General features: G+C 44.3%; 2 protein-coding genes across 2 annotated transcripts; one reads left to right on the top strand and one right to left on the bottom strand.

Annotated features, from left to right (window-relative positions):
• The first annotated feature begins 10,811 nt into the window (after nt 1–10,811).
• On the top strand, nt 10,812–11,807 carry LOC148513906 (olfactory receptor 5AP2-like). The gene has a single exon (XM_088481326.1). The coding sequence runs from the start codon at nt 10,812–10,814 to the stop codon at nt 11,805–11,807; it is 996 nt and encodes a 331-aa protein (XP_088337452.1).
• A 68,728-nt stretch (nt 11,808–80,535) lies between these two features.
• On the bottom strand, nt 80,536–136,346 carry LOC148513905 (alpha-2,8-sialyltransferase 8E-like). The gene is made up of 7 exons (XM_088481325.1): nt 136,241–136,346; nt 97,893–97,914; nt 95,311–95,397; nt 92,787–92,931; nt 86,623–86,735; nt 84,558–84,641; nt 80,536–80,995 (listed from the first exon to the last, which is right to left on the bottom strand). The coding sequence occupies exons 1-7, from the start codon at nt 136,344–136,346 to the stop codon at nt 80,536–80,538; spliced, it is 1,017 nt and encodes a 338-aa protein (XP_088337451.1).
• Nucleotides 136,347–137,983: the final 1,637 nt, after the last annotated feature.

Here is a 137,983-nt window from a genome sequence, read left to right as displayed (position 1 = left end):
TGTAAGTTCCTCCATTTTATTTTATTTTCTGAAATTATTTGCATATATAATCTGTATAATTTTTATTAATATTTTTTGTAACGAACCCTTGGAAATATTTTCTGGATTAAACACATTTAATGTAGCATAATCTCCATGATTCTTACTGAGCTCACGAGCATGTGAGGCCCATGCTACATACCTGTGTGTAACTGAAGGTCATTTATTAATAATTGTTTGAAGAATGGAAAGACTCCAGAAAAAATCTTTCATGGTGGCAGTAGAAATGGCTTATTTTGGTAAGTGACCAAGGTGCACCGGTATCACAACCAGCTGGTCCAGTGGCGATAGTGAGCCACAGATTATGTGTGAGACTGGAAGGATCTGCCCACACAGAGAAGAAAAAGGAAGTGCGACCACACCTACAGTAAGTGTTGCCTTCTGTACAGAGCCCAGGTGGGGATGAGGAGTCAGACTAAGGGGGCTGCCAGAGAAGACACACTAATTGGGACTTTAGCAGCTATAGAGCCCAGTGTGTCTAGAAGCCAGTGTCCATACCTGCAAAGCAGGGAGGACCACAAATCTTAGAGACTGACTGGTGTTGGCTGATTACTCCTGATCGCAATGGACCAGGTCTGCATGGTAGCGTGGCAGAGGGCTTGAACTTGGAGACGCTGAGCTCTTACCTAGAACAGCTGGAGAACGAAATAGTGTTTGGCGCAATTCTGTTGGTCACAGGATTGAGATGCAATTGAATAGGCAAAGGTGTTTATTGCTCCAAGTCTTAAAAAAGACCCTCCCTTTGGATTAAAGGGGAATAATCAGCATACAAAAGATGTTACAGCAATTTTTCTCCATACAGGATTTACAAAGATGTACAATTTTTACCAGGCACAAAGCCTTATTTTATGCTACTCCAATACACATTACCACAGGGGGTAAGTTCACCCTGGGTTCCTCTTAGCCAATCAGGCTCTCTCACAAAACAGAAATAAATACTTCTTACATTTCACAGAAATTAAATACATATCCTTGATACCACCCAAAAACATTTGGTTTCCTAAGCACAAACTGAGTTAGCATATACGGTTTCTGAAAAGGTAAATATAATGCAAATTCCTATTGCATTCATCCTGTCACATGTCTATGACTAAACCAGTTTGGGCTTTCTGAGTCTTAACACCTTCTAAGTTCTTACACAAAATAGAAGCTTCCTAAACACAAACAACTTGTTTTTACCAAACTGGTTTGGTATTGTACATACACCAGAGACCTCTGCATTGCATTTCAATGAAAGTGCTAAACCAAGGTTTGGCCACTACTTCAGGATAATTACCCTTTTGACTTAAATGTTACAGCCTTCTAAAACAAAACAACTTATACATTCCTTATAAGTGCATAGGCTAAACATTTAAAAAGTACATTTCCACAACTGCACACAACACATTGAATGACATGTTCAAACATATTACTTATACATTCGCAGTACGTGGCGCACTGCGCCTAAAGATCCTTTTAAAAATGGTGCTGGGGCATGAGGGTTAATCTCTTCAGTGCCGTGGCAGCCATTTTAATCACGTGTGGTTGGCCTCTGGCCACAACTATGTTATCTGATCAGGGGTGAAAGAGTGCGTCGATGGGCTCCATACAAAGATTTGCTCCAGCATGTCAGCTTTTGGGCAGAGGGTTTTTTTTAACCAGTATTGCCATATGCTTGATCAAGTGCAGAACACTTATGAAATTACAGTCACGTCTAATATTGCATCTACTGCATATATCTTAATGTAAGTAATTGTTATGTCTTCCAAGGGGAGATCAGTGATAATATATAGGCCAGGCTGAGGCAATCTGTGGCTCTCCAGATGTTGAACTATAATTCCCAGAATGCTCTGCCAGACAGATGATGGCAGACACTGAGGTGATGTAATTCAACTATATCTTCACCTATCTGAAAAAACAGAACATTAGCTAATGATTAAATACAAGTTTGTTTGTACAGTAGATTATATTTATAAGAATAAACTTAGCACACTTACTTGTCTATTAGGATACTTGGGTTTGCAGAAACAGTATCTGTCTTTGTGCTGACATTTTTCTGTGAAATTCAACAGAGGTAAAAATCACCCTGAAAAAATAAATGGGGGGATACTAGGTGGTGAGTAATTTGTGCTGCTCTGGACTATGAATGTGGAGTAATCAGTGACCATTATTGCACTGTACAGCATAAAAGTGCACTCCTAATATTTACTAGACCTGTACTGTTGGTGCACTTTTGCTACACCTTCTGTAAAGACAGAGCTATGGACTACCAGGTTTATTATGGAGCTTTCTCTCCTTACCTGAACACTGAGTCAGCCAGGTCAATCTCAGCACCACAGAAGCTGTTTTTTCCAACCACAGAACAGCTTCTAATGGTTTCTGGAGTGGGCTATTCTGGAATGAAAGAAAGGGATAAAGAGGTAAAGATTCAGAAGGAAGAGTCAGAAGAAAGAGATGGATATAAGAAGGGTTCCAGGAAATAAAGAAAGAGAGACAATCAAATGTTTAGAAGCGGGAATCAGAGAGCAAGAGGAAGGGAAAGAGACATAAATGAGGGGAACAGAAACATGAATGGAAGAGAAAAAAGCTGCAGAGAAAAAAGCTGAGAATAGAGCTAAAGTGAGATGAGAAAGAGGGTATTCATATATGGGTTTGGGGTATTAATACTTTGGAAAAGGTCCCCTGGCTGTGGCATGCCACCCAGACTAGTGGAGCCTGGTGCTAACAGTAAATTTACAGGGGACCCCCACATGATTTTTCCCCATAACTTTACTACCAGCATTGGGACAAGTGCCAGCTCAAAGAGTCGGGTGCTGGTTATTCTCAGGGGGACCCCACACTGTTTGTTTTTTGTTTAACACTTTCTAAGCTTAACAATATACAAAACATGCATCCTGCATGTATCTCACTGATGTGTGCAGGCTGTGTGAGGAAGCAAGGGAAAAGGATTTCTAGGACTTGCCTGCATGTTGAAAATAGTTAACGCCATAATCCAGTTCTGTGTTCTTAAATTGAAGCCCTCAGTCTGCATAAGTCTCATACAGGAAGTTTGCCAGCAGCAGACAGCAAGGGAGTGTTTTTGTTACAAAGCCCTCCTCCTTCCTCTCTGGAAAGACTGACACCAGGGCCCACCATTGAAAGAGAGAGAGAGGGAAGTAGGGTGGTGCAGCAAGGGGAATTGTGGGATAGTGTGTGAGTACAGTGTGACTCTGGAGGTTGGGGTATTGTCCCCTCTCAGTGTCTTTAGATATAGAGGAGCTCTGTGTGCTCTGTTACAGCTGCCATTGCTGGCCAGGTAGGGAGGATATATATAGCAGCTCTGTGTGCCCTGCTACAGCTGCCATTACTGGCCAGGTAGGGAGGAGATATAGAGCAGCTGGAAAAGACTTTGCTGAACTCTGAGTGGACAGTAATGATATAACCCTGCTTTCTGTTTGCTGGATTCTGTGTCTTCATGAATAAAGTTCATCTTGCCTTCATTATAATCCGCTCCACTGTGTGATCCCTGAACCACGGGATACCCAGGTCCCCCAGTATCCTCACAGGCTGCATGTTCGGGATTGTTCGCCTGTGGGTAACACAGGGAACACGAGTAGGAAACATGATCAAATACACCTTTGAAAAACTCGATTCAGCAAAACAGAATTCTTGGAAAATTTGGAGTGTTTAAGCTGACAACAGGGCCGGCAACAGAAAATGTGGGGCCCAGTACACTGATGTCCCTGGGGGCCATCCATTAAAGCCCCCTACACCAACACCATCTTCCTTGGCCTAAAAATCCTTGAACCCCCACTCCGCAAGGTGTATTTATTAGTTAGACTCACATAAATTTTAAGTTGAAGGATCTTGCTTTATCTTGTTTACTTCTGTACCCTGTTGCTTTGATTTGGAACATCTTAACAAAGACATGATTATGCGGCAAAACATTAATAAACATTCCTTGTATGATTTTGGCGAACATATGAACTGTATTACACATATATACAAACATATAAATATATAAATACATATACATATATATATATATATACACATAAAAGGAAGAAAACCTACTAACGCGCATGAAGTCTTTTGATTGAAATGTCCAGAATTGATCTGTTCAGGTATATATGTAGAGCAACTGCATCAGCTCCAAGCCAAGGAGTGATAGATTCTAGAAGTAAGCAAGTTGAAAGGAGAGCGCACTTGTCATTATGTGAAAAATAACTATTTCACTTATAACATTTGCTCACGTACATCAAAGTTTAAAACATTAAACTCCACCATGGACGGTCCTCCGAATCTTGGTGTAATCGACAGGCCACGCTGCTGACAGCAATTCAGCAGACAACTGCCGGCTCTGGGAATACCAGATGACGTCACACGTCCATCACAGTAAGCCATGCCCAACATGTTTCATCACTTGAAGACTTTGTCAGGGGGTGTGGCTAACCTCAAAACTCTGAATCCTTATATACCCATCTCCTCCACATAATAATTGAAAGATTGGATAATTCCATTTCACAATATTAAAACATAAAAGATATATCTAAAATAATATATATGCATCAATTTAAATTACATCATATCCATAACAAATATAAAATCTATAAGAACAACATTTCATGTTTACCAAAATGTACAAAGCAGCCAAAAAAAACCATCAGAAAGACACAAAATAGGCAATTAGTCAATTAGGTGCTGTTACTCCTAGAAACAGCTCCCTATGTAACATTATACATCCTTATAACTGATTGACATATTCCTACAGCATACCAGATATCTAGAAGAGATACATAATCTATGTTCCCAAATAAAAATAAATAAGAAATATATAAAATCGTATGGAATTGAAGCCGATTTCTATAAAAAGAAAACATACAACATATTAGATAGAATTAGGAGGAACAAACCCAAACTATATAATATAATATTCATACGGATTCATGAATGGATATCACTGCAACATTGGAGATATGCACGCTCGCGGTGGTCAGCAGGCACTATAAGTATAGCGCAGAAGGGAAACTAATCCAACATCACCTGCGCTACATAGATACCAGCCTCGCAGCACTAATCATGCAAAAAGGATTCATTCATTCCACCAGGTGCCAGGGTATTTAAAGTGTATAGCCAGAAAGTTTCTCGCTTTGATAACTGTAACAGGATATCACCTTTCCTATCATCTAATTTCACCTGTTCTATAGCCTTAAACTTACATTTTTCTAATTTGGAGTTGCAGCAGCTTTGAAAGTGTTGAGGGACACTATGATTAGACACTATGATTAGACACTATGATTAGACACTATGATTAGACAATTTGTTTAAAATATTTCTGGTATGTTCCAGAATTCGTATTTTTAGCTGACGTTTTGTCTTACCGACATAACGTTTATCACATCCACATTCCTGCAGGTAGATGACATGTGTGCTAGTACAACTCATTTTTCCTTTTATCTTCCAAGTTTTATCATTCGCGGAATTTGAAACTACTTTATTATCTTTATTGGCATATTTATAAATCTTACATCTGTTACAGGGGAAAAACCTTCTGTTTTATTAAGCCAACTTTCATCTTCAGACATGACCAGATTGCGCGGAGCTAGCCTATTTTTCAAACTTTGTGCTTTTTTACCTATTGAATCTTGCTCGCTGGATTAATTTTATATAATGCCTCATTTGTACTGTATACTATGATGTTGACCATGTTTATGCATTAAGTAACAGCGTGGTTATTAAATTGTATCCTTAGCGCCTTGTATACAAGGTTGCTTAGCGACTGGATCACATGTTCGGCCGACCTGTGGCGCGCTGGTTGATGATGTCACGGACCTAGCATTGGAGTTCCCGTTCGCGGGTCCGGGAGGTCGGAGGCTGGCATCCCACAGGTGAGCCGATTATGGATTAATTTCATGGCTTTATATGTTTGTCATGTTTGTATGTCTTACTTGTACTGCTGTCCCTGATGAAGGGGGGAACCCCGAAACGTCGGCTTATTAGAGGACCTTTTTATTCATTTACACCAGTCTATGGAGTGCCGTCCGTTTGTTCTATGCTACATGGAGGGAGCGTGATGCACCTTTGGAAAGGCACCCTAGCAGGTATCATCATCCCCATGTTATGAGTGCCGGGTTTTCTGGATTTTCTATATATATATATATATATATATAAATAGGTATAGATATATATTGTAAATTTAAATATGTTTCATATTATGTATGTTTTTACATATATATATATATATATATATATCTGTCATGGGCGTGTGAACAGGTGGGGTGTGGGGCATGGTAGTGGCCCATCCTCCCCCCCAAACGTGAAAGGTCGCAGATGGTCAGGGGCTGTGCATTATAGTAATAGGACGCACAGCCCCTGCACTGCATGGAGGAGGAGGTGTAATGTGCAGTCTTTAAGTCAATTCACTGCCCATTACATCTCTTCCTCTGTGTGGTGTGCAGCCTATTACTATAAAGCACAGGCCGCTGCTCAGTCAGGAAAGAGAGAGGTAGGGTTGAGGGGAGAGGAATGGGGGGGGGTGCTGGAACGATTTTATGATGTCCCCCAGAACTTATACATCTGTGCAGGCTCTAAACCATGACAGGATAATGCTGGGATAGGGCTTTAGAAACTACCGGGGATTGACGGCAAATTTAATTTAGACGGTCAATATGGCCTTTAGTACATACTGCCTATAGTGAATAGTACCCCCCCTATCAATCCATGGCAGGTTAGTAAAATTACTTCTTTGTTTCTGAATGCTACCATAAATGCCATAGGGATAATGCATATTTATATAACAATTTCGGGGAGTGTAGAAATGTAGATACATTCTGAGAGGAAGAAGTGGCTTTCATTAATGCATGTTTTTACCTAAAACTATGTAAAGATCCTATCTCCATGTTTTACTGTATATTGGATGTATTGTTCTCCCTTTTGAACCCTTCAAACTATATTAAGCCCTTATTGATGATTATATTGACTGTAGCTAAGAAAGTAACTTTTAGGAGTGGGTCCCTATATGCTTGTAATTTTTTTACTTGAGGTCAAGACTGAACTGTTACAGAAACTATAATTCTACCAATGGTTGACCTAATCTGGAATTGAAAAAGAAGTGGAAAATTTAATTGTAAATGTGACCCCTATAGAGCAAGTTGGTTCACGTATATACCTGACCTAACCACAACCCACACAGATCAGAAACCTTTAGCCATTGTCATCCTGTCTGTATTTATAGACTATAAGGGGTATAATCGATTATGATCTATTTAAAATCAATAAAATTCAATTCAAATCGATTTTCTATTTCTGGGGCTAAATCAAACATTTACTAACAGTCAATTTTTATTTCTTTTTTTTAAGTATTAGCAAATGTGTGATTTAGCCCCAAAAACACAACATCGATGTTAATCAATTTTTATCGATTTTAATTAATTAAAAAATTGATTAAAATCGACCTCTTGTAAATATATCCCTAAGTGGTAGCAATGCTAAAATACAGCACAAAAGTACCCATTCCATAGAATGGTAGAACAAAAGTCGTACTTTATGGTTAGGTCTGTGAAATACAGAATTACCTAGTGCGCTGTCACTAGCAGTCAGTAAGAGGTTGTCAGCCTCCAAATATGTCACAAGTCTAAAAAATAATAAATATCATAACCAGTGCTCCATATATTATGCTACAATAATGTATATATATATATATATATATATATATATATATACACTGTATATATATATTCCTATTGGACAGAGGAGTAGATGATATAGATAAACATTTATTAAAACATTTGCATCGCATATAAATTTAAAAATCAATTGGTCCTAATTCTAAAAAGATAGCTGGTGATTCTCTAGTCACTAAGACATTCCCTAGGTATGATTTTTTTAGTGTTAGGACTTGCTTTAAAGTCTTTTATTACAGTCCAGTATTGGCAGCAAATATTTATCAAGCTTTGGATCAGTAGACTCAAACAGCCCATTAGAGATGATTGACATATGAAATTAGTCCTACAATTGATCCAGTCCAATGGAGTACAGTACATGAAGTCCTATAGTATACAAAATTGTCCTTAGGTCAATTCAGAAATCCTAATCAATAGCGTGGTAGATGAAATATACAATTTATCTGGTTGGTATCTGCCAAACTAATGATTGGGATTTCTGAATTAACCTAAGGACAATTTTGTATACTATCGGACTTCATGTACTTCCATTGGACTGGAATCAGTGCAGCTGCTGAGATACAGTACCACGTGGACCACTAACACAGCCCATTTCCTCTGAGAGTCAATGATAAAGGACTGTTAATAAAATGTATTCCTTATGTCATGGTTAAACTGGTAAACAAATAAAAATAACCAGGTCATTAGTTGATTTGTATCTAATTTATAAGAATGAATAACATGTGCTCTGTGGCAAAAGATAATTATACTCCTGGGTAATTTAGTGTAGTATAAAAAAGGAACAAGATTCACATTGAAGAAAAGCTTTGTAAAATCTAGAATCCCAATCAGACAGGTAAGAGACTCCGAACACAGGAATAATTTTGCTATTATTATTTATAATGATTATTTTATATTATAATTAAATACAAGACAAGAACCTGGAGACCTATATACAATGGTACTCACAAATACCAGGAGCTTCAACAAAATATCATTTAATATTAAACATTCAATTAATATTTTAATAAGGATTCCTACAGCTTATTTGATTATTTGATTTATTGAAAAATTTGTGTTAATCATCAGAAATGTCCTTTTCATTAGTGTCATTTATACTTTTACTAGCGACCCTCCACGGATTCGCATGGGAGCAATTTTGAATTTACCGAGATAGTCTTTATTAATGGAGGTCTTCTAAAATTGTCTTGTACATGACATTAGTAGTTTTTCCTCCTGATGTCAACATGAAAAAATTGAGTTTTGACATGACATGCTAAAGAGCCACATAAAGTTATCCAAAAGAAAAACAGTCTCCACTTAGGTAAACTCCAGACACATTAAGTGTCTGTCCCTTTATTTATTGTCATGCCAAAGCAGACTCTTACCGGGAATTAAACTCCTTTGAAATTAAAGAATAATTTTTTTACATAAATGAAATAGGAACGATAATAAAAGGGAAAGACTGAAAATTTGTATCAGTAAACAGGGCTTACATCAATTTTCCTGGAGAAACCAGATAATACATATTGATTTCTACATGGTATACAATAAAGTCCATGGATATATCTTTAATGGTTTATTCAGCATAAGCCAATAATGTGCTTGTATATCCATTTTTTCATTTACTTGCTTCATTAAAATCGTCATTGCTCAACTCCCTTTCGTCATACATTAATGTCTCATACACCTAAACTTTCCTCAACAAATGCTCTATAGAATAGTGAAAACTGCATCAAACTCTGTCCAGTGGTTCTCGAGATTAGCTCAAACAAACAGACAGACACCTACCTGGGACTTTATTTTATACTATGTATAGATGTACATGGTAGGAGCAGCTGTGATTGGAGTGAGCTTGGTTGCTAAAAAAATATATATTATTCCTAACTGCAAACTTGAATCAATGAGGCACATTTATTAAAATTGGGGATGAGGTAAATAATACAAACTTTAATTTATCTGAAAATGTTATATCTGATTGAGGACACATTTGTATAATTTGATGTTGTCATGTTATACTCAATTTAAATTTAGTAAATACTTTCGGTTTGTGACAGGTCCTTTTACAAAAGACAGCACTGGGATGTACTGTACTTTATGTGTCTCATGTACTAATAGTGGTGTTCCTGTGCAACAGAGGAGGCTACTAACACTAATGAGGAATTTTTCATGGGAGTTACATTTATACAACACAAATTACTTTCGTTGTTTGGATTCTGGTTTGTCACTTCAGATACCCATAATTTATTTTTAGATAAAATAAGGCTCCAACCTCATTGCTTTGAAATGTTTGAATAATTCATTACTTATTTTCTTAGTTTGTATACTGAATTTGCCAATGTCTATGTTGACCATTTAAAATAAAAAAATATTTAAAAAATGTAATCATTGAAGAAGAATCACACACAATGGATATTCCAAATTTAAGTCTAATTTTTTCAAGAGAAAGTTTAGCTGATTCAATGGTAGTAAAGTCAATTATTATTGCACACTAGTATTCCCCCTGTTCTGGTTTTGTTACATTACAGCTTTAAATGACTATGATGAGACTGGAGGGATTAATCTTTATTCCATAATAATTGACTTCACTCTTGTTGAATCTGCTAGACTTTCCCTTGATTGATTTCTACTATGAAACGTGGCTTTTTGTCCACTTCATACATGCATAGATACCCCTCTGGCACTGTTTAAGATACAATAGATAAGTAAATGAGCAATACACAGATCTCATGCACAGTAATATACAATGAATATTTACGAGATACTCTTATTGACACTCCTATGCTATTGTGCCAGGATAATAACCAAAATTGAGTAAAGAGTAAAACAAAATAATACACTGAAGTGTAAAAGGAACTTTTTGGATAATAAATGGCTCACCAAATCTTAGCTCACTACTTTATGCAATATAAATGAATATATTTAATTTTTTTTTACAACATTTGATATGGCAAAAGACAATTCAAATCTTTTTTTATTATTATGGCATTGTGTAGACTACTGTTCCATATGTATTAATTATTATTAATTAGTTTTTGCATGAATTGCAATAGTTTTGTTATCCAGTCTAACTTATTGTGTTTCAGATATGAGCTAAAACATGTAAAAAAAATACTAAAAACTATTTGTGACTAGAGAGAGAAAAACATTTATATGGACATCACAAACAAGACCCAGGTGAAGGTCTTTGTGTTTTCTGGACTAACTGACGATGGTAAACTTGCCACATTCCTCTTCATACTCTTTGTACTTGTTTATATGGTGACCATACTAGCAAATATTGGCATGATGGCTATAATCTATAGTAGCGCAACCCTCCATACTCCGATGTACTTCTTCCTGAGCTACCTCTCTCTGGTGGACATATTCTATTCCTCAGTGATAACTCCGAAAATGATGCAAGACCTTATTTCTGTAAGTAAGACCATCTCATTCAATGGCTGTACCCTTCAGTTTTATTTCTTTGCTGCCCTGGCATCTATTGAGGCTCTTCTTCTCTCCATAATGGCGTATGACCGATATGCTGCTGTCTGCCAGCCTCTCCGCTATGTGTCCATAATGACTAAGAAGAAATGTCTATCTCTTGTTTTCCTTGCCATCTCCATTGGCTTCTTGCAGTCATCAGTACAGACCAGCTGTGTGTTCAGTCTCCAGTTCTGCAGCTCAAACCTTATAGACCATTTCTATTGCCACACGCCCTCATTACTTCGGATGTCCTGCTCTGACACGTTCGACTGTGACATGGTAACAGTTTACTTTGTAGGTTCTTGTGGTCTAGGTTGTTTGATGATCATCCTGGTCTCCTACATGCTCATTATATCTTCCATTTTACGGATTCAATCTGCTGAGGGCCGGCAGAAAGCATTCAGCACCTGCTCCTCACATCTCATGTGCATCTGCATCTTCTTTGGAGCAGTTATGTCTACTTACCTGCGCTCTCCTTCCAGTGACTTTGAGAAACTAGATAAGGTGGCTTCTGTCCTTTATTCAGTGGTGACACCAATGCTGAATCCACTGATATACAGCCTGAGGAACCAAGAGGTGAAAAGGCTTGTTATGCGAGCAGCTCACAATCTTACTGCTGCATATATAACTTTGTCAAACATTAGGCATCATGCTGGGGCTCTCCTAATCATATTAAGTCAATAAAAAAACAAATATATAGCCTCACATAATTTGAGATAGGTGGTCAAGGTAGTTACATAGAGCATAGAGCATAGCTGAGATTCAATCATTTTCCATCTGCTCATAAGAAATATTCTCAGATATCTGCTACTGTTTCATAGCTGTTTGTTGTACAGTGTTCCTTAGATTTATGAGCGATGTTAGGTTGTCAATTTTATTCCACTGTGTGAAATTATTGCCAACAGAGAAATGGCAGTACAACAACTTTCTATGTGCAGATGTATGCCTTATAATTAGGGATGTGTGCCAACCCCCGTGTTTTGGTTTCAGTTTTGGATCTGTATCTGCATTGTGTTTTGGATCTGGATTTGGATTTGTTAAAACTGCCCTTGCGTGTTTTGGTTTTGGTTTGGAATCTGTATTTATTTTCAAAAATTTGATAAAAACTGCTCAAATAAAATACTTTAGTCTTTATTTTTGTTCCTGCAGTATTATTAACCTCAATTACATACATTTTCACTTGTTTCCAGTCAATTTCGACCACCTCACAGCTCACAATATTGTTTTCATCTGGTTTAGGCCCACAATTTGCACCAATCTAGCTGGCTGACTAAGCTAAGCAGCAGCAGTTGGTGGCACAAACTCGTGGCAGTTCAACTTCCAATATGGCACATAAGGAAACATACTGTATGTTTTCATTAATAAAGATATCTGAGGAAGATTTAGTATGTATGTAGTTGAAGGCAGGGACAGGAAGGGTTGATTGGTTGTATATTTATTTATTTATTTTATTCCAAAGCAAATTGTATGATGGAGGAGGGAAGAGCATTGGTGAACAATATGTCCCATATTTTGACAACAAAATCAACTTTGCGGTTTAGAATATTTTTTTAAATTAAAGGGATATGCATGAGATCCTGTCTGTGGCCATAAACATTTTCTGGACATTTTTGTCATTTAGCAACTGCATATCAAAGATTGCAGCAGCTGTGGCAGTTCAACATCCAACATGGCACATCAGGAAACAAATTTTTTATTATTGAAGAGGCCTGAGGGAGTTGGAGTATGTATGTAGTTGAAGGCAGGGAAAGGGAGATTTTATTAGTAGTACATTTAATTTCATTTTTTGATTCTGAAGCAAATTTATGAGGGAGGAGGGGATTGGAGGAGGGGAGGCATTTACAAAAAATATTTAAATCATTAATATCAGTCCTTGCCCTAAAATAAACCTTGAGCGCTATACCTGCTGCTGCTTGGAGTGGATTTTCATCCCAGAAGGGGTCCAGGAAGACTAATAGTAGTACTTTAAAAAGCAATTAACTGTTAAACAATCCTTTGCAAGGGGGAGCAAGTATGACAGCAGTCACCCAGTTGCACAGCGGATCACTGATGGCATAACATCTATGCTGGTATTAGATGTGCATCCAATATCCGCCAATAATGCAGTGGGTTTTAGACAGTTAATTGAGGTACTGTGTCCCCACTACCAAATCCCATCTAGATTCCACTTTACTAGAAAAGCAATTCCCAGCCTGCACAGGGTCATTAAAAAAAACTTAATTAGTGGCCTCCAAAATGCCATTGTACCCACTGTCCACTTAACCATAGATATGTGGACAAGCTAAACAGAGCAAATTAAAGATTAGCTGATTGTAATAGCCCACTGGGTGTGTGTATAGACATCAGCTGCACCAATAGCAGCAGCAGCACAGCATCTAAGAAACAGCAGCTCATTCAGATGCAGACTTCTCTGTATAACACTGGTTTCACTAAGAGGCATACCGCTGACAACCTTTTAAAAAAATATAGGGAAGTCACTGCAAAATGGCTTATCCCACTTGGACTCTCTTCAGGATTTATGACAACACCACCAATATTGTGAGAGCATTACAGCTAGGTGAAATCCAACACGTCCCAAGTTTTGCTCACGCAATCAACTTTGTGGTGCAAATTTTTTCAAAAAATGACAGGACCGTGCAGGAGATGCTTTCTGTGGCCCACAAAATTTCTGGACATTTTGATTGCAGCACCCGCAGGAAATGTTGAATTTGCCCTGCCACCAGCTGAAGCAAGAGGTAGTTACTAGCTACAGTAGCACACACACATACGAAAAAAATCAAAACAGATCTTTTTATTTTTGTGGAATGATAATTTTATTTAACTTTAATATTTTTTTAACATTGGGGTAGAGCACCCCTGGATTGAAAGAGCACCCTCGGATGACACAGCGCCCCTTTATGTACTGCAGCCCTAGCCCCTTGATGGACAGGACAACACAGCAGCACCCCTTTATGTACTGCAGCCCCCTTTATGTACTGCATCATCAGCCCAACAACACTGCACTCATGAACAGCAGCTGCACAGACCTCCGGCCCGACAACACTGCACCCATGAACAGCAGCAGCACAGACCTCCAGCCTAACAACACTGCACCCATGAACAACAGCAGCACAGACAAAGCACGTTGGTTCTGCACACTCTCTACAGCCGGAATGAAAATGGCAGCAATTACCAGGACCTTTATAGAATTCAAAACCCGCGAGAATCCGATAGCCGGAGGATGACGTTTGGTCTCATTTTCAGATCTGAGTCAGGCTCATCTCTACTTATAATGTCTGTTATTGAGAGACCCGAGAGTGCATTTAGTGTCAGTACAGTATATTTTGCTAATGTTACATGTTCAGCAGAGATGGTGCAGACTATTTTAACCATTGTCACCCATAGGTCGGTTCACTATTTGAAGGTTCTCTACCATTTACTATAATTTGACACAAATTGGGACTGACAGTCTTGTAATACTTGGTGCTCAAACTTATTGTTAATGTCTCATTAGCTTCAGTCAGTTTCCCTGACCTGTTTATCCTAAAACAATCTTTAAAATACAGCAATTTCATAGCCTGATCTTGGCTGGTGCCCTTGGTGCAATATAGTACAGACCAGTTTATTATGGATCCCTTTGTGATAGTAGGCTGAGCAAAATGTAAGATGTCTATATCATGACAAGACCCACCTGGGCCTGATTTGACTCGTGGGTGGTAAAGGGTAATCAACACAAAGATACATTGTACCTCATTCAGAGGCGATCGCAAGAAGCGATCGCTCTCTCTGAATGAGGGCGGCCGCTTCTGTTTTTTTGGTGCGGCCTCCTCGTCGCAAGCTAAGCTGTGGGTTACCACCCACAGCTTAGCTAGTGACCAGGGTGATGGTCGTGATGGTGATCACCATTGAGACCATCGGGGCTTGCGACCAGACACTAAGGTTGGGTCTGGGCACTCGCAAGCCCCAGGGAGCTTCCTGCGCTGATTGAGCAGGAAGCTCTTCACTGACATCACTGATGATGTCAGTGCGGCCGCCCACAATATGGTAGGCGTCCTAAAGGAACACCTCCGTTTTGGAACCCACCCCCCCGGCCCACCTACAAAAAGGGGTGAGCTGTCGATCAACATCGACAGCCACCCCTTTTGTAGCCAGCTCCGGAGAGAGAGAGTTTCTTGCTCAGGGGCTTGCGCTCGCGCAGTGCGGCCCATCAACCTGGTTGCGAGCACATCGGTGCTTGCGACCGGGTCTGAATGACCCCCTTTGTCTCTTAAAATGACTCTCACAATTTCACTTTTAACCACAAATTGTTGGCAAAACTTAGATCTGAGACGCATAAAGAATATTATCTTGTTGTTCCAGCAGTTACACATTTATACAGATGTCTCCACAAACATGTATTATGTGAAGAATTGTTTTAATCCTTTATGTATCCTATAAGAAAGAAATAATGAACTTGGATTGACCCAAGTGTAAATCTTCCTGGGCAAAAGGAATTGCAGGCAATATTTTAAGCTTTGTAGAAGTCTTAACTGAAAAATTAAGAGGGTTTCCTGATATTTAATGAGGGAAACCTTAGAAATATCTGTTTAATTTCACGAAATTAATTACCCTCTTGTTTTCTTACCTATAGAGATAGGCTGGGAGCCATTCATTGTAAATTACATTTAGATATTAGACAACAAAAACATCATATATTCCTAATTATCCTGATTAGACCATAATCACAGGAGTCTTCCTTAAGTGTGCATAAAAATGTATTTTGTGTCAAAGTTTTCTTACATCTGACCAAAAATTACACCCTTCCAAACCTGTTTTGACCCTTAGTTATTCCAGAGAAAATTAGCCAATAATTCTGGTGATAAAAGTGTTGTTTACATAGAAACACGTAGCAGATATTACTGTGCTCTCTTCTGTTGCTGTTCCGATGCTGCATGGGAGCTTTACAACAGCTGTGTCTGAAAACCCTGTTAAATTGATACAGTCTGGAGATCCTTTGTGGATTGAGAGGTAAAAAAATGCTATACAGGATCTAAGTACAATGAGGACATAAACACCTACAGGGAGGCTGAAACTGGCCAAAAAAACTGCCATATTATTGCCTTAATTCATTGTAATTTGAGATGTAAAACCATTGATAACTCCTAACCCCAGGATATTGTTCTACTACCTAAATTTATTCTGCTACATCTGAGACATTAAGGTTATTTCCAAGTTAAAGTGGTTTATCTAGATTTTTATAGCTCATTGAAATACTATACTGTATCATATTGTTAGTACCTTCTGGACTGCATATAATTCACTATGTATGCCCATATGAGACATTTGTTTGACTTAACAAAGATTTTATTAAAATCCAAAAATATACAGATGTGTCCACATACATCTTACTTCCTTGCATGTTAAACAGACCTTAGTCGCGCCATGCCATGGCATGACTCAGTAGCACTGAGTGTCTTTTGTGCTACTTTTTACCTTCAAATGCATCTTATTTGCACAGTGATGGGAATAGAACTCACAATCAGCTTCTACTGATTAAAATGATATGCAGCATGCCTATGTTCCGTGTGTGACTGCGGGTGTATCTGCATGCGAAACGCTACATTGCAGTGTTACAGCCGCTGACATTGTAACATAGCATTTCACATGCAGATTCATCCACAGTCACACACAGAATATAGGCATGCTGCATATCATTTTAATCAGCAAAAGCTGTTTGTGTGTCCTATTTGCATCGCTGGGCAAATAAGACACATTTGAAGTAAAAAGTCGCACAAAAAAATGCTCAGTGCTACCAAATCACACTGTGCTCATGCATTATGTTTAACGCAACTTGTAGCGCATGGAGGTAAGATGTACAGTCCTTGGACACATCTGTATATATAATACACAAAAGTAAACTGTGGATCTAGTGTTTCACAATAATCTTCATGGAGTGAAGTGCCCCAATCCTCCTGTGCAAAGGGGCTTCCCTGGTTTTGTCTCCACATTGTTGGTGAGGATATTAATTCTGTATGAAAACAAAAACAAATAGTCACCTCCTAGTGCAGAAAATCTTCCAAAAAACACCAATGTTAATCAAATCAAATATGTGATAACATGGGTGGCCCAATACCAAAAATATAAATGAATGTGCCTATCTGATCTATAATTATTGACACATGGAAATATTTCCAAATATCCAATGGATGATCTTAAGAAAATGAAAACCAGAAAATCGTAGCGTACCAAGTATAACAAATACAATTTATTACTAGATGAAAATGCAAACATACAATAGTGAAATCAAGTGTATAGTACTGTATATGAGAGATATACAGGAAACTCTAACTGCTTCTTAATCACCAAACACTGGTTCAAGATATTAACCCAACGCGTTTCATCTCTGACAATGAGATTGTGTCAGTAGAGTTTTATCAGTGGTAATGAGGGATCTTAGCAACCCAGCCTTAATGTATACCATATACATCAACCTCAATTAAAATAAGGCTTGTACTGTAAATAAAAATTAGAAATCAAAATGAATGAAACAGGATGTTATGATACCTGATGAACTCCTGCACTGTCAAAACCTAAACAAGGTGCCCTTTACCAATAACAACCCCCTTTCCTGGAACATACACTTGTTCATAGGTACTCGGCTGCCATCTGGACTTCACACATAAAGTAGTAACAGTGCAGGAAACACAGGTATCAAAATATAGATATAGGAATGTGACACTCTGAGAACTCAAATAGGGAACTACACCTAGATTCTCAGGAGCTTAGCTTCCCATACTACACAGAAGAAGTTGGTCTAAGGCTAAGTGATGATGTAATACAATTAGCACTCCTATTTAGGGATTACCAGAATACTCTCCTGCAGTTAACCTCACTGCAAGCTAGTAACAAACAAGAGTTCAATTAAGCTACTTATGATTAAGCAATTAACAATAAGGTATGCAGTTATATTTTCATTACATTAATAATATATACATTATTAAGCAATAATAATAATTCCAGAATGATAATTCAATAAAAATGAGATTAATTGCAAAACTCAGTAATTTATTTAGATATACAGCAAACTGCAGGATAAGACATTTAAAAACACATGGATTATCCAGAGTACCATATTAGCCAGGTGTATAACTGCTAGGAATAATATATAATTGAATGTATAGCAGATGAAGAAACCAGCAATCCTTACTAGGCACCTTGCAAAAAGCTAGAACAAGGGACCAGGCAAGACATGGAACCCTGTGGGAGACACAGCCAGAACAGAACCCACACAGACCCAAGAGCCAGCTCCTGATTAAAACCGCTGGCAAACCAATAACAGTCGACCAGGCCAATGCCCAGGCTGTCATTATCATAACAGGTGAACAAGTCAGCAACCATTCCAATGATTCAGTCCAGATTTGACCAGCAGAGTATAGATATAACACAGGATTACCGGGAACATGAAAGGTCTCTGTCTAATTACTTTAACATTAGCATATTTCAATTATATTCAGTGTAAACTAACATTCAAAATAAAATGTATTTATTATTTTTAGAGACTTCACAAAAGTTTTTTTATGCTTTTGCATACTGTGTAATTCTGGGTTGTGCATTGGTGACACATTCGTAGGTGTTTTTGTCAGTTGCATACAACACTATTTTTGCGTTTGCAATTTAATTACATACTGTACTATTGACCAAACAAAAATGGAATTGGGATTTTATAAAAACCTTCTTTTAACATCACTGTGATATAATTTAATAGAGGAACCACAAATCTACTTATAGTTTAAAATTGTCTTATCTTCTATACTGTATGATGCCACCAAGTTTCCGTAGCGTAATGCATGGGAAATTACAAAGAGACACACAAGCAATGAAATACAAAAAAAGGTTAAAACAGACAGTGCAAAAATTGAACAGGGAGATATAAAGACAACTAAGATGATAAAATGACAGTGCTACATGGTAGCGCTCATTGGCCCAGCACTCTGATAAGGGCGGAGAGAAATGATCAAATTTGCTGACTGTAATTTGAGCACACTCAAGACAAGGATAATGAGTAAAAAACAAGACTATGTATGGACTTGCTCATGAGAGCCTACAGTCTAGGGGAGAGGGGTTATCACCAGGAGGTGAGTGTTGGGAGGAAATATCACTGGGAGGAGAGTGGGGAGATGTGAGAAAGGAGCACATAGGATGAAGAATTAAGAGTGAGAGGCTTTAATGAACAGGCACATTTTCAGGGCATGTTTGAAATAGTGGCAAAGATGTGGGTTAGCAAATTTAGAGGACCTTTTTTCCGATATGGAGTGGTACCTAAAGCAAAGGCAGTCAAGAGACTCGAGGAAGCAGCAAGCCAAGCTTCTCACAAGACTGTGATGGAAGATAACAATTGTTATAAAGAAGAGGTTGTTACAAAATATTACTAAAAGACCCAAATATATACAGTAGCTGACTATATTCATTTATAATAAAGTTTGAGCAACATAACTTCCCGTCCACCTCTTACCCGAAAATGTGTTTATAAGTATCTAATACATGTTTTTATTAATTAGAAGATAATGTCTAAAAATGGTATTAATAACTGCTATCAAATGTATTTAAAGGAAAAATATATATATTATTTTCCTTACCTATTATAAAGTTATTCCAAAGCTATGCTACAAATAAAATATTATGCACAATGTGATGACTGGATATTCTAAATTACTTAGTAAATGTAATGTGTTAAAAATGAACATAAGTGTGTAATACAGCTATGAGCTATATCAAAGTGTATATATATATATATATATATATCTTACTACAATAGTATCTTGTAGCTTAATATAAAAAAATATTTGAGATTTATTTAAAAAAACAAGAGAGGTTAGTAATGGACATTATGGGTAAAATGCAAATGTGCATTGTAAAACTTAGTACATACCATACTTTTTTGTATATATGTCTTGAGCATAGTTATAGCTTTTTTAAGGGTTGTGAATTATACAGTGTGATTTGTGGTGCAGTCGCCACACACAATACAGTGTTTATTGTTTACAAATGGGACAGTCATAGGACATTCTCAATTTGCAAGACATAGAGACAATAAATACACACATAAAACACTTAACAAACACTGTTAATGAAAATTAATTATATTCATTGTAATATGATATAAAGGGTTATTTTTAGTCATGAGTTATCTTCATTTCTATAACAAAATGAATATGCCGCACTCTGGGGCTGGTTTTGAGTTGTACGCATTCACGGGCACTTTTTCGTCTGGCCGCAGATATCTGCTTCCTAAATTATGCAAATGTAAAAAATGTTGCTTGTATACTAAAAATCTGTGTGACTGCATGCGGAAGCCTATCCCACACACTGTGCATACAGTCTAAATGACAATATTGTCTAGTGGTGAAGATAATATATCTAGATTAGCCTTTCAAAATAAGGTCAGAAAACAAAGAAACAGTATCACTAGTATAGTTACTTGATTTGCTTTTTATTATAAATATGCACAACATTAGTCACAAATACTATTTCTAAATATACAAAAAACATTTGTTTGTTTCTTTGTTAGTTTGTTTGTTGGCGAATATCTTCCACAGCTCTCAAGTTTAAGCTGCCAAATCTTACACAAAGCCAATGCAAGGTGGTCCAGTTGGATCCTGGACAGGTTTTAGGGTGGTTAGAGTCCCAGTCGGACCTCCTGTTGTTGTTTTCTGGGCAGAACTTTGAACTGGGTAGCCTGTTCTCAGCATTCAACTAGATGGATTTGGATAAAACTTCACAGAATGGTAACATTGGATGCCAGAAGACATACTAGGGGTTTGAGGTCCTGGTCGGACCTCCCGTTGGTCTATGCTGGGCGGAAATTTGACCTGGGGAGCCTGTTCTCGGACTTCCACTAGATGGATATGGATGAAGACTTCACAGAGGGGTGATAATTGGTTTGGGATGCCTATTGGAGTGGTTGGGGTCCTGGTCGGACCTCACAGCAGTGTGCCTGGCAGAATTTTGACCCAGGGAGCTTATTCTGGGCCTTCCATTGGATGGATTTGGTTGACATTACATAATAAAACTTAATAGTTTGAAGATTTAAACCCTGGCAATGATGGGTACTTCAGCTAGTATTGAATAAATACAGTATGATTGTCATTTAGGCTGTTTGGACACCCATGCTTATTTTGTATATATGATACTATAAACATCAAATATACAAATTATCATTTATATAGTCTAAATGCCCTAATAGTTAAAAAAAAAGGTGAAATAAAATATTGGTTTTAATTTTACATTATATATAAAACCAAATGTCCTGACTGATTCACTGACTGACTCATCAATGCCCAGCCCAAAATCTTGGACTTAGAAACATAAAAGGCAGGTGAGTATATGCATTCCAATTATCGAAATTTGACTCCTAAGGAGATGAAAAGGCCTAAAATGTCTCCTCCCCCTGTGCAGTGTCCTGACTGACTGTCTCATCATGGCTGCAGCACAGTTAAAGATTCAAACACCAACTGTCATCCTGCCAAATATCACTAGCAGTTGGTGTGGTTCCCCTATTTGAATAGTAAGGGAATGGAATGTGTTACTACAGAGGTGAGAGAGGAAAATGTGTTACAACAACATTGAGAGGGGATGTGTTACTACAGAGATGAGGGAGGGGAATGTGTTACTATATAGGTGAGGGAAGAGATGTGTTACTACACAGGTATGGGAGGGTGAAGTCTAATGTGTTACTACAGGGTGAAGGAAGGGAATGTGTTAAAACACGGATGAGGGAGAGGAATATGTTACTACAGGTGTGAGCCCCCTTACTCCGGAGGTTAAGGAATGGAAATAAGTTTACTACAGGTGTGAGTGAGGGTAATGTGTTACTACAGGTGTGAGGGAGGGATTGTATTAATACTCAGGTGAGGGAGGGGAATGACGAATGTGTTACAACACAGGCAAGGGAGTGAGATGTGTTACTACAGAGGTAAGGGAGTAGAATGTGTTAGTGCATAGGTGAAAGAGGGTAATGTCTTACTATAGGAGTGAGGGAAGAGATGCATTGCTATAGGGGTGAAGGATTAATGTGTTACTGGAGTTGTGAGATGGAAATGGGAACAGTAAATATCTAAGGTCTACCCTGGTGAAACTGGGTATATCAGCTAGTTCTATAAATTTACATACTTAAGAGTGCTCCTTAAAAGGAATCACTTCTTTATTAGCCTAGGCTAATTTTCATTTTGATTGAGTTACAAAGCCCTTAGCAGGGGCTGGCTGGCAACTTTTAGCCTGGGGGGCAAATGCATGCAGGCGGCCCTGGCAGAGGAATATGCGTGCTATGGCGCCCCCCCACTCCAGTGTTCCAGGGAGGAGGCGGGTCCATATGGGATTAATGTAAGGTAAAAATAAAGATTAGGGCAGCCCCCTGTCGTAGTGCCAATATGCAGTGCCCCCATGTGCCACAGGAGAGAACACCCTTATGCAGGCCTCCAGTAGTGCCCCCAGTAGTAGTCCCCCACCTTTGTAGTGCCCCCAGTAGTAGTAGTAGTCCCCCCATTTTCAGTGCCCCCTTAGTAGTAGTCCCCCCCTTGTAGTGCCCCCAGTAGTAGTCCCCCCCTTTGTAGTGCCCCCAGTAGTAGTAGTAGTCCCCCCATTTGCAGTGCCCCCAGTAGTAGTAGTCCCCCCTTGTAGTGTCCCCAGTAGTAGTAGTCCCCAGTAGTAGTAGTCCCCCACCCCCTTGTAGTGCCCCCAGTAGTAGTAGTAGTAGTCCCCTTATAATGCCCCCAGTAGTAGTAGTCCCCAGTAGTAGTAGTCCCCCCCTTGTAGTGCCCCCAGTAGTTGTAGTCCCCCACCCCCCTTGTAATGCCCGCAGTAGTAGTAGTCCCCCCTTTGTAGTGCCCCCAGTAGTGCCAGACACCCCCCCCAGTAGACACACTATAAAAAAAAAAAAACACTTACCTGAATCCCCGCTCCCGCCACCGCCATCTGCTCCTTCGTCTGTCCTCCCAGGCCGGGCTGCTCTGCATTATGGGAAAGACATCATATGACATCATGATGTCTCTCCCATTACCCACTGCGGGAGCCGGAAGATGGAGCGGCTCCCACAGTGGGCACAGCAGCAGCAGCTAATGAGAGTCTGACAGACTCTCATTGGCTGCTGCTTACAACAAACACACAGCTGCCGGAGCCACTCCATCCGGTCAGCGCTACACACGTGGTGCAGTCTGTGTCACAGTGACACAGACTGCACCGGCCCGCGGCCCGCATGACGCTGCAGCCTGGGGGTCACATGGCACCCTGCCCCCCGGCCCAGCCCTCCACTGGCCCTTAGCCCTGGTATTGGGTGCTTTAAATGAAGACTGGCGCCAAATCAGTGGGACTGTCTTCTCCTCTATGTCCCCTGCCATTCCCAGGGCAACAATATCTAACAAAATCCTCTCTGGAACAATACCCACTCTACTATGCTGACAAAGAGGTTTGGCTTTCCAGGTGCAATAAAACTATCCTTGTTAAGTCATTGTAGGCATTTGTGATGTCACAGGGCATTCCAATGATCCTGGCTCCCTGTGTGGCGCTGAGGGAGGGGGATTATGGTGACTGTCAGGTTGGAACTTCCTATGGTGGGTACTAGCAACCCATACAAGTCACCTGGCTGCATGGACAGATGATAGTATACCCAGCTGCACATATTCACATTGGATATCCCAACTACTTTCACGCAAAAACATATCTCCATATACAGAACAACAATAAAACAAACCAACTGCACCTCAGGACTGCAGCTCCGTACACACCCATGAGCACCAAATCCCCAAATGTTACAAACAAAAAATAGGGCGGTCCGAGAGTAGTGCTGTCCTCGATAATGATATGTGTAACTCCCTTCCGTCAGATGTAATATCCTCGACAGGGAAAGAGAAATGAACATACAATCTACATTCTATCTACTCACATCTGTTGGCTGAACCAAGTCTATCAGAGCAGGAAGCTCCCAGGGGTTTGTGAGTGCCGAGACCCAACCTTAGGGTCTCGTCGCAAGCCCTGATGGTCGTGATGGTCCTGACCAGAGTCTGGGTGAGGTTGACATTTTTGGTATATCCAAATATCCAGGACGATTGGTGGGTTTCCCAGCACAATACTGTTTTATCGAATTTTTTATTGTATTTTTAACCTGTTTGGAATAAATATTCTTCGGAAAACCATCCTCTCTGGTGTTTTGGCTACCCCAAGATATTGGTGTTGGATATTTTCCTATAGCCTGCACACCACTTTACGTAAAAGAAACCTTTTGGGGATTGTCTACATCTGTTTACAGGTGAGTTCAGACCCAGTAGGGGGCGATGAGGGGTATATGACTGCAAAAAGAAGCTTTATGAAAGATACCTTTTTGTGAATGCATCTCACTACTTTGGGGTGAGTTAGTTACACTTCGTGATCATCCATTTTGAGAACATTTCCCGTAATTCTGGTGCACATAATACTCTCCATTGTATGTTCATTTCTCTTTCCCTGTCGAGGATATTACATCTGACGGAAGGGAGTTACACGTATCATTATCGAGGACAGCGCTACTCTCGGACCGCCCTATTTTTTGTTTATGTCTCCATATACATCCTGTAACATTTAGGTTTGGAGATATGATTCACTGACAGGGTCAAAGCAGCTATATAAAAGAGGGACTATTACGCACAACATGATTTACTTAAAACACAAAGTAAAACAACAGGTTCACATTCATTTTATTTATTTATTTATTAACAGTTTCTTATATAGCGCAGCATATTCCGTTGCGCTTTACAATTGGAAACATTGATAGAACAAAACAGGGTAATAACAGACAGACATAGAGGTAAGAGGGCCCTGCTTGCAAGCTTACAATCTATAGGGAAACAGGCATTGATACACAAGGATAGGTGCTATATATATTGCAATTTGGTCTGGCCAGAATGCAGAGTTTCTTGGTGGGCTGCATGATCCAGTCACATAGGAATGTCGGCAAAATGTCAGGAGTATGTGAAAGAAAGACAATATGTGAGGTTATGTGTGGACTGTGAGAGGGGATGTGATAAGACATGGAAGCTATGAAGGTTATGTGGTCGGTTCTGGAATCTGATAAGCTTGTCTGAAGAGGTGAGTTTTCAGGGAACGCTTGAAGGATTGAAGAGTAGAGGTAAGTCTTATTGTGTGTGGTAAGGCATTCCATAGAGTGGGTGCAGCCCGAAGAAAGTCCTGTAACCGTAAATGGGAGCAAGTAATGCGTGGGGATGAGAGATGCAGTTCTTGTGCTGAGCGGAGAGGTCGGGTTGGGAGATATTTTGAGATGAGTGAAGAGATGTATGTTGGTGTAATTCGGTTAATGGCCTTATGTGTAAGTAACAGTATTTTGTATTGAATACGGTAGAAAACTGGCAACCAATGGAGGGACTGACAGAGCGGGGCAGCAGACGATGAACGTTTGGCAAGGAAGATAAGCCTCGCAGCTGCATTCATAATGGATTGTAATGGCGATAGCCTGTTTTTGGGAAGACCAGTAAGGAGACTATTGCAATAGTCAATGCGGGAAATAATGAGTGCATGGATTAGAGTTTTTGCAGTGTCTTGTGTGAGATATGGTCGAATTTTGTATATGTTTTTTAGATGTATGTAACATGATTTTGAGACAGATTGAATGTGGGGAACAAAGGACAATTCAGAATCAAGGATGACACCAAGGCAGCGAGCTTGTGGGGTGGGGTGGATTGTTGAGTTATCAACAGTGATAAAGAGATCAGATTGGTAACTGTTATTGGCCGGTGGAAATATAATTAATTCTGTTTTAGAAATATTAAGTTTCAGGTAGCGAGATGACATCCAAGATGAAATGGCAGAAATACATTCAGTGACACGGACCAATACAGATGGTGATAAATCTGGAGAGGATAGGTAGATTTGAGTATCATCCGCATACAGATGGTACTGAAATCCAAAAGAGCGGATTAGTTTGCCAAGAGAGGTGGTATAGATTGAGAATAGCAAAGGACCTAAGACAGATCCTTGCTGTACTCCAACTGATAGAGGTAGCGAAGAGGAGGCAGAATCAGAAAAACGAACAGAAAAAGAGCGATCAGATAGGTAGGAAGAGAACCAAGAAAGGGCTGTGTCCTTAAGACCTAGGGATTGTAATGTTTGTACGAGAAGAGAGTGGTCAACAGTGTCAAAAGCAGCAGAGAGATCTAGAAGAATTAGAAGTGAGTAATGGCCTTTAGCCTTGGCAGTGACCAAATCATTTACTACCTTAGTCAGTGCTGTCTCTGTGGAGTGCTGGGAACGGAAGCCAGACTGAAGTGGGTCCAATAAGTTGTGGGTGTTAAGAAAGTGTGTGAGGCGGGTGTAGACAAGTCTCTCCAGTAGCTTGGAGGGGCATGGGAGCTGGGAGATAGGACGGTAATTAGAGAGAGTGTTAGGGTCAGAATTTTGTTTTTTCAGAATGGGAGTAATCACTGCATGCTTGAACAGTGATGGAAAGATGCCAGTAGAAAGAGAGAGATTACAGATTTTAGTTAGGGTTGGGATGAGTACAGGAGACAGAGCTTTACTAATTTGTGAGGGTATAGGATCTAGAGGAGAGGTAATAGAGTAGGAGGATGAGAAGAGTGTAGATACTTCATCTTCATTTGTGGGGTCAAATGAAGAGAATGTGCCAGAGGGTTCAGGTAGGGAATTGAGTAGGTCACTAGCTGAGGAAGAGAATAACATTTCATTTCGGATATTATCAATCTTGTCCTTGAAATAGGAAGCAAGATCTTGTGCACAGATAGTAGCAGGTGGCTTGGGTGAGGGAGGGGTAAGAAGCAGTTTAAATGTATTAAAAAGTCGCTTGGGGTTAGAGGCTTGAGCAGAGATTAGAGATTGGAAATATATTTGCTTGGCAGTGTCCAGAGCAGTACGATAAGAGTTGTAGATAGACTTATATGTGAGGAAGTCACTTGGAGTGCGAGACTTTCGCCACTGACGTTCTACTTTACGTGAGAGTTTTTGTAGATGCCTTGTTAAGTTAGAATGCCACGGTTGACGTCTGAGTCTACGCGGAGTGTGATGGGTAGCTGGAGCTACTTCATCGAGGGCTTTTACTAAAATCTGGTTTAGCTGTGATGCAGCAGTCTCAGGAGAAGTGAGTGCAGAAATTGGTGAGAGTTGTTGTTGTAGAGAGGTAGATAGTTGTTGAAAGTTAATCACATTAATATTTCTGCGGGTTTTAGGAGGTTTGGTTGATTTCACTGACATTGAGGTTGATGTAATGGAGGAAAGTGTGCAGGTGATAAGATTGTGATCTGAGAGAGGGAAAGGAGCATTAGTGAAATCAGAAACTGAGCATAGTCTGGTAAATACAAGATCAAGGCAGTGGCCCTCCTTATGAGTAGAGGAGTCAGTCCATTGGGAGAGGCCAAGAGAGGAGGTTAGAGAGAATAGTTTGGTGGCATGAGGAGATTGTGGACTGTCAATGGGGATATTGAAATCACCCATAATGATGGTGGAGATGTCTGAGGATAGGAAGTGAGGGAGCCAGGCTGAAAAATGTTCCAGAAATTGGTGCGGTGGCCCAGGCGGGCGATATATAACAGCAACTCGCAGAGAGAAAGGGGTGAAAGTCCTGATAGAATGTACTTCAAATGATGTAAATGTGAGTGAAGGTACCTGTGGGAGAACTGTGAATGTGAAAGATTGGGAGAGTAATATTCCTACCCCACCTCCTTTACAATTGCCAGGCCTGGAGGTGTGTGAGAAGTGTAGGTTACCATGTGAAAGTGCAGCAGGGGAGACAGTGTCTGATTGTGTTAGCCATGTTTCTGTTATTGCCAGAAGGTTGAGGTTGGTTGAAATAAAGAGGTCATGGATGGATGTTAGTTTGTTGCAGACAGAGCGTGCATTCCATAATGCACATTTTAGTGACTTGGATGGTGAAGGGAGGCATGCAATATTTATGAGGTTAGCTGGATTTATAGTTCGTTGTGGGTGTGGCATGTGGGTTGGGCCTGGATTTGGAGATATGTCACCAGCTAATAGAAGCAACAGGAGCGAGATATAAATATATTTGTGGGATTTGACAGAATGTTTGTTATGGCGAGAGGTTGTGGATGTTATTGTCAATGTGTTTAGATAAGTTAAAAGCTCATATGTGTTTGTAAGAGAAGAGGAAAGTACTGAGGCAGCAATATGTACAAAAGGATGAGCTGCAGGGAGAGTAAAGGATGTAGTAGTCTTAGAGATGATTCCATGGAGTGAGATCATTAATAGAAGTTTTTGATACATTTTTGCAATACATTCAATAATGCACAACACACAAACTACTGGTAAGGAATGATATTGTAATTACCTTGTTGTAGATGTTGTTCATTGTTTGTTCAACTGTTTTTTTTAACTGTTATATAATTACACTTTGTGTTATAACACACTTAGTGCTTACAATACACGGCTGCCATCGACATCCATGGCTGCCTCTATACTGATTCTAAACTTAAAGAAAGTCTGATTGAGACCTGCTACAGCTGACCACAAATGCTAACTAACTACATTCATGAATATAATGTCCTATCTATTAATATCCAAGGAACAGTCCTGTGGTAAAAATCCCTCACTGAATATAGGGAATGTCTGCCGGTGCATAGTCCATACTGAATATGAAATATTGGGCCTCATTCAGACCCAGTCTCAAGCGCTGAGTGCTCGCAACCGGGTCGATGTTTGCCCACTGGGCATGCGCACGTCGGAGCTGGCTCCGACATGCACATGCGCAAGACCTGGCTAGCGACGGCCGCTCTGTCACTCCGGGTCTCGCACCAAAGGGGGCAAGCTATCAATGTTGATTGACAGCTCGCCCCGTTTGGAAGATGGACCGGGGGGGTGGCCGGCCAAATGGAGGAGTTTCCAAAGGAACGGTTGCCATTTGGGGGCGGCCCCACTGACATCAGCAATGATGTCAGTGGGGAGCTTCCTGCTCGATCAGAGCAGGAAGCTCCCAGGGGCTTGCGAGTGCCGAGACCCAACCTTAGGGTCTCGTCGCAAGCCCTGATGGTCGCGATGGTCCTGACCATCGCGACCATCACCCTGGTCAGTCGCTAAGCTGTGGGTGGTAACCCACAGCTTAGCTAGCGACCAGGAGGCCTCACTTCAAGATGCAAGCGGCCACCCTCAATCAGAGCAACCGCTTGCTTCTAACGACCTGGTTTGAATGAGACCCATAGTTTCTCAGTACGTAATGGTCATGCCCATAGCAGCTGTGATGCACAAACACTTAATTTGATTTATTTGGCTATTTTATGTACAGTAGTATACATTCCAATAAGCTTCATCCTAATTGTACACAATGGGCCTGATTCAGACCCACTCACGAGCTGCTGTCCGCTCGCAAGTGGGTCGATGTTATGGACTGAGCATGCGCACGACAGAGGGAGCTCCGTCATGCGCATGCGCCAGACGCGACGAGTGAAGGAAAGTCCTTCGCTCGTTGTGTCTGATCAAAGGGGGCGTGCTGTCGATGTTGATTGACAGCACACCCCCTTTGGTAGGCGTGCCGGGGGCGTGCCTCCCTGACGGGGGCGTTCCCACGGGAACGCCTCCCGTCAGAAGCCGGCCCACTGACATCACTAGTGATGTCAGTGGGAGTGATTTTGGCTCTGATAGAGCCAAAATCACTCCGGACCTTGCGGTTGAAAACCTCAACCGCAGGCTCCGGCTCGCAATTTCGATGGTCACGATGGTCGAGACCATCGCGGCCATCAAAATGCACGCTCATATAGCCTGTGGGTGGTGACCCACAGCTATATGAGCGTCCAGAAGGACGCTCCATTTTCATGGAGGCCGGCCCTCATTCAGAGCGTGCGCTCTGCTCAGAGCGTACGGCTCTGAATGAGGGCCAATATTCCAAGGTGGCACCCTATAGGTAAATGCTTCTTGTACAATTCCTACAGGTGCCAGAAAAGTCTTATTTGCTGCTAAGACTAATGTTTGTTTCTCACTCAGGAGCAACTGATGAACCAGTGTCCATAAACAGCAATCTTTGTAACATCAGAATTTTTATTTTTTTAACCCTCTCAATTACTGAGGTTTACATAGGATCTCCTGTAAGATTTGTACTTTCAGTGTTGACCTCCTTTGTTGTTGAGATGTCATTTACAATACTACTTGACTTTTGGATGGCTTAAAATATATGTGATTGCTTGCCTGACGTCTTGGTTCCTTAGACTATATATAAAAGGGTTAAAGAGTGGAGTTACAATACTGTATAACATGCTCAGAAGTTTGTTGTGGTTTTGTGTTCCTTTACCCATGTACATGGTCATCACTGTACAATAATATATGGAAACTACTGCAAGGTGGGATGAGCAGGTGGAAAAAGTTCTCTTTCGACTGGCTGTAGAGGACATTTTTAATATAGTTACAATGATGAGCATGTAGGAGATCAAAGTCCAGGAGAAGGTACCAAAGGACATAATACTAGTCAAGATGAACATGGATAATTCTATCAACCACGTATCAGAGCAAGACAGCTTCAATACTGGAAGAAGATCACAGAAAAAGTGGTCAATCGTGTGTGAAGAACAAAAAGGGAGAATGGAGATAGATATTACTGGGATCAAGGATGCTATGAACCCAATGAACCAAGAACCAAAGGTCAAGGTCTGGCATATTCTCGGGTACATGAGTTTAGGGTAGTGAAGTGGCCTGCAAATTGCCAAGTAGCGGTCATATGCCATAATTGCCAGAAGAATACTTTCAGTTCCTCCAAAGACACAAAAAAAGTACATTTGTGTGAAGCAGCCAGCTGCGGAAATGGTCTGGCTGTTCACCAGGAAGTTTTGCAGCATCTTGGGGATGACCGTTGTTGTAAAGAGAACTTCCAGAATGGAAAGGTTTGTGAGAAAGAAGTACATGGGCTTGTGAAGATGGACATCCAGCCATGAGGCACAGATGATCAGAAGATTGCCTATCAGTGTCATCATGTAGACAAAAAGGAACAGCAAGAAGAGGGGGATCCTGCTGTACTGGAGATCGGAGAAGCCAACCAGATAAAATGCAGATGTGGGAGTGAGGTTGAGGGACAGTTCCATCACTTAGGAATGGAAGTAAAGACAGTTAGCTGAAATAAAAAAAAATACATATATATATAATATAATATATACATTTTACTTTACTTGTTTAATTTTAATGTTTAGTCTAAATTCTAAACTGTGATAACTAAAATATTTGATCTTCCCAATGTTCAATCTCATTTACAGTAGGACATTTAGACTGATTACACTTGAAACTCACTGAGAAAGCTGTGGGCAGCACAGATGGTGTAATGGTTAGCATTACTGCCACACAGCACTGCGGTCGTTGGTTTGGTTCCCACTATGGCCCTAACCTGTGTGCAGTTTGTATATTCTCCCTGTGTTTGCGTGGGTTTCCTCTGGGTGCTCCATTTTCCTCCCACACTCCAAAAATATATACTGGTAGGTTAATTGGCTTCCAACAAAATGAACCCTAGTGTGTAAGTGTGTGTGTGAATAGAGAAAAAGAGAGATCCTGCACCAAACTTAAACATATGATAAGAGCAATAATTTTTTCACACAAGAACCAACAATACTGTGGCAACATTAAGTGGGACAATGGCAAGTTGTATATATTTAATGTTGTTGGTGCTCCGGAGGGCTTGTATTACTGGACTATACAGGTAGGTTTTGACAAGAGAGCAATTCAAAAGGAAAAAAGCTCTTTTTGGGGGCACTCTTATTCGTAAATCTATTTAAAATAATATTTTTATTAGGTATACATTAAAAAGAACAAAGTATATATAGACACACAGAAAATCCTTATCAGTATCCTCCTTGGATGAACAATAAGGCAAATAAATATTTTATTATAATAGGGTTAATATCCCAATAATGCTCTATCTTTGGGCAAGAATATTTATTAACAACAATGCCAGGGCCGTAGCTAGGGTAGTGCGGCCGGTGCCATCGCACAGGGCACCACAGGTCAGGGGGCACTTTTTGGGCCTGTCAAATTTCTGTTTATTATCATTCTTGCTTGTAGCTTCCTCTTATTTCATCCCCAGCATCTCCTGGCCTCTGCTATCTCTTCCCTGGCCCTTCCCCATGAAGCCGTGGCCCTTTTTTGGGTGCATTATGTCCCTTTGAAAAATGAGGGGGCACCAATGCTCTTTCTGGCACAGGGGACCAAAAAGTCTATTTACGGCTCTGAACAATGCTATAATGCAGGTGTTCATATATGGTAATACAAAGTCATGTATAGTTAATGTCTTTGTTAATATACAATATTATTTTCACAGGCAGTCAAAATTATCCTTCAGCCATGACAAGCATTAGAGACCTACTGTTATTGAAATACGAATAAGCTTTAATCCCGCTTCAGCACAACACATCTGAACAGGTACTTAAGGTCTCATTCAGACCCGCTCGCAAGTGCTGAGCGCTCGCAAGCGGGTCGATGTTGAGGCCCTGCGCACGTGCAGCAGCCGCACTGCACGTGCGCAAGCCCTGGAGCGAGAGAAAAATTATCTCGCTCCGGGGCTCACTACAAAGGGCCGTCTGTCAATGGTGATCGACAGCTTGCCCCATTTTGTAGGCGGGGTGGGGGGGTGGCTGGCCAAATGGAGGCCTTCCCAAAGGAACACCTGCCATTTGGGAGCGGCCCCACTGACATCACTCGTGATGTCAGTGGTGAGCTTCCGGCTCTATTACAGCTCTAACGACCGCTCGGGTGATGGTCATGATGGTCAGAGACCATCGCGACCATCGGGGCTTACGACGAGACCCTAGGGTAGGGTCTCACTTGTCGTAAGCCCCGGATAGCTTCTGGCTCTGTCAGAGCCGGAAGCTCTCCACTGACATCACTAGTGATGTCAGTGGGGCCTCCCCCAAATGGTAGGCGTTCCCATGGGACATCGACAGCTCGCCCCCTTTGGAAAGAGACCCGCTACGACCAGCGCTGTCGGTCGTAGCGGGTCTCACGCATGCGCACGAGGGAGCCGGCTCCCTCGTGCGCATGCGCACTGGCCAAACATCGAGGCGGCCGTGCGGTCGTAGACCGTACGGCCGCCTCTGAATAACGTCCATAGATCTTTATTGGGAAATTAACCCTATTATAATACAAGATTTATTTGCCTTATTGTTCATCCAAGGAGGATACTGATAAGACTTTTCTGTGTGTCTATATATACTTTTTTCTCTTTAATGTATACCTAATAAAAATATTATTTTAAATAGAATTACGAATAAGAGTGTCCCCCAAAAAAAGTTTTTTCTTTTTTGTTTTGCTCTTTTGTAAAAACCTACCTGTATATGTGTAAGTGTGTGTGCATCATGTGATAGGGAATATAGGGCTTGATTCAGCAGTGTACGCAAGTGCACTGCTGAACGCAGATTCCTGATTATCGGGGAATCTGTGTGCGCAGTACCCATTCTGTGAGTGTACAGATGGGTCTTGCTCAATCGCACACAAGCCCTTGAATGCCTCTGCCTGAATGACATGCAGAGGCATTTAAGGGGTGGTGCAGGTGTCCGCCCCATTTTCTGGGAGTGGCCAGACTGCACGGACTTACTTCTTCTGGGCTCACAAGCCGGCCAGCCTGAGTAAGCTGAGGCTTACTCAGCTGTCCGGGTGCCCAGCACCATCCTCCATCGCCACAATCGACCACCGATCACGATGGTGATCCCAGCAATGCTACCACCGTTGCAGTGCTGGGATCGGAAATTCAGCAGGGGGTGTCATACAGCTGGTGTCATACACCTCTTGCTGCATTTGCATTATTGCAAGGATTGCAATTATAAAGCTGCCTGCATTGCGATCCTTGCTGAATCAGGCCCACCGGGGCCTGACTGGGGACTGAAGTAAATGGCCAAATATTCTCTGTAAAGCACTGTGGAATATGTGTGCGCTATATAAATAACTGGTAATAAATAAATACATAAAATAAAGCTACCACACAAAGTGAAACACATTTGAATAAAATGACACACTAGTATTGCAGTAGTTTACATCTCTTTTAGGGTTAAATTTACTAAGCATTGAGTATGTGCTTTCCTGCAGTTTTCCTTCAGATTTGCAAAGTGTAGATTTACTAAAGGCAAATCTAATGGAACTGTGGAAAAATAACTTTAGATAGTAATAATACATTGGTCCAACTAGCTATCAATATTTTTTTGTTAGAAGAATAAAAAAAACTCCAGATTTACTAAGCTGATGGCAAACCCACCCAAATAATAGACCTGCTTCTGGTGAGTTGTTCGAAGCTCTGTCCAGATCATTATGATCTGTGCAGGCTTTGTTTTATTAATAAAGTTTAAAAGTGTTAACATTTTTGTTTAAAAGGTGTGGATCCCACCCTCCAAAATCAGTACCAGACTCAGGTCTCTAAGCCTAGGCTGGTATTGGGAAAGCTGGTATTGGAAAATTGCAATGGGGGACACACACACCATAAGGGTGCCCCTGCCATAAAGACCTGCAGCAACACAACTAGTCAGCCCAGGGCTGGAATCCCCAGGGAAGTGGGAACCCCAAAAAACGGGATCTCCCCTCCCCAAGGATAACCATCCCACACTGTTTATTGTACTATTTTAATAAATATAAAGACTCATACATAGCCCTCGTTGACCCATCTATTACAAACAAATTGTAGGGGTTCACATCCTCTTCGGTCCATGTAGCATCCTCAAATCTTGGCAAAAAACCCCAAATTTTGCTACAGCTACTCCCAGATTCCAGTTGCGATCGAGAAGTCACTTAGTTGGACTGGTTGTCCTTATAGAGCAAGGAGCACGGTTTTTATGGGGTCTCCACTTTCCTTGGGATTTCAACCCAGTTTGAAGCTGCTTGCTGTTACAGCAGGGAGGCCCCACACTGTGTGTCCCACCTGCTATAACATCAGCTGCTCTGGCTGTTTCAGCCTAGTGCTGGTTATAGGAAAATAGTATGCACCCCACAGTGTTTTTTCCTCTATTTTCCAATACCAGCCCAGGATCAGAGGTCCAGGGCTGGTTATGGATTTGGGGGGGGGGGGCTTTTACAACTTTTAAAGCTTATTAATTAAAAAAACCTGCACTGATCATAGTGATCTGTGCAGTCCTTTCATTCCACCACAGATTTACCACAAATTGTCATTGGATTTGCTACAGAATAGTGGTTTGTAATTTACATTGATGGTGAATGACAAATGACTGTCATAACCGATGCATAAAAAATGCTGTTTCTTTTATATTGAAATCCGCCGCTGATGCTCATCAGTTTCAATCTGACAGTTTATTTACCTCTTAGACTTATTTATTTTGTATTCATATTCTGCTGTTATTGTTATTATTATTATTATTATTATTATTATTATTATTATATTTATTATGCAGATTTACAGTAAAAATTTTTAATTCCCTTGTTTATTCTACTTGTGCATCATTTTCCGTGCTTTCCATTTTTCTCATAAAAATACAGCACATCGATGAGGCAATTTATTATGTGTCGCTAGTGAAAATGTTACTGTTGTTTCTGATATGTGCCCATTAATGCAACTGGCCACAAAAGTTGAAGCTGGATGTGGCAAGAGCCATTCCTCTGGAGTGTAGACCAGCACCTAATGTCAGTCCCATCGGGAACATGGGTAAAATTAATGTAATGCTTTTGGGATAAAAAGTTTCCACAGCCTGAAACCCCTAAATGAGCCAATCACACCCCTTTGACCTCCTTTTACTATCTCATCCCACAATACGGAGTCTTGTTTTTGTAATTATGGTGCAATATAAGTCGCTTTCCTGTACTTAGCTGTTATTTAGTAAATAAATGTTTTGTGTCTCCAGCATCCTAATGGCAGAAGAAGATACATTTTGCTCTCCACATTTCCATTATTTTGATACTCTAATGCAGGGATGGGGAACCTCAGGCATCATTCGGTGTGGCCCTCTGAGCTTTTTTCTGCTAGCCTCATATGGCTAGCATGGTGCTTAGATTGGCACCCTGCAGCCAGAATCTATGCAGCAGTGCCGCCAGGAGCATCCATAGGACGCTTCATATGGTCACAGAGCTGCCCTTACAGCTATTCAGGATGCTCCGGGCAATGCTGTAATCACCGGCGATTGTGGTCCCGCCCCGTGTGACATCACATGGAGGAGGCGTGGCCTGCACTGAGCCCGCAAATAATGTTATAAATATTAAAATGGCCATCGGACGAAAAAAGGTTCCCCACCCCTGCTCTAATGCCTGTGCTTTCCTGTGCAATGAGACATAATGGCTTAAAATAGGCAACTTAAGTCACAAAACAGCATTTCCAAAGCAATAGGGTGATACCTTCATGGCTCTGTGAATGCAAGTGGCCAGGGATGTGATAATGCCCACTTGCATTTACTTGATCCAGCAAATTTACTGGTGAGAATTGAGCCTCAACCCTTCTCTTCTCACCGTGTATTTCCCAGAACCTGTTTCTAAAGAGTAGATAAATACGTTTGTAACATTATTTTTGTGTGAACTATGGCCCTGCTTCAGAGCCGGACGCTCTGACCAGAGCGCTCGCTCTGAATCAGGGCCCTCCTCCATTAAAATGGAGCATCCTCCAGGACGCTCGTATAGCTGTGGGTCACCACCCACACACCCACAGCATATACGAGCGTGCAAAAAGATGGTCACGATGGTCTTGACCATCGCGACCATCGGACTTGCGAGGGAAACCCTGCGGTCGGGTTTTCCAGCCACAAGCCCTGGAGTGATTTTGGCTCTATCAAAGCCAAAATCACTCCCACTGACATCACTAGTGATGTCAGTGGGGCCGGCTTCAGACGGTAGGAGTTCCCATGGGAACGCCTCCGTCTGGCAGGCACGCCCACCAAAGGGGGTGTGCTGTCAATCAACATCGACAGCACGCCCCCTTTGGTGCGAGACCCTGAGCGATGGAAAGCCCGTCGCTTGCCGGGTCTCGCGCATGCGCACGACGGAGCTCCCTCTGTCGTGCGCATGCACAGTGGGGAACATTGACCCACTTGCGAGCGTACTGCTGCTCGCGAGTGGGTCTGAATGACCCCCTATATTTGGCAGCTCTTTAACAAAGGAAATATTAAAATTTTCCATGCAGATGTGTCCTCTTGCATCTTTGCTAGTACACGGCAAATCGCGGAAATCCATGATGCGAGGCGTGCACCTGCGAGTGGATATGCGCACTGCGTTCGCACTCGTGACTCCAAAGGATTGCATGGTGCGATTGCAGGGTGCGCCATAGCGTACCGTAGTGTATTCTTCTGCAGGTAATCACATGGCGGGATGCGTGCACACGTTTGTAGCGCGATCGGCAAGGATATAACATGACACATCTGTACATTTTCTGTACAATCATTTGCTGGGTTCTTTTCTGTTCTTGACCACTAGGTGGTGCTAAGCTTCTCTCAAATGACCAAAGGAAGCACAATGATTTAGTATGCACCCCATTACACAATACTGATTTCTGCCTGATCTATCTACAGTTAGCCAGACTTATTTCAGGACACCCCTACGTTATGTACTGGTCTAAGTGCTTATATGTCCCTCTGTGCTATGAGTGCATATGGGGAAATCAAACTATCAGAACATTGATGGCCTAAACATGCCAATTGCAGAGCTGTCACTGTAGGAACAAATCCTTATATAGCAAAATCTGTTTGAAAGGGAAACTGTCTGAGGTAAGGAAGCAGCACTGTGTCCACCCCTTCACATACAATATATGATTTATAAGGAAGTATGGAGACAAGTACTTCCATGTGAGATATTAGACGTGATTAATGTGCAAGACATGGGCAGGCCTCTCTCACCAGCTCAGTCTGGGGAGATACCCAATATTATCTCACTATGGTAAAAAACAGAGGGACGTATTAAATTGGGTGTGAAAAGTTGCATTTGGTGAAAAGCATTCGTATGGCGAAGTTATGGCCGCCCTTGCCAGATTTGATGCAATCTCTTTGTGTACTTTCTCAATGCGCACACCCGCTTTTCGCCCTATCCAATTGCAAAATACGCAAAAACGCATACGTGCGAAAACTGGACATGGTGAAACAGGCGAAAAGTGCAGCACATTTTGGGGAAATCCGTCTGTACCCCATAAAAAGCCTAATTGACACTGGAAATCAATATAGAAGTGTATTATTAGCCATAATAAAAGTATTTTGTATTCTTAAATTTAGTCAATTGGGTGTTATAAGTATATTTCCATAAGTGTGGAAAAATTATATAAAGTTAATTTGTTTTGGAAAAAATAATTGCTGTAGTTAAATTGGGGGTATATTAAAAGGGGCGATAGTATATTTTTGTGTCTATAAATTGCAGTTTTAAAATTTTTTAAATATACACCTGGTGCAGCCACCTGCAATCCTAAAATCACTTGTCCATCCATACAACCCCCAAATACCTGTCCCATTCATACAGCCCCCCAAATACCTGGCCCATCCATACAGCCCCCAAATACCTGGCCCATCCATACAGCCCCCCAAATACCTGGCCTATCCATACAGCCCCCCAAATACCTGGCCCAGTACTTTACACCCATTTTCCAACACTTTATAAATTTTCACCCCAACAATTGTCATTATTAGGGGGAATTAAACTCATTTTAATTTTATGTTTGCCTAATTAGTTATTAGGGGGGTTGTCCAAAGGGTTCTGATCCAAGTCCCCACATTTTTATCCAAAAATAGAGATTTTGCACATTTTATCACCTGCTATGAGATGGTGAAAACTTTTTGCCGGTTTCTGCCTATGGCGTTTTCGCACATTTGAACACTCCGGCAATTGGATAGCGCGATACACGTACAGTATGCGCAAAAAGTTTGCATCGGCAAACACTTTTCTCCAAACACAATTTTTGCAGATAATTGAATACGACCCTTTGTATTAGAAAAACCAGACAATTATAAATGTGTGCAGAAGTACTTGTTCTTTGTGTCCTTTCTGTTTAAAATAATATATAAAATGACACTTGATTCCATGAACAGGTTCATTACAGAGCTAAGACCTCCCAAAATACACCCAGCAATCTGGGGAAAATGATTACAATATAGCAGATAAGTTCTTGTACTGTACTTACCTCATGTCCTCTCCCATCCAGTACAAAAGATATGCTAGGTACAGTAACATAATTACTGTGATACTTGCAGTACACAAATGTTTTGCTTTACAGGACATCAGGAAGGAGCAGATGACACACAGAATGATGCAGGAATGATTCTCTATTTTGTCAAAGAGCAGTATGTTACATACAAGATGGTCTGCACCCCCAACAGCTCGCTCCTCCATCTATCTCAGAGATGGAATTCTTAACTTCACATTGACTCTCAAAGCTAATCTGTGTCTACAGTATTGCTGTTTACTCATTACATATAATTAGGGATCGGGTAGAAAGGTTCATGACTTTTCTAGTTATAGTGAAATGAATGACTGCTTAGAATAGTGTCTGAGAGCCTGATTCATTATCGATCGCAACTGCAATTATGCATGCAATAGGCCGATTGTTGCGTTCTGCGCATGCGTATGCATTGCATTGTGCGTGCGCAAAGACTCCACTGTGCTCGGGACTGCGATCGCAGTAACGACTACTCAGACCCATCGCAGAGTGATTAACAGGAAGTGACAATTTGGGGGTAGAGATGAGGGGTGGTTGGCGAAATGCAGGTGCACCAGTGCATTTTAACGCCATAACAGGGGCATGCATAGATTAGCCACTGCGTTGCCATACGCAGCTTGAGCTTTCACTCCATGTGATGAGGTTAGCAATTCCTGAGTGAGGTCAGACCTTGTGCAAGTGTGTGTGAGGCTCCGATGGTACTCCATGTTACTGATGGTTACTCAGAATTGCTAAGTATGTGTGTACTGTAAAGTGGCCGTCCTTATGTTAGGCATTGCGATCGCAATCATTAGCATATTTTAGCAGTGAGACCGTGCGTGATAGCGATCCTTACTGAATCAGGCCCTAAATTACATAATAAGAGCTTGGTCTCAAATAACATTGTGTTCCTCCCCAATATTAGAATCAGTTACCTGCTGTAAGGTGGCATCAGCACAGTTGTACATTGTTACACAGTACATCTGGGCTCTACACAGTTTATATGTCTTTCAGGTTCATCGCAGCAGTAAATGAGGACTTGTAATTATATCACTGGGACTGAAAAACTTCTTTGGGGATTAATTAATCTTATTGATGTGAAGAACCCCTTAGAGATTAAATGCCCTGACGGCTGAAGACAGACTGTGACCTTAATGCAATATTAATAATCATAAAAACTGAACTAACCTTAGTATATAAAGACATGCGACATGAGTTGGCATAAAATATAATATATTAAAACTGGTATGGTGGCAAATGAAAGAATTCCCAGCTATCAGTGATGCCACTTGTCCAATTAAGATTAAGCAGCTAATGAAACTGAATTGGGGCTAATTGCCTTAATAACATCAGCAATGAGCCACAGGTCACCAACACTCATACCAGCTATACCAGGCGCATACCAGATAGGGTGATGACACTAACCGCAGTAGGGTTAAATGAGCCAAACATTAGTAGTACCCCAGTACACCTTGATGGAGAGTGCACCTTGGCCAACAAAAACTGCAGCAAGGTGGTCACTGGACTGGTATTCTTTCCCACCAAAGTTATGGGCAGTTATTAGTGATGCCTCTTCAGTAGTGCAAATCAAGCATCCAATGAAACTCCAATGGGACAATTGTCTAGTAAGAGCGATAAGGAAAAGGTCTCCAACTCCCATACTAATGACACATACCAGGTACATTGGGTGAAATCACCCCCCAAACATGTGTCTTCAAGAGGATCATATCTGGACTAACCAAACTGCAGCAAGATGCCCACTGTACCACAATTCTTTCCCACCCAGAAACAAATGCTACAAACCAACTATACAAAGAGGGTGGAGGGCAGAAAATTCAGAGATAAGGAGGCCTCAGCCAAGGTGGTAGCAGCCTATAAACCATTAGCCCCACTCTAACTCCACTCTATTAGGATAACCCAACTTTTCGTTACACATAGGTGCGGTTATATATATATATATATATATATATATATATGGGCACAGTTGTGCCATTATATTAAGGCTGCATCTAAAAATATGGATTTCTCCATAGAGAATATTGGAGGGGGGGCAGGGTGTTCAAGGGGCTACATCACAAAAGCTATTAGAGGTACTCATCTGAATTGAGGACATGGGAGTAATCTAAATCTCCAACTGTCACATTTTTCTGACATTCTCAATTAGGACAACTTTTCTGCTATAGTCTATGGGGGTTTTTTGGGAAGGCAAAACTCAGGGTAGGGGTGGAATTTAGACTTGGGGTTTGTTTTATTAGGTAGCTATTGTGCCAGGGTAGGTGCTTTTGGGATTCAGGTAAATTAGAAAGTTACAGTTTTTAAACTATTACCTCAAGAATGCGCCATTGTAGAGATAGGACTTTTCAACTTGTTGCACAGCCGCAGTAGGAACCTCCAGCAGGTGTAATCACTGTGGCTTCACTTGGGTGCAGCAAGATGGCTGTCGCTTGCGAGCGGTAGTGGGGGCCAGCGTTTGCTGCGGCCGGGATGCGAGGGAGAGGGGGTAGGGGTTAGCAGGCATTAGCTGCAGCCAGGAACCAGGGACAGTAGCGGGCATTAGCGGCGGCGATAGTGCAGGCATTAGGACCCGGGGGAGGTAGCAGCACACAGATGCAGGCTCGGATCTGGAAGATCCGTGATACCTGCATCTGTGTTTTAAAAAAACAAACACAGAAGCACAGACGGGTCAGTGAGAACCGTCTGTGCTTCAGTGTTTAAAAATAAAAACAGTGTAAAAAAAAGAAAAAATGGAGTGGCCCCCTCCCCAAAAAAACAACCAGCCCCGGGCTATGGAGCCCCTGTACTGGTTGTACTAAATACAGGGGACAAATGATGCAGGGGTCCCCCGTATTAAGCACAACCAGAAGCAGGCTTTTCAGGACCTGTCCTGGTTGCCAAAATACGGGGGACAAATGATGTAGAGGTCCCCCATATTTAGCGCAACCAGCACAGGGCTCTGAGCCGGTCCTGGTTCTGGAAATATAGGGGGAAAAAATGCATAGGCCCTCCTAAAAGTTCCTCATGTCTTTCCAGCCTAGGCTTATAGCCCGGGGCTATCCCCAGCACCCCTGGGTGGTGGGTGCTGGGTTGATTATGTAAAGTGTGGTGCTTATGAAAATATTAACATTGTCTTTTGCTGTGGAACTACAGTTCCTGGCAAGCCTCTCCGACATGCTGGTACTTGGAGAACCACAAGTATCAGAAAGCGGGGCATTACGGGTTTGCTGGTACTTTTAGTTCAACAGCAAAAGCAATATTAAAATAACACACAACAAACAAGCCTTCTGCCTCTCAGTCAATGAGCGGTTCTCACCATTGAATTCAATGGTGAGAACCGAGCGAGCCCTTTTCCAAAATTCAAAGATATCCACCGTGAGTCAATCACGGCTCGCGACGTCATCGCCCCACCCCCATGGCTGGCTTAAATACAGCCAGCGCGAGTTGTCGTCCACTCAGTCGGCACCGTGCACTCAGTCAGCGGCGGGGAGGCAGCAGAGAGGAGCTGATGAAAAATGAAGATGCCGTGGAAGCCCTGGATGGACGGCGACCACACAAAAGAGCCGCCGTGCTCCAGGTGAAGATGCCATAGAAGTCCTGGGGTAGCAGCAGCCCTGTAAAACAGTTTAAGACTGCCGCCCCCCAGGTGAAGGTACCGCTAAATAAAATATTTTAAAAAACGGTGTCTGTTTTATTTTAATATTTCTTTTGCAGGGGTACTAAAGGTACAAGCAGGCTTTTAGGGCCTGCCTGCTGGAACTTGTGGTTCTCCAAGTGCCAGTATGCGGGGGATGCCTGCTGGGATCTGTAGTACTACTGCAAAACACAATATTTATATATTCATATGCACCACACAACTCAAATCAACCCAGCACCCACCGCCCAGGTGAGCTGGGGATAGCCCTGGGCTATCAGCCTGGGCCTGGTGTCCCTGGATAGGGGGGACCCGTTTAATGGGGGGGTCCCCAACTCCCCAGGGATCTCTGGCCTGGGTTGACTAGCGGTCAGGGGTGATGCTTCGGCTGGGGGCCCGGTGAAAGGGCTTTCCTGACTGTGGCATCACCCCCTAGCTAGAAAGGGTCCGGTGCTGGTTCCGGGAAATACGGGGGACCTTACGCATTTTTTTAGCACTTTATTCCCAGAAGCAGGACTGGCTAAGAGTCCTGTGCTGGTTGCACCAAATACGGGGGACCCCCTACATAATTTGTCCCACCGTATTTTGGCAACCAGGACTGGATCTGAAAAGCCTGGTGCTGGTTGTGCTTAATACAGGGGACCCCTACATCGTTTGTCCCCTGTATTTAGCACAACCAGTACTGGGGCTCCAAAGCCCGGTGCTGGTTGTTTTCTGTGGGGGCACATTCAATTTTTAACATAGATGCATAGATCTCACTGCTGCATTCATGCATCTGTGACTTATTGATTTGATATTCTCAGGTGCATACGCACTACCAATGAGCCCTCTGTCGCCCACTGATGCCCCCTTTGCACTGCACCGCTGCCACTGCTCTGCACCACCGCTGCTGCCACTACCCCACACACCTACAGTCATCTCGCACTCTGCACCTCCCAAACTAACCTCCTGTGTGCTGTCCCCTCTTACACCTGCGTTAGTGTACCATTTTGTTGCCCTTCTCCCCTGCAGGTGGTCCGGTTTGCTCATCCAAACCCTGATAGTTGATAAATTTTAAAAAAGCTATGAAATTCCATAGACAAAAAACCTTATGGTTTCACATGCCCCATTAAGGCCAGCCTCTGGCTGCCTGTCACTCCTACCACCTGCCACTCCAAAATCCTGCTCCTTCACTAACCTCATGTCTTTCCAGCCTTATGCTGCCTATCTCTCCATCCTCCAGCCCACTGCCAAACAACCCTCCTGTCTTTCCAGCCTCCTTCCTTGTCACTCCAGCCTCCTTCCCCATCATTCCATCCGCCTTCCGCATCACTCCATCCTCCTGCCCACTGCCAAACAACCCTCCTGTCTTTCCAGCCTCCTTCCCCATCATTCCATCCGCCTTCCGCATCACTCCATCCTCCTGCCGCCTGTCACTCCATCCTCCTGCCCACTGCCAAACAACCCTCCTGTCTTTCCAGCCTCCTTCCTTGTCACTCCAGCCTCCATCCCCATCACTCCATCCTCCTGCCGCCTGTCACTCCATCCTCCTGCCGCCTGTCACTCCATCCTCCTGCCCACTGCCAAACAACCCTCCTGTCTTTCCAGCCTCCTTCCTTGTCACTCCAGCCTCCTTCCCCATCACTCCATCCTCCTGCCGCCTGCCACTCCATCCTCCTGCCCACTGCCAAACAACCCTCCTGTCTTTCCAGCCTCCTTCCTTGTCACTCCAGCCTCCTTCCCCATCACTCCATCCTCCTGCCGCCTGTCACTCCATCCTCCTGCCCACTGCCAAACCCTCCTGTCTTTCCAGCCTCCTTCCTTGTCACTCCAGCCTCCTTCCCCATCACTCCATCCTCCTGCCGCCTGTCACTCCATCCTCCTGCCCCATCTTTTCAGAGGACTTACCTATGTGGAGAGCCACTGGGTGCTTGTGTTCAGGACTGTTTGCTGGCACTAGTCTAGGTAAGAGACAGCAGCGGTGCTGGTGGGTGACCTTGAGCCACCTCATGATAGCACAACAATAACAAATGTCCCAAGACCACCAAACTGACATTAATTCCAAAATCTGTTTCTGTCTTGGGGTTTAAGGGTTGTCAGGCTTAGGATCAGCCATCCAATCATTTATATCCAGGCATTATTTAAGCTTAATTATAAGGTATTTTTTCTTTATTTTTTTCATTTTGAGGCAACAGTTTTAACCTTTGTAATTATCAAATTCATTGTGTGAACTGTAGGTCCCAGTAATATTGACTTTGAGTATTTCCCTTACATGAAGATGAGCCAGTCTCTGACCTCCACTAAGTAGAAATCTGAATATTATTGTGGATAGTGGGTCTGATTTAGAGCCGGACACTATTTGCGGTCGTTCGTTCAGAAAAAAGGGGTGGCTATTCAAATGAACCGTTCGCTCTTTGCGGTCTGTTCACGCCCCTATGTCTGAACGAGCGAACAAAACTTGTGGCTGTAATTTTGAAAAATACGCCCCCTGGCCGCTCGCACCATACGTCATGTCCGCTATTTAATAGATTAATCGAGTACAAATTAGTTAATCGAACAGCGTATGAACTGCTCGCTATTCTTGTGGTTGGTTTTTCCTACCGCTATCTTGCGAGCAGTTCTGACTATAAAACAACCAAGTGACGTGGTCAATGACGCTGCTGTATTAATTATGCACACCCTTAAAACGTCCGTTTTGACCTTTAAGAACGCCTGCGTTCGGAATTCCACTCCCCGTTTTCAAGCACCTTCCCCTGTTACTACCCACATACGCAGGCATTCACTATTTAGTGAACAAATGATTTTCGGCCGCACTGACTGGTTCCGCATGCGTATTACAATCCGTACACATGCGCAGATGAGCGAACATCGCTCATAACGAACGAGCGGCCACTTACGAGTGGCTCTGAATGTGGGCCAGTATCAGTCTGAAAATAACAGTGAAACTCCAGCAATGCAAATATTCATGTTTAAGTATATCATCCAGCCCCAGGAGTTTGCCACTTTACAATTAATGCACTTCCCGTTAGTCACAAGGTAGCAGCAAAAATTATATTGATGTACAGAGGTGGGGAATCTGCATCTCTTTTCTATACAGTAGGAATCATGTCCTTGTAAGTTTTGCTAAAAAGAGGAGGAGAGGCATCCAGAATCCTTTCTTGGTGAAGGAGGAACAAATAATTTCCTCTTGGGTGCAGGGTTTACCAAAGAGTAAAATATAGTCCAGTGTGGCAAAAATTAAATGTTTTACTCTTACTTGTTATTAATAAATTCTACCCTCCAGCTCTGCCCAATACCACCCTACCTCTGTTCTGTTCCGTTTTGACCCCCTTGGCTGTTTTAATCCTCCCCTGCCTTGCATGGGTTTCAGTGGAGGCTCCAGAGATGGGGCTGAAGTGCAGTCCAAAATTCAAATAGGTGAGCTGCACCAACTGCCACTCCAAACACTGCCAACTGTCACTGTTCAGGACTCACTGGCAATTGGTATGGATTCTCCTATTTGAATTTTGGACTGCGCTGCAGCCCCACCACTGGAGCCGCCACTGATGGGTTCTCTTCCACTCAGCTCCTCTTCTGTTCGGAGAGTCAATTACAGGATACTAGTCCTTTTTGAAAAGACCTCCTGTCTGTCTCCAAACTGGACCTTCAGCTTCCCTGCCTCTTACATGTATAGCCTCTCCAGCTTTTGGCATGACTCTCTCTTGGCTGTATCCTATAACACCATCTACAAATGGTATTAGCTACTGGTAAATTGCACATTATTGCAGTCTGTTGTGTATATACAGCTATGGGGACTGCTTTTGTGACCGGTGTCTTATATTTGCTGCTATAACCTCATTATAAATGATCCTGATGCTTCGACAAAGTGATAAGCATCCAAAAGTGTCCTTTTTAAGGTTTGTCTGCAAAGAGTGTTTAATAAATAGACTCCACAGTCACATTACCCTAATAGTGCACAATATAATAATGACATAAATAATGTCTGGACAGTGCTGCTGATAAATGGATATAGGGCTATCCTATCAGCTGCGGTTTTTGCATATGTGAAAACTGGTATAGGAGGTATTGCAAATTTATTTTCACCACCTCTAAGAAGGTGATAAGTTGTGCAAAACCCTTATTTATGGCTAAAAATGTTGGGACTTGGCGAAGAACCTCTTGGACAACCCCCTTAATGACTAATTAGGCAAAAATAATTCTTAATTGGTTTATTTTGGCTAAAATGACATGTCATGTTTGGGGATGAAAAATTAAAAAGTGTTGGAAAATGGGTTTAAACTTTAAAGTAGTGGAACAGGTATAAGGAGGGCTGTATTGATGGGACAGATGTTTTAAACATTGCAGGTACAAGTGGCAGGTATATTTTTAACATCATTTAAAAATGCCCTATATTGACACAAAATTATTCTTACAGCCATTTTAATGTACACCTAAATTAACTACAGCATTTATTTTGGCCAAAAAATATTGCTTTCTATAATTTATTCACTGAAAGACAAAAATGCATATAACGGCCATTTGACACAATTTAAGAACCTCAAACCCTGTAATAATGGCCACTAACACACTTCTGTACCATTACCCTACCTTTGTTTACCTTTTTTGGGGTACAGGCTGATTTCCCCAATTTCACCTTTACTTATCACCTGTCATCCATACAAGAATTATCATGCAAATTAGTTATCTCCGGTTTTGCAATTGGATAGTATGATAAACGGGAGTGCGCAAATAAGTGGTAAATTTGGGCTTATGGTCCAAAAAGTTTTCTCCAGAGAAAACTTATCGTTATTGTGGCTAATTGGATGCCCCCTAAGTATCCAAAGAGGGTCATACTTGCAGTAGTCCAAATTACAATTAAATAGTTCAAATATAAGGCTGAGACTTCATATAATGTAGTCACAGCTTCACTGGCTTAAAAATTATTAGCTGGAGGAAATAGTAAAAGATCAGCCAGCCAGAAGTAAAATCAGTCAGCCAGAAGAAAAATCTTCCAGCCAGATGTGTGATCAGCCAGCAAGAGGTGTAATCAGCCAGAAGTGTAATTAGCCAGCCAGACATGTAATCAGCCAACCAGAAATGTAATCAGCAAGCCAGATGTAAAATCAGCCAGCCAGAAGTATAGTTAGCCAGCCAGAAGTGTAATCAGCCAGCCAGAAGTAAAATCAGCCAGCCAGAAGTAAAATCAGTCAGCCAGAAGAAATATCTTCCAGCCAGATGTGTGATCAGCCAGCAAGAGGTGTAATCAGCCAGAAGTGTAATTAGCCAGCCAGACATGTAATCAGCCAACCAGAAATGTAATCAGCAAGCCAGATGTAAAATCAGCCAGCCAGAAGTATAGTTAGCCAGCCAGAAGTGTAATCAGCCAGCCAGAAGTAAAATCAGTCAGCCAGAAGAAAAATCTTCCAGCCAGATGTGTGATCAGCCAGCAAGAGGTGTAATCAGCCAGATGTGTAATCAGCCAGCAAGAGGTGTAATCAGCCAGCCAGAAGTGTAATTAGCCAGCCAGACATGTAATCAGCCAACCAGAAATGTAATCAGCAAGCCAGATGTAAAATCAGCCAGCCAGAAGTATAGTTAGCCAGCCAGAAGTGTAATCAGCCAGCCAGAAGTAAAATCAGCCAACCAGAAGTAAAATCAGCCTGCCAGAAGTGTAATCAGGAAGCCAGACATGTAATCAGCCAGCCAGATGTAAAATCAGCCAGCCAGAAGTGTAGTCAGCCAGCCAGAAGTGTAATCAGCCAACCAGAAGTAAAATTTGCCAACCAGAAGTAAAATCAGCCTGCCAGAAGTGTAATCAGCCAGCCAGAAGTGTAATCAGCCTGCCAAAAGTAAAATCGGCCAGCCAGAAGTGTAATCAGCCTGCCAATAGTAAAATCAGCCAGTCAGAAGTTTAATCAGCCTGCCAAAAGTAAAATCAGCCAGTCAGAAGAAGTGTTCGTCCCCCCTGGACACGCTAGTCTGACAGGCCAAAAGAAGTGTGAAAACTGGGCCTGATTCAGACCTGCTCGCGAACACACAGTGGGTCGGCTCTGGTGTGTGCATGCGCGAGACCCAGCCAGCAACGGGCGCTCCGTCGCTACAGGTCTCGCACCAAAACAGGGTGGCTGTCGATTGTGATTGACAGCTTACCCCATTTTGGAGGCGGGCAGGGGGGGGTGGCTGGCCAAACGGAGGCATTCTGGCCAAAAGGAACGCCTGCCATTTGCGGGCAGCCTCAGTAGTGAGCTTCCAGCTCTACTAGAGCTGGAAGCTCACTGGGGCTTGCGATAGAGGAGACCCTACCACAAGGGTATCATCGCAAGCCTGATGGTCACGATGGTCGCGACCATCACGATCATCACATGGCCACTCGCAAAAGCTGTGGGTGGTCACCCACGGCCTAGTGAGCAACCAGGAGGCCGGTTCAAAAAAATAAATGCCACCCTGATTCAGAGCGAGTGCTCTGAAAGAGCGGGGCTTCTGTGCAGAGACTGTTGGAGGTGGAACTAGTTCCACCTATCATTAGAAGTGACAGAACTCAGGGCTTGATTCAGACCCACTCGCTAGATGCATTCGCTCGCAGCTGTCAGCTGCTAATACTGTATATACAGAAGCTGCGATCACAGGGTAAGACATTAGTACACCCCCTATGTCTTAGCGTGCGATCGTGCACTGTATGTATGACGCCCCTAGACAGTCATAAGCCACCCACCTTCCCTTAGCATCACATTTCATCTCCAGGAATTGTATGCAATTATCAGTAACATCGAGTACCATCGGACCCATATGCAGCAATAGTGGTTGACCATACCCTAGCGCAAGCACTGCGATCACTGCAGTGTGAAACACAGCCAGGTGACGTGTACTATGACGCTGTGTATAAATAATGCGCGCCCATGAAACGCCGTTATAACACACAGGTATGCCTGCGTTCGCACAACCACACCCCCATTTTCATCTACCTCCCCCTATCACCACCCACAAACATCTCGTCATGTCACTCAATCTAACGAGCAATCTAAGCTCAACGTGCGATTGCTTCCCGATAGCAGTGACTGGTTCGCGCACTGTGTACAGATATCGAAAATCGGCCAGCTGTGTGCTAACGCAGCCTAGCGAGCGGGTCTGAATCAGGCCCTCAGTTCCACCCCATTGCTGCCCACTTTAACCCCTGGGTCTAAGTATATGTATGAATTATATACAGTAGGGACAATGACAAGTAGCACATACAGTACAGATTCCATACGTAAAAGCTTATATAAAATATGAATATGCTGAATGGGATTTCAAAATATGTATTTTATACATTAGATACTGTTTAGTTGGGAATCAATATGATTTACGGGCGGCGGTTCAGATCCCGACAGTGGCGGCCTGGAAAGGGTGAAAATCCCGATCGTAAATTAAGGTAAATATCACTAACCTTTCTAACCCCTCTAACCCTAACCCTCCATTAGGGGTGCCTAACCCTAACCGCCCCCCAAAGTGCCTTACCCTAACCACCCTCTAAGTGCCTAAACCTAACCCCCTGTCCCTACAGCCTAACCCTAAGTCTCCGGGTGGGTGCCTAACCCTACTCTCCCCCCCGTGGTGCCTAACCCTAAACCCCCTCCCCTATCCTAACCCTAACCCGCCCGGGGGGTTCCTAACCCTAAGTCCCCTCGGAAGCTCCTAACCTACCCCCCCACCGCGCGGCTGTCCATGCCCGGCACCCGGCTTACCTTTGATCGGGATGCCAGGCGCCAGGCTCCTGGCACAGGTAAAATGACAGGCATTGGGATTTCAATGCCTGTCATTAGACCCTTGCCAGGATTAGACAGTCGGGATGCCGATGGTCGGCATTCAGACCATCGGCATCCTGACTGCATACCTATAGTTGCACATATTCAGAAGTAATTTAAAATTTGTAGAATATTCTTTGTTCCAGATCTGTAGTACTCCCAGTAATTACAGACACTTTCTAGGTCAGAATCCTGTGATATTAGGGCACTAGCACCCACCTTCTTGCTGCCAATCTACAGTAAGAAAGCCACGTTGGTGTAGACTCACCACCTCCAAAATTCCCCATTAAGGACCTGAGATAAATGCAAATCCCGGTGCTGCTGTAATCCGGAACACAGCATCTGTATGCTAACAAGCAAAAGTCTCAGCCGCTGGAAATTTTGTCAGTATGCCTATTGGCGGCATTGCAGACCCTTCGCTTGTGTACAAGGACCCGCAACTATCGGACGCAAATTGGTTGATCATGGGACTTCTGAGTAACCCTATAGTTGTGCAGACCTGCATATGGGATTGCAGTTGCAGGATGTGACATGCCCCCAAATATGGTCTCGCGTTGCCTGCCTTTGAGTCGCTACCCCCCCAATACTGGCCGCAAATGGTCCCTGACTATCAATCACTTTGCAAATAAATTCTCTCAACGACCGCCATCACATGACCATCATGACACAGTGTCAGTCCAAGTCATGCGCACTATAAACAACATTGCAGGCACAACATGCGGACTAGTGTGCGTAATTTGTGTTGCCTGTCTTTTAAGATTTTTTAAACCACGTGCAGCATAAGGGATTATGGGAGTTTTTGATGTATTTCTGATAACATTATTTTTTTAATGGTATATGACGACTTATTTGCGATAATTAAAGTTTCCGGCATCTAGTAGTAGAATTTTAAATATCAGAAAATGGCACATCCTTCCACGCCTCTCAGTTTGCTTTTTCTAGTCTAGATTAACTCCTTCCTTACACGTGCCTGTGATGGACCAATACATTGGCTTCCACAACTACCATTCTGTGTTGTACTGTTCGGTGAGGCATGGATGGGACCAGTGGCTGGAGGGTATGCTGATCCTTGTGGTATATTGGAGAATCCTGGGGTGCCTCTGGGTGAGTTGGCTCTCAATTGAGAAATACATAAATGTATGATGCTATTATCATGTGGCGTAGGACCACCAGTAGCAGAGACACCTTGCCGTGGCTGGTGGCTTACCATATGTTTACAAATGTATGTAACTGAGATCTCTGATTTACTATAATACCCCTTTTCCACCAAAATTCCGGGTATGACCCGGAGTTGGAACAGGGTTCCTATCCGGATCAGACCTGGAATTTAGCCGGCGTCGACTCGGGATATTCCCGAGTCGGCGCCGCTCACACCACAGTCAGGTCTGCATAGACCCGGCTTTTCCGGCATGAAAGTGGACGCTTGGAGATGACGTCATCTCCAAGCACCACTGAAGCCGGACCAATCGGCCGGCTTGAAGCGCACTGCATGTCAACAAGACCCGGAGTGCGCTGTTCTCACAGCAGGGTTTCACGTGTTACTCCCGTGTTAAACCCTGCTATTTACCTGGGTTGGATTGCCGGGTCACTCGACCCGGCGATCTAACCCTCACCCCTTGTACACCAAGGAGCTGCCCGGGTTAGCCTGCAATAACCCGGTTTTAGCTCCGATGTAAAAGGGGTATTATTGTGTAGTATGTTATACATCTTTTCCATTAGACTGCCGGGTTACACCAGGGCCTATGTCCACAAGCTCATTCCGGGTGCGACCCTGCTGGGACCCCGGAATCACGTGATGAGCCAGTAATTGGAGAATCTTCCTATGCAGAGAACAGGACCCAGGGCGCATTACCCATTCGCACTGCATCCTGAGCATGGTTGAACAGGCGTAAATCCTTCTTGTGACCAGGATTATTTCCACCCTGACCTTTCACACTGCACAGTAACCCAGGTTATTAAAGGGGTATAAGTCACTTTTGCTGGCTCACTGCATCGTGCTGGGGGAATTAGTTGGTTGTTTTTTGTTAGTCTAGATCACAGGTTCTCAAACTTGGTCCTCAGGACCCCAAACAGTGCATGTTTTCCAGGTCTCCTCACAGAATCGCAAGTGAAATAATTAGCTCCACCTGTGGATCTCTTAAAAAGTGTCAGTGAGTAATGAATACACCTGTGCACCTGCTGGGTGACCTGGAAAATGTGAACTGTGTGGGGTCCTGAGGACCAAGTTTGAGAACCACTGGTCTAGATTCACCTCTCCTTTATATACACCTGTGATGGACCAATACATTGGCAATTACCATTCAGTGAATCATACAAAAGATCCATAATATCTTTAAATTGGCATCATTAACATATGAATATAACACTACAAAGATCTTATTTCTGTTCTGTTTTCAGTTTAATATCAGTTCAGTAGAAGTTCTTATTCTTTTTAATAATAATTATTTTACTAATTGTTTATACATTTAGTTTTATGTTTTTTGATAATATGGTATTGTGCTGATTTGTAAACTTATAAAATATAATTGCATTTTAAGAAACATTATTACACAGCGTACACAGCATACATGTTCTCCTATATTACCTATGAGCATAACTTTTATGGTAGCAAGTTGTATTATTCAGGGACAAAATGGGATGGGTGAGAAATCTATGCCAGGAATGTGGATTACTCAGCTGAAACCATTACACTTGGCCAGTTTCTAGAAATAATTGACTTGTCTACATCTCAGACCTTAGAGGGTCCATGTGCTGTAAAGTACATGTGAAGAGCACAGTCTGTCGTTTGCGCCTGATTCCCGCAGATCCCCAAATGTCCTGGCTAAACATTTATGTGCCGGGAACTCCATACTGAATGGATGTATAGTGTGAGCTGCTGGTAACAAAGTATATATATATCTGTGTGTATTATACTGTAGTTGTTATTTAGTAGACTTACAGGGCCTGATGCAGACTTATACCACTTTTACACCTAAATTCCGGGTCTGACCTGGAGTTGGAACAGGGTTCCAATCCTGATCAGACCTGGAATTTAGTTGGCGCCGACCCAGGATGTTCCCGAGTCGGCGCCGTTCACACCAGAGTTGGGTCTGCATATACCCGGCTTTTCCGGCATTGAAGTGGATGCTTGGAGATGACGTCATCTGGAAAGCACCACTGAAATAGGACCAATTGGCCGGCATGCGGCGCACTCCAGGTCATCGTGACCCGGAGCGCTCTGTTCACACTGCAGAGTTTCATAGGTTACTCCTGTGTTAAACCCTGCTAGTTACCTGGGTTGGATTGTTGGGTCACTCGACCTGACGATCCAACCCTCTCCCCTTATAAACCTGGGAGCTACCCGGTTTAACCCTGCAATAACCCGGGTTTTAGCTCCGGTGTAAAAGGGGTATTACAGGCAAGTCAGCAATGATATCTGCCTCATTGCTTGGACAGAACTAAATGTGTATATTCAGCGATTTGCGCAGTTGTACATGTTTGCAGCAGGATTGCCTCTATCCGTACACTTAGGGGGTGATTCAGAAATTGCAAAGCTGCACGCAGGCATTCTGTCCTAGCTATAATGCAAATACAGCAGGAGGTGCATTTGCAATCCCAGCACTGCAACAGAGGTCGCAAGGTGGGATCATAATCATGACCATCAGGGAGCACCCCCCTCTCCCCACTGTATGTAATCACACTGCTCAAACAGCCCCCCACCCAACTTTGTGTAATCACACTGCTCCCACCTGTTCCACCCTCCCCACTGTGTGTGATCACCCTGCTCCCACAGCCCCCATCCCCACTGTGTGTAATCACACTGCTCCCACACGTCCCACCCTCCCCACTGTGTGTAATCACACTGCTCCCACCCGTTCCACCCTCCCCACTGTGTGTGATCACCCTGCTCCCACAGCCCCCCTCCCCACTGTGTGTAATCACACTGATCCCATGAGTCCCACCCTCCGCACTGTATGTAATCACACTGCTCCCACACGCCCCCACTGTGTGTAATCACACTGATCCCACATGTCTCACCCTCCCCATTGTATGTAATCACACTGCTCCCAGATAGAAATAAAAGCGGTCATTATTAAAGAATATAACACACACAGCCAATTGATTAAGGGAACAGAGTGAAAGATCAAATCTATCTATCAACATGCTGTTAAAAGTGGTAGATGGTGGTTCCATTATACTAGGACCATAATATATGCAATACACCACCAGGTCACTACTTACACTGGTAGTTGTACAGGTATAGTAAGATAACCCAGATGGTCAGACAACCTCTGCACACTCCTAGTTAGATCTTTCCCTGAACCAAAATGGCCATCGTTTCATATTTTCCCTTCACAAAGATGGCCTCTATACACATCCAATAGAGTATGGCCACAACCCACAATGAGGGAGTTGCCACACACAACATGGCGGTGAGTGGAACTCCCCTATATATAGAGACACCACACACAAGATGACGCACATTATACTCCCTGAGGAAGGCCCGGAAGGCCAACAACGCGTCGGAGATTATGCCTTAGAGACTTATACTCTTTTATATCAGAGATGAACCATATTATTATTATTATCATTTATTTATATGGCGCCACAAGTGTTCCGCAGCGCCTTACAAAGTACATAGACAAAAAAGTAACCATTGACTTACAATACAATACAATACAGGATATGGATAAACATTGCTATATTAGTGACATTAACGCCCGCATAAGCAGCCAAGTGTTAGTTGCCCTAGAGGCTAGTAAGAGATAAATTAAATTACAGTAGGGAGAAGCACAAGAGGGTAGAGGGCCCTGCTCGAAAGAGCTTACATTCTTTAAGGGAGGGGAAGACAAACAGGAGTGACACAGAATGGGGTGGGCCGGGAGAAAGGAAGATGTAGCAGCAAGTTAGGACGAGAGCTGGAAGGCTTTAATGAAGTAGTGGGTCTTAAGAGCTCGTTTGAAAGATGGTAGAGAGGTGCAGAGTCTGATAGGGAGAGGGAGGGAGTTCCAAAGGTGAGGAGCAGCACGGGCAAAGTCTTGGAGGTGGGAGTGGGAGGAAGTAATCAATTGGCATGAAAGGCGGCGTGTATTAAGTGAACGAAGAGGGCGGACAGAAGAGTGAAGGGAGATGAGATCAGAGATGTAAATGGGAGAGGAATGGTTGAGGGCTTTGTAAGTGAGTGTAAGAGCCTTGAATTGGGTTCTGAAAGGGAATGGGAGCCAGTGGAGGGCTTGCAAAAGAGGGGAAACAGATGTAGAGCATTTGTAGAGGAAGATGAGCCGAGCGGCAGCATTGAGCACAGACTGGAGAGGAGAGAGATGGGATTTGGAGAGGCCAGCTAGTAGAAGGTTACTGTAGTCCAATCTGGACATGACCAGTGAATGTACAAGGGTTTTGGTAGCATCCTGGGTGAGAAAGGGTCTGATCTTGGAAATATTCTTGAAATGGAAATGACAGGACTGCGAGAGGTTCTGAATGTGTGGATTGAAGGAGAGGGTAGAGTCCAGGATGACTCCAAGACAACGCACTTTGGGACTAGATGAGATAGTAATGCCATCTATTAATAAAGAAATAGTGGGACATGATGTTATGTGGGAGGGTGGGAAGACTATCAGCTCAGTCTTAGACATATTAAGTTTGAGAAATTGCTGGGACATCCTGGAAGAGATAGCAGAGAGACAGTTAGAGATACGAGTCAGTAGAGAGGGGGAAATATCAGGTGAGGAAAGGTAGATCTGAGTATCATCAGCATAGAGATGATAATGGAGGTCAAAAAAGCTGATGAGTTTACCTAGAGAAGACATATAGAGAGAGAATAGGAGAGGTCCAAGAACAGAACCTTGGGAAACACCTACTGTAAGAGGCTGTGGGGGGGAGGAGTCGCCATGAGAGGAAACAGAGAAGGAGGTAGGAGGACAGCCAGGAGAGAGCAGTGTCACGTAGACCAAGGGAGTGAAGGATATGCAGCAGTAGAGGGTGGTCCACAGTGACAAAAGCAGCAGAGAGATCAAGGAGAATGAGCAGTGTTGTAGTGGCCCTTGGATTTGGCAGCAAGGAGGTCGTTGCTGACTTTTGTGAGGGCAGTTTCAGTGGAGTGGAGAGAACGGAAGCCAGAATGTTAGGATCAAGGTTAGGTTTTTTAAGAATGGGGGAGACATGGGCATGCTTGAATGCAGAAGGAACATTGCCAGAAGAGAGGGAGAAATTAAGGAGGTGGGCAAGATGGGAGCAGGCAGAAGGAGAGAGGTAGCAGAGGAGGTGGGAGGGGATAGGGTCGAGGGGAGAGGTGGAAGGGGGGGAGGACTGGATAAGGGCCTTAACTTCCTCTCCAGTCACAGGGGAGAAGGATGTCAGAGTCTGTAAAATGAATGGGGAGGGGTGATCCGGGAAAGGAGGAGGTGGAGAGCTGGGGACTGGTTGGATATGATGTCCTGACATATGGAATCAATTTTAGATGTGAAATAGGTAGCAAAGTCAGTGGCAGAGAGCAAGGAGGGGAGACGAGGTGGGGGTGGGCAGAGGAGGGAGTTGAAGGTAGAAAAGAGACGCTGGGGATTTGAGGACAGGGAGGAGATGAGATTCTTGAAATATGACTGGTTAGAGAGGGAAAGGGCAGCACTGTAGGATGACAGCATGAATTTGAAATGGAGAAAATCTGCCTGAGAGCGAGATCTTCACCACTGTCGCTCGGCGGTTCATGAACATTTTTCTAATCAGGAATCAGGAACCCGGAGTCTCCTCGCATCCTTTGCGAGTTGAGCCGCTGTGCGTACTGTTGAGCCCGGGTGCCACGAGATCGAGCGGGATCGTGACACCCGGAAGTCTCGCAGTGCACAGTGTGGACTGCACCTTGGAAGAAGCTGGACAGCGGAGACCAGGAGGATGATAAAGAAGATAAAGGGTACACCCGGAGGTGAACCAAGCAGACGCCGAGGGTAAGTAGGTGCACCTGGGGGTCCCGGGACGCCGCACCGCCAGACACCACTTACGCACCTCGCGTACACAAACACCCACAGTTAACTTTGCCACCCATAAGTGACTATAGCAGACCACTGCTTGATGCATTTATCCTGTACACAATCATCATTCTGGTAACATCCCACCCCAGACTTAACACTATTCATTATTGGAGTACGAGATAATTATCAGCACGTCTGGTAAGCTATGAGACTGCCTATCTCCATACAGCACTACACCTAACAGCCATCAATTTGCCTGTCATTTGATATAAGAGCATTGTATTCCAATAAATACAAATATTCTCCATACACTGTGTGAGTTCCAGAAGTTGTTACAAGTGCATTCATTAACCATAATTTGCCTACAGATTAACATCCTTTGCACCATCATATAGATACTATTCTTCTCCAAGCACAGTACCCCCCTCTAGCATAAACACTGCTCCCACACGTCCCACCCTCCCCACTGTGTGTAATCACACTGCTCCCACACATCCCACCCTCCCCACTGTGTAATCACACTGCTCCCACACATCCCACCCTCCCCACTGTGTGTAATCACTAGGGGTGTGCACCGGCCACTTTTCGTGTTTTGTGTTTTGGTTTTGGATCTGGATCTTTCTTCGTGTTTTGGATCTGGATTGGTTTTGCCAAAACCACCCTTCCGTGTTTTGGGTTCTGGGTTTTGTGTTTTGGATCTGTATTTTTTTTTAAAAAAGCATAAAAACAGCTAAAATCACAGAATTTGTAGGTTTTTCTGCTCCTATGCTATTATTAACCTCAATACCATTAATTTCCACGCATTTCCAGTCTATTCTGAACACCTCACACCTCTCAATAGTGTTTTTATGTCCAAAAGGTTGCACCGAGGTAGCTGGATGACTATGCTAAGCGACACGAGTGGGCGGCACAAACACATGACCCATCTAGGAGTGACACTGCAGTGGCAGACAGGATGGCAGTTAGAAAAACTAGGCCCCAATCTGTACATAATGCAAAGAAAAAAAAGAGGTGCAAGATGGAATTGTCCTTGGGCCCTCCCACCCACCCTTATGTTGTATAAACAGGACATGCACACTTTAACAAATCAATCATTTCAGCGCCAGGGTCTGCCACACAACTGTGGCTGAAATGATTGGTTCGTTTGGGCCCCCACAAAACAAGCTGGCAATTAATGTGTCCCTGCACAAACTGGCTCTACGGAGGCAAGATGTCATCCTCATCCTCCTCATCCACCGATTCCTCACCCTCTTCAGTGTGTACATCCTCATCCTCACAAAGTATTAACTTGTCCCCACTTGAATCCACCACCACAGGTCCCTCTGTACCTTCTGGAGGCTGGTCTCCCTGGAAGAGCTGATAATAAATTTTGATGAACATCATCTTCTCCACATTCTGTGGAAGCAACCTCCTACGCCTTTCACTGACAAGGTTCCCAGCTGCACTAAACACTCTTTCGGAGTACACACTGGAGGGGGGGCAACTCAGGTAAAATAGAGCCAGTTTGTACAGGGGCCTCCAAATTGCCTCTTTTTCCTGCCAGTACAGGTATGGACTGTCTGACATGCCTACTTGGATGCTGTCACCGATGTAATCCTCCACCATTCTGTCAATGGTGACAGTATCATATGCAGTGACAGTAGACATGTCAGAAATTGTTGCCAGGTCCTTCAGTCCGGACCAGATGTCCAAACTTGGTCCTGCCTGCCCTGCATCACTGCCAGCGGGTTGCTTAGGATACCTAAGTTTTTCCTGGCAGCCCCAGTTGCAGGAGAAAATGAAGAAGGAGCCATTGACGTGTCACGTTCAGCTGACAGTGTGTTCACCAGCAGGTCTTTGCACCTCTGCAGGCTTGTGTCGGCCGGAAAGAGAGACACCACATAGGCTTTAAACCTAGGATTGAGCACGGTGGCCAAAATGTAGTGGTCTGATTTCAACAGATTGACCACCCTGGAATCCTGGCAAAGCGAATGAAGGGCTTCATCCACAAGTCCCACATGCCGAGCGGAATCGCTCCGTCTTAGTTCCTCCTTCACTTTCTCCAGCTGCATCTGCAAAAGCCTGATGAGGGGAATGACCTGACTCAAGCTGGCAGTGTCTGAACTGACTTCACGTGTGGCAAGTTCGAAGGGCTGGAGAACCTTGCACAACACGGAAATCATTCTCCACTGCGCTTGAGTCAGGTGCATACCCCCTCCTTTGCCTATGTCATAGGTGGATGTATAGGCTTGTATGGCCTTTTGCTGCTCCTCCATCCTCTGAAGCATATAGAGGGTTGAGTTCCACCGCGTCACAACCTCTTGCTTCAGGTGATGGCGGGGCAGGTTCAAGAGTGTTTGCTGGCGCTCCAGTCTTCGGCACGCAGTCGCTGAATGGCGAAAGTGGCCCGAAATTTTTCGGGCCACCCAAAGCGTCTCCTGCACGCCCCTGTCGCTTTTCAGAAAATTCTGCACCACCAAGTTTATTGTGTGAGCAAAACATGGGATGTGCTGGAATTTGCCCAGATGTAATGCCCGCACAATATTGGTGGCGTTGTCAGATATCACAAATCCCCAGGAGAGTCTAAGTGGGGTAAGCCACTGGGCGATGATTTCCCTCAGTTTCTCTAAGAGGTTGTCGGCGGTGTGCCTCTTACTGAAACCGGTGATACACAGCATAGCCTGCCTTGTAACGAGCTGGTGTTTCCGAGATGCTGCTACTGGTGACGCTGCTGCTGTTGCTGCGTAAGGTGATACATCTACCCATTGGGCTGTCACAGTCATATAGTCCTTAGTCTGCCCTGTTCCACTTGTCCACATGTCCGTGGTTAAGTGGACATTGTGTACAACGGCATTTTTCAGGACACTGAGGACACTTTTTCTGACGTTTCTGTACAGTCTCGGTATCGCCTGCCTAGTGAAGTGGAATCTAGATGGGATTTGGAACCGGAGACACACTACCTCCATCAATTGTCTAAATCCCACTGCACTAATGGCGGATACCGGACGCACGTCTAACACCAACATAGCAGTCAAGGCCTCAGTTATACGTTTTGCTTCAGGATGACTGCTGTCGTACTTCATCCTCCTCGCTAAGGACTGTTGGAGGGTCAATTGTTTAGTAAAAGTAGTGGTGTTCCTACTTCCTCTCTGGGATGATGAACGACTCCCAGCAGCAGCAACAGCAGCAGCGGCAGCAGTAGGCGTAGCAATGCAGGATCCTCCGGAGGAATCCCGGATAGGAGAGTCAGTCATGCCAGTGACATGGCCTGCAGGACTACTTCCGATCCTGACTAAGGAGGAAATTGATGAGGAGGGAGTTGACCGTGTGGTTTGCAGGCGCTTGGATACAACAGGACAACGGGATTTAGGTGTCCCTGGACTGCTTACGGTCTTAGCCAAAGTTTCTGAACTTGACAGTAACTTTTTATGAATGCGCTGCAGGTGCCGTATAAGGGAGGATGTTCCTAGGTGGTTGACGTCCCTACCCCTACTTATTTCACCTTTACATATGGTACATATGGCAAGACAGTTGTTGTCCGGATTTGGATAGAAATATTGCCAGACCAAAGAGGTGGAATGTTTGGTCTTCTGCCCAGGCATGACTGTGATGGGCTTTTTCATCCCACGGACAACAACTGTCTCCCCCAGAGCCTGATTTAAACAAACCACATCACCATCAGAATCCTCCTCGCCAACTTCCTCCTCAGCGCTAGATACACCAGTATCCTCATCCTGTTGTACTTCAACAGTGACATCTTCAATTTGCATATCAGCAAGTGGACTGTGGGTGCTCCTTTCAGCACTTGCAGGGGGCGTGCAAATGGTGGAAAGAGCCACCTCTTCCCGTCCAGTGCTGGGAAGGTCAGGCATCGCAACCACCACCACACTTGGACTCTCCTTGGGGATTTGTGATATCTTCTTAGAAAGCACAGTTCTTCGCTGTGCTTTTGCCAGCTTAACTCTTTTGATTTTTTTAGTGGGAGGAGGGCTTCCATCGTCATGTGAAGCTGAACCACTAGTCATGAACATACTAGGGATCGACCTTAGCCGTTCCTTGCCACTCCGTGTCGTAAATGGCATATTGGCAAGTTTACGTTTCTCTTCAGCTGATTTAAATGTCTTTTTCAAGGTCATTTTCCTGAACTTTGCCATTTGGGATTGTATGTGAACTCTACTATGACATTGGGCATCGGCCTTGGCAGACGACGTTGATGGCATGTTATCGTCTATGTCATGACTAGTGGCAGCAGCTTCAGCACTAGGAGGAAGTGGTTCTTGATCTTTCTCTATTTTATTTTTATCAGAGAAAGTTTGGTCCTCCATTTATGTTATATCGATTTGATATATACGTGCGGCTAAACACAGAAAATAATTTTTTTTTTGGTTTGGACTGGAGTGTAGTTTCGGGGGTTGCAGCACCCTTAACGGTCAAGCCAGCCGGCCCTTTACTTATGACACAGGCGCACGCTTGGCACTACTTTGTTGATGCACGTGCGGCTACTGCGCACACAATTCGCAAACACAGAAAATAATTTTTTTTTGGTTTGGACTGGAGTGTACTTTCGGGGGTTACAGCACCCTTTAACGGTCAAGCCAGCCGGCCCTTTACTTATGACACAGGCGCACGCTTGGCACTACTTTGTTGATGCACGTGCGGCTACTGCGCACACAATTCACAAACACAGAAAATAATTTTTTTTGGGTTTGGACTGGAGTGTACTTTCAGGGGTTACAGCACCCTTTAACGGTCAAGCCAGCCGGCCCTTTACTTATGACGCAGGCGCACGCTTGGCACTACTTTGTTGATGCACGTGCGGCTACTGCGCACACAATTCACAAACACAGAAAATAATTTTTTTTTGGTTTGGACTGGAGTGTACTTTCGGGGGTTACAGCACCCTTTAACGGTCAAGCCAGCCGGCCCTTCACTTATGACACAGGCGCACGCTTGGCACTACTTTTTTGATGCACGTGCGGCTACTGCGCACACAATTCACAAACACAGAAAATAATTTTTTTTTTGGTTTGGACGGAGTGTACTTTCGGGGGTTACAGCACCCTCAACGGTCAAGCCAGCCGGCCCTTTACTTATGACACAGGCGCAAGCTTGGCACTACTTTGTTGATGCACGTGCGGCTACTGCGCACACAATTCACAAACACAGAAAATAATTTTTTTTTGGTTTGGACTGGAGTGTACTTTCGGGGGTTACAGCACCCTTTAACGGTCTAGCCAGCCGGCCCTTTACTTATGACACAGGCGCACGCTTGGCACTACTTTGTTGATGCACGTGCGGCTACTGCGCACACAATTCACAAACACAGAAAATAATTTTTTTTTGGTTTGGACTGGAGTGTACTTTCGGGGGTTACAGCACCCATTAACGGTCAAGCCAGCCGGCCCTTTACTTATGACACAGGCGCACGCTTGGCACTACTTTGTTGTTGCACGTGCGGCTACTGCGCACACAATTCACAAACACAAAAAATAATTTTTTTGGGGGTTTGGACTGGAGTGTACTTTCGGGGGTTACAGCACCCTTAACGGTCAAGCCAGCCGGCCCTTTACTTATGACACAGGCGCACGCTTGGCACTACTTTGTTGATGCACGTGCGGCTACTGCGCACACAATTCACAAACACCGAAAATAATTTTTTTTTTGGTTTGGACTGGAGTGTACTTTCGGGGGTTACAGCACCCTTTAACGGTCAAGCCAGCCGGCCCTTTACTTATGACACAGGCTCACGCTTGGCACTACTTTGTTGATGCACGTGCGGCTACTACGCACACAATTCACAAACACAGAAAATAATTTTTTTTTTGGTTTGGACTGGAGTGTACATTCGGGGGTTACAGCACCCTTAACGGTCAAGCCAGCCGGCCCTTTACTTATGACACAGGCGCACCCTTGGCACTACTTTGTTGATGCACGTGCGGCTACTGCGCACACAATTCACAAACACAGAAAATATATTATTTTTTTAGCACTTGGGGGGAGCACCCCTGATGGACAGAGCACCCCCTGGACAACACTACAGCACCCCTTTAGGACTGGGACACTGCACAGGACTTTGGAGTGGACACAGCCCCTATGGAGAACTGACTGCACAACACAGTCCAGCCAGCCCCTATGGACTTTGAAGTAGTGGACTCAGCCCCTATTAACAACAGCAGCACAGCACAACAGAGCCAGCCCCTATGGACTTTGAAGTAGTGGACAACAGCAGCACTACACTACACTACACTACACAGCCCTAACTTCCACCCTCCCTCTTCACTGTCCACAGCCGAGTGAGAAAATGGCGCCAACACGGGTACCTTATATAGGATCCAAAACCCGCGAGACTCGGAAGGCGGGATGATGACGTTTTGCCTCGATTTCAGATCCGAGTCCGGCGGGAAAAGTCGAGCCTGACTCGGATCTGCCTCGGATCGGGGGGGCTCGGGGGGGTTCGGATTTCAGAAATCCGAACCCGCTCACCCTTAGTAATCACACTGCTCCCACATGTCCCACCATCCCCACTGTGTGTAATCACACTGCTCCCACACGTCCCACCTTCCCCACTGTGTGTAATCCCACTGCTCCCACATGTCCCACCATCCCCACTGTGTGTAATCACACTGCTCCCACATGTCCCACCATCCCCACTGTGTGTAATCACACTGCTCCCACATGTCTCACCCTCCCCACTGTATGTAATCACACTGCTCCCACACGTCCCACCCTCCCCACTGTATGTAATCACACTGCTCCCACACGTCTCACCCTCCCCACTGTATGTAATCACACTGCTCCCACATGTCCCACCCTCCCCACTGTGTGTAATCACACTGCTCCCACACGTCCCACCATCCCCACTGTGTGTAATCACACTGTTCCCACACGTCCCACCCTCCCCACTGTGTGTAATCACACTGCTCCCACACGTCCCACCCTCCCCACTGTATGTAATCACACTGCTCCCACATGTCCCACCCTCCCCACTGTATGTAATCACACTGCTCCCACACGTCCCACCCTCCCCACTGTATGTAATCACACTGCTCCCACACGTCCCACCCTCCCCACTGTGTGTAATCACACTGCTCCCACACGTCCCACCCTCCCAACTGTGTGTAATCACACTGCTCCCACACGTCCCACCCTCCCCACTGTGTGTAATCACACTGCTCCCACACATCCCACCCTCCCCACTGTGTGTAATCACACTGCTCCCACACGTCCCACCCTCCCCACTGTATGTAATCACACTGCTCCCACACGTCCCACCCTCCCCACTGTATGTAATCACACTGCTCCCACATGTCTCACCCTCCCCACTGTATGTAATAACACTGCTCCCACACGTCCCACCCTCCCCACTGTGTGTAATCACACTGCTCCGACATGTCCCACCCTCCCCACTGTGTGTAATCACACTGCTCCCACACGTCTCACCCTCCCCACTGTATGTAATCACACTGCTCCCACATGTCTCACCCTCCCCACTGTATGTAATCACACTGCTCCCACACGTCCCACCCTCCCCACTGTATGTAATCACACTGCTCCCACACGTCCCACCCTCCCCACTGTGTGTAATCACACTGCTCCCACATGTCTCACCCTCCCCGACCCTCACTGTATGTAACCACACTGCTCCCACATGTCCCACCATCCCCACTGTGTGTAATCACACTGCTCCCACATGTCTCACCCTCCCCACTGTGTGTAATCACACTGCTCCCACATGTCTCACCCTCCCCACTGTATGTAATCACACTGCTCCCACACGTCCCACCCTCCCCACTGTGTTTAATCACACTGCTCCCACATGTCTCACCCTCCCTACTGTATGTAATCACACTGCTCCCACACGTCCCACCCTCCCCACTGTGTGTAATCACACTGCTCCCACACGTCCCACCCTCCCAACTGTATGTAATCACACTGCTCCCACATGTCCCACCATCCCAACTGTGTGTAATCACACTGCTCCCACACGTCCCACCCTCCCCACTGTGTGTAATCACACTGCTCCGACACGTCCCACCATCCCCACTGTATGTAATCACACTGCTCCCACATGTCCCACCCTCCCCTCACTGTATGTAATCACACTGCTCCCACATGTCTCACCCTCCCCTCACTGTATGTAATCACACTGCTCCCACACGTCCCACCCTCCCCTCACTGTATGTAATCACACTGCTCCCACCTGTCTCACCCTCCCCTCACTGTATGTAATCACACTGCTCCCACATGTCTCACCCTTCTCTCACTGTATGTAATCACTCTGCTCCCACATGTCTCACCCTCCCTGACCCTCACTGTATGTAAATAAAGTTCTACAGTAAAACAGGTCATTGTGCAGGTTGCAGCAATCCCCTCACACAGCAGGAGGCTAAGGTGACCCAGCATATTCTGGGTCCTTTTGTATATATGTATGTACTGTATGTACTGTATGTACTAAGGTTCTTTGCAAAATAACATGGATGTGGGGTGTACTTTATTTGCAGTACAGATAATGTAAGGGGTAAGAAATCAGCCTAAGATCACTGAAAAATCACTTCAGAAACATTTTTCTATACCCTAGATAGCTGAAAAGGTTTAAATTAGCTAAGAAGGGAGACGTAGTGCATTTAATATGTGCGGAGTTAAATTAAACAACCGAACCTGGGGGGTGACCTTTTTCCTTTTTGCTAGGAAAGGGTTAATTGTGTGAGCTGAGATTAAGAGGTGTAGCTTTAGTATATGGGGGTGGAGTTGAGGAGCCATTTTAGGATGTGCTGGTGGAAGACATTTTAGACAGCCTTCCTGAAATTGTTGGAGCAGGGAAGTCCTGTTTTGATCTACTTCTCTGTAATCTTTTTACTTGTTTCTCCTTCCCTTTCCATTTGTCTTCGCTTCATAAATTATCTCCTTTGTTTTCCTTCTCTTGCTTTAGAGTTGCTTTCCTCCCCTTTTTATTCCCGCGTTTTCCTCTTCTCTGATCTTTTCCTTTCATTCGGCCACCTCCCTATCCTGCTCTCCCTTACCTTTTGCAGCTATGCCTCGTAGGCCCTGAAGAGTCCTTCTCTGGCCGCCGGCCCTGCCCGCTGTCAGAGCACTTCCCGTGCAGTTGTTAGGTGTCAGCTGGCAAATGGCCGTCTGCTGTTAGCGGCACCAGCAGGGGGTCAGAGTCACATTTCCCAGCACTCAGGATCTAGTGGGGCTGTGAGGTGGGACATCTGTGGCCACAGAGGATCTGGCTTGGACTACACTGTTGAGCCCTTAGGGCAGGTTGGGGGATCCCCGGTGCGGACTTGGCTGGGGGTCAGCCTCGGGGCCTATTAATAATGGAGATGTCACCTATGCTCAAGTGGTGGCGGGGGTGATGCCTGTGGCTCCCCTGACTATTGTTGCCCCTTACATCACTCCCCCAGTGGTTTCTGCGCTCACTGTGTAGTTAGTTCCTGCATCCTCACATTTCGACCTTTCAGTCATCTCCTTCTTTTTGGTGGCCATTGTTTCTGCTGTGGCCCCGTTGCTTACTGGGGGGCAGCCTGGGGCTTTGGCCGTAGTGCCACCATTTAGTGCGCCTATGTCTGGAGAGTCAGGGATTGATTTTCAGCAACTGGAGATGTGGCTTTCCCCCCTGCCAGCTCAGTTTATGCAGACATTATTGCCAGGGTTGGGTCTTCAGGGCCATGCTGCTGGGGCCCCGGTGGTAGGGTCACCAGGTCTGGCTTCAGTGGCTACATCGGCGCAGCATGCGGGGTCTGCTGCTATTGATGCCCTTGATCCTGCTTCTGTCTTTTTCAGGTGCAGAGGCTGTGGTTCCGCAGACTTGCATTCCTGCCATGGACGGAGATGCACCTGCTGATACTGATGCGATTGAGCATGAGGACAGCTCCTGTGAGTCAGGTGCTACTTCCGATGTAGATTGGGGGATGGATATGGCATCCTCCAAAGGTAACTCTTGTTCTAGCAGTAGTTCTTGGGGTTCTGGGTTGGTTACTTCCCTGTGTCGGTAAGAAAAGATGCATAAGCGAAGGTGAAGGGGCCAGGACTAGCCACCGGGATGGTACTGTACTTCCAAGTCACCATCAACCGAGTTATCCAGTGATGAAAATAAGGGTTTCAAGTGGTGATAGAGGCGGTGGTCTTCTAGCCTTAGCTCCTCTGGTCTAGAAGACCCTGCGGAAGCAGGTAATTGTTCTAACATGGCTGTTCTATGGGGTATCATCAGTCCATGGGTTAGGGAGCGAAGTCATGTGGGGTGGTATCTTGGACATATTCACAATGACATCAAAGGCTCGTAGAGCTTTGGTGGTGGCGCGGAAGGATAAGTCAGTGGATTTGTATAAATCTTATATGAATTGGCTGAGCGGTTTCTGTGTGTTCATGGCGTGCTATTTGCACACATGTCCTGATGAACACATGAATTTGGTGTATTATCTACTTCTGATACACAGCTTGAATTGGTCAGCAAAAGTTAATCTTTGGTGTACCTATGATGAGGAGTTCCGTCGAAAGCAACATGGGCTAGAGGTCATGCAATTTGGGGCCCAGAACATTGAGGTTTGGTTAGATATGACTAACCCTCAGCATCCTATCACTGTTCCTTCCTTCAGTAGATGCGAGCAGCCTGTGTCTCAAGGGGTGATGCCTCAGTCAACAGGAGTGTCAAAGGGCAAGTGCTTTGCATTTAATAAAATGTCGATTTTGACACCAATGCCTTCATTGTGGGGTGCACACTTCAGGAAAGAATGTACGTGAGGGGTGGGGGGGTGACCCCTCATCTGGGGACAGGCTGGTGGTCCTGGTGCAAAGTTTGGCATCCACACCTGTGGACGTTCATGCTATATCCCCTTGGCTTGATGCTTATCTCTGTAGTGCAGATGCAGAAATGTTGCAGGATGGTTTCCTTCATGGCTTTCGTCCTCCCATTGTTGACCCACTCCATATGGTGTTGCCGAGGAACTTACATTCTGCGACTGAATTGAGGAGGAAGGTCATGAAAGATGTCAATTTGGGTAGGATGATTGGTCCCTTTTCAGAGCCCCCTCTGCCCAACTTGGTTTTGTCTCCAGTCAGGGTTGTTCTGAAAAGGGTACAAGGTAAATTTAGGTTAATACTACATCTGTCTTGGCCTGAGGGTTCCTCAGTTGTGATCCTGGAGGACCTGTGTAGGGTTTCTTATCAGTCATTCGAGGAAGCTTTGAATATGGTTAGGTCTTTCGGGACTGGGGCTCTCATGGCCAAGATAGATGTGGAATCTGCTTTTTGGTTGTTGCCCCTGCATCCAGAATTTTTCTGATTCATGGGATTTCGGCTGGAGAATGGGTTCTATTTGGACAGATACCTTTCCATGGAGTTCTCAACTTCTTGTGCATTCTTTGTAAATGTAGCACTTTTTTGCACTAGTTTATTTGCAGTCGGGTGAGTGGGGTGTGACTCACTATTTGGGTGATTTCCTTTTAGTGGGTCCCCCAAGCTCCTCGCGTTGTGCTAGCATGCTCGATGGGGCTCTTTCGTTGTTCTCGGAATTCAGTGTTCCTGTCACCCATGATAAGACGAAAGGGTTTTCGATGGTTTTGTCCTTTTTGATGATAGAAATTGATACCAAGGTAGAGGTTTGCCATCTCCCCTGGGACAAGGTGCTCCCCCGTTTACATGATGTGCTGGCTCTAGCTTTGACTGTGGGAAAAGTTACCCTTCACCAGGCTCAATCATTGCTGGGACTTCTAAATTTTGCATGCCGTGTTATCCCCATGGGCCATGTTTTTAGTCGCAAGCTGGAATGTGCTACATCTGGGGTGCATTGGCCAGGTCATTTTATCAGGTTTGTCAACTGAGCTCCGGAGGGACCTCAGGGTTTGGGTGGAGTTTGTTTCTGCATTCAACGGAACATGCATTTAGGTTTCACATGTGGAGCCCAGTTGCGTTCTTCAGTTATTTACGCATGTAGCAGGCTCTTTGGGTTGGTCATTGTTGTGCTGCCTCTTGGCCCACTAAATGGGTGACTAGAGTCTTGATGAGGGATCTTCTCCTTCTTGAGCTCTTTCCTATTATGGTCTCGCTTGAACTCTGGGGTCCTTCTTTGGGTAACTGCAGTGTCCTGTTTTGGTGCGACAACCTTGGAGTGGTGTACACAATCAATCATCAACGCGTGGCTTCATTGCCCACGCTCCGATTGCTAGCGCAATTTGTTTTGCGTTGTCTGCAATACATTATCATGTTTCAGGTGCAGCATTTGCCTGGAGTGGATAATGATATTGCGGACTCCTTGTCACATTTTGATTGGCCACGGTTCTGCGCTTTGGTGCCATCAGCTTGTCAGATTCGTGAGTTGTGCCCATCTTATGCCTGGCAGGTTATCGAGCTGGCATGGAGGGCATAGTTCATGAATCCCTGGCACTGAGAACCCTGAGAAGCTATCAGGTAGCTTGGGCTGAATGGCACAGGTTCGCGTCCTGCAGCAAGAATCGAGGTAAGGCATCATTGAGTTTATTTGGAGTCTCTTTGAGTCAGGGAGTCCAGGGGTGTGGTGGTCAAATTGTTGGTGGGTATGTCCCACTTTTTTAGGTTAAGGGTTTGAAGGACCTTTCAAAGAGTATTTTTGGTCCAGAAGGCTTTGAATGGTTTGGCCAGATTGGCCCCAGTTCCTCCGGACTCATGGCAATCCATTTGAAACTGCTGGTGCATTTGCTGCTAGCGTTATTGTCGGTTTGCATTTCATATTAGATAAGGTTATTTGGAGTGGCTTTCATGATAGCTTTTCATGGAGCTCTCCAGGTGTCAGAATTAGGAGCGTACTGTAAGCGGGGCTGTGGCTGGAGGCCGACCACACGTGATTAAAATGGCTGCCAAAGCATTGAGGGGATTAACCCTCATGCAATTGCACCATTTTTAAAAGGACAGTGTAAAAGCACACTGCACATGGTTTATAATAAACTGTATTAAAGTATATATGTATTGCTGTAATGCACTGTAGCTGATCTGCAATGCATTAGTGCATGAAGCAACATATGTTTAATAGGCTATGCACTATATGGTTTAAATGTATATTTTGTAGAGAAAATGCACTTCTTGAATATATGCCTGTATAAGACATGACCAGCCTCTGTGTCTGCAGAAACTAGCAGGAGGTCTGATGAATAGGAAGACCTGTTGTGGTCAGTGACCTCTGGCTGGAAGGTTACTGTGTGAAGGTGTGAATGGTGTCATATAGCCAAACATTTCACATACAGAACTTCCTTTTGAAAAGACAATTAATTTGTTTTAAGAAGATCCTTTTGGCTGCCACTTCTAAAGCTGAATGTGTTAAGGTTGGAAATGCCAAACTAATAAGGATGAATGTCATTTACCATTTCCTGTGACATGTTATATCAACATTTTAGGAGACAGTATAATTTATGATAAATCAGTTGTGTTTAAAGTTTGGATGGTGGATTAGGAAGGAGGATATTGAGTAACTCCTGTGAAATGTAATATGTTGTTAATTTATGTTTTCTGAGCTAGAATGATTGACTAGAAGGAACACAGGGTGGATTTGCCCCTGTGATGATGTGTGTAAGAATGACATAAAAAGAGGCACTGTGAGCCCTGTATGTGTACAACTCTGTAACTTCTATGAGGAGGAGACCTGCTGATAAGATTCCTGTATGTGGTACATCTTTGAAAATCCTTTGTGGAGAATTGCTGTTTGATTTCTGTGTGATATTCCCCTTCAGACGGAATGGAGGGTCTTCTTTAAGACATTGAGCAAATAAACACCGTTTGCCTTTACCAATTGATTCAATCCTGCGACCAACAGAATTGCGCCAAAACGCTATTCCGTTCTCCTGCTGTTCTGGGTAAGAACTCCGTGTCTCCAAGTTCAAGATCTCTGCCAGCTACCGTGCAGACCTGGTCCATTGCGAGGGATCAGGTGGGAACAGCTGACACCAAACAAGAGGTGTGTCCACAGTTAGTCAAACACATATGCAGCAGAAGCGGTTCCAGGTTCAGAGGCAGGAGCCTGAGTGTACCTAATAAGCGGTTCCAAATGCTGATGGTAGAGTTTAGTGGTGGCAGCATCGTTAAACGCCCACGGCACAGTGAGCGGAGTCAGTGACAGGTGGTCACTGACGGTGAGTGGGAGTCCAAAAGCGCTAACCCCTGACCAGGGACGGCCTAGGCGAAAGGCATCTGGTCACAGGGGCCCTCCATCTTTGTTCAGTTCCCATGTTTCAATTGATGATGCGGCGGTGTTTTGCTGGATATGGCAGTGTAAAATGGACCAATTGGTATGGGGTCGTTGCATATCCTTGCAAGCATGCGACAATCCTGAGGTGTACCCAGTGATGCAGGCAAAGCTGTATCAAGATCTTTGCCCTCTCGAGGAGGGGGCATGGCTGATACATGCGAATGGATCCCCAATGACTCGGTTGGGTGTTAAAGCATTGTTTGGAGGCGGTCGGGTTGACCCTTCATGACTTCAGAACTCATTCATTCCGGATTGGCGCCACTACAGCTGCTGCCACATCCAGTTCCTTTGTGGAGCAAATTAAGGCTTTGGGCCACTGGAAGTCTAGTGTTTATAAAAATACATTAGACTTCGGTCAGTTGGGTTTTTGAAAAATCCTAACTTGGGAAGTAGCTACTCGCCATATTTGGGGGTCCTGAGGAATTTTGTTTTACCACTAATTTTAGACCAGGCTAAAGCCGACTGGTGGAGGTTTTGTGTTTTGCCTCAGGACAGGTTAGGATTTTTTGCCCCCTACCCCATTCTTTCATGATAGCCCCTCTGCTGTAGGTTTTCTTCTCTTCTTTCCTTCTTTCTTATATGTTACCTATTTCATGGTTTCTTTACATTCCTTTACAGGTGTTCGAATGGACTCATGCAGCATTTGGATCGTGGGTCATTTGTTTGTTTTTTGGGCTAGTAGGTCCCATTTTAGTCGGGATGTAGTTGGTTTCCCAGTTTTAGCTCAAGTTAGATGGTTGGGAGTTCGTGGCATGCGTTGGAGTTCCCTCATGACCTTTTTGACTAGTTTGGTCTGCTCTTTTGGGTTCCACTTGGTGTTGATCATTCACTTGGAAGGCAATGATTTGATGTCTCGAACGTCATTAGATTTGCAGTTCTCCATTTCGGCTGATTTGCATGTGATTGCAGGCATGTGGCCTTTTTGCATTATCTTATGGTCAAACATCATTCCAAGGCATGTATGGAGAGATTGCGTATCCCCTGGGGCTCTAGACGTAGCTAGGAGACAAATTAAAACAGTGGTAGGGCGACAGGTTTTCAGTCTGGGAGGGGGTGTTATTCCTCATCCTCTTATAAGATTCAGGGATGCTCATCACTTTACACCAGATGGAGTCCAATTAAATGAGGAGGGTTGTTTTTTGTTTATTCAAGATTTAGTTGATGGGATTTTTAAGGTGCTGGATTAGTGTATGGTGGCAGCGCGGTTGTCAAAAGGTGTCCACTGTTGGCGGGAAAGAATGATGGCAGTTGCCATCGGCCTTTGCAGCTTGAGGTGCTCTCCCATTCAATACATGATTTAAGCTGATTATACCCTATTGGGGTCAGCGGCACCACCGATCTTGGTGGGCCTCACGTTGTGTTATTAGGCGGGAGGTGGATACATTAGGCAGGATAATGGGCTGGCGGATCGCCCCCATTTGGAAGAATGTCGTACTATGCAGTTGGTGATATTGCATTTTGGGGCCATTCTGTCTGTACCACCATACTGTGTCTGTCTCTTTTCTTTCTCTTATTAGCTAGTTCATTTACAGTTCAATTTATAATTATGTTGCTTATCAGCTTAAATTTAAATAAATGTAAAAATAAAATTTAAATAAATAAAGCTGACCTTCCTTTCCCCTTACACAAGTTTCAGTGTTGTTATTTCATGTATTACATTGTGGTTTACCCTGTACTGTCAAGCGGAGGGCACTCATCAGGTGATGTGGAGTTTAAAACCTTTCTGACTATAACTGATGTAATTAAGATGGGCAGGAAGGGGAGTGGCTAGGGGTGTGGCACCCACAGGGGGAGGGGGCTGGGGTGGATAGGGGGATGAGTTCCATCACCTCTCTAGGGTCACTTTAAGCACTGCTCAGATGGCTGATGCTGCAAACATCTCGACCGTCTACCAACGCAGAAATCTTTCCTTCAGATGCCTCCTGCAGACATCAGCTCCTTCAGGCGCCTCCTACAAACATTGGATCCTTCAGGCACCTCCTGCAAACATTGGATCCTTCAGATGCCTCCTGCCTACATTACCATGTTTTTGCACAGCAGCTGCTTCCAAATATGCGTCAATTTCTGAATCATGCCCATAGTCGGTCATTGCGGAGGAGTCTTTTTGAAAATACGGAAGACTCCTGCAATTTGTGAAAGCATTGTCCCTGTAGATTTATTTTGATACATAGCAAGGATAATAATGTTAAAAATGATTATATTCACTGCGACACGGATTGTTAATAAAAGACTGACATCCGCAATTAATAATACATATACCCCTAAGCTGTATTTAAATAATATCTGTAATATATATAATTAAATTTACTCAATAAATTTTTTGTGTGTGCCATTGTATTATTTTAGTGAACCCATAAAAAACATTTTGTAGACCACAGTAGCAGTTTTCTATTTTTTAGAACAGGTTTTATCTGCTGCAGATTCCTAGCTGATCATATTCTTTGACTCAAGAAGATGGAATCGAAGCAAATTTGCAATATTTACAATGGATCCGCAATCTTGAGCTGGGATGTAGTCGGCATCCCGGCATGTGGGATGCCGACGTTCTGTATACCGGCACAGAAATCCTGACAGATAGGTATCCAAGCACCATTATCCCGACCATTGGCATCCTGAAGGTACTGATGTGCCCAGCTATAATGTGGCATCACAGCGCTATCTCTCACGCCACGCATGGCGCGCCACACTCCACGCCATGAGTCACGCCACAAAGAAAGTTTATTAGTGAAAAAAGTCATTATGTGTAATACAACATTTTGCCCACCAGATGTCACTTTTCCTAAACTACATAGCGCATGCGTCTGATTTCATTAAGTGTAATACAACATTTTGCCCACCAGGTGTCACTTTTCCTAAACTACATAGCGCATGCGTCTGATTTCATTACGTGTAATACAACATTTTGCCCACCAGGTGTCACTTTCCAATGTACCATACGGTATGTTCTGTATCACCGGCCGATGATTGTTTGACAGAAGCTTAGACATTAGACTTTACAAACTACAGAACTCTAGTAATGGGTGAAGCGTGTGGCCTAGCGGTCTAATTCCTAGTCTCACTGCTTCTCCTCTCTTCTTGTTCCGTGGGTTCGAGACCTTGAAAATACAGTATGTTTTTTTAATTTATTTTTAAAATCTTCACTTAAAATATTCAGTATTCAATACAGTACATGTGGAGCGCATGTCTGCCCAGTGCTTCTGGAGTCAAACAGTGAAACTAGGATTTTTATTATTGTACTTACAGTACTGTACCTTAGAACGCAAACTTGCGTCAATGCCGGCGCTGACATGAACGCGGACATTATAGTGATTTATTATGACCATCAAGTGGCAATGGGCCCTGTTAAAGAGACTGGTTTCTGTATATCAAACTGACTGCGCGTTTAAACCGCAAAATTGCGTCAATGTTTGCGCGTGCCCAGTGGTCGGATTTTAATCACAATGGAATGTGTGCCCCATGTCCAGTGGAGCCAAGCCATACATTAAGTAGCGCTATTTTATGGTGCATGCCCAGTTGTCTGTATTGCTGACAGTACTGTTGAATTTTCACACTAGTGCCATTCTGCACTGTCCGAGACTTACAGTACCGCACAGTACACACAATAGTAAATTCATTACTACATAAGGTGCTACAGTAATGGACTAACAGCAGTTTGTAGGGCAGATGCAGAGCGCAAACTTGCGTCAATGAAAATGCTGTCTTAGACTTGGTAACATTAGTAATTTAATATGTTTAGTAACTGATAGTTGACTGTGTATAAGAGAGGGGTCTCTATAGTACAAACTGACTTGGCGTTTAAACCGCAAAATTGCATCAATGTCAGCACAGTTTGCATTGTGGTAACTTATAGCCAGTTCTGATGGGTTACGGTACAAATAGGATCTCTGGCTTGTGCCCAGTGGTGGGGTTGCAATGCATTGCCAGTGGTGCTGCGCCATAGCCATACCCTTGTACTGTATGCCATGGCGTACAGTATGGAATATCATACTGTACAGTACCAGGTCATGATTCACACACAGTGAAAGTATGTTATTATTACACTGACTGTGTAATAATAATATTAAAAATAAAAAGTGTAACCTTGACTGTCTAATAATAATGAAAAGCTTCATTATTAAGCTTCCTGGTTTCGAACCCGGGTTGTACAGATGTCTGCAATGTAGATGTTCGATTTCTTACCTCTACGCTACAGACGCCTGAGTACTGTACTTCATCGTATGGTACTGTAGATGTCACATAAAGTATTGTAGAAGACTAGGAGAGACTTGTGAGCAAGGGCTTAGGCGATCCGTCTTGCTTACACTTCTCTCCTTATGTTCGAGACCTTTATAATTTAATTTATTTTTTTAATGTTCACTACAGTACTGTAGTTCAGTCTTGTTATCCAACCCTTACAAAAATCAATCTATTGTACTGTAGATGTGCCCAGCTACAGTACTGTAGTTTGTTGCTCCATACGGTACGCCATACAGTATACCGCATTGTTGCGCGCTACACAGTGGCGTATTGAGTCTCATAGCGCTGCGCATGCCCAGTTGTCTGTATTATAGTAAGTACAATACGGTAGACATTGTAGTGATTCCATGACTCTAGGAACTACAGTACAGTAGATGCAGTAGTCTAGGGGGCTAATGCCAAGCCCTACTGCATCTACCATTTTCTTGTCCCGCTGGTTCGAGACATTTAAAATATATACTGTATACGGTAATTTTATTTTGTTTTAAATCTTCACTAATACAGTACATTATCCAGAAATTCTGGTATTTCTATGCCACAGTACTTTGACCAAAAAGTGTAAAGTTGTTAATAAAAAATAAAAAGTGTAACCTTTTAAGCTTCGAACCCGCAAAAGGGTTGTACAGGCAGCGTAATGTATTGGTTTGATTATTTACCATTACACTACAGCCGCCTGCAATACCAAGTTTGCACCTGGCTTGAGTGTTTCCTACAATACTGTACGTCATCGTATCTCAGGCGCATGCCCAGATCTACTGTATACCCATTTAGCGCTTTTTTTTTTTTTTTACTAAACTCAGTACATTTTATATATTAGGGGGTAAATGTACTAAGATGGTAGTGCTATTAAGTGATGTTGCCCATAGCACCCAATCTGATTCCAGGTATTACTGTACAGTATCTTCTAGAAGGTGCTACTGTAGATAAATGCTAAGTACAGTAGAATCTGATTGGATGCTTTGGGCAACATACAGTACAGTAACTTCTTAAATAGAACTCCCATCTTAGTAAATTTACCCCTACAAGTTTCACTTTTTCCCCCCAATTTTTTTTCTTCCGCCCCCCAAAATGAAAGTGAATTTTTAGTGTGTTCTGACTTTTTTTTAAAAAAGTTACGCAGTTTACAGTACCTTTAGGGGACGTTGAAGGCTTCCCGCAACATTGCACCCCAATTCACCAAATTTTTCTGCCTGCTATTCATACAGTAGGCGAAACTTTTTAACATACTGTCTTACTGTACATTGCATTGACTTCCTGCCTACAGTAGGCAGAAAAGCTTTCAAATTGAATACAGCGATAATTTTACGCCTGGCAAAATGACGTAATCTCCCAAACTGTTTTTAGCCAATCCCGTGTTTTTGCTCCAATGGGTGAAAAAGTGCCAACCAATGTTCTCCCAACTGTCATCTCACAGGCTGTGTTTGAAAAATGACAGTTGGGAGCTGATTGACTGACACCTTATAACTTTTTTATCACTTCTCACTGTCTAACACTGCTTAGTACAGTAAATAGACCCCCTTGGAGTGAAAAGACAAGACCAGCTAAAAACAGTAAATAGACCACCCCAAAATTGAAAACGTCCCTCAGTGTATACAGTACTGTATGTCTACTGTACTGTATTCTACTGTAAGTGCCGGGCAGCTGTGAAATCACTGTGATGGGCAACAGGGATACTGTACAGTATATGACTGTGGGCGTCAACCCCCATTGGCCGGCGCACCCCTGGTGAGTGAAATCCTGGCAAATAGGATGATACACCCCTGCATCTGTGTGTTATTGACTTTTTGTACAGTACCTTTTTAATGACAGATGCACGTGTTGGGTCTCAGGCGCACTTAAAGACTGAATTACATACAGTACAAACACCTATTGTATAAATTAATGACAATTTTTATTTAACCTACAGTAACATGTGTTAACAACTGTCAGTCATCGTCAGATACTGTACTATCCAACACCCTACAGTGCAGTGTACAGTAATGTAGAGTATGTCAGAGTCGTGCATTGTACTGTATTCGTTATTGTACAGTATACTGTAATTCATGAGATTATACAGCAATACTGTACTTACTTCGCCTTATACGCCTCCGGATGCGCTGTAGGCGAGGCCTATCCCTCCTCAGCAGGTCCGACCACCTGCGCTGCAGTGAGCGAACGTTGCGGCGCAGGCCATATAGCCTGTGTATTTCACAGCTTGCACTTCTGTAGGCGAGCTCTTTGTCTTGGTTAGTGGCGAACGCTTGGTCCCGCCACTTAACCAACACAAAGAGCTCGCCGGACGAGTAGCGTCTTGCCCTCAAAGAAGCCATTTTGACTAGCCAGTGACGCACGTCGTACTTCGCACGACGCACGACACACGCCGTCCTCCTACTGGGCATGCGCCCGCCAGAGATGGAAATGCAACAGCATTACAGTAGAGTACAAATACGGTTTTTGGGCTCACAGTATGTGATGCAGAGCCCTGTGTCACATTCTAGACAGTAGATTCACTAACAGTTTCTGCAGTTATGAAATCACTATTCTGTGGTGCTAAATTGTACGGCACCGTCAGTTTTGAATATTCAGGACAGGCACATTCATAGCGGCACACTAGTTGACCTAGCAGACGGGGGATGGTGTCCTAGGGCAGAGCTGACTGCTTACAGTAAATGGATTAACAAAGCTTCCTTTATTATGGTAATGTGAGGCTCTTGGCTTGCTTTGGGGGAAGGGACCTGATGCACTGTGTATGACTCTCGGCCCACTGGGCATGCACCAGAAATCCCATCGCAGCCCTCCTACTGGGCATGCGCCTGCCAGAGATGGAAATGCAACAGCATTACAGTAGAGTACAAATACTGTACCGACTGCAGTAATACAGCCAACTGCGCATGCTCAGTGATAGCATAGCGCTACATGGCGTATGGCTTGGCGCCACAGATCCCATTGTACCCCCCTCCATTTCTAATCCATCGCAGATGGCTGACAGCCACCATAGCGCCAACTGTGTAATACAGAGAGCTCTCTCTCATACAGATCCCACTACTACCGTACTTAGTGTGCAAGGTTGGAGCAGCATCACCAATGTCATCAGTTTGCGATGCAACGCTATTTTGCGCAGCAAACGCACAGTCAGCTTTGAACACAGAGCGCACTCTCACAGACAGAAACCACTCTCAGACACAGTCCAAGGGACGTAGCCATAGTGCACAAGGCTGAGACCGCATATGCGTTGTCGCATGTTTGCGTTTTGCGGTTTTTGGGCGCACAGTATGTGATGCAGAGCCCTGTCTCACATTCTAGACAGTAGATTCACTAACAGTTTCTGCAGTTAGTTATGAAATCACTATTCTGTGGTGCTAAATTGTATGGCACCGTCAGTTTGCAGATGCAGAGCCCAGTCAGCGACCATAGCCAAAGTATGAAATCACTATTCAGTGAAATACAGTACAGTACAGAGCCCTCTCTGGGCACTACAGATTACATTGTAAACCCTCCACTGGGCATGCGCATGAAATCCGATTGACGAAAATGCAGACATTGACGAAAGTTTTGCACTATTGAAACACACAATCTGTTTGTAATGTCTTTCTTTTAAGCAGCCTTTTAATCAACAACACTATAGCCTTTTAAACAAGTTTCACTATAGTGTCCAGAGCAGACAGTGACAAAAATAAAGTGATCATCTAACCACTAGCCCACACGACAGCTACAGTGAACCACAGAGAGTGGCCTCATCCTTGTGCACTCCTCCCGCTGCTGTTTTTTAATTTAAAAAAAAAAAAATTGTCATACTGTAATGCATCCCATATCAGTGAAAGCTGTGCGTGCATCTCATTATTCTACAGTATCGGTTATACCGTGACAACAACTCCGGCAACTTCTCTACTATTCAGTTACTGCACCGTACCGTACAGTATGTACAATACAGTATGTGCAGTGATTTGCATCCTGTTATAAGATGTTACGTACAGTACGGTACAGTACTATATACTGTATATGTATATTATGCGACATTAAAAATACAGTATGGGTTGTGCGTTCATGCAAATGCTGTGAATATGATAGACATTCAGTACAGTGGAGCTCTCGCCATCCAGCGGTTAAGCACTATATTACATGCAATTACAAAAGTGGAGCACTCGCCACCCAGCGGTAAAGCACTGTATTACATGCCGTAGCATATCCTTCGTTGAAGAATACCATGGTATTCCACAAGTCCATGGCGTGACTCAGAGGCCTGCATGCCATGCCACAAGTCCATGGCGCGACTCACGCCACGCCATGAGCAACAAAATAGTTGGGCTGATCTCTAAGTATTGGGGTGTTAGGTGGAGGTTAGGGTTAGGTAGCAGGGTTAGGGTTAGGTATTAGGGGAGGGGGAGGGAGTGCTAGGATTAGGGTGTGGGGAGGGGGAGGTAAGATTTGGGCACTAGGGAGGGAGGTTAGGTTTAGGCACTTGGGAGGGGGTCTTATGTTTAATGCACGGGAAGGGGGAGGTTAGGCTTAGGCACTAGAGTGGAGGTTAGGGTAGGAGATAGGGTAGGGATTAGAATAATACTTATGTGCATTCCTATGGGTGTCAAAGTTCTGCTTGTCAGGATGCCGCTGTTGGTATTCTGACCAGCGGCAGCCCAACAGCTGGGATTTCATACCCAACCCCTCGAGCTAGCACTTTCCAACTTTAAGATACAGAGCCCCCCTCATATGCATCTTTGCATAGAAAAAGAACTCATCGGGCATGGAGTGGAAGCCAGGTTTTGGGTAGATGTTATCGTAGTAGTGATGGGGTACACTGTTTCCTTCTGGATCTTGGGGAAATGGCCAGAACCCATACAGTGTCACCCTATTGCAGAGCTCAACAGCTGCACTGACCAGCATGAGTCCCGTGGACATACGTTTGGCTGACAGCCCCATCTTTTCCCAGTACGTAGACAGTTGCTTGAGATACCCTGGGTGGAAGAATACAACTCTGTTCTGCAAATCAAAGTCTTCCACAGAGTGTTGTACTCGCAGAGAGAGGTCCGTGTTCTGGACATAGGAGAAAGCCGGTAAGAGGATCATTGCAGAGCCATAGCTTTTCAATAGGTCAATGAAAGGTTTTCGTCTTTCGTAAAGCCTCTCAAACCTGCAAGAGGATGCAGCAAAGTGGTCACTTACTTATGTGGAATAAAGGAGAAAGACATGGACGGTGTTGGCAGCAGAGATAGAAAGAAATGTAAGAAAAAAAAATTACACAATGGTGTAATTTTGTTGGTTGTGGTTGTTGATCTAGTTATTGGGGAATCCCCTGTGCTCCATAGAAGATGCACCATCAACTAGCCCCATTAACCGTGATCTGTTCCAGATCATGGGAGCTAACAGAATACCAGAAGGTCCAATATTCCCAGACAAGAGATGGGCAACATACTGTACTGTAGCAGTAACATTTTATGAAAAATTAGGTTTCTTTTGGCAAAACCTTATACTGTTGCTCTGATTATACGACACTTAGGATTTGATTTTGCTTTTACTGTCTACATGAATGCTAACCCACACATTTCTGTATTTTTTTACATTGTGGTAATTAATGTATATAAATAGATATTTTGGGAAAAAATGGTTTGACCATATATTCTGCTGTGTGGTGCAATTGGCGTTAGAACTAGGTAAATGAAGGGGAGGCAATCGGGAAGCCGACTACCTAAATACCGGCAGCCGGCTTCCCGACTGTCATTTCCCAGCAAGGGTGAAATGCCGGGCGTCTAGATGTAGACGCCCGCATTTCCCCAACGCCGGGAGACCGGCGCCCAGCATCCTGATTGTAGGGATGCCGGGCGCCGCGAGCGGACAGCCGGGGGGGAGGGTTAGGTTTATGGCTCCCGGGGGGGACTTAGGGATAGGCACCCCCCCAGGAGGGTTAGGGTTAGGCTAGGGGGAGGGAGGGTTAGGGTTAGGCACCCCCGGTGGGGAATTAGGGTTAGGCACCCCCCCGGGGGACTTAGGTTTAGGCAGCGGGGAAGGGGGTGGTTAGGGTTAGGCACTTAGAGGGTGGATTAGGGTTATGCACTTGGGGGGGAAGTTAGGGGTAAGCACTCCAAAGGATGGGTTAGGGTTAGGGGGGTTAAGTTAGATTAGTAAATACTTACCTATCCACGATCGGGATTTCCAGCGCTGTCGGGCTTTCGCTGCGTCACACTCTGCTCCTGTCGGGCTGCCGCTGACGGGAATCATACCAATTCCAAATGAAAGGAACTCCAGAGGGAACATTTACTAAAGTGTGGTTTTTGGAAATCATCATTGGTTGATCCTCTGGGCTCCACTTCTAAAAACCCGCAAAAGTGTAATACTTGATGGCTAAGTGCATTACGAGATATCAATAGTCTCTTTATTAATATATGTCATTGTCTATGCTGAAATAAACTACTAATTTTTACTCATTTAGATTATTGTTTATGTCCAAACAAAAATACTAGAGCGCAGTTTTTATGTTTTTTTTTAAGTGCATTTGGAGGCAAATATGGAGCGGAACAAATTCCAGAAGCAAATTCACATTCACAATCTGTCCAGTGTAAATCATATATTGTTTGCTGTATGAGGAAGACAAGGTGTGTTACTTATAGTTATTATTATTATTATTATTATTATTATTATTATTATTTATTTATATGGCGTTACAACTGTTCTGCAGCACCTTACATAGTACATGAACATATAAGTAACCAGTGACTTACAATACAATACAATACAAAGCAGGACATGGACATGTATAATAAATATTGCTATATTAACGACCTTTACGCCCACATAAGCAGCCGAGTGTTGGTTGCCCTAGTGGGGAGTAATAGATAAATTAAATTACAGTTCCAGCTGTGGGTAATGGGAAACTGTATGGAGCATTTTGTTTACAGTTTAAAATGAAACTGATACATGGAACCAAGGGTCTCATTCAGACCCCCTCGCGAGCGCTGAGCGCTCGCAAGCTGGTCGATGTTGCCCAAATGCGCATGCGCACGACGGAGGCGCCTCTATCATGCGCATGTGCGAGACCCGAATAACGATGGGGTAGCCGTCGTTATGGGTCTCGCACCAAAGGGGGCGTGCTGTCGATGGTGATTGACAGCACGCCCCCATTGGTGGGCGTGCCGGGGGTGTGGCTGCCCAGACGGAGGCGTTCCCATGGGAACGCCTACCGTCTGGGTCCGGCCCCACTGACTTCACTAGTGATGTCAGTGGGAGTGATTTTGGCTCTGATAGAGCCAAAATCACTCCAGGGTTTGCGGCAATGAGACCCTACCACAAGGGTCTCATCGCTAGCCCGATGGTCGCGATGGTCACCCACAGCTATGTGAGTGTCCAAAAGGCAACTTCACAAATAAATAAAACACGCCCTGATTCAGAGCGGGTGCTCGTTCAGAGCGTCCGGCTCTGAATCAGGCCCCAAGTATTTACAATGGTGTATAGAGTTTGAACCATCGGTATTAGCAATAATACCTGAGTATGCAACTCCTTCTTCTCTCTAGGCCTGATTCAGATTGGATTGCAGTAGCTAATACGCACACTGATTGGTGCATTCTGCGCATGCGTACGCCACTGTGATTGGCACTGTGATCACAGCGGCAACGCAAACCCATCGCAGAATGATTGACAGGAAAAGCCCATTTGTGGGTGGTGATGGAGGGGGTTGGTCGGGCGAATGCAGGCGGGCCATTTCAGGGGTGTGCATAAATTAGCCACTGCAAAGCCATACGCAATGTGAGGTCTCATAGCGTCCATGGTTATTAGCAATTTCTGAGTAAGGTCAGGATTTGCGCAAGTGTGCACATGGGTTCAATGGTACTCGATTGTACCAATGGTTTCGCTATTCTGCTAAGTACAGTATTACAGATGTGCGATCTCAATAGTTTGGATTGCTATCGCAGTTGAATTGTGTCCGTACACAGTATTGCGATCTGTAGTGAATCAGGCCCTCTCTCCCTTACTACTGTAGTTTAGAAGCAGTTTCTTTATGTATTTTTTTGTTAGTACAGGTTGAGTCTCCCATATCCAAAATGCTTGGGACCAAGGGTATTTCGGATATCGGAATATTCCGTATTTTGGTATATTTGTAATACCATATTGAACTGTTTTAGGAATAGGGCCCAAATCTAAACACAGAATGCAGGAAATTTTATACAATATTTTCAATAATTTTGTGGCTCCAACAAAGTTTGTGTACATACATGAAATTAATTTATGTTTCATATACACCTTATACACATAGCCTATAGGTCATTTTATACTAAATTTTTTATCATTTTGTGCCTTAAACAAAGTTAGTATACATTGAACCATCAAAAGTCAAAGATTTCACTATCTCAGTCATGCTAAAAATATTCCGTATTTCTGAATATTCCATATTTCTGAATATTCCGTATTTCTGAATATTCCGTATTTCGGAATATTCCGTATTTCGGAATATTCCGTATTTCGGAATATTTGGATATGGGAGACTCAAGCTGTAATAATTGAGAGCTGGAAGATACATTTTTTATTGTTCCACTGAAGTCTACCAATTTAAGAAACTCTAGTTATAAAATGATTGAGCAACTTGCCTTGTTTTACAGTATGAATGAAAAGATAAACAGCAGTTATTGGAAAACCAATTTTTTTGGGGATATTTTTACCATTATTTAAAAAACTAAACAGGTAAGAAAAGTTTTGGATCTTACTTTTTTACCAGGATACTGGGGTTTGTGCTGACAATATCTGACTTTTCACCAGTGTCCTTGTTTAGGAGAGGAGGCAAATTAAACCTGTAACAAGTAAGAACCAAAGAATGTAAAATTCATGCAAAGGTTCAATGACATATAGGGGTGGGTAAAATCACGGGCAAACTAAGTTTCATTGTGGTACTGAGGTGCAAAATACAAGTGATATATTTTCTGTTTCATGCTACTGAGGAAGCTGTGGGTTCTGCCACAGCGAAACGCGTCTAGTACCCCACCACTATTTGACACAGCACCTGAGACCTTGTGTGAATTTGCTTCTGGAACAGCACCACCTACTGCTTCCCAGCCTGTGCCTCAATGTCAGCACACCAGTGCAGGAACTTCTGCATACATCTCAGGCTGCGGACAATCCAACCAAGTCTGGTAATAACTAGCTGGCTATTATTCTGGATCCTACACAAAGGACAGTGACTATTGTAATAAGGGCCTGATTCAGAGCCGGATGCTCTGCACAGAGCGCTCGCTCTGAATCAGGGCCCTCCTATCTCAACTTGGAGCGGCCTCATGGACGCTCGCATAGCTGTGGGTTACCACCCACAGCTATAGCGAGCGTCCATGATGATGGTCGCGATGGTCAAGACCATCGCAATCATCGGGCTTGCGATGAGACCCTGCAGTAAGGTCTCGCTGCCGCAAGCCCTGGAGTGATTTTGGCTCTATCAGAGCAAAAATCACTCCCACTGACATCACAACTGATATCAGTGGGGCAGGACTCAGATGGTAGGCATTCCCATGGGAATGCCTCCATCTGGCAGCCACGCCCATGGCACACCCACCAAAGGGGACGTGCTGTCAGTCACCATCGACAGCACGCCCCCTTTGGTGCGAGACCCGGAGCGACAGGAAGTCCACTCGGGCTTACGAGAGTTGGGGCCCTACCACAGGGTCTCCTCACAAGCCCGATGGTCATGATAATTGCGACCATCTCCAGGCCACTCGCAAAAGCGGCCTGAAGAAAAAACGCCCCTCACCTGCTTTGTATGTGTTACACCAGCCGATAAATTACAGTCATCCATCCCTCACCTGCTATGTATGTGTTACACCAGCTGTTACACTACAGTCTTCCATCCCTCACCTGCTATGTATGTGTTACACCAGCAATTACACTACAGTCATCCATCCCTCACCTGCTATGTATGTGTTACACCAGCAATTACACTACAGTCATCCATCCCTCACCTGCTATGTATGTGTTACACCAGCTGTTACAATACAGTCATCCATCCCTCACCTGCTATGTATGTGTTACACCAGCTGTTACACTACAGTCATCCATCCCTCACCTGCTATGTATGTGTTACACCAGTTGTTACACTACAGTCATCCATCCCTCACCTGCTATGTATGTGTTACACCAGCTGTTACACTACAGTCATCCATCCCTCACCTCCTATGTATGTGTTACACCAGCTGTTACACTACAGTCATCCATCCCTCACCTGCTATGTATGTGTTACACCAGCTGTTATGCTACAGTCATCCATTCGTTACCTGCTATGTATGTGTTACACCAGCTGTTACACTACAGTCATCCATCCCTCACCTGCTATGTATGTGTTACACCAGCTATTACACTACAGTCATCCATCCCTCACCTGCTACGTATGTGTTACACCAGCAATTACACTACAGTCATCCATCCCTCACCTGCTATGTATGTGTTACACCAGCTGTTACACTACAATCATCCATCTCTTACCTGCTATGTATTTATTTATTTATTATTTATTACCAGTTATTTGTATAGCACACAGATATCCCGCTGCGCTTTACAGAGAATATTTGTCCATTCACATCAGTCCCTGCCTCAGTGGAGCTTACAATCTATATTTCCTATCACATGCTCACAAACATACACACTAGGGTTAATTTTTGTTGGGAGCCAATTAACCTACTAGTATATATTTGGAGTATTGGAGGAAACCGAAGTACCCGGAGGAAACCCACGCAAACACAGGGAGAATATATGTGTCACCAGCTGTAATACTAGTCACTCATTTCTCACCTGAAGACATAGTCCATGCTGTCAATTTCATCACCACAAGAACTATTGAGTAAAATTCCCCCGTTGCCGACCACTGCGCAGGTCTTATATTGTTTGCCGATGAATGGGGAGATCTGTGGAGGGAGAAGGACATACTGTACTGTAATCACTGCAGGAAGAGGTTGCTGAAATTATTATAAAGAGTTTTGTGATAACAGCTTTGAAAAGGAGCTTTATAATATTGCATAATGTGACCATAGAATGCTGTATACCAGTCCCTCTGTATAATGTGACCATAGAATGCTGTATACCAATCCCTATGTATAATGTGACCATAGAATGCTGTATATCAGTCCCTCTGTATAATGTGACCATAGAATGCTGTATACTAGATCCTCTGTATAATGTGACCATAGAATGCTGTATACCAGACCCTCTGTATAATGTGACCATAGAATGCTGTATACCAGTCCCTCTGTATAATGTGACCATAGAATGCTGTATACCAGTCCCTCTGTATAATGTGACCATAGAATGCAGTATACCAGACCGTCTGTATAATGTGACCATAGAATGCTGTATACCAGTCCCTCTGTATAATGTGACCATAGAATGCTGTATACCAGTCCCTCTTTATAATGTGACCATAGAATGCTGTATACCAGACCCTCTGTATAATGTGACCATAGAATGCTGTATACCAGTCCCACTTTATAATGTGACCATAGAATGCTGTATACCAGTCCCTCTGTATAATGTGACCATAGAATTCTGCATACCAGTCCCTCTGTATAATGTGACCAGAGAATGCTGTATACCAGTCCCTCTGTATAATGTGACCATAGAATGCTGTATACCAGTCCCTCTGTATAATGTGACCATAGAATGCTGTATACCAGTCCCTCTGTATAATGTGACCATAGAATGCTGTATACCAATCCCTCTGTATAATGTGACCATAGAATGCTGTATAGCAGTCCCTCTGTATAATGTGACCATAGAATGCTGTATACCAGACTCTCTGTATAATGTGACCATAGAATGCTGTATACCAGTCCCTCTGTATAATGTGACCATAGAATGCTGTATACCAGACCCTCTGTATAATGTGACCATAGAATGCTGTATACCAGATCCTCTATATAATGTGACCATAGAATGCTGTATACCAGACCCTCTGTATAATGTGACCATAGAATGCTGTATACCAGTCCCTCTGTATAATGTGACCATAGAATGCTGTATACCAGTCCCTCTGTATAATGTGACCATAGAATGCTGTATACCAGTCCCTCTGTATAATGTGACCATAGAATGCTGTTTACCTGTCCCTCTGTATAATGTGACCATATAATGCTGTATACCAGTCCCTCTGTATAATGTGACCATGGAACGCTGTATACCAGACCCTCAACATGCACAGGGAATAAATAGATTTCAGGATGGAAAATGCTAAAGAAACACTACTATGTTGTACAATATATTTCTTGGTAATGCCATATTAGTTTTTTCAGACTAAAACATTAGTATATTATTAACCTACTTCTTTGCTTTAAATTTATTGGTGGATTATTTATTTCTCCCCTTAAAAAACAGCTGCTATCTGGTCACATCGGTTTGAGCGGGATGAAGTCATAATACCTGCCAAGGGGATTCCAGCGGTCAGAATGCCAGCGCCGGAATCCTAACACCCATCAGAATCCTGTTGCAGGCATCCTGACCGCCGGCAAGTCAGAGGTAAGTAGCGTGGTTTGGGGGAGGGTTAGCATTAGGCACTAATGGGGGAGACTTAGGTTTAGGAGGCAGGGAGGGGGAGTTTAGGTATAGGCACTAGGGAGGGAGGTTAGGGTTATGTCCCGGGGAGGGAGGGTTATGGGTAGGGAGAGTGGGAGGGTTAGGATACCAACCAACAAGTGTCAGTATCCTAGCCCTGTTAGGATGCCGGCATCGGGCTGATGACCACTGGGATCACTAATGCCGGCATCCCTAATGCCGGCATTCTCTACCCAACCCACTTGAGCACACACAATGCGAGTCTCTGCAGAACTGCTTTGTATGATTAGGTTTTCTGTAATGAGGTGTGGACAGATCATATTTGCTGACTTTCCTATGGGTGATGAAGGGGGTGTCGCTTTGTTAAGTGGAAAGCGAGGATTGGGCATGATGCTTCGCTAGCCTCATCATTGCCCCATCCCCTCTTTATAGTGCTGCAATTTCCAGCATTGTAAAGCAGGGGGTGGGGATACAATGATGCAGGAAGTGGGTGGCATGCAGATGGAATCCCGGATACTTGTCCACTCTTCTGGATGTCTGGGAGAGGCACCCATGATTTTGGAGTGTACTTGCCTACCCTCCTGATTCGGTCAGGAGCCTCCTAAAAATGAGGTGCCACTCACGGGTCCTGGCGAACCATCCGCCCCCCCAGTGGTTACAATATAAACCCTGGCAGCGGGGGGGCCGTGATGCGTTTCGCGCTGAATCACGTCATCATGGCTCCGCCCCCTGCTTCACAATGCCGTTAACCTCAGCATTGTGAAGAGGGGACGCCCCATGCTCCTCCCCCAATGATGTGTCATTGCCACATCACACCCCCTTTTGCCATAACATGCTCTGACCAGTTGGAGGACTACCTCCTTCTATTTTTTTATACTCTTGGTACCTCCATTTCAGAAGTCCTGTCCCTAATTGATAGAGCTCACTGTGCTCTTGAGCCTTGGTTGCAACACCCTGCCTTGCCTAGAGATGTTACTTCAAGTTAAGGATGAAATCCAAGGACAGGAAGTCCACAGCTATCGCCTCTGAAGGGACCAAGCTACTTACATGCTAAAATTTATCTCCCTTTGCTCTGTTGAGAAGAAGGGGAATAAAGTACACAACTAAAACTCTGAGAGAACATAACATCAAAAATAGGTGGAAACCTTTAAATTGCAGGTCCAACTGGATGGGGGCCCTCTCTGTCAGAACCCTTGGTGAAGCCCTTCATCTTCTTCAATAATTGAATCTCCCAGGCCCTTCTTCTACTCCATAGGATTCCTCTCCTACCAATGCTGCCTCACCTATTCCACAACACACTCCAAGGCAGGACTGACATACAGTAACGTCCAAGTCCAACTCCTCTTCTGGTACCTGAACAGCTCCTGGTTTCTAGGGTCTTGGTAAAACAAATTCTTCTGGAATAATCTTAATGTTTGAGATTGGCCTCTGGATATTATTCTTATACCAGGGTTTTTAAAATCAGTTTGTGATTTATTGTTGCAAATGGTACAGGGAAATCCTTCTTTGGTTGTTCCTTACAGTTTCTATTAGCGATTTAACTATCTTCTTGCCTTTGTCTTTGCTAATAAGATTATGTTATATTAATTAACCTTATCTTATTGTTATGCCACGTATGTGCTATTGTTATAGTTATAAGACTGACTGAAGATAGACCATTTTCCTGTTAGTAACTGGTTGACCCCTTTTTGCCAGCTTTGCCCTCACCTACAATATTGCTCCATCATCATTAGTAATAACATTGCTATAGCTTATTCTCATTGTGCAGGAGATGGACAGGTTATTGGCCCTCCTATGTGCTTAATTAGATTTGTTTGATTATTTAGCTATTATTGTATTACAATTTCCATAGACAATTTATATAACATTATAATCTTTAGGCTCTATTTACAAAGCAGCGCCTTTTGTTATATAATGATTATTTAGCTATTATTGTATTACAATAGACAATTTATATAACATTATAATCTTTAGGCTCTATTTACAAAGCAGCGCCTTTTGTTATATAATGATTATTTAGCTATTATTGTATTACAATAGACAATTTATATAAAATTATAATCTTTAGGCTCTATTTACAAAGCAGCGCCTCTTGTTATATAATGATTATTTAGCTATTATTGTATTACAATAGACAATTTATATAAAATTATAATCTTTAGGCTCTATTTACAAAGCAGCGCCTTTTGTTATATAATGATTATTTAGCTATTATTGTATTACAACAGACAATTTATAATACATTATAATATTTAGGCTCTATTTACAAAGCAGCGCCTTTTGTAAGCCATTGCTTTCCGGTGGGTTGCTGGTGTAAATTTAAAGCGGCACCTGCAGTCAGTGTAAAGCTCTGAATACTTTATACTGACTGCGGGGGCTGTTTTAAATTTTTCCCTGCAACCCTCCAGAAAGCAGCTGCTTTGTAAATAAAACCCTTAACCTATAAATTTTTATATTTATAGTCTATAATATTGTATGTCGCCATGGCCTTGACTCCAATCCCTTTTAATTGTATCGAAGCTGATATTATTAAACCCCCACTGGAGGAAGAATCGTGGGTGGATGTCAGACAGTGGTATACATTGTCTTGTAATGTCTGAAACCCAAAGAATACAAGTCAGCGTGAATAAGATCAATACCCGACTTTCCACGGGGCATGGAGTTTCAGCAAGGCATGTTATTGTGCGGGGAACATGGGGTTTTGGCTGAATGTTGATGAGAGCCCTGCGAGAAGTCTACATTTGCTATGTCAGTGATTTTCAACCTTATTTAACTCACGGCACACCAAACAAGATTTTAAAATTGCCAAGGAACACCTCAGTCCCCCACGGAGAAAAACAAGCACAATGGTCCCCATGGGAAAGAGAAAACACATACATTGGCCCCCTGCAGAAGAAAACAATCACATTGGCCCCCACAAAAAACAAAATAAAACACATCAACTCACACATAAATAAAAACAATCACACTGTCCCCTACAGAATACACAATAATACACACTGGACCTGATTCAGCAAGGATGGCAATTGCAAAGCTGCACGCAGGCTATAGATATATGGTGTATGCACACAGGCTATATATATATATGATGTATGCACGCAGGCTATAGATATATGATGTATACACGCAGGCTATAGATATATGATGTATACACGCCTTCTATAGATATATTATGTATGCACACAGGCTATAGATATATGATGTATACACGGGCTATAGATCTATGATGTATGCACACAGGTTATAGATATATGATGTATACACGCAGGCTATAGATATATGATGTATGCACACAGGCTATAGATAGATGATGTATGCACGTAGGCTATATATATGATGTATACACGCCTTCTATAGATATATTATGTATGCACACAGGCTATAGATATATGATGTATACACACAGGCTATAGGTATATGATGTATACACACAGGCTATAGATCTATGATGTATGCACACAGGTTATAGATATATGATGTATACACGCAGGCTATAGATATATGATGTATGCACACAGGCTATAGATAGATGATGTATGCACGTAGGCTATAGATATATGATGTATTCACACAGGTTATAGATATATGATGTATGCACACAGGCTATAGATATATGATGTATGCACACAGGCTATAGATATATGATGTATGCACACAGGTTATAGATCTATGATGTATGCACACAGGCTATAGATATATGATGTATACACGCAGGCTATAGATATATGATGTATACACACAGGCTATAGATCTATGATGTATACACGCAGGCTATAGATATATGATGTATACACACAGGCTATAGATATATGATGTATACACACAGGTTATAGATATATGATGTATACACGCAGGCTATAGATATATGATGTATGCACACAGGCTATAGATAGATGATGTATGCACGTAGGCTATAGATATATGATGTATGCACACAGGCTACTCCTGTGTGAACACTCCCCGTTTCTGGGAACAACAGCCACCCCTGCATCCGCACTGCCCATTAAATGCATCTGCCTGTCAATCAGACAGAGGAATTCAAGGGCATGAATGCATCTTAGCACGCTCACAGATTTTGTCCCCCACATAAAAAAACACATTGTCTCCACTGAAAGCAAAATAATAAACATTTGCCCATACCTGTCCTGGAATGGGTATGATAAAGAGGTGGCACAAATCCCGACGCTGGAAGCCCAAACTGTGAAGATCCCATCAGGGGAGGTAAGTACCATAACCCTCCCCCTCTCTCTACTTTAACCCTCACTTAGTGGTGCCTAACCTCCCCCCAGTGGTGCCTAAACCTTACCCCCCCTGCCCCCACCCTAAACCTAAGTCTGCGGACATCTCTCTGCGCTTCTCTGGTGGCACACTTAGGAACCACGGTTGAAAATCGCTTTGCTATGTGGACATACCTTTGGGAGCATTCTGTAGATGTTCTTATTGATCACGATGTGTCTATTTGGGGTTGTCTCATATTTCAGTTTATGTCCTAGTGGAGCATTGTCCTGGGTGACGAGCAAAGTGTGGGAGGCGTTACAGCATGACGCTAACTCTGATCTGTAGTTATATAACAATAAAAAAAATAGTAGGAAAATAATAAAATTTATGAATCCAGAGATTGAAAGTCTCAGCGTAAACAACAACAGAATATTATTACAGCTGACAATAATAAATAAATCTATTCAAAATGGCCAAGCCTAATATGGGTTTACTTTATTTACAAAAAAATGGTTAAGCAAATGACATGGTTGCTACGTCTTAATACAATACCATTAAATCTAAATAATTGGAATTACTTGCTAGAATAATAATAAGAGAAAACAATACAATTTATTTTTATCCACTATATGGAACTCGGGGCCTGATTCAGAGCCGCTCGTAAGCGGCCGCTCGTTCGCTCCGAGCGATGTTCGCACATCTGCGCATGCGTATGGTTTTTTTTAATACGCATGCGTGAACCAGTCAGTGCGGTCGAAAATCGTGTGCTCGCAAAATAGCGAATGCCTGCTAATTTGAGTGACAGGATGAGGCGTTTGTGGGTGGTAACAGGGGAAGGTGCTTGAAAGCGGGGAGTGGAGATCCGAACGCAGGCGTGCCAAACGGTCAACACGGGCGTTTAATGGGAGTGCATAATTAGTAAAGGAGCGTCATTGACCACGTCACTTGGTTGTCTTTTAGCCTGATCTGCTCGCATGATTGCGGTAGGAAAATCGTACCACAAGCACTGCGAGCAGCTCATACGCCTTTTGATGTACTCGATTAATCAAATAAATAGCGGAGATGACATAGGATGTGAGCGGCCAGGGGGCATTTTTTCCAAAATAGTGAGTGCATGTTTTGTTCGCTCGTTCAGACATAGAGGTGTCAACAGACCGCAAACAGCGAGCGCTTAATTTAAATAGCCGGCCCCTTTTTCTGAACGAGCATCCGCAAATAGCGTCCGGCTCTGAATCAGGTCCTCATAACACTATCAGCCTTGTTAGGGTAGAAATTCTTCTAAAAAGTCGTCTAGTAAAACAATGGAGTTCTGTGAATACGCTGCCAAGGGGCATGAGGTGGTTAAGATACGTAAGGTGTAAATAACTTTATTGGAATTAAAACAATATAACAACTTACAACTAACTTATACTAAAATAAAGACACAGACACAGACTGCTTTGGTTAAATGGACGTAACTTGCTTTTATTGAATGTATGACCCTGAGTTTTTAATTTACTTTTGGGAGGCAAAGAAGGATGCTACGTACACTTAGCTCCACCATATGTTACTTAACCAATATTAGAGAGCGACTGATATGCCCCCCTCCCTGTGGTCATTGTAACCTGAGATGTGAAGACTCACAACCCCCTATAATACTGCATAGTATGAGCCTGTCCACAGAGACAGATGCCCAAATTCCTCCCGCAGAGGTAGCCCATACTATGACCCTTCAAAGGAAATGTGTTCCAAAGCGTTTTCGAACACCTTTCGTGGCCGCTGGTTTGAAGCACCTTCCTACCCAACATGATAACATAACCTGGTGTTAGTAGAACACAACATACAGTATAAAGAGCATAAGAAAGAGATAGGGGAGGGAGAGAGGGAGGGAGGAACAAACACCATTCAGAAAGGAAGTTGCTGGAGGTACACCAGCCTGATAAAGGGGGTCATTCAGACCCACTCGCGAGCGGCAGTATGCTCGCAAGTGGGTCGATGTTCCCCACTGCGCATGCGCACGACGGAGGGAGCTCCATCGTGCGCATGCGCGAGGGGAGCGACAGGCTTTCCATTGCTCCAGGTCTCCCACCAAAGGGGGCGGGCTGTCGATGTTGATTGACAGCACGCCCCCTTTGGTGAGCGTGCCGGTGGCGTGCCTGCCAGACGGAGGCATTCCCATGGGAACGCCAACCATCTGAAGCCGGCCCCCCTGACATCACTAGTGATGTCAGTGGGAGTGATTTTGGCTCTGATAGAGCCAAAATCACTCCAGGGCTTGCGGCAGGGAGACCCTACCGCAGGGTCTCCGTCGCAAGTCCGATGGTCGTGATGGTCAAGACCATCGCGACCATCTTTTTGGCCGCTCGCATATGCTGTGGGTGGTCACCCACAGCTATATGAGCAGCCAGGAGGCCACTCCATTTTCCTGGAGGAGGGCCCTGATTCAGAGCGAGCGCTCTGGTTAGAGTGTCCGGCTCTGAATCAGGCCCAAAGTCCACATATAACACTCCAAAAAACTCATACATGGTCAGAAAAACCAACTAACCAAATAAATCCCCAAACTAGTCTATCTAGCAACAGTTGACCAAAATTCCAACCAATTACAACTAAGGACTCATATAGTCTTAAGCTTATTCAGCTCTCATCTTACCTTAGCTCCATAGAGGGGAATATGGGCTGAGGGATGGGGGGGAAATTAGGATTTTTAATGAGGCAATTTTTGCTGGAAAGAATACTCACTTGAGCTGACTGTGTTCTGACTCATTATATACCCATAGACATCTCTGGAGGCCATTGATATAGCCCGGGAAGTCATCTTTCATAATTCTGCAGTAAAAAGCAACTGAATGTAAATATTACTGATCACATACAATAATATATGAAATGTACCGTCTAACACTTAGGGCCCTATTCAATTAGCGGTGAAAAGCCGTTTTCGCCGCTTATTTTTTGCCATTGACGTAATTTCTGAACCGCTTTTTTTTCTCCTAATTGAATATGGCCCTTAGGTGTAAAGTTACTAAGATTCGAGTCTGACTGAATTTTTTTTTTTTTAAACTCGATTTGCATTGCCGAAACTCGGGTGATTTGAGGCTCCTGAAACTGACAAATTTACTAAGAAGTGAGTTTAGGTGAGAGTGACTTTTCCGATAGTAAAGCAGATCAAGATTTCTCCCCAGAGTAGCAAGTTTAGATGAGATCTACTCACCCGAGATTGCAGTGTCTTCTCTCTGCGTAACTCTCCCGAACAAGCAGCCTGCACATATCAGTATCAGTGATATATGTGAAAGCTGCTTGTGTGGTCTACCTGTTAAACAAGGGATAAATCTAAAAATAAAATGACGTAGAGTCCCCCTACCAAAAGACATAACCAGGAGAGTACTGCTAAGCTGGTACTGGTTCTTAAAACTCTGGGGGGAAAGCGTGTAGGGTACTATACCACCATAATTTAGGAACTAGCACCTGGCTGGACAGTCTTGGTTTTTAATATAGGGGGAATAAAATGCATAGAGGTCCCCCTATATTTAAAACCAGCACCGGACCTAAACCGACCAGGGTACAATGCCACAGCCAGTAGACCCTACCACCGGGTCTCCATGGCCAAAAGCATTAACAGCCCAAGCCAGTCAGCCCAAGCCTGGGATCTCAGAGGAGGTGGGGACACCCCAAGAAGGGGGTCCCCCCTCTTCCTAATCCCCAGGCTTGTGAAGCCCGGGGCTCTTACCCGCACCCCTGGGCTGTGGGTAGTGGGGTAATAATGGTGGAAATAGTTCAAAACTATTGTATTTTACAGTGGAACTACAGATGCCAGCATGCCTGCCCTTTGTCACTTGTGGAACTACAAGTGCCAGCAGGTGGCGGGCACCTGTACCCACATTGTAAAATAAATAGTTAAAAAAACACAGTACACACACCGTCTAAAGTACAACTTTATTACATATCTACCTACCTCACTCACACATACTTACCTGCTGCCAGCTGATTGGTCCCCTTGTCCCGTAGAATCCACTTGGAGTACCTGAAAAAAAAACTATACTCACTTCCTTCCTGGTGCCAGTCTCTGTAATTATCACCGTGTCTTGGCAAAAAACACTCTTGACTGTCACTAGCCATTGATATATTAGGGTTTTCTGGCTAGGTGAAGAGAACTTCTGCCTTCTGACAGGTACTCACACGGCTTCACCCTCAAAGAGATGGTCCTGGCCGGTTACCTCCTTCTCTCCACCTGCAGCGCTGCTTAGAGCTGCCTGTCACTTCATGGCTTCCCCGCCTGCCGCTGTATATCACAGCTTCAGGGAGGGTCCCAGAGACTCAGACTCCCAGCCTCTGATATGGAAGTCTCCTCCCCGCCAAACCCTCATTAGCTTTACTTTCTCCAAACCAGATGCCGCCAAAGCTGCACTGAGGTACACGATGCTGGTTGCTAAGAGGTGAGCACTCGATGGAGAACTGCTTTTTCTAACCCCCCCAGCACTTGCACACTCCCTAATATAATCTCTGGTGGTAGCCGCTCGGCCCCTGTTTCACTTCCTGCTGACAGCTCAAGCTACTTCCATAAGCTGAGCACGCTGTCTCCTGAGTCTCCCCAGACCTTGTATGTGGAGGAGCACAAACCTCACAATCATACCTAACATAAACAATAAACAATACATACTATGAGCAGCACTTAGCATATACATTTATAATGAAACACCTGTTTTATCAACTCCCCATAAGATCTCCACAAACAAATATGTATAAATTACAGCTTACTAGTGCTTATAACAAACCAAGGGGTGCTGGATGCTTCATGGGTGCTACACCTATGTTGGTCCATGCACAAAGGTCATTATTTGTACAAAGGAGTTCTCCAGTCTCTGAACTATTTGAAGCCAAGTAGAGGCCAGGAAGAAGCAGATTACGGAAGCAGCATCCGCACTCTGGACGCGATGTAGATAAGCGATGGGGTATTGGGGGTATAAATTGGGGCTAGCTGGATGAACCGCCTTTGTCGCAGGGAAGTTGTGATTTGCTGAAGGAGTAGAGGGGGGCTGGGGGCATGAACCAGATCATACAGGGTTACTCACAAGAGATGGGAGGTGCGGTCCCGGAGGAGGAGAAGTGGGAGGAATCGGCATTAACAAAAGGCAACATTCAGGAATGAGCTTTCTCTTTCTAAGGAACTTTTCCCTCAGTCAGGATCACGTGGGACAGATAAGTACCAATTGCTCTGGCGTTTTATTGTGGTTGATTGTCTAAATATTCCACTCCGGGGCTACACTCTTCTAGGAGCCCATACCTATCCATGCACATCTGCAGTTGCTTCATTATTTGTCCTTTACCTGTCAGTCTTCTTGTCCGTTCCTTAAAAAATAAAAAATAAAATAACAAAGTGGTGGCTTATCTGTTCTAACCCTTTTCACCCCAACCCTCACTGCTACATATCCTACATCTTTCCCTGGCATAATACATTCCTTATCTTTAGGGCATTTCCATTTTGTAATAGTAATCAGTTTATGCTTTGTAATCTCTGTGTACTGTAGATCAGAGTGTTAAGATAAGGGCATATTCATTTCCTAACAAAGCTCTTCCTATATTGCTCCATCCATAGCCGGCTTGGTTTCTTCCCAGGCAACTTTAAGCCCCCCTCTATGTAACGTCTTTTGTTTAACCGATTGGTGTTGTTTATAATTGCCAATATCGTAGTTTAAAATTTTTATCTAAGGGTTTGCATTATAACATATATCACTGCATTTATGGTTTATTATCGCTTTGATTGTATCTTGAATTGATAATCTGAGGTTGTTATCTGCGAGCAGCAATCGCTGCATTTGTTTTATAACCGGTGTGATTGTGGTTACTTTAAATTGATAATTTAAAAGGCTACTCAGTTTCCTACCGCAACCCTTCATTCTTATAACGTCCCCATCCCCTGACTGCAAGCAACTTTAAGCCCCTTTTGTTCTTAGCAACTCGGCAAGGTCCCTGGCCACTGCCACGGTACTCACTGGCCACCAACATGTGAACGTCACAGCAATATTGTGGTTGCAGACCCAGTACCTATGGCCCCTGAATCCGCCCCCTCCCAGATCGGTGGCCATATTGGTTGGGGCACACAAGGGACTTTCTATGTCAAAGAGCCCAGACAATATTACCCTACAAGTGCAGCTCAGGGTTCAAACACCCATCTGCAGTGCACAGCTAGACACAGTAGGCAGTGTCAGTATGAGGGCTTTACCACCCACTGTGTGGCGGCCATCTTGGGAAAGGCAGGGAACAATCATCACACATGGGCCATCTTGGGGGGGGGAAGGGATAATGCAAGACCACCTTTGGAGAGGCAGCAACTATGCAGCAACCAGATTAAAGTAGGCAGGGTGAAAACAGCACGCAATGGCCATCCTGCAAGAGACAGCAAATATGCAGCACCCTAGACAGGGGCTTATCAGAAGGAGCAGATAGTGTCTCATGCAATAGGAAGTGGTATGCAGACAGCTTAGAAAGAGGGGAAAGGAAGGGAAGAAATGGGAACTCGAGCAAAGGGGGAATATTATAATCAGGAGTTCAAATACCCCTATTGCAACCAGACAAACCATGCGGGCAACACAGACAGGCTCGGAATACAAGAGACATGACTCAGAAATTACAGCAACACCACCAAGTAAAAGCAGAAGGACAAGCTATACCCCTCCACCTTACACATAATGGGGGAGATGTATGAAGCCCCGAAGTGGTATCAGCGCACGTTAGGTGCGCTGATACCGCTTCTCCCCGATGTATGATCAGGGGTCGGGGCGGTAAATGATAGGGGCGCTGTCATTATCGGCGCTGCTATCTACAAGATAGCAGCGCCGCGCAGCAGGGCCATGTACGAACGATCATACTGCATGACCGTTCAGCCCGCTGTAGCTGTAGTTATCGACAGCTACAGCCTGGTGCTAACCTATCCCCCGTGCATGTTCAGTGGAGCCGGCCATGACAGAGACACAGCGCATCAGCACTAGGCTGATGCGCTGCTGTCTCTAGCGGGTAGCGCCGGAGGGGGGGAGTTAATGCTCCCCCTCTCCGGCCCATGAGATGTTCTTACATCTCATCAGTAGTGCTTTCTGCTTCACCTCGGTAAAGAGGCAAAGGTGGGAAGCGTTATAGCAGCACGTTAAGTGCCGCTATCGTAAATCTACCCCAATAGGTCTTGAGAATGGTTTAGTGAGCCGGCTAGCATACATGCGGCCTTCTATGCCTCTGTCTGATGGACAGGCAGAGGCATTTAAGGGGCTGTGCAAAGTCAGCCGGCATTCCCACAAATGGGGATGTGTCCGTCCCAATTTTCCAGGAGTGCAAAGCCCAGGGACTGCGTCAACCGACTCAACGTTCTGGGCTCACCAGCCAGCCAGTCTGAGTAAGCCGAGTACACCTGTCAGAGGAGATCTGAGTGGATCTTAATTGTGGTGGGTTAAACGGGGTACGGACATGGCAGGGCTGAAACTAGGGGGGCTGGAGGGGCACATGCACCAGGTGCGCCGCTGCACCTGGAGCCAGTGACCTCCAGCCTGGCGCTGCAGAGAGACTCCAAGCCGGACACCTGCTGAGATGTTATTAGCAGCGGGCGCCCGGCTCCTTCTCTGCAGCACCGCGCTAGCCGGGTGTACTATGTAGGATTCATAGGTCTAAGAGACCAAGGAGCAAAGGGCAGTGGATTTCATTAGTGCAGCACAAGGACAAGGAGATATGCCCACTCTGACTAGCATCAACATATACAGCCCTAAGGCATAAACGAGGGCATGCAGGGTTGGTACATGAAAATGGGGCTCCATTAACTAAGTTACAGTTCCTCACAGTGTTTAGGAGATGTATCTCTGACTTGAAAGTGGATGTAAAGGACTTTGGGTCACATTCCTTCAGAATTGGGACAGCAACCAGCGCTGATAGTACGGGGGCTGTCATCAGCAGCATAAAGATATTGGGAAGGTGGAAGAGCAACAGCTACAAGAGGTATATCAGGCCTGGGAGCTAGGAAGATGCGGGTCACACTCATCACAATTTTGGATCAGGAGGGGATCTACCTCTGGGGGGGGGGTTTCGACATGTCTCAAAAATTTGTAATCGCCCAATCAACTGGCTACTTCAGCATGAGGTTTTTCAACCCCTTCATGGCTGCAAACCTCAAGTGAGAACACATTACTGGTGGGGCGGATAGGGGCTCTATGCATTAACAATTCATCATTTTGTTGCTGACACTTTCCTCCTATTTTCAGATGCGTGGTGCAGGCCTGGAGACACGTGGAACTTGGGTCATTCATTTGTATATTGGGTCGAGAAGTTTATCAGGGCAAATAAGTGGGATGGGGCCAGGGGCAAGAAAGGTCAGAATACACGGAGTTTATGACGAAGAGGAATGAAGTGGATGCAGCTAAGGTCAGCACTGATCAGAGCAAATACAGTAGGTGGTACAGGAACCCTTTTAGGATAATAATACACCTAGGGGGTATAACATTCTGGAACTCATTTACGACAATGTAAGTAGACTTAGGGAAAGTACTGTAAATATCCATTGGCCAAATGCACACCTTGTTTGTTCAAATATAGTTCCAAAAAAGATGCTGACATGGTGCATCAGAGGCAACAATGAACAGAACAGAGAAGAAAGTTTATAACTTGATGAAGGGATGCATGTGTTCCCTGGGGGGGGTGACATAATAAACCACCCCTAGCTGAGACCTAGAATGGAACCCCTGTACACAGCAGATGGGGTACATCTGTCAGAAATTGGCATGAGGAGGTTTGTTGAAAACTTGGTATAGCGTGGTAGGAAGCTAGTTGGTGGTGGGCTAGGTTGTGATTAGGCCTAGCCATGGTGGGAAATGCAGTGGGAAATGTAAGATAATCAAGGTACATTTCAATTACATGATGGGTGGATGATATGTCCTCTGGGGCCATGTAGTGATTGGGCACGCTTCCTGGAATGGATTGCCTCATGACAGGCAGAACCAACCTATGTTGGTGTCTGACACCTGTGCCAATGTGCACAGCAGTGCTGCTAGTAGTATCATGTCCCACTTTTGTTAGATACTGGAACGTTAAAGCTCCTCCCAAGCTGACCATCGCAGAGGCACTAGGCCCAAACTCAGACCATCACTCCACTAGTGAGGGAGCATTGACTGAGGTCTTGGCTTCATGGTCAGTAGGAATGGAGAACCCAGTCCATTTGAATTTGGTGGGGTATGATGTGCCCACCTGTGGATGGAGAGGGTAGGAGTACCCACTCCAATTACCAAATTGAATAATATGTTTTCAATTGCTTTTCCGGAGCCACCAACTTTATGGAAGTGTTAAATAAATTGTATCTTCTTCCTCCAGCTATAGTGTGTTGTATCTTTATTCAATGGGGTTAAGAGATGGTCATATAGAGTACCATAAAAGATGCTACCAGGAAGTAGGCTCAAGGGAATCTCTCATACCTAAGTGGCTTATATCATGTATAACCCCTGTAACTCCAACATAACAGTTATGGCTTTTGAAGTCAGAGGTCTCAAGTTCATGAGCTATTTCCTGGCCTGTACATTAATAACCCCTGTCACATACTCCCTGACATATTGATAATGCAGCCTAATTTCCTATACAGGTTGTGATGTGGAGCAGTCCATTGACATATTGAGTAAACCCTCAAAACCCACTGGCCTGTAGAAAGAACCTGACCATAAGATAAAGAATGTATGTAACTCCCAGAGGAGGTTAATTTGCATTGACACAGGAGAGCAGGACAGAGAAAGGAGGTGCATTCATATGCCATTTTCTGCATAAAACCCAGTGACAATCTCAATGCATTATTACATCCATGGAGAAGCATGTCACATGCTGGATTGGCCCAAAACTACCTGTGATCTCCTCACAACAATTTCATATTACATCTGATGTAAGTGACATTGTTTCTGTTAGTAATCCCTTTTATTTCTTAAGAAACATCTATTTGCAAAATAATCTTATATGTCTTTTCTTAGTTCAGTTTTTTGTGTAACTGTTATGCATTGTGAATAATATTTGTCAATTAAAACTTTCATTTAATTAGCTTGGTCTATGTTGTTCTTACAAGATCCATAAGCCTGTGGATTTGGATACTGTATATGTGTAAAATATTATTGTTTGAATAATAATAATTGGGTTGTAACTGTGAAACCCTAGGGGGCACATAAGGCTTCCTAGTGGAATGTCATATTCCTGAAACACTGTTCGTGGTGGCAGTTAGATTTGTAATATTAATAGTTAGTTGGATTAATGATGTATGATTGAAGTATCTGGGAAGAGGTTGGTCGTGACATGGAACATCAGTGCTGGGAGATCAAAAGTCTAAAATGCTACTTAAAACATTTCACGTGCACCACCACAACAATTGTAAACATGATGTTAACCATAATATTTAGAAATGTATACATGCGCTTGTAAAATGCTCTAAGTCGCTGGGGTTTTGGGGTCAATATACTACTTGTAAACATTCTAAATGTAGACAACTACTCCGACTGTAAAATAAGGTAAAAGGGAGGGGAGACACTATTCTGTGTGCCCCAGTTTTAGTAACTCTGTATGTATGTATGTATGTATGTGACCATGTGATGGTCTTTTCTGTGCGTCTGTGTAACTCTGTGTCTGTGACCCCATGCATGTGTGAGAGTCTGCCGTGAGTGTGACTCTGCAGAGAGCATTCACCATACAAAACAAAAAATGCAAAGGACAAAGGACTGTATGTTCAAAATGAACATTCAAGTCTATAATAATAAAACAGTAAATTGCAGCCCAAATCTGAAAATTCTGGAACATTGCAATTCTGGCTTCTACTTACCTGGTATTTCCCCAAATTGTACAGGTCCCTAATTACCTATAATGGTGCAAAACTGTAATCCTCTGGTATATTTCAAGGTAACAGGTGTTTTCCCTTTACCTTTCCATTTTGGTTTCCCATTAGCAGTGATATATTTTTGTTAGCAGATAACTGGCAATGTGATGAATCATTGCAGCAACAGGGGAAACGCTGGACCCAGTCAGTTTACCTTAATGTTCATAAGGACTATGTGGTCTATTTATCAAGAAGTGAAAAGTGTGGAGAAGGGAACCAGTGGAGAAGTTGCCAATAGCAACCATTCAGCTCCTACCTATTCTTTTATAGACTGTACTTGATAAATGTTACTTGAAAGCTGATTGGTTGCTATGGGCAACTTTTCCACTGGTTCACTTCTCCAAGCTTTTCACTGTTCACTAGTTTTTACTTTGTCCCACAACATTTTTTTTTCGCCCCCCCCCCAAATTCAAAGTGAGATTTTGGGGTGTCCTTAAGTGTTTTTTTTTATTTTTTTGACACAGTTTACCTTTGGGGGACTGTCTGAAGGTTGCACGGGGGTTCCCACAACATTGCACCCCAAAACCCCAATTCTGCCCTTTTTTCCGCCTGCTATTCATAGGCGAATCTTTTCACCTATTACATTGCATTAACTTTGAATACGGCAATACTTTTCCGCCTGGAGAAATGACGGGCCTTGTGCGCTATTCTCATTTCAAAATATTCTAATGCTGCAGGAGGCGCCTGAGGACAAAAGTCACCCCTTCGCAGCATCGCAGATCCTAGTGCTGCATCTGAAGATTCAGCATCGCATCACCGTCACAATACTTGCAGCCAGCAGTCATTTGAGGTTTGTCTGGTATGTGTACAAGTCTGAATTACAGTAGGCCCTATTTAACTGATCTTTCCAAAGTATATAAGCCCTCATTCAGAGGCGGTCGCAAGAAGCAACCGCTCGTTCTGAATGAGGGCGGCCGCTTGTTTTTTTTAGTGCGGCCTCCTGGTCGCTAGCTAAGCTGTTGGGTCTCGGCAACCGCAACCCCCAGGGAGATTCCTGCTCTGAACGAGCAGGAAGCTCCTCACTGACATCACTGCTGATGTCTGTGTGGCCACCCACAAAACGGCAGGCGTTCACTTGGGAACGCCTCCGTTTGTGTAGCCACCCCCCTACCCGCCTACAAAACGGGGCGAGCTGTCAATCACCATCGACAGCCACTCCTTTTGTAGAGAGCTCCGGAGCGAGAGATTTTCTCTCTCGCTCCAGGGCTTGCGCACGCGCAGTGCGGACGCTGCGCGCACGCAAGGCCAAAACATTGAGCTCAGCGCTCGCAACCGACTCTGAATGAGGTCCATAGTGTCTATTTCATCCAGTCTGTGATATGATGTTCAATTTGCAATTAGAAATAGCCGACAACTAAGGGATGTTAAATGAATGAGGATATTGATGACATTCTAACATTTTGGTAACCATTCCTCTTTGCATCCCAGCAAATGTCTGTAAGAATCCTATTGGTCTCAGACTTAGACTTGGCATTAAAGGGATTGCACTTATGCTCTTCAGATGCTTTAAAATAAAAATGTATCTAAAAAGATCTGAGCAAATTGTGCTGCGCTACTGGTGTGCCGACTGTCTGCCTATGGGATATCTCAGTGCTGACATGCATGTAGGAGGGGGAAAGGGTCATTATAACAATATCATTGAATATACACTGGTGACAGGCGTGTCATACTTTATCTTTGTATACCCACCTTCTCAGGGACTTCTGTAAGATAAAGCGTCTCAACATCGCACATTCCATTCCTGACATGTTCACTGAACCAATATGACTCCTATATGGAATTGGGAAATAAATTAATTATATTAAATAACACTTATGCTCTTTCTGGTCTATATATGGTCACCCCTCAACTCTGGAGTCTTCTATTTTAGAGTTTATTATTTTTTAGTAAGCAAGCTAATTGGAATAGCAAATACTGTAAGTATAACAGGAGCCTAATATGATGTGTTCAGGCCTGGAAATTATATATATATATATATATATATATATATATATATACTGTATGTATATGTATATATACAGTCAGGTGCATAAATATTGGAACATTGACAGAATTTTCATATTTTGGCCTCTATTTACCACCACAATGGCTTTGAAATGAAACAAACAAGATGTGCTTTAACTGCAGACTTTCAGATTTAATTTGAGGGTAATTACATCCAAATCAGGTGAATGGTGTAGGAATTACAACGGTTTCTATATGAGCCTCCCACTTTTTAAAGGGCCAAAAGTAATGGAACAAATCAAATGCCCCAAGAACAAGCAGGAACTGAAGACATTTTCAGTAGAGGCCTGGCAGAGTATCACCAGGGATGAAACCCAGCGTCTGGTGATGTCTATGCGTTCCAAACTTCAGGCTGTAATTGCCTGCAAAGGATTTGCAACAAAGTATTAAAAAGTGAAAGTTAGATTTAGGATTGTTTAGTTTGTCCCATTACTTTTGATCCCTTAAAAAGTGGGAGGCACATATAGAAACCATTGTAATTCCTACACCGTTCACCTGATTTGGATGTAATTACCCTCAAATTAAATCTGAAAGTCTGCAGGTAAAGCACATCTTGTTTGTTTCATTTCAAAGCCATTGTGGTGGTGAATAGAGGCCAAAATATGAAAATTTTGTCAATGTCCCAATATTTATGCACCTGACTGTATATTTACATATACATACAGTATATATATATTAGGGGTGAGCGGGTTCGGATTTCTGAAATCCGAACCCCCCCGAGCCCCCCCGATCCGAGTCCGATCCGAGTCAGGCTCGACTTTTCCCGCCTGACTCGGATCTGAAATCGAGGCAAAACGTCATCATCCCGCCTTCCGAGTCTCGCGGGTTTTGGATCCTATATAAGGTACCCGCGTCGGCGCCATTTTCTCACTCGGCTGTGGACAGTGAAGAGGGAGGGTGGGAGTTAGGGCTGTGTAGTGTAGTGTAGTGTAGTGCTGCTGTTGTCCACTACTTCAAAGTCCATAGGGGCTGGCTGTGTTGTGCTGCTGTTGTTAATAGGGGCTGTGTCCACTACTTCAAAGTCCATAGGGGCTGGCTGGACTGTGTTGTGCAGTCAGTTCTCCATAGGGGCTGTGTCCACTCCAAAGTCCTGTGCAGTGTCCCAGTCCTAAAGGAGTGCTGTAGTGTTGTCCAGGGGGTGCTCTGTCCATCAGGGGTGCTCCCCCCAAGTGCTAAAAAAATAATATATTTTCTGTGTTTGTGAATTGTGTGCGCAGTAGCCGCACGTGCATCAACAAAGTAGTGCCAAGCGTGCGCCTGTGTCATAAGTAAAGGGCCGGCTGGCTTGACCGTTAAAGGGTGCTGTAACCCCCGAAAGTACACTCCAGTCCAAACCAAAAAAAAATTATTTTCTGTGTTTGTGAATTGTGTGCGCAGTAGCCGCACGTGCATCAACAAAGTAGTGCCAAGCGTGCGCCTGTGTCATAAGTAAAGGGCCGGCTGGCTTGACTGTTAAGGGTGCTGTAACCCCCGAAAGTACACTCCAGTCCAAACCAAAAAAAAAATTATTTTCTGTGTTTGTGAATTGTGTGCGCAGTAGCCGCACGTGCATCAACAAAGTAGTGCCAAGCGTGCGCCTGTGTCATAAGTAAAGGGCCGGCTGGCTTGACCGTTAAGGGTGCTGTAACCCCCGAAAGTACACTCCAGTCCAAACCAAAAAAAAAATTATTTTCTGTGTTTGTGAATTGTGTGCGCAGTAGCCGCACGTGCATCAACAAAGTAGTGCCAAGCGTGCACCTGTGTCATAAGTAAAGGGCCGGCTGGCTTGACCGTTAAGGGTGCTGTAACCCCCGAAAGTACACTCCAGTCCAAACCAAAAAAAAAATTATTTTCTGTGTTTGTGAATTGTGTGCGCAGTAGCCGCACGTGCATCAACAAAGTAGTGCCAAGCGTGCGCCTGTGTCATAAATAAAGGGCCGGCTGGCTGGACCGTTAAAGGGTGCTGTAACCCCCGAAAGTACACTCCAGTCCAAACCAAAAAAAAATTATTTTCTGTGTTTGTGAATTGTGTGCGCAGTAGCCGCACGTGCATCAACAAAGTAGTGCCAAGCGTGCGCCTGTGTCATAAGTAAAGGGCCGGCTGGCTTGACCGTTAAAGGGTGCTGTAACCCCCGAAAGTACACTCCAGTCCAAACCCCAAAAAAATTATTTTCTGTGTTTGTGAATTGTGTGCGCAGTAGCCGCACGTGCATCAACAAAGTAATGCCAAGCGTGCGCCTGTGTCATAAGTAAAGGGCCGGCTGGCTTGACCGTTAAAGGGTGCTGTAACCCCCGAAAGTACACTCCAGTCCAAACCGAAAAAAAATTATTTTCTGTGTTTGTGAATTGTGTGCGCAGTAGCCGCACGTGCATCAACAAAGTAGTGCCAAGCGTGCGCCTGTGTCATAAGTAAAGGGCCGGCTGGCTTGACCGTTAAGGGTGCTGTAACCCCCGAAAGTACACTCCAGTCCAAACCAAAAAAAAATTATTTTCTGTGTTTGTGAATTGTGTGCGCAGTAGCCGCACGTGCATCAACAAAGTAGTGCCAAGAGTGCGCCTGTGTCATAAGTAAAGGGCCGGCTGGCTTGACCGTTAAAGGGTGCTGTAACCCACAAAGTACACTCCAGTCCAAACCAAAAAAAAAATTATTTTCTGTGTTTAGCCGCACGTATATATCAAATCGATATAACATAAATGGAGGACCAAACTTTCTCCGATAAAAATAAAATAGAGAAAGATCAAGAACCACTTCCTCCTAGTGCTGAAGCTGCTGCCACTAGTCATGACATAGACGATAACATGCCATCAACGTCGTCTGCCAAGGCCGATGCCCAATGTCATAGTAGAGGGCACATACAATCCCAAATGGCAAAGTTCAGGAAAATGACCTTGAAAAAGACATTTAAATCAGCTGAAGAGAAACGTAAACTTGCCAATATGCCATTTACGACACGGAGTGGCAAGGAACGGCTAAGGTCGATCCCTAGTATGTTCATGACTAGTGGTTCAGCTTCACATGACGATGGAAGCCCTCCTCCCACTAAAAAAATCAAAAGAGTTAAGCTGGCAAAAGCACAGCGAAGAACTGTGCTTTCTAAGAAGATATCACAAATCCCCAAGGAGAGTCCAAGTGTGGTGGTGGTTGCGATGCCTGACCTTCCCAGCACTGGACGGGAAGAGGTGGCTCTTTCCACCATTTGCACGCCCCCTGCAAGTGCTGAAAGGAGCACCCACAGTCCACTTGCTGATATGCAAATTGAAGATGTCACTGTTGAAGTACAACAGGATGAGGATACTGGTGTAGCTGGCGCTGAGGAGGAAGTTGGCGAGGAGGATTCTGATGGTGATGTGGTTTGTTTAAATCAGGCTCCGGGGGAGACAGTTGTTGTCCGTGGGATGAAAAAGCCCATCACGGTCATGCCTGGGCAGAAGACCAAACATTCCACCTCTTTGGTCTGGCAATATTTCTATCCAAATCCGGACAACAACTGTCTTGCCATATGTACCATATGTAAAGGTGAAATAAGTAGGGGTAGGGACGTCAACCACCTAGGAACATCCTCCCTTATACGGCACCTGCAGCGCGTTCATAAAAAGTTACTGTCAAGTTCAGAAACTTTGGCTAAGACCGTAAGCAGTCCAGGGACACCTAAATCCCGTTGTCCTGTTGTATCCAAGCGCCTGCAAACCACACCATCAACTCCCTCCTCGTCAATTTCCTCCTTAGTCAGGATCGGAAGTAGTCCTGCAGGCCATGTCACTGGCATGACTGACTCTCCTATCCGGGATTCCTCTGGAGGATCCTGCATTGCTACGCCTACTGCTGCCGCTGCTGCTGTTGCTGCTGCTGGGAGTCGTTCATCATCCCAGAGAGGAAGTAGGAACACCACTACTTTTACTAAACAATTGACCCTCCAACAGTCCTTAGCGAGGAGGATGAAGTACGACAGCAGTCATCCTGAAGCAAAACGTATAACTGAGGCCTTGACTGCTATGTTGGTGTTAGACGTGCGTCCGGTATCCGCCATTAGTGCAGTGGGATTTAGACAATTGATGGAGGTAGTGTGTCCCCGGTTCCAAATCCCGTCTAGATTCCACTTCACTAGGCAGGCGATACCGAGACTGTACAGAAACGTCAGAAAAAGTGTCCTCAGTGTCCTGAAAAATGCCGTTGTACACAATGTCCACTTAACCACGGACATGTGGACAAGTGGAACAGGGCAGACTAAGGACTATATGACTGTGACAGCCCACTGGGTAGATGTATCACCTTACGCAGCAACAGCAGCAGCGTCACCAGTAGCAGCATCTCAGAAACGCCAGCTCGTTACAAGGCAGGCTACGCTGTGTATCACCGGTTTCAGTAAGAGGCACACCGCCGACAACCTCTTAGAGAAACTGAGGGAAATCATCGCCCAGTGGCTTACCCCACTTAGACTCTCCTGGGGATTTGTGATATCTGACAACGCCACCAATATTGTGCGGGCATTACATCTGGGCAAATTCCAGCACGTCCCATGTTTTGCTCACACAATAAACTTGGTGGTGCAGAATTTTCTGAAAAGCGACAGGGGCGTGCAGGAGACGCTTTGGGTGGCCCGAAAAATTTCTGGCCACTTTCGCCATTCAGCGACTGCGTGCCGAAGACTGGAGCGCCAGCAAACACTCTTGAACCTGCCCCGCCATCACCTGAAGCAAGAGGTTGTGACGCGGTGGAACTCAACCCTCTATATGCTTCAGAGGATGGAGGAGCAGCAAAAGGCCATACAAGCCTATACATCCACCTATGACATAGGCAAAGGAGGGGGTATGCACCTGACTCAAGCGCAGTGGAGAATGATTTCCGTGTTGTGCAAGGTTCTCCAGCCCTTCGAACTTGCCACACGTGAAGTCAGTTCAGACACAGCCAGCTTGAGTCAGGTCATTCCCCTCATCAGGCTTTTGCAGAAGCAGCTGGAGAAAGTGAAGGAGGAGCTAAGACGGAGCGATTCCGCTCGGCATGTGGGACTTGTGGATGAAGCCCTTCATTCGCTTTGCCAGGATTCCAGGGTGGTCAATCTGTTGAAATCAGACCACTACATTTTGGCCACCGTGCTTGATCCTAGGTTTAAAGCCTATGTGGTGTCTCTCTTTCCGGCCGACACAAGCCTGCAGAGGTGCAAAGACCTGCTGGTGAACACACTGTCAGCTGAAGCGGAACGTGACACGTCAACGGCTCCTTCTTCATTTTCTCCCGCAACTGGGGCTGCCAGGAAAAAACTTAGGTATCCTAAGCAACCCGCTGGCGGTGATGCAGGGCAGGCAGGACCAAGTTTGGACATCTGGTCTGGACTGAAGGACCTGGCAACAATTTCTGACATGTCTACTGTCACTGCATATGATACTGTCACCATTGACAGAATGGTGGAGGATTACATCGGTGACAGCATCCAAGTAGGCATGTCAGACAGTCCATACCTGTACTGGCAGGAAAAAGAGGCAATTTGGAGGCCCCTGTACAAGCTGGCTCTATTTTACCTGAGTTGCCCCCCCTCCAGTGTGTACTCCGAAAGAGTGTTTAGTGCAGCCGGGAACCTTGTCAGCGAAAGGCGTAGGAGGTTGCTTCCACAGAATGTGGAGAAGATGATGTTCATCAAAATGAATTATCAGCTCTTCCAGGGAGACCAGCCTCCAGAAGGTACAGAGGGACCTGTGGTGGTGGATTCAAGTGGGGACGAGTTAATACTTTGTGAGGATGAGGATGTACACACTGAAGAGGGTGAGGAATCGGTGGATGAGGAGGATGAGGATGACATCTTGCCTCCGTAGAGCCAGTTTGTGCAGGGACACATTAATTTCCAGCTTGTTTTGTGGGGGCCCAAACGAACCAATCATTTCAGCCACAGTTGTGTGGCAGACCCTGGCGCTGAAATGATTGATTTGTTAAAGTGTGCATGTCCTGTTTATACAACATAAGGGTGGGTGGGAGGGCCCAAGGACAATTCCATCTTGCACTTCTTTTTTTTCTTTGCATTATGTACAGTTTGGGGCCTAGTTTTTCTAACTGCCATCCTGTCTGCCACTGCAGTGTCACTCCTAGATGGGTCACGTGTTTGTGCCGCCCACTCGTGTCGCTTAGCATAGTCATCCAGCTACCTCGGTGCAACCTTTTGGACATGAAAACACTATTGTGAGGTGTGAGGTGTTCAGAATAGACTGGAAATGAGTGGAAATTAAGGTTATTGAGGTTAATAATAGCATAGGAGCAGAGAAACCAACAAATTCTGTGATTTTAGCTGTTTTTATGCTTTTTAAAAAAAAAATACAGATCCAAAACACAAAACCCAGAACCCAAAACACGGAAGGGTGGTTTTGGCAAAACCAATCCAGATCCAAAACACGAAGAAAGATCCAGATCCAAAACCAAAACACAAAACACGAAAAGTGGCCGGTGCACACCCCTAATATATATATATATATATATATATATATATATATATATATATATATATATATATACACAGTATGTAGATATAAACTTCTGGCAGTCATAGATGTAAAGTGAGTTTCTGTTAGTGTAGTAAGTCATCCTGAGTACATGTCCTGTCACTGAGGGTAGAAACTTACCCACAGCAGATGCCCTGTCATTGGTGGGCAAGCTTACCCCAGTAAAGCTGTATTGTGCCCAGATCTAGCTACATGTGATTACACTGACACATAGTTACTGTATTTTGCTGCAGACTGTCTTTAGTTTTTACATGCACAGAGCTCTTAATTGTCCTTACTGCACTTTTATCAATTCATTGTAATTTTCATACGGCCTGGAAGCAGTCAGAGTAACTCAGCTCTCACTTTCCCTATTTATGTGGATTTCACATTATTCCCAGACTACTATTCCAATAATGGGCAGGTTGCATCAAGCATCACAATCTGAATGCGCTGCATCCTGCCACTGATTGCATGTGTTTGCATTTATTAATGCCATATGCATAACGAATTATGCAAAGGACAACTCTTCCAATAAGAGCTATCCTGCAAAGAGTGGACTTTCGGCTTTATGACCCGGGAGTTCTGTACATGCACGGCCATTGTCCTGTACATCCGCGAGCCGCGAGGGATCCTAATGGAAGTCTCCTGTGAGAAGCCTATCGACATTGCCTATTGGGAACAAGTTCCAGAAAGTTTTGCTTTCCCCTGGCCTAAGGCACATGGGGAATGTGGTCAAACCTCTGAAAAAGGCATTTTCAGAGGTTCAGCCTCATTTTTGAGGCTAGTGCATCCGGCTTAATGTATGAAGGCCATAATCACTGTGCAAGAGGAGCAGTCGCCCAGGACAAAAAGCAGAAGGGGAAATATTTATATTTTCGGCTAATATGCTTGTAATTCAGAACTTGGGGGGGGTAGATTACATTTCCTCCTTGCATGAGGTGCTAACATTTCTACTTATGGCTCTTTAAAATATAGAGTAAAGAAACAAACAAAATATACATAAAATACATAAAATATTTAATAGAATCCTAGGTTTTGGAATCATCATTTAAAATCAATTTGCCCAACACATTGTTAACTGTCTTAAAATTCTGGCCAGGTACAGTACCTGCCGGTGTCACATGTCATACAATGAGGGACCAGCAAATGTGTGGCTAGAACTCTAAACAGATATCTTTGTAAGTTATTATGTTTCATTACAAAGTCATATTATTACCATCTGAACTAACGACCAAAATAAAGAAATATATTAGTTTATCGTATTAAGGCCCTCATTCAGAGCCACTCGCTAGCGGCAGTACACTCGTTCCGAGCGATGTTCGCACATCTGCGCATGCGTACGGTTTTTAGTACGCATGCGCAAACCAGTCAGTGCGGCCGAAAATCATTGGTACGCAATATAGCGAGGGCCTGCTATTTTGAGTGACAGAATGAGGCGTATGTGGGTGGTAACAGGGGAAGGTGCTTGAAAACGGGGAGTGGAGATCAGAACGCAGGCGTGCTTAAAGGTCAAAACGGGCGTTTTAAGGGAGTGCATAATTAATACAGCAGCGTCACTGACCACGTCACTTGTTTTTTTTTAACTCAGAACTGCTCGCAAAATAGCGGTTGAAAACACCAACCACAAGAATAGCGAGCAGTTCATACGCTGTACGATGTACTCGATTAATCTAATAAATAGCGGACATGACGTATGGTGCGTGCGGCCAGGGGGCATTTTTATCAAAAAAACGAGCGTATGTTTTGCTCGCTTGTTCAGACTTAGAGGTGGGAACAGACTGCAATTTGCAAACGGATCATTTGAATAGCCACCCCTTGTTTTTGAACGAACGACCACAAATAGCGAACGGCTCTGAATCAGGCCCTAAATCTGTTTTAAATTACATGAGATTTAGATTTCCAATAATCAGTATAGAAAAATAAAATGCAGCAATGGAATTTTGGAAACAGTAAGGTTACGCTTTAATTAATTTTATTATAAATACAAGAAAACTGCAGATAAACAACAGATTCAGCTCTCTGACTAGCAAAACCATATACTTCATATTTTTAGCATAGTAGCACCATATGTACTAAAGTATTCAGTAATTGGAGGACAGACAGCAATGGGAGTTGATTGTCTCATCTCCTACGAAATGTGCCTGAAAGAAGAGTTAAAATACTGAGCTATTGTCTACAAACTAGAGATGTGCGCAGACCGCTGGGTTTTGGATCAAAATCATTGTGGTGTTTAGGTTTTGGCAAAACCACCCTCAAGTGTTTTGGTTCAGTTTCAGATTTATTTTTTAAAAATGTCTAAAATACAGCTAAAATCATGTAACTTGGACATGTCTTTGTTCCTTTAGTATTATTAACATCAATAGCATTCATCACCAGCCATTTCAAGTCATCTCCAGCCATTTCCAGTCATCTACAGTCATTTCCAGTCATCTCCAGTCATCTCCAGCCATTTCCAGTCATCTCCAGTCATCTCCAGTCATTTCCAGTCATCTCCAGTCATCTCCGGTCATCTCCAGTCATTTCCAGTCATCTCCAGTCATCTCCAGTCATTTCCAGTCATCTCCAGTCATCTCCGGTCATTTCCGGTCATCTCCAGTCATCTCCAGTCATCTCCAGTCATTTCCAGTCATTTTTGACCACCTCACAGCAGCTGAAATCACAAAGGGGGACTTAAAATGCCATCTAAAATATGCAAGATCTGGTTTTTAGATCCGAGTTCCAAACTCGACGAGAAGATTAAAAATTTGGGTGTGTTTGGTTTTCAGCAAAACTCAACTGCTTATCTCTACTATAAACTGTAAGCCCTCTTTTAAGGTCAACACATGACTTATGGGTCAAGCAAGCAAACAATTTACTGTATATAACATTTATATATATTTATACATTATCTATGAGGTCGGTGAATTGCAGCAATTTGCCAAGCTCTAAAAAACTTAGGGCAAGATTTACCAAAGCTCGGAAAGTGATAAAGTGGATGGAGATAATGTACCAACCAGGGGCGTATCCATAATGAGTGCACAGGGTGTGGGGCACACAGGCCCCTGGGTCAAGAGGGGCCCACACCACGCACCATGCACCCATATTTTTAATGCTTACCTCTCCGGTGTCCCACGTCGACACTATCAGCATTATAAAAATTGGTGACCTGTGCATGTGCAGTAGATTCTGTGCACAAACTAGTTCCCAGAGTCTACTGCTGTGCTCAGTGCAGGTGGAGGGGAACCCAGATGGAGACTGAACACAGCCCCCTCCTCTCTTAATACACCCCCGGTATAAAACCAATCAGCTCCTGTCATGTTACAGACTGGGGGCCAGATGTACTAAGCTCTGAAAAGTGATAAACTGGAGAGTGATAAACCACCAGGGAATCAGGTCCCAACTGTCATTTTTCACACACAGAGTGGCTGGTGGTTTATCACTCTCCAGTTTATCACTTTTCAGAGCTTAGTATACCTCCCCCTGGGTTTGAAAAATGACAGTCAGAAGCTGATTGGTTGGAACCTTCTCTCTCTCCACTTTACCTCTCTCCAAGCTCTGATAAATCTCTCCTATACAGTCGTTTTTTGTTTTATGGTCCTAATTATCTCTAGATCCATCCCCTGATAGCCTATGCCATGTACATGTCTGACGGTCATATATGTGCGGTAGGCAAATCATGTCCGAGCTGGCTTTTAAGTTTTCACTGAGGGCTAAGATGCATAGGATCCTAAGTAGACTGTGGGGTAGATTTACTAAAGCTTCTAAAACAGACAAGTGGTAGCATTGTCCATTGCAACCAATCAAATTGTAGCTATCATTTCTCTATTGCATTCTAGGAAGTGACAGACGCGATCTGATTGGTTGCTACTGGCAACAACCACCACTTGTCTCTTTTAGAAGTTTTAGTAAATGCACCCCTCTGTTTGCGTTATTGTGTGTATAAAGGAAGGCAATACCAGTCCCTGAGAGGAATCCTCGCCCTGATCTGCAGGTTGGTGTAAAATCCATGAAGGACGAGCACGCTCAGAATAAAGATCCACCAGCCACACGGCATCCTGCAGATAGAATCATATGCACTGCTCCAGAAACCTTCACCAGCAAAATAATACAGTATATTCCCTCCTGTGTACTGGATGCCCACAGTCTGCAGTAACTGGACCATTGTTCAGGGAGAGTCTGACATAAAGTATTCCATTCAGCTGTCAGTGGGTACAATTTAATGTGATTTGATGCAATCACCATAAGGAGTGCCCCGTGCTGGCAGCGCGCACATTGTAGTTATGAGGGGAGATGAACGCTGATTAATAAGCATGGTATAAACACATCAGCCCGAGTAACCTGTGAAGAATCAGTACCCAAAACTGAGGTGTCAACTAACCGCCGTATGGCCTGCTTCAGCAAGGATCGCAATTTTGCTTATACGCAAGCAGCGCAGTCGCTAATATCAGCGGTGATATGTAAATGTGTGCATTCACATTGCAATCACAGCCTGACATAAGGACGCCCACTTCCCCTTACTCACATACGTATACTAGGGCAACTTAGCAAAACAATCGGTAACATCGAGTAACATCGGACTCATATGCACAGATAAGGCAGGTCAGACCTCACTCAGGAATTGCTAACTTCATCGCATGCTAAGAGGCCTCAGGCCGCGTATGGTATCACAGTGGCTAATTTATGCACATCCCTGCAACGCCGTCCCAACGCACAGGCACGTCTGCGTTCTTCTAACCACCCCACGGTCACCACCCACAAATATCCCTTCCTGTCAAATACTCTGCTCTTGGTCTGCGTACCCTCTGCAAAGGCAGTTTCCATCACAATTGCTAGTTTGTGCACGCGCAGTGCGATGCATGCGCAGAACGAAACAATCGACCGGTTGCGTGCGTCTTTGCAACTGCGTTCCTTGCTGAATTAGACCATATGATCATTCCTAAAATGTCACCTTTAACAGTCCAGTGGACTAAAAGGCAAACTCAGGAAAACACATTTATGTAAATAAGAATTAGGGGTGTGCACCGGCCACTTTTCGTGTTTTGGTTTTGGATCTGGATCTTTCTTTGTGTTTTGGATCTGGATTAGTTTTGCCAAAACCACCCTCCCGTGTTTTGGGTTCTGGGTTTTGTGTTTTGGATCTGTATTTTTTTTAAAAAAAGCATAAAAACAGCTAAAATCATAGAATGTGTTGGTTTTTCTGTTCCTATGCTATTATTAACCTCAATAACCTTAATTTCCACTAATTTCCAGTCTATTCTGAACACCTCACACCTCACAATAGTGTTTTTATGTCCAAAAGGTTGCACCGAGGTAGCTGGATGACTGGCGTGATACTGCAGTGGCAGACAGGATGGCAGTTTGAAAAACTATGCCCCAAAGTGTACATAATGCAAAGAAAAAAAAGAGGTGTAAGATGGAATTGTCCTTGGGCCCTCCCACCCTCCCCTTATGTTGTATAAACAGGACATGCACACTTTAACAAAGCAATCATTTCAGCGCCAGGGTCTGCCACACAACTGTGGCTGAAATGATTGGTTCGTTTGGGCCCCCACAAAACAAGCTGGCAATTAATCTGTCCCTGCACAAACTGGCTCTACCAAGGCAAGATGTCATCCTCATCCTCCTCATCCACCGATTCCTCACCCTCTTCAGTGTTGTGTACATCCTCATCCTCACAGAGTATTAACTCGTCCCCACTGGAATCCACCACCACAGGTCCCTCTGTACGTTCTGGAGGCTGGTCTCCCTGGAAGAGTTGATAATTCATTTTTATGAACATCATCTTCTCCACATTTTGTGGAAGCAACCTCCTACGCCTTTCGCTGACAAGGTTCCCGGCTGCACTAAACACTCTTTCGGAGTACACACTGGAGGGGGGCAACTCAGGTAAAATAGAGCCAGTTTGTACAGGGGCCTCCAAATTGCCTCTTTTTCCTGCCAGTACAGGTATGGACTGTCTGACATGCCTACTTGGATGCTGTCACCAATGTAATCCTCCACCATTCTGTCAATGGTGACAGTATCATATGTAGTGACAGTAGACATGTCAGAAATTGTTGGCAGGTCCTTCAGTCCGGACCACATGTCCAAACTTGGTCCTGCCTGCCCTGCATCACCGCCAGCGGGTTGCTTAGGATACCTAAGTTTTTTCCTGGCAGCCCCAGTTGCGGGAGAAAATGAAGAAGGAGCTGTTGACGTGTCACGTTCCGCTTCAGCTGACAATGTGTTCACCAGCAGGTCTTTGCACCTCTGCAGGCTTGTGTCAGCCAGAAAGGGAGACACCACAGTAGCTTTAAACCTAGGATCGAGCACGGTGGCCAAAATGTAGTGGTCTGATTTCAACAGATTGACCACCCTGGAATCCTGGCGAAGCGAATGAAGGGCTTCATCCACAAGTCCCACATTCCAAGCTGAATCGCTCCGTCTTAGCTCCTCCTTCACTTTCTCCAGCTGCTTCTGCAAAAGCCTGATGAGGGGAATGACCTGACTTAAGCTGGCAGTGTCTGAACTGACTTCACGTGTGGCAAGTTCGAAGGGCTGGAGAACCTTGCACAACACGGAAATCATTCTCCACTGTGCTTGAGTCAGGTGCATACCCCCTCCTTTGCCTATGTCATAGGTGGATGTATAGGCTTGAATGGCCTTTTGCTGCTCCTCCATCCTCTGAAGCATATAGAGGGTTGAGTTCCACCGCGTCACAACCTCTTGCTTCAGGTGATGGCGGGGCAGGTTCAAGAGTGTTTACTGGCGCTCCAGTCTTCAGCACGCAGTCACTGAATGGCGAAAGTGGCCAGAAATTTTTCGGGCCACCCAAAGCATCTCCTGCACGCCCCTGTCGCTTTTCAGAAAATTCTGCATCACCAAGTTTATTGTGTGAGCAAAACATGGGACATGCTGGAATTTGCCCAGATGTAAGGCCCACACAATATTGGTGGCGTTGTCAGATATCACAAATCCCCAGGAGAGTCTAAGTGAGGTAAGCCACTGGGCGATGATTTCTCGCAGTTTCTCTAAGAGGTTGTCGGCGGTGTGCCTCTTACTGAAACCGGTGATACACAGCGTAGCCTGCCTTGGAACAAGCTGGCGTTTCTGAGATGCTGCTACTGGTGATGCTGCTGCTGTTGCTGCGTAAGGTGATACATCTACCCAGTGGGCTGTCACAGTCATATAGTCCTTAGTCTGCCCTGTTCCACCTGTCCACATGTCCGTGGTTAAGTGGACATTGGGTACAACGGCATTTTTTGGGATACTGAGGACACTTTTTCTGACGTTTCTCTACAGTCTCGGTATCGCCTGCCTAGTGAAGTGGAACCTAGATGGGATTTGGAACCGGGGACACACTACCTCCATCAATTGTCTAAATCCCACTGCACTAATGGTGGATACCGGACGCACGTCTAACACCAACATAGCAGTCAAGGCGTTTTGCTTCAGGATGACTGCTGTCATACTTCATCCTCCTCGCTAAGGACTGTTGGAGCGTCAATTGTTTAGTAAAAGTAGTGGTGTTCCTACTTCCTCTCTGGGATGATGAACGACTCCCAGCAGCAGCAACAGCAGCAGCGGCAGCAGGAGGCGTAGCAATGCAGGATCCTCCGGAGGAATCCAGGATAGGAGAGTCAGTCATGCCAGTGACATGGCCTGCAGGACTACTTCCGATCCTGACTAAGGAGGAAATTGACGAGGAGGGAGTTGATGGTGTGGTTTGCAGGCGCTTGGATACAACAGGACAAAGGGATTTATGTGTCCCTGGACTGCTTACGGTCTTAGCCAAAGTTTATGAACTTGACAATAACTTTTTATGAACGAGCTGCAGGTGCCGTATAAGGGAGGATGTTCCTAGGTGGTTAACGTCCCTACCCCTACTTATTTCACCTTTACATATGGTACATATGGCAAGACAGTTGTTGTCCGGATTTGGATAGAAATATTGCCAGACCAAAGAGGTGGAATGTTTGGTCTTCTGCCCAGGCATGACTGTGATGGGCTTTTACATCCCACGGACAACAACTGTCTCCCCCGGAGCCTGAGTTAAACAAACCACATCACCATCAGAATCGTCTTCGCCAACTTTCTCCTCAGCGCCAGCTACACCAGTATCCTCATCCTGTTGTACTTCAACAGTGACATCTTCAATTTGCATATCAGCAAGTGGACTGTGGGTGCTCCTTTCAGCACTTGCAGGGGGCGTGCAAATGGTGGCAAGAGCCACCTCTTCCTGTCCAGTGCTGGGAAGGTCAGGCATCGCAACCGCCACCACAATTGGACTCTCCTTGGGGATTTGTGATATCTTCTTAGAACGCACAGTTCTTTGCTGTGCTTTTGCCAGCTTAACTCGTTTAATTTTTTTAGCGGGAGGAGGGCTTCCATCGTCATGTGAAGCTGAACCACTAGTCATGAACATACTAGTCATACTAGTATGACACACACTAGTTATAGGGAAAGACCTTAGCCGTTCCTTGCCACTCCGTCATAAATGGCATATTGGCAAGTTTACGTTTCTCTTCAGATGATTTAAATGTTTTTTTTAAGGTCATTTTCCTGAACTTTGTCATTTGGGATTGTATGTCGCCTCTACTATGTCATTGGGCATCGGCCTTGGCAGACGACGTTGATGGCATGTTATCGTCTATGTCATGACTAGTGGCAGCAGCTTCAGCACTAGGAGGAAGTGGTTCTTGATCTTTCTCTATTTTATTTTTATCAGAGAAAGTTTGGTCCTCCATTTATGTTATATTGATTTGATATATACGTGCGGCTAAATCGCACACAAACACAGAAAATATTTTTTTATTTTTGCTGGAGAGTAGTGAACTTTGTGGGTTACACCACCCTTTAAGAAATGAGCCAGCCGGCTCTTTACTTATGGGACACAGGCGCACGCTTGGCGCTGCTCCTTTGTTGATACACGTGCAGCCACAGTGCACACAATTCACAAACACAGAAAATATTTTTTTATTTTGTTTGGAGTGTACTTTGGGGGTTACAGCACCCTTTATTGGAAAAGCCAGCCGGCCCTTTACTTATGACACAGGCGCACGCTTGACACTACTTTGTTGATGCACGTGCGGCTACTGCGCACACAATTCACAAACACCGAAAATATTTTTTTATTTTGTTTGGAGTGCCCTTTTGGGGTTACAGCACCCTTTAAAGGACAAGCCTGCTGGCCGTTTACTTATGGGACACAGGCGCACGCTTGTCGCTGCTCCTTCGTTGATGCACGTGCAGCCACAGTGCACACAATTCACAAACACAGAAATTTTTTTTTTATTTTGTTTGGAGTGCCCTTTGGGGGTTACAGCACCCATTAGCGGTCAATCCAGCCGGCCCTTTATTTTTGGAACACAGGCGCACGCTTGACACTACTTTGTTGATGCACCTGCGGCTACTGCGCACACAATTCACAAACACAGAAAATATTTTTTTATTTTTTTTGGAGTGTACTTTGGGGGTTACAGCACCTTTTAACGGTCAAGCCAGCTGGCCCTTTACTTATGACACAGTCGCACACTTGGCACTACTTTGTTGATGCACGTGTGGCTACTGCGCACACAATTCACAAACACAAAAAAATATATATTTTTAATTTGTTTGGAGTGCCCTTTGGGGGTTACAGCACCATTTAGCGGTCAATCCAGCCGGCCCTTTATTTATGGGACACAGGCGCACGCTTGGCACTACTTTGTTGATGCACTTGCGGCTACTGCTCACACAATTCACAAACACAGAAAATATTTTTTTATTTTGTTTGGAGTGTACTTTGGGGGTTACAGCACCCTTTATCGGACAAGCCAGCCGGCCCTTTACTTATGACACAGGCGCACGCTTGGCACTACTTTGATGATGCACGTGCGGCTACTGCGCACACAATTCACAAACACAGAAAATATTTTTTTATTTGGTTTGGAGTGTACTTTGGGGGTTACAGCACTCCTTAACGGTCAAGCCAGCTGGCCCTTTACTTATGACACAGGCGCACGCTTGGCACTACTTTGTTGATGCACGTGCGGCTACTGCGCACACAATTCACAAACACAGAAAATATTTTTTTATTTGGTTTGGAGTGTTCTTTGGGGGTTACAGCACCTTTTAATGGTCAAGCCAGCCGGCCCTTTACTTATGACACAGGTGCACGCTTGGCACTACTTTGTTGATGCACGTGCGGCTACTGCACACACAATTCACAAACACTGAAAATATATATATATTTTTTTGGAGTGTACTTTGGGGGTTACAGCACCCTTTAACGGACAAGCCAGCCGACCCTTTACTAATGGGACACAGGCGCACGCTTGGCGCTGCTCCTTTGTTGATGCACGTGCAGCCACAGTGCACACAATTCACAAACACAGAAAAAATATATTTTTTTTAGCACTTGGGGGGAGCACCCCTGATGGACAGAGCACCCCCTGGGCAACACTACAGCACCCCTTTAGGACTGGGACACTGCACAGGACTTTGGAGTGGACACAGCCCCTATGGACAACTGACTGCACAACACTGTCCAGCCAGCCCCTATGGACTTTGAAGTAGTGGACACAGCCCCTATGGACAACAGCAGCACAGTGCAGCACAGCACAGCACAACACTACTCTGCACTACACTACACTACACAGCCCAGCCAGCCCTAACTCCCACCCTCCCTCTTCACTGTCCACAGCCGAGTGAGAAAATGGCGCCGACGCGGGTACCTTATATAGGATCCAAAACCCGCGAGACCCGGAAGGTGGGATGATGACGTTTTGCCTCGATTTCAGATCCGAGTCAGGTGGGAAAAGTCGAGCCTGACTCGGATCGGCCTCGGATCGGGGGAGGCTCGGGGGTATTTGGATTTCAGAAATCCGAACCCGCTCAACCCTAATAAGAATACACAGTAATGCATCACCATAACCCCTTTATGGACAATACAAGACTAATATGTTTGTAATGTGACTTTTTAATTCAAATATTGTTTAATGAAGCAAATTAAAGGTTTTCAAATGGGCAGAATAAGATATCCTTTCAAAATGAATATGTCTGAGTTGTTTAATTTTAAATTATGTTGCTGGGCTGGGGGGTGGGGGCTTGTATTATTTTCTTGAGTCTTTGGGGGTCTGCCCTGTGCTGGGAGATGTTATTGTCTTTCCATTGCTTACAGTAAGTGCCCTCTATACAATATATACTCACAGACATATGACCATAAGGGGTCCAGAAGATAAATGCAAGTGGGGGTCCCAGAGAGGGTGGCTGGCTACATTGGTCTATTAGCAGATGACATATTCACATGTGCATTGTATGGGGGACTAGATCCAAAGACACTGACAATTGTCTCTTTTCTGGAATGGGTACAAATGATTACAGATAGATTGTCAGTTATAAATGCACATTTAAGTGAATGAGTTTGTTAAACTTTCTATCGTCAGATGATAGATGTGACCCATAAACTTAAACTAAAATTAACTAAAATAAACACAGGAGACCAAGTTATGCCGTTTAAATTAACTGGTCAACTTTATAAACTTACATGGTCTTAGGCCAAAAGTATATCACAACTTGTAAGGGCCAACTATACCTATCAGAGTAAGTGATGCGGTCCCAACACCCATGCCAATGCACCATTCATCCTGCTCGGCCGAGAGGTGCCGCTGACCCCAATAGAGTGTAATCAGCCTATCAGTGCATTGAAGGGGTGCGTACCGCTATTACTGCCGCAAGATGGACGCTTCAATATTGCCGGTCTTTCCCTGCTATGAAATAAAGCTGACACAATTCACAATAGGGGAGGGAGGGAGATCAAACTCAAAGAGGCAGATTTTTCAACAGCAGATTCCCTACACCCTCTCACATAACACGCCCCCTAACCTCTCATCCTATCACCACACCCTCTCACATAACACGCCCCCTAACCTCTCATCCAATCACCACACCCTCTCACATAACACGCCCCCTAACCTCTCATCCTATCACCACACCCTCTCACATAACATGCCCCACAACTTCTCATCATATCACCACACCCTCTCACATAACACGCCCCCTAACCTCTCATCCTATCACCACAACCTCTCACATAACACGCCCCCTAACCTCTCATCCTATCAACACACCCTCTCACATAACAAAACCCCTAACCTCTCATCCTATAACCACAACCTCTCACATAACACGCCCCCTAACCTCTCATCCTATCACCACACCATCTCACATAACATGCCCCCTAACCTCTCATCCTATCACCACACCCTCTCACTTAACACGACCCCTAACCTCTCATACTATCACCACACCCTCTCACATAACACGCCCCCTAACCTCTCATCCTATCACCACACCCTCTAACATAACACGCCCACTAACCTCTCATCCTATCACCACACCCTCTCACATAACACGCCCCCTAACCTCTCATCCTATCACCACACCCTCACATAACATGCCCCCTAACCTCTCATCCTATTACCACTCCCTCTCACATAACACACACCCTAACCTCTCATCCTATTATCACACCCTCTAACATAACACGCCCCCTAATCTCTCAACCTATCACCACACCCTCTCACATAACATGCCCCCTAACCTCTCATCTTATCACCACATGCACTCACATAACACACCCCCTATCCTCTCATCCTATCACCACACCCTCAGATAACACGCCCCCTAACCTCTCATCCTATTACCACTCCTTCTCACACAACACACACCCTAACCTCTCATCCTATTACCACACCCTCACAAAACACGCCCCCTAACCTCTCATCCTATTACCACACCCTCACATAACACGCCCCCTAACCTCTCATCCTATTACCACTCCTTCTCACACAACACACACCCTAACCTCTCATCCTATTACCACACCCTCTCAAATAACACGCCCCCTAATCTCTCATCCTATCACCACACCCTCTCACATAACATGCCCACTAATCTCTCATCCAATCACCACACCCTCTCTCATAACACGCCCCCTAACCTCTCATCTTATCACCACACCCACTCACATAACACGCCCCCTAACCTCTCATCCCATCACCACACCCTCACATAACACGACCCCTAACCTCTCATCCTATCACCACACCCTCTCACATAACACGCCCCCTAACCTCTCATCCTATCACCACACCATCACATAACACGACCCCTAACCTCTCATCCTATTACCACACCCTCACATAACATGCCCGCTAACCTCTCATCCTGTTACCACACCCTCACATAACATGCCCCCTAACCTCTCATCTTATCACCACACTCTCTCACATAACACGCCCCCTAACCTCTCATCCTATCACCACACCCTCTCACATAACACGTCCCCTAACCACTCATCCTATCACCACACCCTCTCACATAACACGCCCCCTAACCTCTCATCCTATCACCACACCCCCTCACATAACACTCCCTCTAATCTTTCATCCTATCACCACACACCCTCACATAACATGCCCCCTAACCTCTCATCCTATCACCACACCCTCTCACATAACACGCCCCTAATCTCTCACCCTATCACCACACCCTCTCACATAAAACGCCCCCTAACCTCTCATCCTATCACCACACCCTCTCACATAACACCCCCTAATCTCTCATCCTATCACCATACCCTCTCACATAACACACCCCCTAACCTCTCATCCTATCACCACACCCTCTCACATAACACGCCCCCTAAACGCTCATCCTATCACCACACCCTCACATAACATGCCCCCTAACCTCTCATCCTATCACCACACCCTCACATAACACAACCCCTAACCTCTCATCCTATTACCACACCAACACATAACATGCCCCCTAACCTCTCATCTTTTCACCACACTCTCTCACATAACACGTCCCCTAACCTCTTATCCTGTTACCTCACCCTCACAAAACATGCCCCCTAACCTCTCATCTTATCACCACACTCTCTCACATAACACGCCCCCTAACCTCTCATCCTATCACCACACCCTCTCACATAACACCCCCTAATCTCTCATCCTATCACCACAACCTCTCACATAACACACGCCCTAACCTCTCATCCTATCACCACACCCTCTCACATAACACGCCCCCTAACCTCTCATCCTATCACCACACCCTCACATAACATGCCCCCTTACCTCTCATCCTATCACCACACCCTCACATAACACGACCCCTAACCTCTCATCCTATTACCACACCCTCACATAACATGCCCCATATCCTCTCATCTTATCACCACACTTTCTCACATAACACGCCACCTACCCTCTCATCCTGTTACCTCACCCTCACATAACATGCCCCCTAACCTCTCAATTTATCACCACACTCTCTCACATAACATGCCCCCTAACCTCTCATCCTATCACCACACCCTCTCACAAAACACGCCCCCTAACCTCTCATCCTATCACAACACCCCCTCACATAACACTCCCCCTAACCTTTCATCCTATCACCACACACCCTCACATAACACTACCCCTAATCTCTCATCCTATCACCACACCCTCTCACATAACATGCCCCCTAACCTCTCATCCTATCACCACACCCTCTCACATAACACCCCCTAATCTCTCATCCTATCACCACACCCTCTCACATAACACACCCCCTAACCTCTCATCCTATCACCACACCCTCTCAGATAACACGCCCCCTAACCTCTCATCCTATCACCACACCCTCACATAACATGCCCCCTAACCTCTCATCCTATTACCACTCCCTCTCACATAACACACACCCTAAACTCTCATCCTATCACCACACCCTCTAACATAACATGCCCCCTATTCTCTCATCCTATCACCACACCCTCTCACATAACACGCCCCCTAACCTCTCATCCTATCACCACACCCTCTCACATAACACTCCCCCTAACCTTTCATCCTATCACCACACACCCTAACATAACACGCCACCTAATCTCTCACCCTATCACCACAACCTCTCACATAACACACCCCCTAACCTCTCATCCTATCACCACACCCTCTCACATAACACGCCCCCTAACCTCTCATCCAATCACCACACCCTCACATAACATGCCCCCTTACCTCTCATCCTGTCACCACACCCTCACATAACATGACCCCTAACCTCTCTTCCTATTACCACACCCTCACATAACATGCCCCCTAACCTCTCATCTTATCACCACACTCTCACATAACACGCCCCCACCCTCTCATCCTGTTGCCACACCCTCACATAACATGCCCCCTAACCTCTCAACTTCTCACCACACTCTCTCACATAACACGCCCCCTAACCTCTCATCCTATCACCATACCCTCTCACATAACACTCCCCCTAACCTCTCATCCTATCACCACACCCCCTCACATAACACTGCCCCTAACCTCTCATCCTATCACCACACACCCTCACATAACACGCCCCCTAATCACTCACCCTATCACCACACCCTCTCACATAACACGCCCCCTAACCTCTCATCCTATCACCACACCCTCTCACATAACACCCCCTAATCTCTCATCCTATCACCACACCCTCTCACATAACACACCCCCTTACCTCTCATCCTATCACCACACCCTCTCACATAACACGCCCCCTAACCTCTCATCCTATCACCACACCCTCACATAACATGCCCCCTAACCTCTCAACTATTACCACTCCCTCTCACATAACACACACCCTAACCTCTCATCCTATTACCACACCCTCTAACATAACATGCCCCCTATTCTCTCATCCTATCACCACACCCTCTCACATAACACGCCCCCTAATCTCTCATCCTATCACCACACCCTCTCACATAACACACCCCTAACCTCTCATCCTATCACCACACCCTCACATAACACGACCCCTAACCTCTCATCCTATTACCACACCCTCACATAACATGCCCCCTAACCTCTCATCCTGTTACCACACCCTCACATAACATGCCCCCTAACCTCTCATCCTATCACCGCACTCTCTCACATAACACGCCCCCTAACCTCTCATCCTATCACCACACCCTCTCACATAACACACCCCCTAACCTGTCATCCTATCACCACACCCCCTCACATAACACTCCGCCTAACCTTTCATCCTATCACCACACCCCCGCACATAACACGCCCCCTAACCTCTCATCCTATTACCGCACTCTCTCACATAACACGCCCCCTAACCTCTCATCCTATCACCACACCCTCTCACATAACACGCCCCCTAATCTCTCATCCTATCACCACACCCTCTCACATAACACGCCCCCTAACCTCTCATCCTATCACCACACCCTCTCACATAACACCCCCTAACCTCTCATCCTATCACCACACCCTCTCACATAACACACCCCCTAACCTCTCATCCTATCACTACACCCTCTCACATAACACGCACCCTAACCTCTCATCCTATCACCACACCCTCTCACATAACACACCCCCTAACCTCTCATCCTATCACCACACCCTCTCACATAACACACCCCCTATCCTCTCATCCTTTCACCACACCCTCTCACTTAACACACTCCCTAACCTTTCATCCTATCACCACACCCTCTCACATAACACGCCCCCTAACCTCTCATCCTATCACCACACCCTCTCACATAACACACCCCCTAACCTCTCATCCTATCACCACACCCTCTCACATAACACACCCCCTAACCTCTCATCCTATCACCACACCCTCTCACATAGCACACCCCCTATCTTCTCATCCTATCACAACACCCTCTCACATAACACACTTCCTAACCTCTCATCCTATCACCACAGCCTCTCACATAACATGCCCCCTAACCTCTCATCCTATCACCACACCCTCTCACATAACACACCCCCTAACCTCTCATCCTATCACCACACCCTCTCACATAACACACCCCCTAACCTCTCATCCTATCACCACACCCTCTCACATAACACACCCCCTAACCTCTCATCCTATCACCACACCCTCTCACATAATTTGTAATTTAAATGGATTTCATGTGAGTTCTACCACTATCCACCTATAAGTGTTTCATTAACTTCAAAACCCTCTATACTCCAGTTGCAATAATACAGCATAGATTGTAGACAAACTTAGGTTCACAATAACAGTTCTGTATTATTAACAAATTGTGGCCCACGACTGTACAGGACTCAGCCTGAGACACATCATTATTTGCCCCATTAGACAATTAATTAATATTACATATCTCATGTAGCCAAACTACTTAACAGCAATTAACTGAACATCATCCGCGGCATTAACCATCCAATCATGAAATTAACACCTGATGCTTCATTTGTAGCCATAGAGCAACATGAAATCATTGTGTCAAACAGTTACCACAGCCATTGAATGACTGCGGAACTAACCAATCAGAAGACACCAACAAAGACCAATCAGAACAAAGGCAGAGACTCACAATGCATTTAAGACCCCATCTCATCAAGTACCCACTACTACAACATCCAGAGGAAGACCATACATTGGTCAAAATGCGTTAGTGATACACCCAAGCTTATACTGGTTCTATATCCCCGATACTCCCCGCACAGAGACACTGCTTACTGAGACCCATACAAAGCTGAACCACATGAGCAGCAAGTAACACATGACCAGGAAGCAACAGAGACCAGGAAGTAACAGAGTGCCAGGATGCCAAAGACGGGCACCCGCATCCACCGACCAGAGGACACGAAGCACGGACAGGAGGAGGAGGGATCCAGGCACATGCAGCAACAGGAAGACAGGTGACTCTCTGTGATGGAGGGGGAAGCAGGCTGAGATCATGAGCGGTCGCATACAGTGGTTCCCCTCCCAAGACAGGGAACTGTAAGGCTACACAGCAGGAATGTAGGGTAGAGTCTTTAATTAGACATATCACTCACTCCGTCCACAGCCATTACAACCCCAGTCCGGAGATCCTGCACCCTAGTCTGAGTGGTTCTCATCCACCCTGACCAGAAGACATCCCCGGCAACCAACAGCATACCACAACCAATATCTGACTCAAACCAAACTCTCTACATCAGAACATTATATTTCACTTATTGGAATAGACAGCAGGACGCCGCTACTCTCTCTCCCCCACTTGCTATCACTGACAATTTTACCAATCCCTATCCTCAATAATGGTCTCAGTACAGCCAACCAAGTGCACCTATATAGAGTTTATTGACTTACTGACAAGTTGAGTGCTAGATTAGCACTTCTATATATAGCTATCTATTTTAAAGTTAATCATGCATGTATTGTTCTAAGGGCCTGATTCAGAGCCGTTCGCTATTTGCGGTCGTTCGTTCAAAAACAAGGGGTGGCTATTCAAATGATCCGTTCGCAAATTGCAGTCTGTTCACACCTCTAAGTCTGAACGAGCGAGCAAAACATACACTCGTTTATTTGTTAAAAACGCCCCCTGGCCGCTCGCACCATACGTCATGTCCGCTATTTATTAGATTAATCGAGTACATCGACCAGCGTATGAACTGCTCGCTATTCTTGTGGTTGGTTTTTGCTACCACAATTTTGCGAACAGTTCTGGCTTAAAAAAAACCCAGTGACGTGGTCAATGACGCTGCTGTTTTAAATATGCACACCCATAAAACGCCCGTTTTGACCTTTAAGCACGCCTGTGTTCTGATTTCCACTCCCCGTTTTCAAGCACCTTCCCCTGTTACCACCCACATACGCCTCATCCTGTCACTCAAATTATCAGGCATTCGCTATTTTGCGAGCACATGAATTTCGGCCGCACTGACTGGTTCGCGCATGCGTATAACGATCCGTACGCATGCGCAGATGTGCGAACATCGCTCGGAACGAGCGTACTGCCGCTAGCGAGTGGCTCTGAATGAGGGCCTAAGTGTACGTTTGGCAATTTATTGTATGATTTCTATTCACTATCAGCGTAATCCACATTTTTGTACTTGTTATGACAGTCTGTCGTTAATACTATAAGCAAATTATCCTAGCATTAGGACACATATCCCAGGTATAAGGCACAGTTAGTGTACCACACAAGTCTAGAAAGGTTAAGCGCTGAATATTCTATCTTTATATTATATGCCAAAAGGGAAGACATCCTTTTATTCAGCAGCTTACCACAAACAACAGAACAGTAGCCCAGTGTGCAGTGTTCATTTATTCTCTATTATTATAAGTATTTAAACCTGACCGATCTAATCTATTATCAAATCTCCACCTATAATTAATTCATGATTACTATGTTGTAACAACAAATTTGAAATATGTTCAAAAAACGCCATGTTAGGACTAGGGGTGAGCGGGTTCGGATTTCTGAAATCCGAACCCCCCCGAGCCCCCGCGATCTGAGGCCGATCCGAGTCAGGCTCGACTTTTCCCACCTGACTCGGATCTGAAATCGAGGCAAAACGTCATCATCCCACCTTCCGGGTCTCGCGGGTTTTGGATCCTATATAAGGTACCCGCGTCGGCGCCATTTTCTCACTCGGCTGTGGACAGTGAAGAGGGAGGGTGGGAGTTAGGGCTGGCTGGGCTGTGTAGTGTAGTGTAGTGTAGTGCAGAGTAGTGTTGTGCTATGCTGTGCTGCACTGTGCTGCTGTTGTCCATAGGGGCTGTGTCCACTACTTCAAAGTCCATAGGGGCTGGCTGGACTGTGTTGTGCAGTCAGTTGTCCATAGGGGCTGTGTCCACTCCAAAGTCCTGTGCAGTGTCCCAGTCCTAAAGGGGTGCTGTAGTGTTGTCCAGGGGGTGCTCTGTCCGTAAGGGGTGCTCCCCCCAAGTGCTAAAAAAAAAAATATTTTTTCTGTGTTTGTGAATTGTGTGCGCAGTAGCCGCACGTGCATTAAAAAAGTAGTGCCAAGCGTGCACCTGTGTCATTAGTAAAGGGCCGGCTGGCTTGACTTTTAAAGGGTGCTGTAACCCCCAAAGTACACTCCAAGCCAAATGAAAAAAATATTTTCTGTGTTTGTGAATTGTGTGCGCAGTAGCCGCACGTGCATCAACAAATTAGTGCCAAGCGTGCGCCTGTGTCATAAGTAAAGGGCCGGCTGGCTTGACCATTAAAGGGTGCTGTACCCCCAAAGTACACTCCAAACCAAATAAAAAAATATTTTCTGTGTTTGTGAATTGTGTGCGCAGTAGCCGCACGTGCATCAACAAAGTAGTGCCAAGCGTGCGCCTGTGTCATAAGTAAAGGGCCGGCTGGCTCATTTCTTAAAGGGTGGTGTAACCCACAAAGTGCACTTCTGTCCAACAAAAATATAAAAAAATATTTTCTGTGTTTGTGTGCGCCTTAGCTGCACGTATATATCAATATAACATAAATGGAGGACCAAACTTTCTCCGATAAAAATAAAATAGGGAAAGATCAAGAACCATTTCCTCCTTGTGCTGTTGCTGCTGCTGGGAGTTGTTCATCATCCCAGAGAGGAAGTAGGAACAAAACCACTTTTACTAAACAATTGACCCTCCAACAGTCCCTAGTGAGGAGGATGAAGTACGACAGCAGTCATCCTGAAGCAAAACGTATAACTAAGGCCTTGACTGCTATGTTGGTGTTAGACGTGCGACCGGTATCCGCCATTAGTGCAGTGGGATTTAGACAATTGATGGAGGTAGTGTGTCCCGATTCCAAATCCCGTCTAAATTCCACCTGCATCCTCAAAGCAGCAGCGACAAGCATGCGTCTGTCTGTTAAAGGGTGGTGTAACCCTCAAAGTGCGCTCCACAAACAATAAAAAAATTCTTATTTTTTTTTCTCTTTGTGAAATGTGTGGGCTGTAGCCGCACCTGCATCCTTAAAGCAGCAGCGACAAGCGTGCATCTGTCTGTTAAAGGGTGGTGACACCCTCAAAGTGTGCTCAACAAACAATAAAAATATTTTTCTTTTTTTTCTCCCTTTGTGAAATGTGTGGGCTGTAGCCGCACCTGCATCCTCAAAGCAGCAGCGACAAGCGTGCGCCTGTGTCATAAGTCAAGGGCCGGTTTGGACATCTGGTCCGGACTGAAGGACGTGCCAACAATTTCAGACAAGTCTACTGTCACTGCATATGATACTGTCCTCAAAGCAGCAGCGACAAGCGTGCGTCTGTCTGTTAAAGTGTGGTGTAACCCTCAAAGTGCGCTCCACAAACAATAAAACAATTCTTCTTTTTTTTTCTGTCTTTGTGAATTGTGTGGGCTGTAGCCACACTTGCATCCTCAAAGCAGCAGTGACAAGCGTGCGTCTGTCTGTTAAAGGGTGTTGTAACCCTCAAAGTGCTCCAAAAAATAAAAAACTATTTTTTTTATGTGTTTGTGACTTGTGTGCGATGTAGCCCCACGTGCTTCAACACAGTAGCAGCGCCAAGCGTGTGCCTGTGTCATAAGTCAAGGGCCGGTTTGGACATCTGGTCCGGACTGAAGGACGTGCCAACAATTTCTGACAAGTCTACTGTTACTGCATATGATACTGTCCTCAAAGCAGCAGCGACAAGCGTGCATCTGTCTGTTAAAGTGTGGTGACACCCTCAAAGTGTGCTCCACAAACAATAAAAATATTATTCCTTTTTTTTCTGTCTTTGTGAAATGTGTGGGCTGTAGCCGCACCTGCATCCTTAAAGCAGCAGCGACAAGCGTGCATCTGTCTGTTAAAGGGTGGTGTAACCCTCAAAGTGCGCTCCACAAACAATAAAAAAATTCTTCTTTTTTCTTCTGTCTTTGTGAATTGTGTGGGCTGTAGCCGCACTTGCATCCTCAAAGCAGCAGCGACAAGCGTGCGTCTGTCTGTTAAAGGGTGGTGTAACCCTCAAAGTGCGCTCCATAATCAATAAAAAAATTCTTCTTTTTTTTTCTGTCTTTGTGAAATGTGTGGGCTGTAGCCACACCTGCATCTTCAAAGCAGCAGTGACAAGCGTGCGTCTGTCTGTTAAAGGGTGGTGTAAACCTTCAAAGTGCGCTCCATAATCAATAAAAAAATTCTTCTTTTTTTTTCTGTCTTTGTGAATTGTATGGGCTGTAGCCGCACTTGCATCCTCAAAGCAGCAGCGACAAACGTGCGTCTGTCTGTTAAAGGGTGGTGTAACCCTCAAAGTGCGCTCCATAATCAATAAAAAAATTCTTCTTTTTTTTCTGTCTTTGTGAAATGTGTGGGCTGTAGCCGCACTTGCATCCTCAAAGCAGCAGCGACAAGCGTGCGTCTGTCTGTTAAAGGATTACATCGGTGACAGCATCCAAGTAGGCATGTCTTACAGTCCGTACCTGTACTGGCAGGAAAAAGAAGCAATTTGGAGGTCCCTGTACAAACTGGCTCTATTTTACCTGAGTTGCCCCCCCTCCAGTGTGTACTCCGAAAGAGTGTTTAGTGCAGCCGGGAACCTTGTCAGCAAAAGGCGTAGGAGGATGCTTCCACAAAATGTGGAGAAGATGATGTTCATAAAATGAATTATCAACTCTTCCAGGGAGACCAGCCTCCAGAACGTACAGAGGGACCTGTGGTTGTGGATTCCAGCGGGGACGAATTAATACTCTGTGAGGATGAGGATGTACACAACACTGAAGAGGGTGAGGAATCGGTGGATGAGGAGGATGAGGATGACATCTTGCCTCCGTAGAGCCAGTTTGTGCAGGGACAGATTAATTGCCAGCTTGTTTTGTGGGGGCCCAAACGAACCAATCATTTCAGCCACAGTTGTGAGGCAGACCCTGGCGCTGAAATGTTTGGTTTGTTAAAGTGTGCATGTCCTGTTTATACAACATAAGGGGAGGGTGGGTGGGAGGGCCCAAGGACAATTCCATCTTGCACCTCTTTTTTTTCTTTGAATTATGTACTGTTTGGGGCCAAGTTTTTCAAACTGCCATCCTGTCTGCCACTGCAGTGTCACTCCTAGATGGACCACATGTTTGTGCCGCCCACTCGTATCTCTTAGCATAGTCATCCAGCTACCTCGGTGCAACCTTTTGGATATAAAAACACTATTGTGAGGTGTTCAGTGTTCAGAATAGACTGGAAATGAGTGGAAATTAAGGTTATTGAGGTTAATAATAGCATAGGAGCCGAAAAACACACAAATTCTGTGATTTTAGCTGTTTTTATGCTTTTTTAAAAAAAAATACAGATCCAAAACACCAAACCCAGAACCCAAAACACGGAAGGGTGGTTTTGGCAAAACCAATCCAGATCCAAAACCAAAACACAAAACACGAAAAGTGGCCGGTGCACACCCCTAGTTAAGACTAGTTGGTGCATATATATTTAATATAGTATATGGTTTATCTCTGATAAGTAGATACAGCAATTTATATCTACCATTTTGATCAATCACTAAGTTAGTAACTGAATATCTAAGACGTTTGTTAAATAAGATCGCTACTCCTCTTTTCTTTGAGATATAAGGGGCCGATATACATTCTTGTATCTAATTATCCCTTAATAATATATTTCTATTCTTAACTCAATGTGCCTCCTGTATAAACACTATATCTGGTGAAAGTGATTTCAAATGGGTATTCACTCTCCTATGATTATTTTGCCATGTACGTTCCAGGAAATTAAAATACAGAGTTTTCATGGAGTAACTCTAAAGTTTTTACTATCATGTATTGAAGGCATTCAAATTTAACATCCCTATTTCCACATCGCCAGACCCTCCTCCCCTTTTATAGAGAAACCATTTGAAAACATCTTGCCGGCCATGTTCCTTCCAATACAATTGTAAAATATCCATTTCTTTTATGTACAGTTGTATCAAATTTAAAAAATGTTTTCCATACACCATCTTTTTCTATTTTTCCTTTCCAAACCCACACATAGTTTGTATTCATACCAATGCAAACATTAAGAATGTTTGAAGAACCAAATCCAAAAACAAAAAAAAATCCTACAATAGTACTTTAACTTTTCCTTCCCATAGAAACAAAAACAAACAAAAAGTCCTAACTTTATATTTTCTACATCATCTGGGGGATCGATTAGGAGAAATCCCATGTGGAAACAGTGAGGACAAATATTCCCCTGCTTTTTTGGGGTCCTCAAAAAAAAGAACAGATCCATTAACTATCATTATAAGTTTAGCTGGGAACAAAAGCGTAAACTTGTATTTTTTCTCATAAAGGATTTAACATATTGGAGAAAATTCCCTTCGTTTTTGAGATACAGCAAGTAAAAAGTCTTGAAATATTAAGATCTCCTGACCTTCAACTTATACTGAAGATTTTTTTCTATATGTCCGTAGCACCAGTTCTTTATCACGAGAATTCAAATATTTTGTGATGACTGGCCTAGGTCGATTATCTGAAAACTCTCTGGTCCCAATCTATGTTCCCTTTATATAGTTATATAGGATCCTTCACCCACTATTCCAAGGGCCTGATTTAAATCCCTCTGTATATATTCTATCAGGGCTAGGCCTTTTATCACTTCAGGTATCCCTATTATCCTCAAATTACTTCTGTGGCTTCTGTTTTCCAAGTCATCAATTTTATCTATGAGAGTTCTTATAGTAATTTCTGGTTTCTCAGATGACTCTTGGAAATCCTCCATGACATCTTCCATATCGCTTACTCTCTGTTCTAGTATTGCAATTCTTTTGGTATTTGATTCTGCTTGGGATACTACAGAGAATAGAATATTTCTAAATTCTTGGAACTGTTATTCTAGAAGGGGCTTAATTACTGTTAGCATTTTTGTGCTTGGGGCGATGGGGCATTTAAGGACGCCCTAGATATTGTTTCTAAATGTGATGTTTCAGAATGGATAGGGGACGTGGGAGATGATCCCCAACTTCTGCGTGAACTTGGGGAAGATAACATCTTAGGTTGTGTATTTTTTGCTCCAACGGGCTTATTTTTCCCCATGTTTTTAACGGTTCTTTGATCAAGTTATTTCTGCATACCCAGGGAGAAACTTACTTTTTAAATGTACTGTTTCTCTTTTTTTTGTCCCTTATCTTATAACATCTCAATTAGATCAGTTATTTTAAACACATGCCAATTACATCAATTAATAAGTACTATATTCATCATACGTATACTTCTATCCTCAGTCAATTACTGACTTATTAATGAGAATTGCTTAATAAACAATTGTTGCATTCAATAACCTTTCAATATAATTTGTATCTTTGCTGGCAGCTTTAGTATGGTATAATTTTTCCCGATCAGCAGTCCCAATTGTAGATTACACTTTTTTTCCTGTTGTATCAGGACCACCGCTGGTTTAATAAACAATTAGTTCAATCGATAGGTTATAGTCTCTCAGAATCACAATATTTTACCTTTATCCTTTTGTACAGCTTATATATAACTTAATTTTCCTCATTTGAACAATTCTAGCAGTGGCGTACACCATACCAAGTACCTTTCTCGCTTTTTCTAAATAATCAAAACACTAAATCTCCCTCTTGGTATGTATCACAGTTTCTTCCATTGTGTCCCAAACCAGCAAGCCATATCTGATTTACAGTAGTAAAAAAGAAAAAGTTGCAAGGTCCAATATAACTTTTTAATATTGCAGTACAGTAATTCACCTGTATCCTTGCTGGCAGCTTTAATATGGTATAGTTTTCCCCATATAAGCAGTCCCAAATATAGTATATACCACTCCAAGTATTTCTCTGTCTTTTTCTACATAGTAAAAATACTGCTGTTTTTCCTGCTGTTGATATATGCTTACCAGCTTTGCCAAAGAATACCATCAGTCATAAGAAAGCAGAGAAAACATCATAAACGTCACAATTTCCTTCCTAATATGCACCACAGTCTCTTCTGTTATATCCCAAACAAGCTGACCGCAAGGAGAAAAGAAAAAAAAACACCCAAATATCCAAACAGCCAATGTAACCTCTATTGATATTCAGGTATTTCTCACCGCAGACCTGACTTGATGTTCTTGCATATGTTGTCCGCTTCTCCCGCTCCGCACTTCAGGAGTCAGCGTCTATACAAGTTATCTGCTGATCTTATCTAGCACCGTCCTCTGCAGGACACGTGAGTATACTGCCACTATGTGTGGCAGTCACGCCCTCCAGTCCAAACTTTAGGAGCTTGATTTTATCTGGCACCATCCTCTGCAGGCCATGCAGGCTTACCACCAATATGTATGTATATTAACCACACCCTATGCTCCAAACTTCAAGAGTCAGCGTCTATACACGTTATCTGCTGATTTTATCTGGCACCATCCTCTGCAGG

The sequence above is a fragment of the Taudactylus pleione genome, unplaced genomic scaffold (assembly GCF_031769625.1).
Source record: "Taudactylus pleione unplaced genomic scaffold, aTauple2 ptg000268l, whole genome shotgun sequence".
Taxonomy (NCBI): Eukaryota; Metazoa; Chordata; class Amphibia; order Anura; family Myobatrachidae; genus Taudactylus; species Taudactylus pleione.
The sequence above is the reverse complement of the archived record's forward strand: the minus strand, read 5'-3'. Positions and strand labels throughout refer to the sequence as shown.

Excerpts from the sequence above, each read along its gene's own strand:
- LOC148513906 (XM_088481326.1), top strand. The coding sequence starts at position 10,812 with ATGGACATCACAAACAAGACCCAGGTGAAGGTCTTTGTGTTTTCTGGA.
- LOC148513905 (XM_088481325.1), bottom strand. The coding sequence starts at position 136,346 with ATGGAAGATGTCATGGAGGATTTCCAAGAGTCATCTGAGAAACCAGAA. Across the intron at positions 97,915-136,240 it reads GGAAAACAGAAGCCACAGAA|GAACGGACAAGAAGACTGAC; the intron begins GTAATTTGAGGA and ends TTATTTTTTAAG. Across the intron at positions 95,398-97,892 it reads ACGGACAAGAAGACTGACAG|AATTATGAAAGATGACTTCC; the intron begins GTAAAGGACAAA and ends TTTTTACTGCAG.